Source organism: Phocoena sinus, chromosome 12, assembly GCF_008692025.1.
Source record: "Phocoena sinus isolate mPhoSin1 chromosome 12, mPhoSin1.pri, whole genome shotgun sequence".
Taxonomy (NCBI): domain Eukaryota; kingdom Metazoa; phylum Chordata; class Mammalia; order Artiodactyla; family Phocoenidae; genus Phocoena; species Phocoena sinus.
This window is the reverse complement of record NC_045774.1, coordinates 22,356,407-22,500,585: the sequence shown is the minus strand read 5'-3', so window position 1 is coordinate 22,500,585 and position 144,179 is coordinate 22,356,407. Positions and strand designations below refer to the sequence as shown.

The window sequence follows — 144,179 nt, the reverse complement described above, 5'->3', positions numbered from 1 at the left end:
TATCCTCTTTCTTTCTACTTTCTCTCCCTTTTATTCTGAGCCGTGTGGATAAAGGCTCTTGGTGCTGCAGCCAGGAGTCAGTGCTGTTCCTCTGACGTGGGAGAGCCAACTTCAGGACACAGGTCCACAAGAGACCTCCCAGCTCCACATAATATCAAACGGTGAAAATCTCCCAGATATCTCCATCTCAACACCAACACCCAGCTTCACTCAACGACCAGCAAGCTACAGTGCTGGACACCCTATGCCAAACAACTAGCAAGACAGGAACACAACCCTACCCATTAGCAGAGAGGCTGCCTAAAATCATAATAAGGCCCCAGACACCCCAAAACACACCACCAGATGTGGACCTGCCCACCAGAAAAACAAGATCCAGCCTCATCCACCAGAACACAGGCACTAGTTCCCTCCACCAGGAAGCCTACACAACCCACTGAACCAACCTTAGCCACTGCGGACAGACACCAAAAACAGTGGGAACTACGAACCTGCAGCCTGCAAAAAGGAGACCCCAAACATAGTAAGATAAGCAAAATGAGAAGACAGAAAAACACACAGCAGATGAAGGAGCAAGATAAAAACCCACCAGACCTAACAAATGAAGAGGAAATAGGCAGTCTACCTGAAAAAGAATTCAGAATAATGACAGTAAAGATGATCCAAAATCTTGGAAATAGAATACAGAAAATGCAAGAAACATTTAACAAGGACCTAGAAAAACTAAAGAGGAAACAAGCAAAGATGAACAACAAAATAAATGAAATTAAAAATACTCTAGAAGGGATCAATAGCAGAATAACTGAGGCAGAAGAACGGATAAGTGACCTGGAAGATAAAATAGTGGAAATAACTACTGCTGAGCAGAATAAAGAAGAAAGAATGAAAAGAACTGAGGACAGTCACAAAGACCTCTGGGACAACATTAAATGCACCAACCTTTGAATTATAGGGGTCCCAGGAGAAGAAGGGAAAAGAAAGGGACTGAGAAAATATTTGAAGAGATTATAGTTGAAAACTTCCCTAATATGGGAAAGGAAATAGTCAATCAAGTCCAGGAAGCACAGAGTTGCATACAGGATAAATCCAAGGAGAAACATGCCAAGACACATACTAATCAAACTCAAAAATTAAATACAAAGAAAACATATTAAAAGCAGCAAGGGAAAAACAACAAATAACACACAAGGGAATCCCCATAAGGTTAACAGCTGATCTTTCAGCAGAAACTCTGCAAGCCAGAAGGGACTTGCAGGACATATTTAAAGTGATGAAGGAGAAAAACCTACAGCCAAGATTACTCTACCGAGCAAGGATCTCATTCAGATTTCTTGGAGAAATTAAAACCTTTAGAGACAAGCAAAAGCTGAGAGAGTTCAGCACCACCAAACCAGCTTTACAACAACTGCTAAAGGAACTTCTCTAGGAAAGAAACACAAGAGAAGGAAAAGACCAACAATAACAAACCCAAAACAATTAAGAAAATAGGAATAAGAACATACATATCGATAATTACCTTAAATGTAAATGGATTAAATGCTCCCACCAAAAGACACAAACTGGCTGAATGGATACAAAAATAAGACCCATATATATGCAGTCTACAAGAGACCCACTTCAGACCTAGGGACACATACAGACTGAAAGTGAGGGGATGGAAAAAGACATTCCATGCAAATGGAAATCAAAAGAAAGCTGGAGGGCTTCCCTGGTGGCACAGCGGTTGAGAGTCCGCCTGCCGATGCAGGGGACATGGGTTCGTGCCCCGGTCCAGGAAGATCCCACATGCCACGGAGCTGCTGGGCCCGTGAGCCATGGCCGCTGAGCCTGCGTGTTCGGAGCCTGTGCTCCGCAATGGGAGAGGCCACAACAGTGAGAGGCCCGCATACCGCCAAAAAAAAAAAAAAAAAAAAGAAAGCTGGAGTAGCAATTCTCGTATCAGACAAAATAGGCTTTAAAACAAACACTATTACAAGAGACAAAGAAAGACACTACATAATGATCAAGGGATCGATCCAAGAAGAAGATATAACAATTGTAAATATTTATGCACCCAACATAGGAGCACCTCAATACATAAGGCAAATACTAAGAGCCATAAAGGGGAAATCGACAGTAACACATTCATAGTAAGGAACTTTAACACTCCACTTTCACCAATGGACAGATCATCCAAAATGAAAATAAACAAGGAGACACAAGCTTTAAATGATACATTAAACAAGATGGACTTAATTGATATTTATAGGACATTCCATCCAAAAACAACAGAATACACATTTTTCTCAAGTGCTCATGGAACATTCTCCAGGAGAGATCATATCTTGGGTCACAAATCAAGCCTTGGTAAATTTAAGAAAATTGAAATTGTATCAAGTGTCTTTTCCAACCACAATGCTGTGAGACTAGATATCAATTTAAGGAAAAGATCTGTAAAACATACAAACACATGGAGGCTAAACAATACACTACTTAATAACGAAGTGATCACTGAAGAAATCAAAGGGGAAATCAAAAAATACCTAGAAACAAATGACAATGGAGACACGACGACCCAAAACCTATGGGATGCAGCAAAAGCACTTCTAAGAAGGAAGTTTATAGCAACAGAATCCTACCTTAAGAAACAGGAAACATCTCAAATAAACAACCTAAACTTGCACTGAAAGTAATTAGAGAAAGAAGAACAAAGAAACCCCAAAGTTAGCAGAAGGAAATCATAAAAGATCAGAAATAGGGCTTCCCTGGTGGCGCAGTGGTTGAGAGCCTGCCTGCCGATGCAGGGACCACGGGTTCGTGCCCCGGTCCGGGAAGATCCCACATGCCGCGGAGCGGCTGGGCCCGTGAGCCATGGCCGCTGAGCCTGTGCGTCCGGAGCCAGTGCTCCGCAACGGGAGAGGCCACAACAGTGAGAGGCCCGCGTACAGCCAAAAAAAAAAAAAAAAGATCAGAAATAAATGAAAAAGAAATGAAGGAAACGATAGCAAAGATCAATCAAACTAAAAGCTGGTTCTTTGAGAAGATAAACAAAATTGATAAAACATTAGCCAGAGTCATCAAGAAAAAAAGGGAGAAGACTCAAATCAATAGAATTAGAAATGAAAAAGGAGAAGTAACATCTGACACTGTAGAAATACAAAAGATCATGAAAGATTACTATAAGCAACTCTATGCCAATAAAATGGAGAACCTGGAAGAAATGGACAAATGCTTAGAAATGCACAACCTGCCAAGACAGATCCAGGAAGAAATAGAAAATATGAACAGACCAATCTCAAGCACTGAAATTGAGACTGTGATGAAAAATCTTCCAACAAACAAAAGCCCGAGACCAGATGGCTTCACAGGCGAATTCTATCAAACATTTAGAGAAGAGCTAACACCTATCCTTCTCAAACTCTTCCAAAATATAGCAGAGGGAGGAACACTCGCAAACTCATTCTACGAGGCCCATCACCCTGACACCAAAACCAGACAAAGATGTCACAAAGAAAGAAAACTACAGGCGAATATCACTGATGAACATAGATGCAAAAATCCTCAACAAAATACTAACAAACAGAATCCAACAGCACATTAAAAGGATCATACACCATGATCAAGTGGGGTTTATTCCAGGAATGCAAGGATTCTTCAACATACGCAAATCAATCAACGTGATACACCATATTAACAAATTGAAGGAGAAAAACCATATGATCATCTCAATAGATGCAGAGAAAACTTTCAACAAAATTCAACACCCCTTTATGATAAAAACCCTGCAGAAAGTAGGCATAGAAGGAACTTTCCTCAACATAATAAAGGCCTTATATGACAAACCCACAGCCAACATTATCCTCAGTGTGAAAAACTGAAACCATTTCCACTAAGATCAGGAACAAGACAGGGTTGCCCACTCTCACCACTCTTATTCAACATAGTTTTGGAAGTTTTATCCACAGCACTCAGAGAAGAAAAAGAAATAAAAGGAATCCAAATCGGAAAAGAAGAAGTAAGGCTGTCACTGTTTGCAGATGACATGATACTATACATAGAGAATCCCAAAGATGCTACCACAAAACTACTAGAGCTAATCAATGAATTTGGTAAAGTAGCAGGATACAAAATTAATGCACAGAAATCTCTGGCATTCCTATACACTAATGATGAAAAATCTGAAAGTGAAATCAAGAAAACACTCCCATTTACCATTGCAAGAAAAAGAATAAAATATCTAGGAATAAATCTACCTAAGGAGACAAAAGACCTGTATGAAGAACATTATAAGACATTGATGAAAGAAATTAAAGATGATACAAATAGATGGAGAGATATACCATCTTCTTGGATGGGAAGAATCAACATTGTGAAAATGACTATACTACCCAAAGCAATCTACAGATTCAATGCAATCCCTATCAAACTACCACTGGCATTTTTCACAGAACTAGAACAAAAAAATTCGCAATTTGTATGGAAACACAAAAGACCCCGAATAGCCAAAGCAATCTTGAGAACGAAAAGTGGAGCTGGAGGAATCAGGCTCCCTGACTTCAGACTGTACTGCAAAGCTACAGTAATCAAGACAGTATGGTACTGGCACTAAAACAGAAATATAGATCAATGGAACAGGATAGAAAGCCCTGAGATAACACACATACGGTCATCTTATCTTTGATAAAGGAGGCAAGAATATACAGTGGAGAAAATACAGCCTCTTCAATAAGTGGTGCTGGGAAAACTGGACAGGTACATGTAAAAGAATGCAATTAGAACACTCCCTAACACCATACACAAAAATAAGCTCAAAATGGATTAAATATCTAAATGTAAGGCCAGAAACTATCAAACTCTTAGAGGAAAACATAGGCAGAACACTCTATGACATAAATCACAGCAAGATCCTTTTTGACCCACCTCCTAGAGAAATGGAAATAAAAAGAAAAATAAACAAATGGGACGCAATGAAACTTAAAAGCTTTTGCATAGCAGAGGAAACCATAAACAAGACCAAAAGACAACCCTCAGAATGGGAGAAAATATTTGCAAATGAAGCAACTGACAAAGATTAATCTCCAAAATTTACAAGTAGCTCATGCAGCTAAATAACAAAAAAGCAAACAACCCAATCCAAAAATGGACAGAAGACCTAAATAGACATTTCTCCAAAGAAGATATACACATTGCCAACAAACACATGAAAGAATGCTCAACGTCATTAATCATTAGAGAAATGCAAATCACAACTACAATGAGATACCATCTCACACCAGTCAGAATGTACCAAAATGTTCATTGCAGCTCTATTTACAATCGCCAGGAGACGGAAGTGACCTAAGTGTCCATCATCAGATGAAGGGATAAAGAAGATGTGGCACATATATACAATGGAATATTACTCAGCCATAACAAGAAACGAAATTGAGTTATTTGTAGTGAGGTGGATGGACCTAGAGTCTGTCATACAGAGTGAAGTAAGTCAGAAAGAGAAAAATACTATATGCTAACACATATATATGGAATCTAAGGGAGAAAAAAAAAAGGTCATGAAGAACCTAGGGGTAAGATGGGAATAAAGACACAGACCTAGTAGAGAATGGACTTGAGGATATGGGGAGGGGGAAGGGTAAGCTGTGACAAAGCGAGAGAGTGGCATGGACATATATACACTACCAGCATAAAATAGATAGCTAGTGGGAAGCAGCCGCATAGCACAGGGAGATCAGCTCAGTGCTTTGTGACCACCTAGAGTGGTGGGATAGGGAGGGTGGGAGGGAGGGAGATGCAAGAGGGAAGAGATATGGGAACATATGTATATGTATAACTGATTCACTTTGTTATAAAGCAGAAACTAACACACCATTGTAAAGCAATTATACTCCAATAAAGATGTTAAAATAAGTAAATAAATAAATACGTCACTAAAATACTTGTTTTGCAATTTGTACCTCCACTAGTGCTAATAGTTGTAGGGTAAATGTTAATGTTCCATATCGTTTGTAATTTTCAGAAAATAACACATAATACTTATGATTTACCTACTGGTTATTAGTAAGAGTAATCTCTTTCAAATATTAATTAATCATTTGCCTTACTATTTTTTGAATAGTTCCTGTGTCTCATCCAGTTATCCGCATCTTACTTTAGGGTATTTTCCCCTCTATCAAGTGGTTTAATGTCTTTATAAATTAATAAAGCTAACAATCTGTCACATTTTATTTCAAATACATTTTTGTATTTTTTTTTCATTTAACTCAGTTTTTTGCTTGTTTGTTTTCTGGTTTTTACTTTTGACTTGAAGGCATTGACATACAGTAAGATGCATTGGTCATTTGTAGGTGTTTGATTTTCTTCAGATTCATAAAGCTTGTCTTCATTCACAAATTTGATAAACATTCACCTATATTTCCTGTTTTTTTTAATTTTCATTTTCCATTTAGCTCTTTCATCCTTTTATTTAAAATTTTTTATCCTTTTATAATTTATTTTGATGAGCTAGGATAACATAAAATCAAAATGGATTTTTTAAACTAGTTCATCAATACTCTAAGGAGTGCATTTTGAATGATCCATCTCTTTCACCTGAATCATCAGGATTCATTTTTCATGTGTTACGTTCATTACAGGCACTGGTTTCATGATAGCTATTCTATTCTATTGATCTTCCAGTCTATTTTTCACCCACTACTTACTATAGCTTAATCATTTAAATTACACATTTAATTATTCTACTCTTATAGAAAGTTTTATTATCTGGTAGGACTGGTCCCTACATATTATTCTTTGTTTGCAAAAGTTTCAAGACATTTCACATCTGCTTGTTCTTTAAGATAAGAATGATGTCCCCATTTTTGTTGCAGTTTTGTAGTGACTAGGAACATTGACTCCAAATCCGGTCTGTATAGGTTAAAAACTCCACATCCATCACATCTAGCTCCATAACCTTGGGAGTTATGCCTCAGTTTTACATCTGCACCATGGGTATAATAGTAGAACCTCCCTCTCAGAGCTGTTGTGATGATAGCTTAAATGATTAAATTTATGTAAGGCACTTAAAATAGTACCTAGCAACATAATATAGAATATTATATAGAAATGTCTTCCTATTATTATTTGGCAACAAGCACTTTGCTAAGCTTTACATGCCTTCTATCATTGAAACCTTGCTTGGACCTGTCTCTCGGGATTCTCTCCTTCTGTATTAATGATCTTGTGAAAACTGATCAAGTTAGAATAATTTCATGTTTAGGGGAAAAAATCTAAGACATTTTTCCATTTCTATTTATTTTCAATGGTATTGTCTCACCTCAAGGTTACTGATTCTCTTGACTTTCCAATCAACAGGATGGAGAGAAAATAGATAAATGCTAGTGTGAATATGTACATTTAAAATCATTCCTAATTCATTTTTATTAACACATTGCATTATCATATGCTTTTTGTTATGATTTTATCCAATCTATAAGATAGAATTTAAATGACTCTTTGTAGCTTATAGCTTGCCATATATTTATATATGTCTATATATAAATATATGCCTATATATACATGATATGATCTTAGTTTGTCTTTTATGATGCAGGCCCAGATGTACTACATAAAGCAGGGGAGAGAGAGAGAACAGGTTTACCAAGAGAACAACATTGAAGATTCTAGAGATTCTCACTTGATAGGTTTGCACATTTCATAAGACCCTCCCCAACCCCCTTCCCATGACAGAATACAGATGGTTCCAAGGAGCATTTTGAGAAAAAATTCCCAAAGAAAAATTTCACACAAGTGGAAGCATCTGGTAGTCTAACATGCCTATAATTGTGGCTGGTTCCCTATGAAAAAAAGAAGACCACTTCTCAGATTAAGTGAGGCGTTATCCGATTGCAGTGTGGAATATAATGAGTGAAGGATGGAAAGAAGATATAGACACACTTAGATATGCTGCTGGTGTTGTAACAACGCTGTTTCAAATCAACAGCTGCATCATCCAGCAGTGACCCCTCTAGGGTCTAGAGGTCACTTTTCTTTCCCTGAGATGCAGAATCCCTGCTGCAGGGACCAGGTCCCCTTCCTCAATGCCACTTCTCTGGTTTTCACTTCCTTACAAAAAGAAAAAAAATCTGAGACAGTTGCCTAGTAGGAAAAGTTCATACAAAGTCTCAGAACATTCCCTGTTTGAATCATGTCTTTCCATAATTGTCTTTCTTTAATGACTTCAAAATTCGGGATGTAGTTTCTGTGTGTCCACATTTCATGGCTGAATCCTCATTTAAGTATGGTCAGTTTAAGAGGAAGTAGGAGGAGAAATCATTAAATTTTCCATACTTAAAACATACAAATGTGACATAAGAATGTCTTTCAAAGTGCCTCGAATACCTGTCTAGGATCATACATTCAACGATTCTACACTAATTGAGATTTTAACTCTTTAAGTATCATCACTATATTATGTAACATGAATTAAACTGCCCACTTTTCCAGTTGGCCAGCAGAGATGTCTTCTCTTGCATCTAGTACCTCCCTCTCTCCAATCACTTCTCTTACCATCAGCAGTTTATTGTAATGAATACCACATGTCAGTGAGATCCATGGTATTTTGAGAACCATTCTAGAGATTAATGTTTCAGAAAGTTCAGAAAAAGTGCAAAATTTGAGTAAGAACTAGAAGAGAAATGGGTTCCCAGGGAACTATTCATCATGTTTAACTTGCAACAAATTAATATCCTCATGGTCTAACGTGCTTCAAGTGTACGATAAACTTTTCTAGACAGAAAATTATGCTGAGGTTTTTTGTCCCAAAATTGATGATCATTTATTGAGCTTCTCTTACTGGTGTAATATTTGCTTAGAATTTTACAGACCTGTCACTGGGTTCTGTTAGAAATAGTCGACTTTAAATGATGCTTAAGAATGGTAGTTTTTAATACAGTCGGTTATCTGGGCAGCAATAAAATAGTCAGGTAATAACATCCATCATCCTCAACTCACTGAAGGCAGGTGGTTTTAGTGAATGAGTTGTACATTTCACTGACCAATTTGCTTCACTTAGGGAACAGCCCCGGTAGTGACATAAAGTCTATGGAGCAAAATTTCAAAGAAATACAGAACAGGCAAAAAGAATCACATGAAAGACAGCGAACCAATATCTAAGAACGAAAAAGTGGGATTCAGTGAACATTGAAAATCTGAGGTATGAAAATAATTGGCTCCTAATAAGAATGAAATAGAAACAGGCTCTTTTTCTTAAGCCATTTTAAAGACATTTTTGTGATATTAACTATACCTGAGAATAATTTCCACCATGTCAAGTAAACAATTAGCAACAACTGGCAATATTTAAGATGACTGGAGTACCATTTAGGGAGCTTAATTTAACATTTTAATATCCTGAAAACTGTTCTGATAAGGAGGAACCTTCCCTCTGAAACTTGCCATAGCCTAGTCATTCATATATACAATCATCTTTTACTCTCAGTAACTGGCTTTCCTCACCCCCATCCGCATCTCACAGACTGGTTTAATGCCAACAGATACCATGAGACTAGAAGACCACCATCCTAGAACTTCAGGGCAACTTTGGAGCTGAAAGAGAAAACAGCCCAGGAGCACCACTTCGTGACAAGGTCAACTTCCAGCTGAGTAAGGATAACCCCAGATATGGGGTCAGAAGGCCCAGTTTCAAATTCAGGTGCTTTGTTCTCTAGGTATGCAATCCTGAGCAAATCACACCACCCTCTAAGCCTCAGTTTTCTCACTGTGGAGCAGTGATAGTTATACCTAACACATAGGATTAAGTGTGGCCCTGCACGTGAAATGGTCTTGTTCAGCTTTACATGTAGAAAGCACTTGGAATTGAACCTACATCCGAATGTTGAGATGATTCCAGAGCCCCTTATTTAACTTCGACTCTCAAACCTAACAGTTCATGTCCACACCAGAATGGAGGGCGTGTCCTCTCCAGTGCACACGTGGAGTACATACATGGAGTGCACACACAGTGTCAGTAATCGTCCTGTCTATTACACATGAGGGGTCTTCATTGCCCTGTACCTATTTCATGTGCAGTTCACTTAGTGGCAGGAGAAGCAATTTAATAAATATTCCTGACTTGTATAAAAATAATAACAAACGCGATGTGCCAGGCACTATTCTAAGGGTATTACCAGTATTAATTTATTTAACCCCACCAATAAGGTAAAAAAAATGTTAACTTATTTTTGTGCGCCTGAAAAGCATAGGCAGCAAAGAGACTAGAATCCCTTGTGTCTTAGAAATATTTCTAAATAATGAGAAGCCTGATTTTGTGCAGCTGTTCTTTGCATCCCCTAAGGTCCAGTTTGTTTTAATAATACAGGGAATCACTCCAAATCCAGGATATAGGATTCCATAGAAATTGTCCAGGTGGCTGGCTGTTTAAGAGAGGTGCACAACAGCTAGAACTATAAGCTTTTGCAGCGAAAGAAGAGGAAAGGTCAGCCTAATTCAATCACAATACCATTAATCAAAACAACTTTTCTGTAAATCACTGAGGATTATAATGTATAAAGAGGAAGTTTCTTCCTTTCACTTTTTACTTTTTCTTGATTTTTTTGTGTGCTCCAAACCAAGAACTTTTGTTTTTACATTGATGGCTGGTATAGTCTTCTCTTGGATTCTATCAGATGGTTGGAAGTATTGAAAAGATCTCATTTTAAGATGTCAGAGAAAAAGACAGGCTCCTGTTGAGAGCATTCAAGGGCATTTGGTGACATTTTCACCTTTCAAACAGCAGTGCTTCTTATTGTTCTTTTTCTTTCCTACCATACTGGCAGTTATATAAGTGTTTGCTGGGATTCAACACTTTTTGCTTTAAAGTTTGAATTTTTTAAATTATTGAATCATCTTCCAGCAAGAAGCAGCATTTATTATATTTGTACATTTTGAGGCAATGAAACAAGTACTTCAAAACAGACATAAGACATTCAAAAGCATTCACCAGAATGTACAATGATTTTAAAAATCAAATTTTGAAAACCTTGTACATATTAAATTTTCCAATATGATAAGGAGACAGCACCTCCTTCTCTGTTATGTCTTGTTTCTTCGTATCAAATTCTATTTTTTACAGTACACTATTGCTAACTATAGTAATCATTCCATAAGTTATATCCCCAGAACTTATTTATAATTTGAAGTTGTACCTTTAGACCACCTTCACCCATTTCTTCCACACCCACTCCAAATTCTTCAGTTTGTGATTTTTCTATTTTTAAACTATGAATCTCAGCTAATGTTTTCCTTTTCTTGTCATACCTTAATACAAATCCCAAAACTATGTTACTATGTTGCCAATGCGTACATTTCCACATAAATTGGATTCTCATTCATTATATAATTATTTTTTAAAAGGAAAATTGTGTTCTTGCATCTCTACGTTGAGGGGTAGTGATGTTCTGATAATTGCTTGACACCTGTTCTCCTGGGGAAGTGTTGCAGGGAAGCCCTAGTTTATATTGCTTGCCAATTTACGTGGGGTAAATACTCCCACTGTAGCTCATTTCGAGCTACCAAGGTAAAGTCACAGAATAGGGAAGAGATATGTAGTAACATTCATTTTGTAGCATTTCCAACATAGAGATACAAAGCCAAATTCTGGAACTAAGTTGTGTGCACAATTTAGCAGTATATTAAATTGTAAGGACAGCTGTAGGTTTCCGTCAGACGCAAAATAGACGCAAGGATCTATTTGTGACACCAGACCACAGTCTAGATGAGCCCATGGGTGACCATGGTATAGTGGCATGGGTCTCAAGAGATGTGGAGGAGAGGTGTGGAAAGACAGGCAGAGTCACAATGGGTATAGCAGGGGTCAACGATCAGTTAACAGGCTCTTAACAGAAATCCAGCTGTGGTTCAGGGCCTTGGGTCATGCTAGCCCATAAGGTCTATGACATTTAAGAGAGTATTATACATCCCAGGTGAAGCAGAAGGAGGGTTTTACAGTATGGGAATCACACAGGGTATAATAGTATTCAGCTTATTTGTACTAGCCCCTCTCCATTATCCTGAAGATCATCTCTTCCTCATGAATGGTCACTGCCCATGGGTATATAATTATTTACTCCCAGGATAGAGAATAAAGGTGCTTTCTTAAAATGCAGTTTTTTTATGTATTGCTTATGCTCACTAGTTAGATTCCATGCAAAATTAAAATGCAGTAAAACAGGCCCCATCAAATCCTATATATGAGGAGAGAGGTTGAGTGCCCTAATGTTACATGTGCTAACTGGAGTAGTCAAAAATGATCATTGTATCTGGTAGCTCATATAGTAAATCAGTTCAAGGCAAAAGCAGCTGCAAAGTGTCTGCATTAGTAACACCTTGAGGAGGAGGAGAAAGCAAGACAATTTTGTTTTCTAAATCTAGCACTGTTTTAGACCATTTCTGCTTTGAACTCCTTTATAGTCAACGAAAAAGCATGAAAAGTACCCTGATCTATTTCTTGTACTGAAATAAATCCTTTCAGTTTCCTCCTTGTATGTTTATTGTACTTACAACAATACAAATTATGTTAATTTGTTTTAAAGCAATAGATCTCAAAAGCCAACTTCACTATATTTCTGTTTTAAAAAAAAAGAAAAGGAGCAAAAGAATTTTAAAGGCTCAAGAGTTTCTCAGTGCTGCTATAAAGGGGGAAAAATAAGTGTTTTGTTTTCTCTAGCACATTTTCTTTCCTAGTACTCTGATTTTTGAGACTGTTTCTTTAAAAACATTTCAGTCATTCCATCGGGTTTCTATAGTAACAAAACTTAATTTCTGGGTTTTCTTCATGAGCTATGATCATGTTGAAACCAAAGAGGACTCACGGGTCTTGCAAAATTCATAAAGTCCTGAACAAATAGGACTGCCGTCTTCTGGCATTTGTCGGAAATGACAGATGTTGTACCAATTCTGCATCTTAACCGTCAGATTTTCCCCCTCATATTTCCTCCTGCTGTTGCCAACCCAGCACAATAACATGGAACATTCAGATGATTCTTGGGTGACCTCATCAAGTTGCAAATAAGCCTTCTGCCCCACAGGGAACATGAAGAAGAGAGGATATCTCAATGCAACTATTTGTTCCAGAAAGTTGGACAATAAATGCACTGTTACTGAAAGGATCAGAATTTTCTCCCTTCTTTCAAGAGGTTATTTAATTGTTTCAGATTCAGAACAATTAAAAGAATAAACCATGTGGTTCAAAAGGAAATTCTACCAGTGATTACTATGACAGAGCTTTTCTCTTCTAGGAGAGAAAGGAAGGAGGACAAATGGACGAGGGCATATAGGATGTGCGGACTTCCTCCCACCCTTTTCAGCTGACAGCAGTGAGTTATGAGGTGTTACAGAGTAAAACAGAGTTACCGTAAGAGCTGTCCAAATAACTTATGACACTGAATCACAACACCATCTTCAGGAGATAATTCATGTCACCAGTGAATGTTCAGGAATATGGATTTTCTCCAAAACACCATATTTAACAGGCAACACCACTGAGAGGTGAATTTAATGGCAAAGTGAATTATTTAATAGAATTGAACTATACTCCAACATGGAACAAGAGCTGATTAAAATGTACGCATAGTTGATAAAGTCATTTAAACTAAATACAGGTTGTGAGTGAGAAATAATAATCAGTCCAAAATGTTAAGATGCAAGCCAAATCAAAGATTAAAGAGACTAAAAAGTAATCTATTTAGGATTTGTGTATATTTCAACAACACCTTTTTATTATTACTGATGTAATAGTAAATTAAGCTTTAAATGCAAAGGCAGATATTTATTCTATCAGAATAGTTTATTGTTGCAATATCAGTTCTTTATAATACTAGGCGTAATAAATAATTACTTGAATAAATGATTTACTTATCCTAATATTGATAGACACTACCACTCTTAAAAGAATATATTTCTCCATGATTAAGTCCTGTGCAGTTGTGGAGTTCGAGTCACAAAGTAAAAATGGCTCCATGAAGCGTTTCATTTATAAATTGAAAGATTATCTGGAGACTGTCCCAAATGTAAGCTAGAGTCTGCTCATCAATAATAGATTAACTGAGATAGCTATGTAACATTATAATATGCAATGATAGTAGTAAAATATTATTTGAACAATATTACTACCACTTGCCTCAAGTAAAACTGACTCAAAAAGACCAAAATGGGGGTTTAAAGCACTTACCCCTGGATCATACCGCTGTGAAAAGAGCTGCAATATTATAATTAGTCATTGATTTTTGGCTCTATAATCAGTGTGACATTCTGTCCCAGTAGTAAGCCCCAACTTTGATCCATTTCTGACTGTAACTGGTCAGTTCACCCTGCACAACTACAAACATTTCTCTGGAATTGCTAATGCTAGTGAATTTCTCTGTGATGTGTAGACTTTAAGTTTCTCTCTGAAATTTGAGTCTTGGTCAGAGTGCCTTGTTCTCTTTCCAGATCAAGTAATTTTCCACTTCACAGGTTCCCTCAATAAAAGAGCTAATAGTACCAGCAAAAGTCTCATGTACGGACAATTATTAAAGTGCAGAATAAATACCTAGTACAACTCCATGTACCCTGTTGAATACTCTGTGAGCGCGATTTACCTTTAAATTCTTTTACACCCACTATCTTCTTCCTATTCCCATTTCCAAAACTCTAGTTCAGGTCTTCACAATTTTTCATCTGCACTATTCCAGGCAATAATCTCCAACTTGTTTCTGACAATTTCTCCCCTCCACAAACCATCCTCCATGCTACTTTCATATAAGTTACCTGAAGAAGCAACTCTGTTAAAACGTCTCTGCTCAAAGTCAGCGATTGCCCTTAGCTTGCAATACAGAATCCAGTTTTGGCATGTCTTTCAAACCATGCACAGTCTGACATCAATTTACCTTCCTAACTCTTGCTTCAACAATTTCATCTGGCAAGTTTATGCTCCAGCCCAAATAGACCGACTACTATTTTTTTTTTTTTCCACAGGCCCAGCCGCTCCGCGGCATGTGGGATCCTTCCGGACTGGGGCACGAACCCGTGTGCCCTACATCGGCAGGCAGACTCTCAACCACTGAGCCACCAGGGAAGCCCCCGACTACTATTTTTAAGACTTACCTATTATACACTATTCCTTCCTCCTGATACTATCTCATCCCAGATCTCCACTTATTAAATCCTAACTATCTTTCAAGGCCCTGCTTAAGTACTACCAGCTCTTCAAGGCTTTTCTGATAACCAGCATCTAGAAACTCTCAACCCCTGAACTCTCATCTTTTGTACATTTCCTACAATATCTAATACATTTCTCAAGATATTATAATTATCTGTTCTTATTTTTAGGTCCACACTAAAGATGAATTCTTTAAGTCAGATATAAAATTAATTTGCATTCACTCTTTTATTCATAACATCAATAAACATTTGTTGAGGACCTACTAAATCCCAGTCTTCATGACAAGCACTGGGGATAGAGTTATGCACATACTGAAAAGATTTCTGCCACAAGGAACTCACATTCCAATAGGAAAACAGACTGTACACAAGCTAATAAGTAAATAAATAAGTAGCCTAGATATTGGGACAAATTCTATAAGGGAAATAAATATGGTGATATGAATGTGAGAGATAGTTTTACCTAGGGTAGTAGAGAAGACTACACTGAGAAGAAAATTAGGCTGAGACTTGAAGAATGAGAAGAAACGGACTTATGAAGCATTCAGGATGGCCATTCCAGCTGAAGAAATCCTGGATATTAATAGTTTGGTACAGTTTTTTAAAGTCCAGATGGAGAGTATAGCGGGGTGTGAGATCAACTTGGAGAGTTCATTAGATCATGCCAACTATGAAGGTCATGGATAGAGTTTGGATTTTGTTTTAGGAGCAATGTGAAGAGACTGAAAGTTTATTTATATGTTTATCCTTTCATTCTTTCAACAAACATTTATTAAGTACCCACTTTATGTCACAAATAATGATAGTTATTGAGAACTTACAGTTGAATAATAAATTCCCTCCCTCAAGAAAGATAGAGACTTTCATAAAAATCATTCAATCTTTGTAGAGTTTAGGCATAGCTGGCTGCTAAAAGAATACAGAAGAAGCAATAATTTCAACAGAGACCATATTGAAGTTGTTCATCCCATTTCCAAGCAGCAAAAAAAAAATGTTTTTCTTTATTTACACTATATCTTCAACCTGCTTTAATGGCCAGGAAATAGTCACAAGCAAAGATGATTTTTTTTTCTATACTTTGGCCAATTTGGGGCTGGTACAGTCCTAGAGAAAAATCTGGAGAAAACCATGAATGATTAAAATCAGAGGAAGCCAAAGGAAGCTTGATGGTATTATGTTAGCTTGATGGCTAAAGTGAAGCACCACGGCTTCCTCATTCATCAAAGAACCAGGACAGGCTTTGTGTTACAATGGAGTCAGTTAGTGCATGTAGAACATGAGGAGTGACATGATATCCCATAACAGTTCAAGTGCATCACTGTGATAACAATGTCGTGGTCATTACTTGTCTCTAAACTCCTCACTATTGCAGTCTTTTTATTAATCCCCAAAATGAAAATATGAGGGAGAAAGAGAGACTGCCGGGCAAGGTTGAATGAAGTTTACAGGTTGCAACTTAAACTTGAATGAAGTTTTTGTTGTTGTTATTGTTGTTCATTTTGTTTTTATTAATGATAAAAACACTGATGTCAATGCCCTCCAGCCAAAGACCACCAGGAATGACCCTATAGTTGAACAAGTTGATTTTTCGCTTGTGCTGTGAGGATGAAGACACATCATGGGACCCATGGGCTAGCTCAGTGACAGGGTGCTAGAGAAGACTTATGATAGGATGTGAGCTTGTGTTAGATGATTGTGGGGAGGAATTAAGTAAGCAGGACCTGGCTGTGGATTGGACGCCTCAGGGATTGAGGATAATTCTATGATTGGGCATTGTAATAAGCTAAACCCAGTCTAACACCATAACTGGTAAAGAAGCAGTAGTTACTCATATTTAGCCAGGATAAGGGGCTGTCAGGTAATTTCTGTGGCTTGGACAAGGCACATATTTTTTATGGTCCATCATAGTTACAGCATGGCCTTATCTGATTTTAATGTTCTGCAAAATTGCTTATGTTCAACAGGAGAACACTAAGGGCTTGCTTGAGCCAGGGCCAGCTTCTGGATGTCAGGGACTGTTTTTGTCTTTCTCACAGGTTATTCTATATAGCTGTAGTAGATTATCATGGCTTCATTTATTTGTTTGTTTGTGTAGGCACAGTAAACTTTCCCCGACACTTCCATAGGGTAATAGCCCCCTTGGAAATAGACATGTGTACCAGGCCTTAGACAAATGCTTAGTCACTGCTGCATGAGACACCCAAGAAGAGCTCATCAGAATCCTTCTCAGAGACTCAATATGTGGCAGGTGGAAGAAGAAATTTCTCTGATTCCTCTGATGTTCTTAATTTCGAGCTGCCTGAGATAATGTGCCCTGAGCCTTGAAAAAACAAGAGAAACACTTTTTTTGTGCACAGAAACAGAGATAAGAGGTCCATACAAAGTTCAGGAATATCCATGGGCTTGGACACAGTTTTGCCTAACGTCCCAATCCACCACTAGATTCCTCAATCATATGAGCCAATACATTCTTTTCTTTCTTAATCTAATTTTAATTCAATTTCTGTCATTTGCAGTCAAAAGCATCTAGAATAATATATAAGTATCACACACATACGTAAACTTCTCCTTTCAAGAACTGAAAATCCTTCTATTAAAATTCATACATAATCCAGCAACAACTCTTTACATGTATACTCCCGTTTATATCTGATTTTTGACCACTTCTCCCCAATATACATTGCCACCATGCTGATACAAGACATCAGTGACTACATGTCTTTGTCCTGTGTACTATTGCAGTACACTCCTTACTCATCTCCCAACTTCTCTCTAGTCTCCACAAAGCAGCCAAAATAATCTTCAGTAAGTAGAAATAAGTATACATCGGCTTGGTTAAAACTCTTTTAAACTTCCAATTTCCCCTCAAACAGATTCCAAAGTCTGGAGTTAGGACCACTGCCGAACTCGCAAACCTCATCTCATTTTTCCCTCCCCCTCACCCACTCTATTTCAGTCACACTGGCCTCCTTTAAGCCCATCAAAAATATCCTGGTTTCTTTCTGCCATCAAGACTTTACATCTATTTCCTTTGCCTGGAACACTCCTCTAATCACCGCTGCCCAACAAACCCACCCTTTAACCTCCGAGGTATCAGTCAGATCTCTTTCAGGTACATGTAATAAAACAATATTAATAGTAAAATAATTTTGAAAACAAGCCTACTATGAGGTGTCTTTCCATCCTTCCATTCAGCTTAAACATCAGAGGTCGGTTCTCATCCCCACCCACACATTGTTGTTCTCTGTCTCAGCCCTCTATTTCTCTAACAGCACCAGCATTGTATTATAATCATATATTGATTTTTTTGTTTTGTTTTCTTTGCTCTTGTATCTTTCCCACACTTATCTATAAGACTCAACAATACCCATAAGGCCCACTTTAGCTACCTGACCATCCCGCATAAATATTTGTTTTTGCCAATGTTTCTTGCCTAACTTTCCAGTTTCCATGAATTGGGGGAATTCTTAATATTCTTCCCCAAGATTTTCCTTCTGTTCGAGTTAGCTAGTGTCCGTTCCTGACAATTAAGATTTCTCTGACCATGTCTGATTTATTTACACTGTATACCCAGGACCTAACAGGGAACCCATTACATAGTGATGCTACATAAACATTTGTTCAAATAAAATTTTATGCTGTTTTATGAAGAAAAAACAGGTCTAAGAACTGTAATCAAATCAATATAGTTGAAGGTGGGACTTCCTTTGTGGTCCAGTGGTTAAGACTCTGTGCTCCCAATGCAGGGGGACCAGGTTCGATCCCTGGTCAGGGAACTAAGTCCTGCATGCTGCAACTAAGATCCCACATGCTGCAACTAAAAAGATCCCGCATGCCACAATTAAGGCCCGGCACAGCCAAATAAATAAATAAATAAATATTTAAAAAAACATATATATATGGTTTATACACGTCTTCTTTACTATTTGGGTCTGCTGAGTAGTTATCACAATAAAGTGCAAAAATGCTGTGTTGGGAAACTTAAACTTGAGGATGCCAAAAAAGTTATTTCATCTCTAATTGAACCATAACAAAAGAAAAGGAAGGGTAACCTACTGAGAAAAATATTCTGACACTGAAGTTGTACACTTCTATACATTACCAATAAAGCTGTGCAGTGTTTCTCATGGAGATTTTAAAGATGAGATATCACAGTTCTCTTACTAGTGGTTTTGAAGTCATCTTACAGCAGATAAAGCTTTGGCACAGATTATGATTCTAGTGATCTACGGTTGTTCAGAAGTTAGTGCAATAATCCTGTAAGAAACCACATACTTGAAACTGCTCATCAAAGTTACAGTTTAAATGCCATTTTACCATGCAAAAATTAGAGATAAGAATAGGATTAGAACCTACACTGGACCAGCAAAGTATAGTACCTGGTCATCTTGATGTGTTAGACTTCACATTTGTCCCAAGTTTGATTATTTTTCCCGCTTACTAGTGTTTCACCAATGTAAAATACATCCTGGGCAACTTTATTTTCATTTTTGTTACTAACCACAGACTGAAAAAAAAAAGACCAGCCATGTTTATCCACACTTATATTTTAAATGAAAATATAAGTCAATGAAACAGTCTCTCTCAATCAAGAAAACATCTGGCACCCAGCTGGAGAAAAAAACCAAGAATTATAAGTCTAGCCTTTCTCAGTGCTTTTACTACATTACACCTCAGCCTTTTTAGGCAACTTGCATCCCAGTGGATAAGAGAACCAAATCTGGAGGGGCGAGAGGGTGGTAAATCATACAAAGTATGGAATTTATAGCATTCAGGAATTCAGAATTTTCAATACAAGAAATAGATCAGAAAAGCAGACACTCACGACAGCAAATGCCCACAGCTCACCCAAAGTCTCTGGCTTTTTCATCCTAACCAGTCAATTATATCCAACCATAATCATTTAAATTGGAAAATATTTGACAGATATTTCATGAATTTTACACGTTGTATTAGAAAACCATTTATCTGTACTACTTATAGTATTAAGAATACTATCTAAGATTATATTATACAATGACCCTTTCTTTCATTTTTTTCACTTAGTGGAACCTTCAAAAAGAACAGAATGCAGTCAGGTTTTAGTTATAAATCCCTAAAAATGGAAGTAAATTTTCATGCAGATAATAATGGAAGTCAGTGGATTACCTCCCAGCTATAGTAGAATCATGGTCCCACAGCCATAAAGTGGCTGCTTTAACCTGCAAGAGTTCTCTGGGTACCCTAAAAGTTGTTTCCTGATGACCAACTGTGAGCTTTCTTCTCATTTCAAACTACTGGACATTTTAAAATAAGGCAAATCTAAAGGCATGAAGCTTTCAGAAAAAAGGGTTCAATTATGCTTTATGCCCTTGGCATTTCCCCTGAAAAGTATCATCCAAATGATACTTTGTCAGACACTCCAAGCTTTGCCTGACGTGAGGAAAGCCATGTTTATGGCTGCATAGTAGTGCAGAGGATATAGAGTATAACATTATGATGAACCCAATACTTCATAGAGTTGGATCAATTGTCTTCCAATTCCTGTTTGAAAGAAGGTTTCCATTTAGTTCGGTAAGAAAGAGAACTACAGGATGATCCCTTGAGGCGTTGTACAAAATGCTTCCATTCTTTATTTCCAGGGACCCTCTTTATCTTCCAGCCCAGCACCATTCAACTCTTCATTTATTCAGTCTGTAGTTACTTGGTGAGAACCAACTACATTAAACTATATTCCAGGAACTGTTTTAAGCCCTGAGGATATGGTACACATTAACACAGACAAGTGCCTGCTCTTATAGGACTTTTATTTAAGATGAAGGAAAAGGACCATACAAGTGAGTAAAAAAAGAAACCAGATAAATACCGTAGGAAAATAAATCAGGACAAGGTAATGGAATGAAATGATCTGATAGTGGCCTCTATGCATTGTTTGGTGACAGACAACCTCTCTGGCAAGAGTCAGCCATGCGAATATCTGAGAAAAGAGACTTCTAGTCAAAAGGCACAAGTTCAAAGACATTGAAGTGGGAAGCTGCCTGTATGCTAGAGGAACAAAAAAGAGGGCCAGTGAGGCTGAAGTTCAGTGAGCTAAGTGGGAAGTGAATTTGAAATGGTAGTCAGAGACCAGATTATGGGGTCTAAGCAAGTAGTTTTTATTTTATTCTAAGTCTATTGGGAAACAAAGGTGTGACATGGCCTAATTTAAGTTTACCATGATTTCTGTTTGCAGCGTGGAGAATGCCTTTAATGTGAACTAGAGTGAAACACGGAGATTAGTTAAGCATTTACTGCATTAATCTAGGCAAAAGAGGAGGGTAGCTTAGAGCATGTGGTAACAATTGAAATGGAGAGATAGTGAAAGACTCAAGATATATTTTGGAAGTAGAATCAACAGATTTTGCTGATGTGGAGGGGCAAAGAAAGAATTAAGACACTCCTGGGTTTATCTCCCTTCAGTAAAGTGTGGAAGTCATGATATTTGCTGAAATGCAGAAGAAAGAAGGATCAAGTTTAGGAATGATGAATTAGATGCAGACACATTCATTTGAGATGACTCTGAAATATTCATGCAGACAGTGTGATTTGCAGGTCTGGACCATAGCTGTTGCCCTCTTTAAGGCCCGTCCAGAACCTATGTCCCTTGCTCTTGGACAAATCAGTCTCCGAGCTAAAACTTGAAAATGAGCCTTACAGTGATTCAAAAAGCCCTCCCCTTTTCTTCTCTTTTATTTTCTCATCCTTTTTGGAACTCTTCCTTTTCTTACTCCCAAGAGTTAAACTGTTTATCCCAGGACACTGTAACACACTTCAGCATAGCTTTGGGACTTTAAACGATTCTGTATTTGGTCTTAAACATACCCACTCTACCAAAAGAATTTATTCCTATCTCTGCTCTCTTACTAATGACTGATGGTGAGTCCTCATTAATCAGAATCCCCTTAATGCACCAACTGTTGACAGCCACTTCCAAATCAAACCCTTACCCACCGCATCTCTAGTTTAGTGGGCCGATTCAACTGAAGTCTAGGTTCCTCTTCAAAGTCTTCACTACAAAGTAATAAACAATGTCCCCTCGATTTGTTTCACAAGTTCTGGGGCATCCTATGAAATAATTTATTGACTGCAACATTAAAGAGCAGTTTTTAAAGTTTTCTGGAACCTTCATAAAAGAATGCATTAAAGATGTCTAAATGGTCCATATCGACACAGAGAATGCTCTCTGAAACACATAAAAGCTATCATAAAACATTTTGACTCTGTTTCTCTGATAAATGCCCAGTAAAATAAGCTCCCATTAATTATATTTCTGATTTTTGTCTTACTCTAGAATATTTTTAGCTAAAAAAAGCCAATATCTACCTTTTCATAAGAAATTATATGTAAGAAGGCAAATCTTTTGCTACACCTGACCTAGTTATTGTCTCCTACTTTCTATATCTAATAAGCAAATCCACAGAGGCTTTCACTGAATATTTGCAGTGGTTATTATTGTTGCTAAGAGCTCAGGACAAAATTCTCATTTGTTTAGATAAAGAAACTATGAAAGAATAATTTTTCTTTCATCATGACTAAAAAGTAGGTGGAAACATTAAGAAAAAGATTGACTTCATATACTTTGAGGTAACTGACTCAATGTAAGAAAAACATAAGAAACTTATACTAATGAAATTATTTATAGTTAACCTAGCCACTAAGATCTACTACAAGAGTTTAAGCTGTAACAACACTAAAATATTGCAACAAGATGAAAGATTGACATAATCATATAGATATTTCATCTAAACACCAAATAATAAGAAACAGTAAGGTGATTGTGTGGAAGTTTCATTTTCCATCCAGATGTTTGGCACTCTGTTGAAATACCATTGGTTTGTATGTTTCTAGTGGACAAGAATGCTATCCAACCGTAAAATACATGTGCAAAAAGGAATGAAAAACACCCTTTAAAGATTAATCAAGTGCAGCAATTTTTGCTTCAAGATTCCAGACCCATCTCTCACTTTGCAATGCATTACTTTACGAAAATTTGAGTTAAGACCCTCTCATTTGTCACCACTTTTGCAGTCTTTCTATTAGGAGGGGTTGAGATCCTAATATGCATTAAATCTTATAATACAGTTCTGAAGAGTATGTGCCCAGAAACACTTCCTCTAATGGTGGTTTCAATCGGTACAGAACACAGTTACTGCAACAGAAAACCATGCAAGTAATTTAAATACCAGACATCATGATGCACCGACCAATTAAGCTGTTAAAGCCAAAGAGACTTCTCACATCTTGAACTTTGAAGCAAAAACTCTCAACAAGTATATTGAGAGGGCAAGATTTTCTCTTTTCTTAGAATACACACTTGAAATTAAACCCAAGTTTTTTACAGTCAAAGTATTTTTGTCTGAAATAACAACTTCAACTTTATTTCATTTCTCTGTAACCCTTATAGATTTCAAGTTTCTGACATTTGACATCCTCCCTTTTGTAAGCAGCTATATATTTTATACTTTTTTTATGTGTTTTCTCTTGGATAATACTGCTCACAAGTGAGTTTTATGAACAAATGCTATTATAATAAAAAATAAATTTATTCATGATGCACTAACTTCTTTTGCTTATTAAGTCAAAGAATATAAAAAGTAATCACACATACTTAAAGAGATACAATAATTGCAATCAATAATCTCTGGCCAGTCCCTCAGTGAAAATTCACTCACTAAAAGCACAAGGTTCAAAATAAATCCAAGATTATTTATTCAATTATGTCATTGATTCTGAGATAGAAAGGAAAAAAAACACTCGCATTAGAACTGATTCTAATTTAACTTGCATTAAATTTATTATCCCTTTAAAATAACAGTGAACAGTCATACTAATATATCAAATGGAATTATTAATTCCCCAATTCTGCACATTCCCACAATCTGTATGTGGCCAAATCATAACTCAAAATTTAAAGAAAATTACCATAATATCCTTTATCATGACATCTAATTCTTTAAAGTTTCAAACAATAGAATGAATATCAACTAATAGTAACAGCAAACATCTTAAAATCAGGTGTTTAAAATTCTAACGATCACTATATGGGTTTTTTACTTATAGTATTATTTTTCTGAACGAATACTTCAAGTTGGCATTCATCTACCCCCATCAATATGAAAAACATAACACAGAAGAAAAGAATAGCTTCCTACTTTGAGCCAAGGGCTCAAAATCATAGGCAAATTGTCCTAATATGCACCTTAGAAATCTAAACAGCAGATTCTGATTGAAACAATCACACTAATGCCCTAAATAATTCTGGGATAGGATGGTATGTCATTAAAATGGAATAAATACCACTTTGTAAACTTCAAAAACTTCATTCTTTTCTAACAAAAGAAAAATGTTCTTTATATTTGAAGCTGAGAGGCAGGTGGACTTGAGGGTAGTGAAATTGGTTCATCTGTGACTTTATTGCTAGTTTGATATTTTGAATTATTTCAGAGAGGAAATAAAATATTCCTCAAAAATATTTAGCAGCAGGCTTCCGGGAAGATGGCAGAAAAGTAAGACGTGAAGATCACCTTCCTCCCCACAGATACACCAGAAATACATCTACACGTGGAACAACTCCTACAGAACACCCACTGAATGCTGGCAGAAGACCTCAGTCCTCCCAAAAGGCAAGAAACCCCCCACATACCTGGGTAGGGCAAAAGAATAAACAGAGACAAAAGGATAGGGACGGGTCCTGCACCAGTGGGAGGGAGCTGTGAAGGAGGAAAGGTTTCCATTCACTAGGAAGCCCCTTCACGGGCGGAGACTGCGGGTGGCGGAGGGGGAAAGCTTCGGAGCTGCAGCAGAGAGCGCAGCCACAGGGGTGCGGAGGGCAAAGCGGAGAGATTCCCGCACAGAGAATCAGGGCCGACCGGCACTCACCAGCCCGAGAGGCTTGTCTGCTCACCCGCCAGGGCGGGCGGGGCTGCGAGCTGAGGCCCGGGCTTCGGTCGGAGCGCCGGGAGAGGACTGGGGTTGGCGGCGTGAACACAGCCTGCAGGGGGTTAGTGCGCCACGGCTAGCCAGGAGGGAGTCCGGGGAAAAGTCTGGACCTGCCGAAGAGGCAGGAGACTTTTTCTTACCTCTTTGTTTCCTGGTGCGCGAGAAGAGGGGATTAAGAGCGCTGCTTAAAGGAGCTCCAGAGACAGGCGCGAGCCGCGGCTAAAAGCACGGACCCCAGGGACGGGCATGAGATGCTAAGGCTGCTGCTGCCGCCACCAAGAAGCCTGTGTGCGAGCACAGGTCACTATCCACACCCCCCTTCCGGGGAGCCTGTGCAGCCCGCCACTGCCAGGGTCACTGGATCCAGGGTCAAATCCTACGGGAGAACGCACGGCGCGCCTCAGGCTGGTGCAACGTCATGCCGGCCTCTGCCTCCGCAGGCTGCCCCGCACTCCGTGCTCCTCCCTCCCCCCGGGCCTGAGTGAGCCAGAGGCCCCGAATCAGCGGCTCCTTTAACCCCATCCTGTGTGAGTGAAGAACAGACGCCCTCTGGCGACCTACACGCAGAGGCGGGGCCAAATCCAAAGCTGAGCCCCTGGGAGCTGTGAGAACAAAGAAGAGAAAGGGAAATCCCTCCCAGCAGCTTCAGAAGCAGCAGATTAAAGCTCCACAATCAACTTGATGTACCTGCATCTGTGAAATACATGAACAGACAACGAATCATCCCAAATTGAGGAGGTGGACTTTGGGAACAACGATATATATATTTTGTTCCCTTTGCCTCTTTTTGTGAGTGTGTATGTGTATGCTTCTGTGTGAGATTTTGTCTGTATAGCTTTGCTTCCACCATTTGTCCTAGGGTTCTATCCGTCCGTTTTTTTGGTTGTTGTTTTTTAATTTTTTTTCTTTTTTTTCTCTTAATAATTATTTTTTATTTAAATAACTTTATTATATTTTATCTTACTTTATTTTATTTTACTTTATCTTGTTTCTATTTTGCCTTCCTTCCTTCCTTCCTTCCTTCCTCCCTCCCTCCCTCCTTTCTTTCCTTCTTTCTCTCTTTTACTTCTACTAATTCTTTCTTTCTACTTTTTCTTCCTTTTATTCTGAGCCGTGTGGATTCAAGGCTCTTGGTGCAGCAGCCAGTAGTCTGTGCTGTGCCTCTGAGGAGGGAGAGCCAACTTCAGGACACTGGTCCACAAGAGACCTCCAGCTCCACATAATATCAAATGGCGAAAATCTCCCAGAGATCTCCATATCAACACCAGCATCCAGCTTCACTCAACGACCAGCAAGCTACAGTGCTGGACACCCTATGCCAAACAACTAGCAAGACAGGAACACAACCCCATCCATTAGCAGAGAGGCTGCCTAAAATCATAATAAGTCCACAGACACTCCAAAACACACCACCAGATGTGGACCTGCCCACCAGAAAAACAAGATCCAGCCTCATCCACCAGAACACAGGCACTAGTCCCCTCCACCAGGAAGCCTACACAACCCACTGAACCAACCTTAGCCACTGCGGACAGACACCAAAAACAACGGGAACTACGAACCTGCAGCCTGCAAAAAGGAGACCCCAAACACAATAAGATAAGCAAAATGAGAAGACAGAAAAACAGCAGATGAAGGACCAAGATAAAAACCCACCAGACCTAACAAATGAAGAGGAAATAGGCAGTCTACCTGAAAAAGAATTCAGAATAATGATAGTAAAGATGATGCAAAATCTTGGAAATAGAATACAGAAAATGCAAGAAACATTTAACAAGGACCTAGAAAAACTAAAGAGGAAACAAGCAAAGATGAACAACACAATAAATGAAATTAAAAATACTCTAGATGGGATCAATAGCAGAATAACTGAGGCAGAAGAACGGATAAGTGACCTGGAAGATAAAATAGTGGAAATAACTACTGCAGAGCAAAATAAAGAAAAAAGAATGAAAAGAACTGAGGACAGTCTCAGAGACCTCTGGGACAACATCAAATGCACCAACATTCGAATTATAGGGGTTCCAGAAGAAGAAGAGAAAAAGAAAGGGACTGAGAAAATATTTGAAGAGATTATAGTTGAAAACTTCCCTAATATGGGAAAGGAAATAGTTAATCAAGTCCAGGAAGCACAGAGAGTCCCATACAGGATAAATCCAAGGAGAAATACGCCAAGACACATATTAATCAAACTGTCAAAAATTAAATACAAAGAAAACATATTAAAAGCAGCAAGGGAAAAACAACAAATAACACACAAGGGAATTCCCATAAGGTTAACAGCTGATCTTTCAGCAGAAACTCTGCAAGCCAGAAGGGACTTGCAGGACATATTTAAAGTGATGAAGGAGAAAAACCTGCAACCGAGATTACTCTGCCCAGCAAGGATCTCATTCAGATTTGATGGAGAAATTAAAACCTTTAAACCAAAAGCTGAGAGAGTTCAGCACCACCAAACCAGCTTTACAACAACTGCTAAAGGAACTTCTCTAAGAAAGAAACACAAGAGAAGGAAAAGACCTACAATAATGAACCCCAAACAATTAAGAAAATGGGAATAGGAACATACATATCGATAATTACCTTAAATGTAAATGGATTAAATGCTCCCACCAAAAAGGCACAGATTGGCTGAATGGATACAAAAACAAGACCCATATATATGCGGTCTACAAGAGACCCACTTCAGACCTAGAGACACAGACAGACTGAAAGTGAGGGGATGGAAAAAGATATTTCATGCAAATGGAAATCAAAAGAAAGCTGGAGTAGCAATTCTCATATCAGACAAAATAGGCTTTAAAACAAACACTATTACAAGAGACAAAGAAGGACACTACATAATAATCAAGGGATCGATCCAAGAAGAAGATATAACAATTGTAAATATTTATGCACCCAACATAGGAGCACCTCAATACATAAGGCAAATACTAAGAGCCATAAAGGGGAAATCGACAGTAACACATTCATAGTAAGGAACTTTAAGACTCCACTTTCACCAATGGACAGATCATCCAAAATGAAAATAAACAAGGAGACACAAGCTTTAAATGATACATTAAACAAGATGGACTTAATTGATATTTATAGGACATTCCATCCAAAAACAACAGAATACACATTTTTCTCAAGTGCTCATGGAACATTCTCCAGGATAGATCATATCTTGGGTCACAAATCAAGCCTTGGTAAATTTAAGAAAATTGAAATTGTATCAAGTATCTTTTCCAACAACAACGCTATGAGGCTAGATATCAATTACAAGAAAAGATCTCTAAAAAATACAAACACATGGAGGCTAAACAGTACACTACTTAATAACGAAGTGACCACTGAAGAAATCAAAGGGGAAATCAAAAAATACCCAGAAACAAATGACAATGGAGACAAGACGACCCAAAATCTATGGGATGCAGCAAAAGCAGTTCTAAGAGGGAAGTTTATAGCAATTCAATCCTACCTTAAGAAGCAGGAAACATCTCAAATAAACAACCTAACCTTGCACCTAAAGCAATTAGAGAAAGAAGAACAAAAAAACCCTAAGGTTAGCAGAAGGAAAGAAATCATAAAAATCAGATCAGAAATAAATGAAAAAGAAATGAAGGACATGATAACAAAGATCAATAAAACTAAAAGCTGGTTCTTTGAGAAGATAAAGAAAATTGATAAACCGTTAGCCAGACTCATCAAGAAAAAAAGGCAGAAGACTCAAACCAGTAGAATTAGAAATGAAAAAGGAGAAGTAACTACTGACACTGTAGAAATACAAAAGATCATGAGAGATTACTATAAGCAACTCTATGCCAATAAAATAGACAACCTGGAAGAAATGGACAAATTCTTACAAATGCACAACTGCCGAGACTGAATCAGGAAGAAATAGAAAATATGAACAGACCAATCACAAACACTGAAATTGAGACTGTGATCAAAAATCTTCCAACAAACAAAAGCCCAGGACCAGATGGCTTCACAGGCAAATTCTATCAAACATTTAGAGAAGAGCTAACACCTATCCTTCTCAAACTCTTCCAAAATATAGCAGAGGGAGGAACACTCCCAAACTCATTCTACGAGGCCACCATCACCCTGATACCAAAACCAGCCAAGGATGTCACAAAGAAAGAAAACTACAGGCCAATATCACTGATGAAAATAGATGCATAAATCCTCAACAAAATACTAGCAAACAGAATCCAACAGCACAATAAACGGATCATACACCATGATCAAGTGGGGTTTATTCCAGGAATGCAAGGATTCTTCAATATAGGCAAATCAATCAACGTGATACACCATATTAACAAATTAAAGGAGCAAAACCATATGATCATCTCAATAGATGCAGAGAAAGCTTTTAACAAAATTCAACACCCATTTATGATAAAAACTCTGCAGAATGTAGGTATAGAGGGAACTTTCCTCAACATAATAAAGGCCATATATGACAAACCCACAGCCAACATCGTCCTCAATGGTTAAAAAGTGAAAGTATTTCCACTAAGGTCAGGAACAAGACAAGGTTGCCCACTCTCCCCATACTTATTCAACATAGTTTTGGAAGCTTTAGCCACAGCAATCAGAGAAGAAAAGGAAATAAAAGGAATCCAAATCGGAAAAGAAGAAGTAAAGCTGTCACCATTTCAGATGACATGACACTATACATAGAGAATCCTAAAGATGCTAACAGAAAACTACTAGAGCTAATCAATGAATTTGGTAAAGTAGCAGGATACAAAATTAATGCACAGAAATCTCTGGCATTCCTATACACTAATGATGAAAAATCTGAAAATGAAATCAAGAAAACACTCCCATTTACCATTGCAAGAAAAAGAGTAAAATATCTAGGAATAAACCTACCTACGGAGACAAAAGACCTATATGCAGAACATTATAAGACATTGATGAAAGAAATTAAAGATGATACAAATAGATGGAGAGATATACCATCTTCTTGGATTGGAAGAATCAACATTGTGAAAATGACTCTACTACCCAAAGCAGTCTGCAGATTCAATGCAATCCCTATCAAAGTACCACTGGCATTTTTCACAGAACTAGAACAAAAACTTTCACAATTTGTATAGAAACACAAGAGACCCCGAATAGCCAAAGCATTCTTGAGAACGAAAAACGGAGCTGGAGGAATCAGGCTCCCTGACTTCAGACTATGCTACATAGCTACAGTAATCAAGACAGTATGGTACTGGCACAAAAACAGAAATGTAGATCAATGGAACAGGATAGAAAGCCCAGAGATAAACCCAAGCACATATGGTCACCTTATCTTTGATAAAGGAGGCAGGAATGTACAGTGGAGAAAGGGCATCCTCTTCAATAAGTGGTGCTGGGAAAACTGGACAGGTACATGTAAAAGTATGAGATTAGATCACTCCCTAACACCATACACAAAAATAAGCTCAAAATGGATTAAAGACCTAAATGTAAGGCCAGAAACTATCAAACTCTTAGAGGAAAATATAGGCAGAACACCCTATGACATAAATCACAGCAAGATCCTTTTTGACCCACCTCCTAGAGAATTGGAAATAAAAACAAAAATAAACAAATGGGACGTAATGAAACTTCAAAGCTTTTGCACAGCAAAGGAAACCATAAACAAGACCAAAAGACAACCCTCAGAATGGGAGAAAATATTTGCAAATGAAGTAACTGACAAAGGATTAATCTCCAAAATTTATAAGCAGCTCATGCAGCTCAGTAACAAAAAAACCAAACAACCCAATCCAAAAATGGGCAGAAGACCTAAATAGACATTTCTCCAAAGAAGATATACAGATTGCCAACAAACACATGAAAGAATGCTCAACATCATCATTAATCATTAGAGAAATGCAAATCAAAACTACAATGAGATATCATCTCACACCAGTCAGAATGGCCATCATCAAAAAATCTAGAAACAATAAATGCTGGATAGGGTGTGGAGAAGAGGGAACCCTCTTGCACTGCTGGTGGGAATGTAAATTGATACAGCCACTGTGGAGAACAGTATGGAGGTTCGTTAAAATACTACAAATAGAACTACCATATGACCCAGCAATCCCACTACTGGGCATATACCCTGAGAAAACTATAATTCAAAAAGAGTCATGTACCAAAATGTTCATTGCAGCTCTATTTACAATTGCCTGGAGATGGAAACAACCTAAGTGTCCATCATCGAATGAATGGATAAAGAAGATGTGGCACATATATACAATGGAATATTACTCAGCCATATAAAGAAACGAAACTGAGCTATTTGTAATGAGGTGGATAGACCTAGAGTCTGTCATACAGAGTGAAGTAAGTCAGAAAGAGAAAGACAAATACCGTATGCTAACACATATATATGGAATTTAAGGGGAAAAAATGTCATGAAGAACCTAGGGGTAAGACAGGAATATAGACACAGACCTACTAGAGAACGGACTTGAGGATATGGGGAGGGGGAAGGGTAAGCTGTGACAAAGCAAGAGAGAGGCATGGACATATATACACTACCAAACGTAAGGTAGCTAGTGGGAAGCAGTCGCATAGCACAGGGAGATCAGCTCAGTGTTTTGTCACCACCGAGAGGGGTGGGATAGGGAGGGTGGGAGGGAGACGCAAGAGGGAAGAGATATGGGAACATAGGTATATGTATAACGGATTCACTTTGTTATAAAGCAGAAACTAACACACCATTGTAAAGCAATTATACTCCAATAAAGATGTAATATATATATATATATATATATAAAACAGGATTTTAGTTTTAACTGAAAAATTATACAATTACCTTAACAGAAAATTGTATATATAGTGATATTTAGATTTTGAGTGGTTTAAGGAAATATTAATAAAGGAAAGAATATAGTTATTAGATAATTTAAATAGAAATGTCCCTACTTGACACCAGAACAGTGTTCTAAGAAGACTGTAGAACTTGACTCCAGAACTTTGTGATTTTTGTCTTCATATGTGTAACTTTGCACCCTGAGTTTTTTAAGTAATATTTTATTAATTAAAGAGAAGTCAATATGGTATTCTAAATCTGAGGTCAATATAAAATGAACTAAAAAGCATTAAAAGTGTTCAAACATTTATCTTTATTTTCTATGTCTTGATTTCATTCACTAATAATAAATTATCCTAAAGAAAATGTATTCTCCTGTCCTGTGCAGCGAGGTATGCCAAATCATTCTATTTAAAACATGATACATTTCATTAATATGCTTCTTGGAAAATTGCCTGGAGAGGAGAAACAAGTTCTAATTTTTAAATACTCTAGACAGCTTATTATAGCCTAGGCTGAAATACAAAACAAATGCAGGGAGATCAAGTACTCCTGAAATTCAGCATGCACTTTTACATGGTCCTTACTGATTCCAAGAGATTTATTTGATTAAACACATAAGCAGAAATAACACTGCTCTTCGTAACTGGCTATTTGGGTAAATTTATGTTTTTAAAATAAGCTAGAAGTCTACACTAAATTCAATTTCCTATTGAATTTTATTTAGTATCTGCAATATACCACATATTTGTTTGACAAAATTCTTCCTGCTTTGAGGTGGAGAAGTTTTAGCCATTGAAAACCATGAACTTATGTGGATGAGTAAGTCTAATGGAGAAAGCAGTAATACTAAAATAATTTGTGGGTTTTTTCCTCCTACTTCTGCACTCTCATAACACCATGCTTTTTTATACTCTCCTTTCTTTCACACATGCACGTAAAGAAACATGCAAAATGGGGGAAAAAAGGATCATACTGATGAGGGCTTACACTTCTTGGTTTGAAGAATGCAGCAGAATACCACACACTCAAAGCAAACAGATAAAATTCATAAGAAAATTAGAAATGTTAAGCCTAGACTCATGTTTACCATTAAATTTTTGCAACATATGCAAACAACAATTTGAACATTTAAGTGCTTGATTTTCAGATTTGATTATCTACAATGCCAAAATACCTCAAATGATTACAGGTTTCCCATTTCAACTAATTCTGTTAAGTACCACTAAATATTTTGTAAAATACTTTTTGGGTCCCTAAGTGGGTTACATTTATATTATTCTTCTACAATGAGTAATAATGGATAATTATTATCTGTTTATTGCCCAAGAGGAGAATTAGTTCCCAGAAATAAAATCTTGGTTAAATTTTGCTGTACACTACTTCAAGTACAAATTACCCACAACAGATTAAGACTTGGCTTTGTGTATAAGAAAATTTCCTGCTTGAGATTTTGGGAAGACACAACATATGGAAAAAAATAGAGCTCTTAAAGTAACTTGGTAAAATAATTTAGAAAATGAAATGGTGTAAAATGCTGTAACCACAGTATATAAGTAAGGTTTCCTCCAATAACCATTAAAGATACAGTTATAATCGGACTTTCTTTAGCACTCATTTTATTCTGTTATAACATTACAAAAATGGCTTTCTGCACTAAAACTGGGCACACCTTGCTCATATCTATTCACTTGCTCCTTGTTCAAAAAAGTCTAAGGAAAACATGCACACATGCTAATTTATTTGAAGTTGAAATGCACATGCATTTCATTTCTCAGAAACTTAGTGGAAATAGTTCCTCAGTGTGCAATGAAGACAGTAATAAAATATGAGTAAGTAGAAAATTGTACTTGTTCAAAATCCACTAACTATTTTACACCTCTATAGAATTATGAACATTTAAGATATGTTCTAACAAGCAAATAATCCAATAAAATATATGTTTTGGTATCAAAAGGTGTTCCATTAATTTTTACTATTTCTCTTCTCCCTTTTTTGTGTAACATACACAAAACGGAGAAAGAAATGCGGGGGCAGAAACTATGTTCCCACGTTGTTTTATATGAAATTTATTTCTGTAAAAGTATTCACATGGGTGACCAGAATTTAAGCTATTATCCTTACCCCAGAATGAGAAAGGTAAGCTCAGAGAACCATTCTTTTTTGTCCTTTATTGTCAGGGAAGCTCTACATTCCAGGGAGGAAAATTTGCATGCTTATTTCTTCTTCCGGTGAATTATCTGATTTCCAGTTTCCTGACAGTATTGACTATAGATAAATTACACAAATTTAAAGTTAGATAGATGAGAGTTCAACACCAAGCTCTTCCATCCTTTACTTATCTGCTTACTAATCCTCAGTTCCTTCACCCATAGAATGGGAACCAGAATCATGCCTTCCTTATGAGCTGACATGAGGCATTCCTGCAAAGGATATACTACAAGATCTGCCACATAGTAAATGTTTAATAAATTTTATCATTATTTTACTACATGCGGAAAGATGACTTTAAAACATGATGATAGAAACTATATTTCCTGAACATGTACTGTTATGCCAGGCACCATGTGAGTACTTTACATGCATTATCTAACTTGACCCTTACAACCTTGTTAACCCATTTTACAGACAAAACAATTAAGGGGGGACATTCTCTAGTCCCAAGCATTTCAAAGATACTATATTTTTTTTAATCTCTTTTGAACTACTCTAGGCTTAAAGGGGAGATTCAGAGAAAAAGACATAGCCTATATCTACGTTAAAAATAATAATTTGGTGAGAAATTTCCCTTCATTATGGCAGATATTACCACATTAGACATAGCTTTTTTCCTAATACTTCCATGAATTACAATACTACTAGATGAAATTATATAAATCAATTCATTGATTGTGTTTTTTTAAAGATCTATTTCACCCTATATTTTTAAACAGATTTGGAATCTGACATTTTTGTTTCATTTCTGGCTAATAATCGGTTTGATTTGTTTCTGTTGTATGATTTCATAGATGATAAATTTGAAGCTTATGTCCTCTAACTTCATTCCTTAATAATAATAACAATAAAAGATTTAAATGTCCAGAAATAAATTGAAATATTTCACAATATATGTACAATAACTATAAATAAGCTAAATATACATAGATCTGATCAAGGCCAAAGTTAAAACTCTAATTTTAATATGAACCAAATCTCACGTGTGTGAGTATATGTATGTGTGTATAAGGCATGAAGTTTTGTTTGACTTGGAAAATATATGATAAAAGTAAACATTAAATATTTACTTCATCATGCTATATATAGTATGATCATATATCATAGAATATATACTAATATAGTAGCTCTCAGGTTTCTATTCCAAAGAACGGAAATATTTGAAAAAATTGTGCGATTCACAGAACTCCTTGAAAATGAGAAATCATAAAAGTTTAGTGAGTGAATTAAAATTAGAACCCAGTTGTAGAATGCAACAGTCAGATTCACAAAAATGTCTGTACAGATAATCCTCAAACTGCTTAATTCATGAAGAGAGCTCTAAGTATTGAGCATGTCTCCAAAGAGCAGGGCTCAACATTAAGAGACAGTCTGATTTTCAGCATTAATATAAATAGTAACCAGAAAGAAAATTCTAAAATGCAGTCAAAAGTTTGATAATATTGATAACATTATGTAATCAGATATGTGGCTATTGTTAAAATTCTTTTTTTAAAAAAAAGGAAAATTGAAATTTGTGGTGCCATTATTACTCCATTAGTATCATTACAGAAAAACATTTTTAACAAAAATTTTTAATGTTTTTTAATAAAATAAAAAATTTCTTAGATATTTTATAAATAAATATTTTTTCATTCTTTAAAAACAAATCAGATATCAGAGTATATGTCAATGTTATTCTCTTAAACTTTAAATTATTGTATCCTTATAGTTAAGATGTATGTATGTCCTTTTAGTTTCTCATATATATAGCATATGTGAAACTAAATACATATGCAATGTATTGTGTATGTATTCATATATACAGTCTAATATAGTATATATTTATATATATAGTGAATATATACTGTATAATATGTATTCCATATATCTGAAACTAAAGGGACATAGGCACATCTTAACTATAAGGTCCTGGTAATTTAGAGCTTGAAAAAATAATATTGTTATGTAATCTGATATGCATGTATCTTGTAGTTTTTCATATATACCTATTTCTACCATCACATTATTAACAAGGAGAATGGTTCTGCATTGACCAAGGATTCTCACCCAGAAACCCATGGTTCTTTAGGTTTTAATGGATGAGACTTGAAAGATTTATAAAACACCCAGAGTCAATATAAAATTTGTGTGCGATATTTTACACCTCTCTGATGAGTGGCTTTCCAACTTTCCTAAAGGTTAAGAACAACTATCAGAGTTAGAAGAAAGTCAATAGAGAAAGAAAGAAATTGAGAGATGATGGAATAGTGGGTGCATGCACCATGGTATGGTGTCTGGTTTTTAAATCCTACCTCTCCCACATGGCTGTGGAATCCTCTTTAGGTTTCTATATTTTTTGTTTAATTTTAATAACAATTGATGTTTATTAAAATGGAAAATGTTTTGTTAATTATTTGGATTCCAAATCTTGCAATATTGCAAGTAAGAACTCATTAATGTAATATTAAATATTGACAGTATATTAATAAATTATAACTTATTCATCAAATTACAGGTGACATGAAAACATTAGGGATTCATGTTTTGTTTAAGTCTTTCCTTCCATGTAATTGTTAGGTAATAGTGGATGAACTAGGACTACTACTAATGTTTGACAAATGCTACTAATGTTACACTGTATAAGTGCGACATATTACCTTGTGTATTTTTTGAAAGACCATCGTAAATATTTTAAATGTTCGTTTTTTAAAAATTTTAATCCAAAATTATTCAGAGATGACTGTGATACTATGCAGAGTAAACTTCCCAAGTAGATTTTAGATACACTTGTCAGGTGCTATTGCAAAAAAAGGATGGTTGGACTCATTAAATGGTTGGACTCAGCAGAATTATGTATAGCTCATCACAGCTACACAGAATGACCCAAATATCCAGGGATTTAGCAATGTATACAAAGATGGTCATGACAATTTCTGAGTCATAGTTTTACAGTTTAGGACATAAGATACCTATTTTACATTCAGATCATATTCAGATGATATCTATTTCACTATGCATAATACAAATGTCATCATACATTTTAATCACATACTGAGAAGTTACAGATACAAACTATTTCTATAAATTATGATTAATCATAAAATGATTTGCTCCACCTTTTGAATTTTCTATTAGTTTATTCAAACAAAGGAGATATATACAGGCACTAGTTATGAATAAAATTCGCCAGGAAAATATGACTTGTATTTCAGATATTTGGAGTTTGAATATTATACTCATTGAATCACTGAGTCAATAAAGAAATTTATTTCATGCTCCCGAATAAAACAAATTTAAGATAAATGTGCTAGGTTGGCTCTAGGAACAACTTCAATATTGAAGCAATATTGACTTATACGCATATAGCAATACACATATATTGCTTTTTGAATCACTTTTAATGTGAGTAATACATATATTTTTAATGTCATTTAAAGTCTTGTTCAGTGAAAAATGGTAACTCTGTTTGACTTGCCTTTTCTGAGTCAATCATGAAACTGTTTAATGAATTAGCTGAGATATAGTAAGAAAGAAAACGTTGTTTAGTTTTGCTTTACTCAGTAGAGATACGAGAGTAAGTTCTTTTCAGGTAGTGAGTTGAATGGCCAAAATCACAGTGCCATTTCCTACTTCACATTGTGTCCAGTAAGTAATACAGATTTGGTCACCATGTTCTTAGCATTTTTTTTCAGGGATGTCACACGCACCGCGGAGGAGCTGAGTAGGTAGGTGCTTGATCTCTCTTAATAGGACTTCCTTCCACAACACAGCTGGCTATTGAAGTGCCTCCTGAAGCTTTCACTGAGCAGATAAAGAGTAAATGGATTGACACAAGAACTGCAAAAGCTCAGAATCCGGGCCACTAAGGTGACAATCATGTGGCCTAGAGATGGGTCAATCTCATTATAGTTGAAAGACCTATACATGTAAAGGATGTGATTTGGAAACCAGCAGAAGACAAAGCAACACACAAAGAGACCAGCACAATTTTGGCCAGGCGTTTCCGTGTTTCCACCCGCAAATATAAGGAAATAGTCCCACCGATTAAAATGAAAACAGAGGCAGCCACATTCTAAAACACATCATGGTACAAAAGATGTAAAACTTAGCATGCAAATGCACCCAAAAGCACAAAAAGGATTTTCCTAGTCAAAGTAATGATTTTAACGATTTGATGAAGCCTATTTTGGTCACTATACTAATTTCACTTTAAAATATTTGACAGTTTATAAATGGGTATGTCTTCATGTTAAAACTGTGATCTTGAAAAATTTCTTATTTTTAACTCTTTTTCCTTTGCTTAACGTCTTACTGTGATCACTATAAATATAAATCATTTGTTTGTATTAAATCCATTGAATTAATAAACCACAGAATATATTCAAGCTTAGAAAATTTTTAAATCAGACTATTTTAAATAAGAAATACTGATCTATTGAAAAAGGGCATGACTTTTTAAAAACCCTTATCCACAAAAAAAAAAAACAACCTTGAGATTTAATTTAAACTTCTGACTCTCATAAATCAAAATAACCTGACATAATTGTCGTTTCTATAAACATTACTATGTTCGGCTGCCTAACCTTAAAATAAAAATAAAAACATTTTCTATCTTTTCATGAAATTCACCTCCTATGTTTACTGTTTTATAAGAAGGTCTTCAGGAATGTGATAAATCGACAAAATTCAAATATGGGACATTAATCGTTTTAAATCTAAAAGTCATTTTCTAACATCTAGAGTCCAAAGTTTAGCTCACATTTGTCTAATTTGTTTGAATATTTAAATAAGGCAACATGAAAGTGAAAACATAATTTACTAAGATATTTATAGTAGATAACATATTTTCTGAGCTAAAACTATTGGTAGTTAACTAGAATATACCAGAGAAGTCTGGAAAGGTTTAGGACTGAAACAGATCTGACACTGGGGAGTAAGTAGTAGTGAATGGTGACAGTAAACAAAGGTGCAAGTGAAAAGGAATCTAGTTCAAGAAGCAGAATGTGGTACTCCAGATATATCCCAGTGGCATAAATTAGGCAACTTGGCCTTATAAATGAGGTGGATGTGAAATTTACATTACTAAGCACAGTCCTCCCTAGCAGGTGGAGCATAGGTGCAAGAATTTCACAGCAGTCTATACTTGGAGATTCAAATGTATAGGTAGGCTGTTAGCATTGAGATTACTTCTTGGAAGATGTCAAGCCCAGTTACCCAGCCAGAGTTTATAAATCCCAATAGGGAAATTCACATACACACACACACACAAAAGTCAGAACTAAGGCCACTGAAAAACAAAAATGTGGAGGTGGGGAAGGTCAGAGGAACTCAACTTTAGAAACCAAAGCAAAAACTCAGATACCCAAACTGAGATACAAACTGGATTACAGGGCTCTGAATAAAAGGATTGTACATGAAGGGAAAAGTAAAGTGAGCCTGTGACCCAGACATTTTTGCTTCAATGATGCCAGGTATTGAGGTAATAAATATATTACTTTTTCTAATAATTACTTTAATGACTTGTATTTTTTTAAGCCTTTAAAGCAGATGTGGATCACTGATGTTTATGGACATCAATAAATAGAGGTCACCATCTGCACAGAAAAACCTTAACCAGATTTAGTGCCCAAAGACCCAGCCTGTGCCTCCATCTCCAGCCCATCAAATTTTAATCATCTGTGATTCAACTCGTTTTCATTCAAACTGGGGAGCAGGCATCCATGACCTCCCCATACCTATAGAACCCTTTGGCAGAAGTTCCTCACTAGGAATGCACAAATGTACAGCTTGAAACTGTCCCATAACTGCAGTATTTCCATCTTTTTCTAGATTAACGCAACTGGTTTTACCTTACATTAGTACTATGTATTCTTTAGAGAAGAAAAAGTACATAAGGTGCAGGTCGTAGTTTTAAAATTAGTATATAATATTTATTTATCGGAAAAGCTATAAATTTGAATTAGACCAAGTCCTACTTCAGCAGCAGCCCACCTTCTGATCACTCTCACTATTGCTCTGCTGCCCTCTGTTCCCAGTCTCTCATTTTGGCATCTTAGCCAAACCTCATCCCCAGACCCCAGCAGTGTCCTACAGTCCTTTCCTGATGCGTCCTTCCCCCAGACTTTCTGTCATCTTTAGTGAGCTAATGGGAGAAGAAAAAATAATTGAATAAATATATACTTATAATGTGAAATTCTTTTCTGGTTTGTTATGTGTTTCTTTGCATAAACATTTGCACATAAAGAAAAGCCACCAGAGACATTAATTTCAAATGAGCCTAGGCCCAGATGTCAGATAAGCTGGACCTCAGTGGGCTTTTAGAGCTAACACATGGCCACATATTAGAGAACGCCCAACATCCCTTCCAGTTCAGGCTAGTGCATGTTCCAGTGCCCTTCTGACTGTTCTAATCATTCCTGATATTGAAAGCCTATGAAAGAGAACTCAAAATAGCACCTACTGCTTCTGCCCATCTTGCTCCCAACACACACACCTACCAAGCTTACCTGTTTTTTGGTAATGTTCATTGTATTCTCCCAGAAGATTATGTGCACTTTTAATTAAGTCCTTGCAATATGATAATAATAAATACTAATAATAGCAAGTGGTATAAGGAAGTAGACCAAGAAGAGGAGCACTGAATGAATCTTTGGATGTAATTCATCAGTCTGAGGATAGGGTATACACGCCGTGAAGCTGACGTTATCCAAGCCACCGATGTGCGCCACTTGGGAAAACACGGCTTCTGGAACAGCCAACAGCGCCGAGACCACCCAGATACCCACGGCCTTCACACAGGTCCACAGCACCGCCCCTGATGTCTGCATATCCATGGAGTTTACAGTGGTTCTGTACCTGGACAGATAATACATTTCAAATTACTCTCTTAAGAAAGAAAAATTAAAAAGAGAAAGGAAAAGAGAGAGAGAGATCTTACTAAAAGAGAGGTGCCAACACCCCGTTATTCCCAGGCTGTTATGTGTGCAATAACTAAGATCCTTGGTGTCTCTCTGTCTACAAGTCATTCCACTGCTTATTAGCACAGAAGACATGAAGAGAAAAACAAATATTTTAAATTGTCATTTCCCAAATTGCAGTAATTTGCTTACCTCCTTCACAAGTATTTTCTAAATCTACACGTACTACAAGTATCATTGTATATTGAATATTTTTATTTAAATACTTTTATTTCCAAAAAATCTATTACTACTGAAATTGATATAATATACAATAACCATAAAATATAAAATGTTCACAAAATAGTATTATTAAAATTTACCTGGATACTCTTCTAGAGCTTCTGAGGCTGGGTCTCCTACTTTTTTTTCTTAAGGACATGTAAGAAATCTTAGAGATTAATCCAGACTGGGATTTTCTCCCTAATTCAGTCATAAGGACGAAAAGAACTGAAAATGGAATAACATTCTGTCTTTACAGTTCAAATTTCTTTAATGTCAAGACCTCACGCAGTCTTCTCTCCTCCCACCTAACACCATCGTAGTGGTAAATGAACCACACTCCAGGACGCAATGGCTTAAACAATCCAAGCCTCTATACCTCACTCAATTACACATGACTATTAAGCAAGGTAATAAAAATTACAAACCGAGCAAAATTGTATATAAACCTCACATTACTTATATCTGTCTTTAAAAGTATTTCAGGTTACAGTATACCTAGGAGGTTAACAAGATACAGCAGAAAGCGATTTTAGTCAGACAAGTCTGCACTGTTATCTCATCTCTGATATCCTTTGGAAAATCACTTAAGATCTTTTTCTTCATCTGTAAGGTGGGGATAAAAACACCACCCTCAAAGTTTTGTGATTAGAAAAACTGTATAGAACACCTATTACAATGCCTGGCACCTAGCAGATATTAACCATGCCATGACCCTGTACCTTCTCCTTATTTACATTTGAATTAGTCTGATATTCTAAAAATTCATAATATTTCAAGCTACATAACAAGCAGATAAAGTCTCCTTCTGAGGTTCTCTAAAGATGCGTCTCATTGCCCAGGGGACAGAAGCAGCCCCCAGCCTCAATACCTTTCCGAGGGGAGCCTCTCATGCAGTTTTAATTATTTTTAAAATAATGATTTTCTTATATTTTTTTGAAGCATCACATCAGTCAATTTTAACTCCTTTTACTCTAATTCCCAGATACAGTCTCTCTCCTTCTCCCCTCCTCCTCTCAGCCCTTCCTTTCTCCCTCCTCTCCCCAGGTACACTCCCTGCCCCTCTCCACTGCTTTTCTAGGCCACCCACAGTTACCTATGCCCTTACCTGTGGGCGCTGAGGGCAGTGAGAGTGAACACGTACATCCCCACGGAGGTGAGCTGGATCACCCGGATGAGTTTGCAGCCCACCTTCCCGAACACCCACTCGTCAAAGAAGTAGCGGGATTTGTTACCGTATGCTAACACATATATATGGAATCTAAGGGGAAAAAAAAAAAGGTCATGAAGAACCTAGGGGTAAGACAGGAATAAAGACAGAGCTACTAGAGAATGGACTTGAGGATATGGGGAGGGGGAAGGGTAAGCTGTGACAAAGCGAGAGAGTGACATGGACATATATACACTACCAAACGTAAAATAGCTAGCTAGTGGGAAGCAGCCGCATAGCACAGGGAGATCAGCTCGGTGCTTTGTGACCACCTAGAGGGGTGGGATAGGGCGGGTGGGAGGGAGGGAGACGCAAGAGGGAAGGGATATGGGGACATAATGTATATGTATAACTGATTCACTTTATTACAAAGCAGAAACTAACACACCATTGTAAAGCAACTATACTCCAATAACGATGTTAAAAAAAAAAAAAAAAAAAAGAGAGAAGTAGCAGGAAGCATCCACAGGGACGCAGGTGATCAGCAGCAGCACGTCCCCAACGGCCAGGTTAGAGATGAAGATGCTGGGGACGCTCCTCATGGCTCTGTTGGGGATGAAGATCTTCACCAGCATGATGTTGCCCAGCAAGCCCACTGTGATGATGAGCAGGTAGAGGGACGGGATCACACAGCGGATCACGAACTTCGCAGTGGTCCCGTCCGGGGCGGGTAGGAAATCCCTTTCCGAGACCTCTGGAACGAAACCGCTCTGATTCACGCCCGCGGTCCGGGAGAGGTTGGAAAGAGACTCGGGGGGAGGGCATGGTCTCTTTCCCAGGAGAGTTCGGTGGAGTTTTCCTGCACCCAGGTGCCTTGAAAAGTGCAACGCACTCTTGGGCTTAATGGATTTCCCTCTTGCCAAGTTTACCTCCCGCGGGGATCGCGTCACACCGCCTTGTCTGGAGGAGGACCGGGCCGGGTGAGAAGACTGGCCACAGGCTCCAACCTTTCACTTTTAGAAGGGGCACGAACATTGGCTCCTGCTGGCTAGAAGTTGAGTCTTTGTTCCAGTCCTCAATGGTTTGTTCTCGCTTATAGATAGCGGAGAACAGCCTTTTTGTGAACAAAGATTTATCCCTCTGGAATTAATTAAAATACCTGCCAGGGCTTCCCTGGTGGCGCAGTGGTTCAGAGTCTGCCTGCCCATGCAGGGAACACGGGTTCGTGCCCCGGTCCGGGAAGATCCCACATGCCGCGGAGCGGCTGGGCCCGTGAGCCATGGCCACTGAGCCTGTGCGTCCGCAGTCTGTGCTCCGCAACGGGAGAGGCCACAGCAGTGAGAGGCCCGCGTACCGCAAAACAAACAAACAAACAAACAAACAAAAAAGAAAAACAACAACAAAAAAAACCTGCCAGACCTTTCTCGGGGAGGGGAGGAAGTCATCCTGTCACTGTCCAGTGAACCGCCGCTGAAACGCTAGGAACTAGCGTGGGGCGGCTGGCACCTTGCTGGTCCCACAGCTTTGCTCTTGTTTCTGCAGTTCCTGCTGTATTGTGTGGGATTGGAGAGGCTCTTCGTCCTCTCTCGCACACTGCCTCCCTATATAGATCTATTCTTACCCATATCCGAGTAGGAGACGCCCCAGACAGAAGTCTGTGAACCACTGAAGATTTGGGGGCTGAGCTGGTGAGTCCCTGAGGCTCTCGCTGAATTTAGGAAGGAAAAGGAGTGACAAAAGAGGAAGTAAATGAATGGAATTCCCTCCCTACTTTTATTCCTTGATCCACTTTTCTCACCCCAAATATAGAAACTTTCCTACTGCTGGCATATTATTCTTTAACTTACAGTTTATTGAAATATAGCATGCATAAGGTACACAATTCTTAAATGTAAGTTCAGTCTAACCACCATTCAGAATCTACAATCTAACCACTATCCCCTAATGTCACCACTATTCATTCTGCCTTTTATCATCTAAGGTTAGTTTGCCTGCTTTTGAGCATCATATAAATGAAATTATAAAATGTTTACTCTTGTGTCCAGCTTCTTTTACTCAACATTATAGCTGTGAGATCCACTCACATTTTTGTGTGTAGTATTTTTTATTGCTGTATACTATTCCCGTATAAATATATCACTGTTCGGGTATCCCTTCTAATGTTGATTGACATTTGGATTCTTTATAGCTTTAGCTAATTTGAGTAATGTTTCTGTAAATATCCATGTGCCTGTCTTCTGGTGCACATTGGAATTCCAGACGTGGATTTGCTAGGTCACAATGATTATGTTAAACTTGAGCAGAAATTAACAATTTTTCAAAGTGAATTCCAAGTTTTTTTCTTTTGGAAACTTGCTTGACAATACCTATTAAGGCTGAACATATGCATGTCTATGACTGAGCAATGCCACCCCTAAGTATATTCTCAATATGTATCTGATACATTTTTTTAAATAGAATGTCCCTAAGAACAAAATAACTCTCCAAATTAACACCATTTGAGTCTAATATAAACCTCTCAGGAGTGTCACAGTTCTGAAGTTAGCCAAATAACACTTTTTACATTAGGAAAAAACATCTGGCTAATTCTTGGTTAAAGGATAAAATTGTATGATAACAAGAAAATTGGTCAAGGACTGCCTACAATGATCTAGTCATAAGCTGATGAAAAGTGCCAAGTCATTTGTAAAATTTAAGTAATTTTTTCAGATATTGCTGACCAAGAACAGCATTTAATTATCATAATTTAATTAGACAAGGTAAACATTTGCATTGTAATCAATTTTATGTTTTTCTAACACAATTACAAGTGCTAATTATACTCTTCTTGGATTTCATTACTTAAAATAGTCTGTTATTGAGGTTGGCTAAATAGAATGCTTATATAATACATTTGAATATATGTTAATGAACTTTATATATCACAGATATCAAGGCAATTAATATTACATATAAGTTGAAAATGTCTCTAGGAATTTTTTTTTTTTTTTTTTTTTTTTGCAGTACGCCGGCCTCTCACTGTTGTGGCCTCTCCCGTTGCGGAGCACAGGCTCAGGACACGCAGGCTCAGTGGCCATGGCTCACGGGCCCAGCCGCTCCGCGGCATGTGGGATCCTCCCTTACCGGGACATGAACCCGAGTCCCCTGCATCGGCAGGCCGACTCTCAACCACTGCGCCACCAGGGAAGCCCGTCTCTAGGAATTTTAACTTCAAAGTTATTTAAGTTTTCACTTTTAGCATCCAATGTCATTATGCAAGCTAAATTAACTACAAAGCAATCTTCTAAATTCTGAAATCTCTCAGCCTTTCAAACTGCAACTATACATTTTAACCTATTTTATATGAAAACATATTTTAGTCTAAATTGCTGTATGCATAGCTGTATTCTCTTCTGATTGTGTCTGGATGATGCTAAGGACTTAGATAAGAAAAATGTCTCATCTAAAACTGGATTAATAAATATCCAATTGCCTAGCGTTGTAGAAATAAGGCATCTGAATTATTGATTTTTTTCCATTTCAAGTGAATCCATATGCATTTATTGAAAGGCCTGGGCTCGTAGGAGTGGAGAGTATAATAAATGTGTTGTTAATGATGGCCTTCCTGATATTTTATTAAAATATGTTATAAAGTTATTGGCACTATGTATGTGTTATGTAGACACATCACCAAGTTACATACAGGTACACGAGTGTTGTCACATTTGTATAGGAACAATATACATCAGAGATAAATATCTATTGAAGGAACAAACTTTTTTTGAAATTAATGTGTCATACACTACATTAGATTCCTTAGCATCATGTCTAATTTAACATTTATAAATATTCTATGAAGTAGGTATTTGAATCTTAATTTTACATATGAGACAATCAAAACTCATAGAGACAAGATAACTTTCTTAATTTTATAAAGACATCAGAAAAACTGCATTTTAAAGCTTATTATATTTGACTTCAAAGTCCATTGTATCTCACTGTTCTCAGAGAATAAAAGTGCCTGGGAAAATGTGATTTCTATATAATTGAAGGATATATTTTTAGTACTAAGGCATTCAATGTTTATAAAATATACATTATACATTTCATTGCCTTAAACTGAACAAATGCTTTTCAGAACTATATATAAACATTTCTTGCTATTTCAAATTCATGCAAATAAGTTGGAAACCACAACCAAAAATAAGGACAAAATCAGTCAATTTAAACTAAGCCAATAATGGCACAGATGATATAATAAGTAGATAAGGATATTAAAAATGTTAGCAAAACCTTATTTCATGATTTTGAGGAGGAAGAGGAAAACATTAGCATGTAAGGAGAGACATGGAGCATATAAAATTAAATATATTGAATTTATATTGAGATAAAAACAATGTCTGTGATGAAAAATAAACTTTACAGGATTAACAGCAGATCAAACACTGCAGAAGAAAAGGTAGAGAATTTGATAATATAGTAAGAGGAGCTATCTGAAATGAAATACAGAGAGAAAAAGACTGAAAATAATGAACAGAGTATCAGGGCACTGTATCTGTAACTAGGTCCCTGAAGGACAGGAAAGAAAGGAAGGTTTTTAAATATTTGAAGAAAAAATGGCCCCAAATTTTTCAAATTTGATGAAAGCAAATCCCAGGCAGAAGAAACATGAAGAAAACTCTACCAAGATTGAAAACTAGCTGTTTTCCCACTAAGGTCAGGAAAAAGGAAAGGGTGTCCTTCTTCACCACTTTTATCCAACATTGTACTGCAAGTTCTAGGATTACAATAGGGAAAAAAAAAGAAAATGAAAGGTATATTGATTAGGAAGGAAGAAATAAAACACTCCTTGTTAGGGAATGACCTGATTGTCTATGTAGAAAATCCAAAAAATCAACAACAACAACAAAAGAGCTCCTGTAACTAATAAGCAATTACAGCAAGGTTGCAGAATATAAGGTTAATTTATAAAAGTCGATAAGCCACTTGCAATAAAAGTCCACTTGCAATAAGCAAGTGGAATTTGAAATTAAAAACACAGTACCATTTACACTAGCACCCACCAAAATAAAATACTTAGGTATAAATCTGACAAAATATGTACTAGATCTGAGATTATTAAAGCAGATGAATCCATGGGGAACATAACTGGGCTCAGATACTGGAGATCACGTTACTTGCAATCAAGGTGGCCTATGGGAGACCCACATAGGTATACTGGGTATATAAAGGTATATTTAGGGGTAACCACTCCCACATGAGTTTGTCTTGGGAAATGGAAAAATTTTCTGTGCAAATGTGTTTCCTAATTTCACTCAGGCAGTTACAATACAATGGATACAACATATATGGTAGATAAAACAAAACTGGACTACCAGGTCAAAGAGACCATCAAGGGAAATGAGACTAGACATAGGTAAATCAACACAAACAGAATTCACCTTTAATGCAAAGGACAATCAGAGGATAAAACCTTCTTGCAAGAGTATGGTGCCCCATGATATCTTATTCTAGGGAGAAGGCAAATGAGAGTAAGCTTCTTAGTCTGGTAAAGAAGCTTTAACTAAATGTCTTCCAAAGGGAAGAAATGAACAAAATGGTAGGAAGGAGCTTGTACTCTGAATCAAAAAGAGCTGTTAGATATATTACTACAAATAGAAGCAGAAGTAGCCCAGGATGGGAGGACAATGTCTAGAATGACAGTGCAAGGAGTCCACATACATTCTCCCTAGTGAAACAACCATAATTGGTGAAAATTATAAGTAAACATAAATAATCATTTAACGTCTCTAGAAATTGTCCAAAGTACATACAGCAACTGAAGAAATATTATTCAATATTATCTACTAAATCTAAGTGAAAACATCCAAAGTCTGACATTTGAGACTTGATCCTCTTTTTCTATCCCCCACACTGCTAGCTCTGCATGACAAAATCTCCTCTCTGTGTGGGTGCAGCAACGAACACAAGACTCCCTCTGCCCCCATCAGAGAAACCAATCATTAAGCACCATGAAGAACCATGGTAATGTGATATCACAGACACACGAAAAAGACAATTCTCCAGAAACCAAACTTAAAGTCATGGAATATTATGATCTAACTGATAAAGAATTCAAGATATAATAAAATAAAATAATTTCATTCAGGAATAAAATTAATGAACAGAAGGAATACTTTATCAGAGTGATTGAAATTCTAAAAACAAACCAAACAGAAATTCTGGAGTTGAAGAACTCAATAAATGAGACGAAGAACACATTAGAAAGCATTGGAAATAGAGAAGACCATATGATAGAGAGTATTAGCAAGCTCGAAGATAGAAATATAGAAATGAGACAAGTAGAAGAGGAGACACAATTAGGATGTTAAAAAATGAAGAAATTCTATGACAGTTATCTGACTCCATTAGGAAGGGCAATGTTAGAATAATGGGTATCCCAGAAGGAGAAAAGAGGGAGAAAAGAGCAGAGAGTTTAATGTAAAGATATAAAATCAGAGAACTTCCCAAACCTGGAGAAGGAAATGAATATACAAGTCCATGGAACTAAGAGAACATCAAATTACCTAAAAGCAAAAAGGACTTCTCCAAGATATATTATATTAAAGCTGTCAAAAGTTAGTGACAAAGAAAGAATTTTAAAAGCAGCCAAGGAAAAAAGAATGGTAATCTACAGAGGAACCTCCATTAGGCTATCAGCAGATTTTTTCAGCAGAAACTCTACAGGCCAGGAGAGAGTGGAATGACACACTCAAAGTATTGAAAGTATTGAAAGATAAAAACTCTCAGCCAGGAATACTCCACACAGCAAAATTATACTTAAGATATGAAGGAGAAATAAAGGATTTCCTAGACAAACAAAAGCTGAGGGAGTTCATCAACACTAGACTTGCCTTACAGGAAATAATGAAAGAAGCTCTTCTATCTGAAACGAAAAGGGAAAAGCACACAAAACTTTGAGTAAGATGATAAATAGACATACAGGAAAAATGCAACTCTGTTGGGATAGTTTGTTAAAAACTTAATTGTAGCACAAAGGTTAAAGGGAAAAAAGCAGTGATAGTACTATAACTACTTCAATTTGGTAACAAACTCACAACAGGAAAAGGGATAATTTGAGACAAAAAAATCAAAAATGGGGAAGAGGAAAATCATGGAACCCATATAGGCAAATGAAGATAAGATGCCATTAGCAGAAAAAGGACTATTTTATCTATGAGACAGTTTACACAAACCTCATGGTAACCTCATGTCTTTCAAAAATAGGCAGGATTATAGTTTCTTGGGAGTTAGTAGCTCCCAAGAATTTCATTTGAATTCTGAATTTTGTGCTTAAAGGAATCACCACAATGTGATTCAACATTTTCCCCTCTTGCAGCATATGACTGGAAAGTAGTTCATAGAGGCAAACAACTTGACTTAGTTTTCAGTAGAAGGTGCTTTATGTTTTTCAAATATTATGAAGTAAACATCAAAGAATAAGTATTATCTTCAAATTCAATATAAAGTAAGAATTGAATAAATCTCGAAAATCATTGGATGTGGCATCAGCACTCCTCAAATAAGAGACAGGATGACTAGCATGTCTTTACCCCCTAAATTCTTATTACTAAACTATAATGTATCTTCATGGGCAATAGGAGTTGACAATTCAATATTTTGTGTCTCATTAGCTCCACCTACTGAGTGCTGGTCACATTTCAGAAATAGTTACAAGTAAATGCGAAAGGAACCAAATCAAAGTAACAGAAGGATGACAATAGAATGATTGTATCTCAGCATTTCTTTTAATCCATGCTATTTGAGTAGACATGCAGTAGCCAGAGCAGTGACCGTCAGGTCAAAAAAAATAAGAATTATCTTTAAATTTCATTTATATAAGTATGACACTTAATTTGATTAAAATATTTGACAAAAGCAAATATTAAACCATACCAGCCTTACTCATCAGAATTATAATAAAAATTATATAAAAAATCCATGTGAAAAATCTTTGCAAACCACAAAACACTAAAAAATTTAAAACATTCTATACAATTTAACCCATAATGGAATGCCATTTTCAGTTTTAATTTTTTTCAAAAAACTTTAAAATGCTACATCTGAACTTATGATCTAAGCTAGGCTGTTACTTTAACTTTGATTAATCAAAAAATTTGGGAAAGCTGAAATATTTCATTTCACTGGAAAGAGATTTTCCATATTTGATGTTTAAACCCCTTTCTTAGTATTTTCTCATATCTAAAAATAAAGGGGGGGTATTTTTATAGCCTAAAGTCATATTTTATTTTTCAGTTTTGAAAATGCATTGAATCGTACACACTGAACATGGTGTATTAAGACTCAATTGATGAAAATGGAGTGGTAATTCAAACTTCTGACTTCTCTGAAACAACTGAAAGAGTCAGGAAGCACATGAAGAACTTAAACTGGTTAAGTGTCAAGTTTATTGATATTCAACAATTTTGTCTGAACATTTCCTTTTCACGTAGAGCCTTTGATGTTTTGAAAATATAAACATAACCAAAATATTGAAGTCACTAGTAGTCTCCAAATGTAAATACATGAATATTTAGCAGAAATCTTCCTTTGGCTCAATTCCTTCCTACATTCACATTTTTCTGGCTGTAAACCTCTGGTGATGCCCCAGAGGTTTCTCAGCATGAAGAGCCCAATTATGAAATGGGAAAAGCTCACTCAAAGCCTATACATGCAGTTACAAAGTGCTCTGGAGAGGTTAAAAAACTGATAAGAATTTGGTCCACTGAATATAACCTGCAGTGATATTGCTAGAGAAGACAAGAATTTGAATGCACATAGGTTGGAAAAATAAATTACCTCGTTGCCTTGAAGGCAATCTCCTTGGGTCAAGGCTAAGACCTTTTTCTTTGGTGTTGTGTGGAGAATTATCTCTACCACTTTTTTTTCTCCACATAACTGGGTGGTTTATGGTCAGTAATCTGCTATTTTTTCACAAATTGTCTTTCAAAAAATGGAAAGGGTTCTCATTAGTTGAATGGAAATGATTGATCACGATAACAAATGTCTTTCTCAAAATCCATCATGACTTTAAATCAAGGTCAGGGTATGAATAGGACTTCTACCTTCTTCATATTTATTTTCTCTCTCTAGGTTTTATGTCAGTCTGTGTCTAGCTAATGTCAACAGCAGAAGAAAATAACAACATGCTTCAAGAAATGCAGTCTTGTTAATATTTATTTAAGAGGTACTGACTTGATAATGATCATCAGGAAAACATTTCAGTCAAAAAAACCAAAAATGTACTTGTGTCTACAAATACATTTAATTTCTATAGCAGAAACTTTAATTCAAGGAGAAAATAGACCAGTCCTGAGACTAAGGATGGTGGCACAAAACATAATATTTGTAAAGGTCAGTACAACTTACTGATTAGGGTTTCTATGCCAAATAACTTGCTAGACAGTTTACATTCATTATCTCATGTCGTATTCTTACCAACACTATGAACTCCATACTATTATGCTTGTTTTACCAGGAAGAAAACTAAATTTAGAGAGGTAAACTAACATATCCAAGGTCACCCAGCTAGACAGTGACAGAAGAGAGAACTGAAGTCTAGTGAATCTCCATTCACTAGGAAAAATGCATCCTGGCAAGGAGCTACATGTGATAGGATTAAGAAACACTTTTTTCTAATTCACTTAGAATCAGAGTCAGTTCACCCAGCTGTGCGCCTGTGGGACTGTCTGCCCAAATTGAGTGATTCTTTCTCATTTATACAGAAATGTCCAGGGATCTAGGACCAGCCCCATGTGGTGGCAAATGTTCTACAACTTCAGGGAGAAGTTTGCTTTTAGCTCAGTTGATCAGAAATAGGATCATACACATAAAATTTAAACTTAGCCTGACAAAAAGTATAGAATTTTAACCAGGAAGATGAAGAGTGGGAAGGTAAAGTAGGACATTTTTTTGGAAAATGCAAAGGATCCACCCATTGTTCTGTGTATTCTCTTAATCTCACAAAAACATATACCTACCCAAACACATACACCCACACCTACACAAAAACATATCTTCAGCCTACAATTACTATAGGAAGCTGTGCACAGAATATTTGGCTCAAAGGGGGTGTGTAGCATTATTAAAACCTTGTTTGAATGCAGATAAAGTTCTTCAAGGGGTTCTATTTTTAGAACCTTTTATGAAGAACTCATGCTCAAACGGTACTTCCACTAACAGTCTTGAAATTCTAGAAGGTTGTTGATGCTTTTGAGTTGTGACATAGCAGGAATCAGGGGAAGGTCTCTATATCATATCTGTGATACCACTTGATTCCAAATTACTCTGTCTACCAACTCCAGGGTCTTGCTTTTTCACAAGATCTCCTTGTGTCATTTGACAATTGATAAGCAATTTTCAGCCAGGTGTGACTTAGTCATTCTTTTATTTTCTTATCCATCAAATCTCCATTCATAACTGTTACATATCTCAATAGATTTAAGATCTATTGGCATAAAAACATTTTTCAGATTATTGTTATTGTAAATTTTATCCAGTGAGGCAAATAACCCCATAATTATTATCTTTGTAGTTAACATAATTGCTTTAAACAAATTAACTTATAACATCATCATTAAAAACCTGCCACCTCACCCAAAATAAGTTGTCTTACATACTTTTTTTTTTTTTTTTTTTGCGGTACGCAGGCCTCTCACTGTTGTGGTCTCTCCCGTTGCGGAGCACAGGCTCCATACGTGCAGGCTCAGCGGCCATGGCTCATGGGCCTAGCCGCTCCGTGACATGTGGGATCTTCCCGGACCGGGGCATGAACCCGTGTCCCCTGCATCGGCAGGCGGACTCTCAACCACTGCGCCACCAGGGAAGCCCTTACATACGTTTTATAGATAAAAAGTGTTATTAGGAACTTGCAGCCCATAAACTCACCTTAAATTGTTTGTATCTCAAAAACAAATGATGGGACTGTTTTCCATTCGTTGCAGTGTACAAGGATCTTGTGATGATAAGGTCACTAAAGGTCACTAGACATCCACAAAACCTTTCACTACATCTTGAAAAGTATGTACCCTGAACATATAAAGCTGGATAAATCATTCTTTCTAAAACTATCAGAGACTACGCGGTGGTTTTAGTTCATCTGACTCATAAAACTCGAATAACAATAGTCAGTAGCATATTTATATAATCATCTCACATATGGTTTCATATTTTACCAACTCCAGTACATTTGCATCCTGAGATCTATATTAACATTTTAAAAGTACATTAGCATATCCTAATAATAAGTAGGAATTCATAGAAAAATGGATGTTAAAATTTGCTTCTAAAAGGGAGAAAATATGGTTTATATATTAAGTGTTCATAGCAGGAAAGTCATTAATCAGCTTTCAAAAGCTAAATTTGTCTCAAGCTCATTATTATTCAAAGCAATGAATTTTCCCTGGTAACATGTCACAAAGGGAATAAAGAATGGAAGTTCTAATGATAGCCCAGAAATTTAGAACAGGGTTTTAATTCAGTAATCTGGAGTTTATGCACATAAGACTGATTATATGCACCAAAGTTTGATACTACAAGCATTTCATAAATTAAAGGAATGCTATGTATTTCAACAATGCAAAATATGATTCAGTATATACTGAAATTAAGAAACTGTTGGAGTATACTGCTTTGCCAAATATAAAAGAATCATACTTTTCTCCACTCTAAAGCATGCAACAAAAGCACTTACAATTTCTCATTATGTCCAACATTGGAAAATTACAGCAAATTGATACTCCTGATTCAGAGGCCTATGTCTGGTCTCAGAGAGAGCCAGAGCAATGGATCATCTATATGCCAAATTACCATTCTTTCATTTGGGTATGTCTCATATACATGCTCCCCAAGTGTCTTAGATTGGGTTCCACAAGAATGGACTTTGAGATGATGACATGTGTGCAGAAGGTTTATTGAAGAGTGCTCTCAGGAGTTGACACTGTAAGGAAATGAGGAAAGTAGGACTGAGCAGATGAAGAAACACTTGCAATGTCGCTGCAACTGAAGTCTCCATCAATCCCAAGGGTTGCTCCAGAGCTGGAATGGCCCTTTAGAGTTGTTCTGAAATAGGATGGGAGCAGGCCTTTTAGCTCTGCATCAGCCAGTTTCTGGCCACATATCCCTTTGCTCTGGGAAGGGACACAAGCTTGGGTGAGGCATTTCCCTGCAATGGAGGGCTGTGTTCGGTGAAGAATATATGCATTGCCACCAGCCAATATTCCCAGCAGCGGGGGTATGGTGCAAAGGCAAAGTGCCATAGCGTTCACCACCCCAAGAAGAGAGCTCTGACTCAATCAGGTTACTTCCACTAAGTAAGAACACGTCATTAGGCATGGCCTTCTCTACTGTACCTACTCATGGCCAGTTTCAGCTGGTGTCCTAAGAGCTTGTTCGGTCTGTTGAAGCCAAGTAAATTGGCCTGCTTTCACCCAAAACATAAAGCAAGGACTCTAGCAAAATGGGTATTTAAATGTTTATAGACTCATCTTCAGTACAACTTCTCAATAACAATCCCATCAACAACAATAATAAAATAGTATTTTACGTTAATTTGGTACATACAGTGCTAGGTACCATGTTAAATACTTCTATTTAATCTACCTTAATCTTAATAGCAACCCTATGAGATGTGTACTGTTATTTTTATATTACAGATGGAAAATTGAAACCCAGAAAAAAAAACTGACAAATGTATTTAATATCACATGACTGATAAGTCATGGAACTTAGGGTTTCACACTCCATCATTGTAAGAACTTTACTAAACTATCGACACAACTTGACTTATTACTAACCATATACTACTTGACACTTGAAAAGAACTCTGTTGACTTCTTAATTTTTTTTTTTTTTTTCTGGTACACGGGCCTCTCACTGTTGTGGCCTCTCCCGCTGTGGAGCACAGGCTCCGGACACGCAGGCTCAGCGGCAATGGCTCACGGGCCCAGCCACTCCGCGGCATGTGGGATCTTCTCGGACCGGGGCACAAACGCGTGTCCCCTGCATCGGCAGGCGGGCTCTCAACCACTGTGCCACCAGGGAAGCCCGACTTCTTAAGTTTAAATGTAAAGTTAGATCTACTGCGTTACAAAGATTGCAAAATTGACTTTATACTTATTCAAAGCTATATGATCTTAACTCTTTGGAACATTGTCAAGAACCGTGAAACCAGTGTAAAAGGTTTTATGTTCTGGTAGAAATGGAGTAATGAGGATTGGGTATTCTTTTCTACTTTCTGCATAACAACAACTAGAAAACTGGATCAAAAAAGGTAACCATCATTGTAAAATATGAGACAGCCATTGGAAAACAAGCAGCACAGGACTATAATCACCGAGAAGAGGGAAGCAAACCACGGGAGCCTTGAACAGAAGAACTTACTTCCTCGAGGTAGTTTTCAGGCCACTGATCAGGAAGTGGAAACCCTAACAGAGCCCAAAGTCCTCACTGAATTTAGGAACCAGAGGCAGCATGTGAGGAGGCAGAGATGGCTAGAATTTGGAGGGCAGCGTACTACTGAAGTGGGAGCTAAACAGAGAGAACTTCAGAGATCTGCAGGGGGTTCCACTTAAGGCTTTGACTGAGTACTGATCTGCTTATGCATGAGAAGAAACTTCCCATGGCTAGAGAAAGAACCACCCACTAAGATTTAAAGTACAAACCGGGCTGAGAGTAATTTGTGTCTCCACAGGCGAGTGGAAAGACCTTGTAAAGCAATGTGTACCCTGTAGAGTACTTAGAAACATATTATTTGAGTTGTGAGCCTAAATACGCCATATACTACAAGTTAATCCAAACTCAGCTTTGCAATGCTTTGATCAGGCCTCAAGGGTATCCAACTGATTCCGGTGACCTAGCTGCATGCCAGAACAAATTCTAACACTATTGAAAGTATGACAATACAATACAGCAACCAACAAGTCAAGCATCCAGTATTAAAAATTATCAGTTATATATATACCAGGAAAATATAACCCATAATGAGGAGAAAATCAATCATTAAAAAGAGACATAAAAATGACAGAAATGATGGAACTAGAAAATAAGGACATTAAACAGCTATTAAAGTATACTCCATCCTCCACATCACTCATCATCAGGGAAATGCAAATCATAACCAGAATTAGAAGTCACCTCACACCTGTTAGAAGGGCCATCATAAAAAGACAAGAAGTAACAAGTGTTGGCAAGGATGTGGAGAAAAGGGAATGCCTGTGCACTGTTGGTGGGAAAATTGGTGCAGCCTCTATGGAAAACAGTATGGAAGTTCTTCAGGAAATTAAAAATAGAACTACCACGTGATCCAGCAATTTCACGTCTGGGTATTTATCTGAAGGAAACAAAAACTCTAACTTGAAAAGATATATGCACCCTTATGTTCATTGCATCTGTGTTTACAATAGTCAAACATGGAAACAAGTGTCCATCAGTGGATGAATGAAAAAAGAAAATGCAGAATATATATGCAATAGAAAATTATTCAGCCATAAAAAAAGAAGGAAATCTTGGAATTTGTAACATGGATGGACCTTGAGGGCATTACACTAAGTGAAATAAGTCACTGAGAAAGACAAATATGATATGATCTCACCTATAACTGGAATCTAAATTAAAAAAAAAAAACTGAATTCATAGATAAAGAAAACAGATTGTTAGTTGCCAGAAGTGGGACGTGGTGGGTAAGTGAAATGGGTGAATGGGGTCAAAACGTACAAATTTCCAGTTATAAAATAAACTAGTCACGGGGATTTAATGTACAGAATGGTGACTGTAGTTAATAATAATGTATTGTATATCTGAAAGTGGCTACGACAGTAAATCTCAAAAGTTTTCATCACAATGGGAAAAAATTTGTAACTATGTGTGGTGATGGATGTTGAGGAGACTTGCTGTGGTGATCATTTCACAATATACAAAAATATCAAATCACTCTGCTGTATGCCTGAAACTAAAATAATGTAATGTTGTCAATTAAGACAAAAAGTGAAATAAATATATATATTCCATCTACATTTACAAAGGTAGAGAAAAATATGAACATGACGCTCAGAGAAATGGAAGGCTAAAAAAAGACCCAAATTAAACCTCTACAGCAGGGTTTCCCTGGTGGCGCAGTGATTAAGAATCCGCCTGCCAGTGCAGGGGACACGGGCTCCATCCCTGGTCCGGGAATATCCCACATGCTGCGGAGCAACTAAACCCGTGCTCCACAACCACTGAGCCCGCGCTCTAGAGCCCGCGAGCCACAACTACTGAAGCCCGCGCACCAAAAGCCCGTGCTCCGCAAAGGGAAGCCACTGCAATGAGAAGCCTGTGCACCGCAACGAAGAGTAGCCCCTGCTCGCCACAACTAGAGAAAGCCCATGTGCAGCAACAAAGACCCAACACAGCCAAAAATAAGTAAAATAAAGTAAAATAAATACATTAAAAAAAAACAAAAACGTCTAGAGCAGGGTTGGCTCTGGAAAGATTGGCAATTTTTTTCTTAAAGGGACAGATAGTAAATATTTGGGGCTTATGGGCAATATGATCTTTATTGCAAATATTCAACTCTCACAAAAGCAACCACAGACAACACATAAATGAATGAGCATAACTACACTGCAATAAAACCTTATTTTACAAAAGGAATGGGCTGATCTATGGACAATAAATAGTTCACTGACCCCTGTCCTAGAGATAAAAATATCAGAAATGAAAAATGCCCTGAATAGGATTAGCTTCAGATAAGATTCTGTACAAGATCAGGGAAATTAACATAGTGACTATTCACAATGAAACACCATGAGAACAATGATTTATAGAGAGAATCAGGTATATTTGGCAACATATCAAGCAGTCTTGATATATATACATATTCTTAGTCCGAGAACAAGAGGTGAAGGAGAAAGAAAAAAATATTTGAAGAAATAATGGCTGATTTGTTTTTCCAAATGTGTTGAAAACAAGTCTACAGATACAGAGAGCTCAACAAATTCCAAGCAAATGAAGAAACTGAGGTTTAGAGTTGTTCGATAATTTTGCCAATGTATTTTCATTACAAGCTATGATTCAAATTCATGTTTGCTGTTTAAAGAACCCAAGATTTTACTTATTTGGTAGGCTTCCTCTCAAACTTGATAGAATGACTCTAGTCTCCACAATAAGAGCAAAGGTCATATTTATTGAGAAGCCAAATATGCATCAAGAACTGTGCTCCATGTTATCGCATATATTCTCTCATCTAATTACAGTATCTCTATTAGATAAGAATAATTTTCCCCATTTTACAGATGGAAAAACTAAAACTCACAGTTAAGACAGAATGTTTAAATAACAACCAGTAATAGTAGAAAAAGACATGAACTCAGGTCTTCTGGATTTACAGGCTGTGTTCTCCTATAGAGCTTGGCTATATGGATGGAGTATCTGAAAAAAGAAATAAAGCATACGTGTTATATAACTAGAAACCATGTAGTTTAGGAATATTTAAAATACAAACTCATTGATAAAGATGGAAAACAAGGCCTTCAATTTAACCATTAGGTCAAGTAATTACTGGCATCATAAAAACTACTGACAATAAATCTCAGAGCTAGTAAAATAGCTCCAAGTATGGTTATAAGACTTAGAATAAAAAAAAAAAACATAGATTGTGAACTTATTTACAAATCATAGAATCCAGTCTTTTCATTTTGGAGAAATGGAAACACACCCCAGAAGGTTAAATAACTTGCCTAAAATAACATCATTGGTTACTGACCTCTTATTCTAAGCCATCCCCAGTTCCATTCCAGAAAATATAAATTATTCATGCAGAAGGATAAACCCAACTTTGGCAGGTCAGAGATTTCAATGAGATGTGAATTGGTTAAGGACTGTGATTTATGAATTGAGGCAGCTATCCAGATTGCCTTGTCTCAGCTGTCCTTCTGTGAAGCACACTATTGTGAGCACCTAAATTGACCTCTATTCCATCCCATTCAACAGTCGTTGGATAGCGCACGTGGAGGAGGGTAAATACTGCAACGGTGCAAAACTTATACAGAGATCATTTCTTCTTGTTTGCCAGATATAAAATAACCCAAGATAGTTTACGACACTACTCTGAAGGATTTAATATGTCATGCCTCATTTTAAGCAAGTTCTCAGGAGTATACATGTCAACTACATGCATGTATACACATGTACATATGTACGTGCATACATACAACACAAGCACACATGCTCTTATGTAAGCCCCATGAAGGCAGGGGCCACAACGTTCTTACATATTACCAATACCTTACACAGCAGTTGATACTGCAGGTGCTCAATATTTATTGTATGAATGAGAAAAATGGGTGAATAAGCACAAACGCATAGAAAAGCATAGATCTAGAGCAATACATATAACTCAATTTTAAAGTACTAATTTAGAGCAGATTACTAAATAGTAATAATAAGTAACGTATGGATTGATTTTCATGTGTAAGCTGTCAGGAATAGTGCTTTTCTACACTTTTAATTTATTCAATACTGTCTTGGGTTCTGCACAGAATTAAAGGTTTATCCCCCTTCGGGGTTAGACCACAAAGGTCTTAAACGTTTTTAATCTCAGAAATTTTAGGACATCAAGAATATCTGTCAAAGATTATATGTGACTTCCAGGGTTTAGATTAGTACTGGAAGATAACAGCGATCCATAAATGCCAGCAATTTGTGTGTATGTGTATAGTAGTAGTAGCAGCGGTCGTAGTGCTAAACCTGAGCTTGTCTTCACCCAGCTATCCGAAGTTAAAAGCTTTAAGCAAGTTTGAGCAAGTAAGCTGGTATGGTTGCCTCAAATTTTTGGCCATTTAGTCAGGAAATTGATAGAGGTGTCCTGGTCATTTTTTTAAATCTTTGAGGCTTGGGGAGCAGAGGTGGCTTTTAGTGATTAAATTTACTCAAAGCCCACTGGGGTTCAATCCCACTAGTCCTTGCTGAGCAAAAGTCCATATCTTGCCATCTTAGTAATAGACATTAACAGAAGAGACACGCCTCCCAAATAGATTAAACAGAGATGAAGAGAGAGACACTGAAAATAGACATGGCATTTGCATGTTATTTATCCTTCCCTGAAACATTCTTACTCTGGCCAACTCAAAGTTTCTTTACATTGAAGAAAGTAGTGGTTCTTCCTTGTTTAAGAAAGATTATTAATATGTTAATATCCTATAGTCTCCACAACAAGGAAAAATGAATAGAAAACAATTGATGGTTCAAGCTCTCATTAAAGACAGGAGGAATAGTCCTCCAAGCGCTTTAATAATCCACATGCAACAACCCTGTGAGGTAAATACTATTGTCATCCCCGGGTAAGGAAGCTGAGATTGAGATAGTAAATTTTCCTGAGATCTCAAATCTAGCCAAATGGTGTAGATTTTCTGACTCCAGAGCCCCTGATCCCAGATACCATGTGGTCATTTCGCCTTACACTGAGGCCAAATGGGAAAGAAACTTAAGCTAAATTCATTTCTGTGGAGTCCTTCATGTTTCTCAAGTACTCCCCCAGCATGTATTATACTTGGCTAGCTCTCTTCATGGCCTTTCATATTCACAATGAGATCTGGCCAGGAGCATGGGATAAGGGCCAAGCTCTGCAGAACCATCCAGCTGCTGTGTGCCCTGATAACTCTCTGAGCTCTTCTCAGAGAAAATAAGAATGTCTGAGCTTATTTCCCCTTCATTCCCTGTGTTTCAGGATCCTAGCAATCAACCTATTAATATCCTCAATAATATCCTTTAGCTTGTCATTTAACAACAAGTAACTCATTCACTGTCTGTCCCTACCTGATTTTGCCACTTACTAACTGTAACTTTGGGTAAATTGCTTAAACCCTCTAAGCCTCATCTGCAAAATAGATCTATAAGAGTACATACTTTACGGAGTTGTAAGAATTTAGAGAGATAATTTGTTTAAAACTCTTAGTAGCAAATAGAAACCGTTCAATAAGTGTAATACATTATTATTAGCTTTTAACTACAGGAGAGTTCTTTTCCCATCTGTTCTAGTCCTTCTCATGTTCCTTTCACACCAGGAAGTAGGGGTTCAATGTAACAGCACACGAGCCTGACCTCAAACTTTAGTTCTCATAAATCGATTCTAGGATGCTCTACGAAAGAAAGTACATATCCATGATTCTCAAATTGCATTTTGAAACAGCCAAGATTCTTGAATATTAGATTTACTCGATTCATGCCCCCAGTCATGTGATAGATTGTAAAATTACTGCAAATTCTTCATCTTTCCACATCCATGCCACTGGAATGTGACTTCAGATCTTCCCACTAAGAGCTGGAATCTAAGTTTGCGGTGACACTTGCTTTGGCCAGTGGAACGTTAGCAATCATGAATCAAGCAGAAACTTGAAAAGCTCTTTTTGCACATTTGGGCTTTTCCATTACTTGCTGCTTTGGGAACTCTGCAATCACCACCATAATAAGCCTGGGCTAGTCCCCCAGATGACAAGAAACATGTGCCATAGTCACCCTTATCACTCCACCCAAAGCCTGCCAACCACCTGACCTGAGTGAAGTCATTCTAGATAACCCTTCTGGCAGCTTATCTGCATACTGACCACACATACACGTGAGAATCCAGCAGAGGTCAACTGAGCCAGCCCAGACAAGGAAAAATAATCACCCAAACCATAAGCTAAGTAAGTGTTTGCTGTTTGACCATTAATTGAGTGGCTTGCTATGAAAACAATTCTTAACTGATAGAGATATTGGTACCAAGGATCAGGGGCTACTATAACAAATACGTTAAAAAAACATGACATCATCTTTGGGACCAGGCAGGAGGCAGAAGGTAGAAAAGTAACAAAGAAACTATTACTAATGTCAGGGAAAGCAATGAGAAACTATTAGTGAAAGCTGGAAAAGCAGTGAGGAAACTACTGTGACAGGCTGGAAATATGGTAACCTTTACTATATGTAGTGAGACAATTAGCACAACAGCCACCTGAAATAACTTGGAAGGTAAAAAATGATTAATTAAATGTTGGATTTGACTAAGGAACATCCCAGAGAGAATACTAAAGGTAACAGTTTGGTACTACTGGCCACATTTTATAAGGTATAAGAAGAGAGAGATTACCTAGTGAAGGAGCCTAGAGATGAGTTTGCAAAGAAAATTTGGGGAAAATATAGTGGGAACAGGACTTGCTACACAGGAATTCCTTTCTTTCTTTCTTTTTATCCCTAGTGTTGGCCAGTAGAACTTTCTCATGTAAAACATGGTTTGAGGGTAAAAAACAAATCATTCATGTGACTATAACGGCCTTGATAAGACTCAAATACTTAAGGCATGACTAATGATCATCTCAATCGATTAGACAAGAGTTTTCTAAAAATCTTAAAACCATGGTCTCAGAGAAGCTTAATCCAAAAATAGCAGTAAATAAATAAATAAATATCTGTAAAATAATTGTGGGTATAACTTTTTTTTCCAAATTAACTGCATTAAATCTAATACATAGAAAACTCAAAAAATGATTAAGAGACTTGTACAAGTAAAAGAACTACTAATTTCAATTAAAATAAAATAGTGGTGAAATTGTAGAAATGACTTCTGGTGCCCCAACTTTCTTCTAACAAGAAGCAGTTTGAGGAAGATGATCAGCTTCGAATATAGCCATTCTTTTAAAGGCAAAAGGGAAGATATTTTCAGCCAAGGACCCACTTCCATTAAGCAGTAGAGTACAGTAAATTAGGGAGCAACTTTCAGGGAATAGTACTATACCTTAATCACGGGCATTTTCTGACTCCAGGATAAGAAGAACTGGCAACATTTCCCCTGCAAGATTTCAAAATTGTTATGGACCAGTGACAGTGATGTGCCTCTGTTAGAGTGGAAGCATCTATTGGAATCATCCTACCCCTTATCATCATTGTATATTGACTTTGTATGGAAAATAACTTTTCCTTTTGTTTCATTAGATTCTGGATCACCAAGAGTCACCTCTGAGCCACAGCCAGATTTGCACATGAGACAAATCACAGAACCCTGGACTCAAACTTTAATGCTATAATTAGATGAGAGTTCTGACATCCTGGGATTAAGGTGAAGACATGTAGGAGAGATATGAATATATGTGATCATAGGGCACACTGTGGTAGAATATAAAGTTGGCCACAGATTTTTTTCTATCCTTGTACCCACAGCTCTGCAACATGACTTTGCAGGTCCATCAAGACATAGAATCTATTTCTTGAATCTGGGTTGGGATTGTAATTCATCTTGCCTAATGTAACATCAGCAAACATGAAGCAAGCTGAGGCCTAAATAATGCTTGCACACTGGGGATTGCCCTCTTTTGCTGCTTTTGGAAACTTGCAACTATTAACATGTAAGGAAGCTTATGTTGTCACCCTAATTAACAGCCCTACCAAGTATCATACATGTGAGGCCAACCTCACTATCTTACCTGCTGAGTTCACCTTACATTTGGAAAGTAAAACTTGGCATACATCATTCATTTCTTAGCATCTTCCCCTTGGGAGCAGGTTGCCCACAGAGATCAATAGTTCTATTCTGCTCTTTTCATGCATAAATCTTATACAGGAGGGGGCCGCTCCATGCTGGAAAGGCAGCCATGATACAGCATTGACCTGGCCTGCACCTGTGTCTGCCTGAAAGTCACACTTTCCCAAAGAGTTAAGCCATGTCCCTTTTCCAACCAAATCTTTATGGTAGTAAGAGTGTAACAAAGGTGACATTTTGGCACCCATCTGCCTTATTCCTTTGTCTTATGATTCAGTCAGGTCATAACCCATAAGAGGAAGACCAGTATTATTTATTTTGCCTCTCATAGATCCCAACAATGAAATGATGCTGCATTTTCCTCTTCTACACATGCAATTAAGGTTCAAGACAATTTCATTCATCTCTGGAAAAACACAGGAAGAACTTTGATGATTTTTACAAGTCTGACACCTGAATATATTTGTCTAAACAAAAACATTTACTACTGTACAATGGTAGAAGTCAAAGCAGGATTCCTCTCATGCCAATGACTGTTTTGGCTTTTGGATACCCCTTCGAAGGAATCAACACACAGTGAACCTGGAATTCTGTTTCACAGAAGATGAGAATATATACCAATTTCTCCTACTCAGCAGTTCTGAGGGGTGATTACATTGCCCATTTTAATTTTTTCCTATCCAATACAACAGTCTGGTTCAAAAGGCCGCTGCATCTTGCTCATTGGTTATAACTACATGTGTTATGCAATCACTTCTCCACTTGCTGACAAGAGCAATGAAGTCAATTGGAGTTATCACTTTCACAGATTGCAAACAAAACAAAGATGAGAAAAGCAAGTGAAGAAATCAAGTTTGATCAACCATTGGCTGAATAGTGTTATAGGCGGCTGGAAGAGAGCGAGCAGATGTATTATCAGTTAGAAGGCAGCCACTTGTTCTTGGCCCCTGCTCATTCTCCGTACCCATAACCATGTCTAGCAGATGATGTATCTACTGAGGACAAGAGAAAGGGAGGGTGGGATTATTCACATGATTTGTGCTAGATCCAGGTCTTATCTTGGTTAGCAGTATCCTAGCTTTTTCCTTAGAATCAAGATCTAACTGCAGATTTTTCCATGGCTGTGGTAAGTATTCATCAAAAAGACAAAGATAGTAACACATTAGTAATATTCAGTGATGTAATAGCTATCATAACCTGCTTTACAGTTTCTTAAACTTCCCAGAAATCAGTTTTATTCCATGGAAGTAAACAAGAAAGAATCAGGAATATTTCCCACATACCTATCTTTTCAGACATACCTAAAAGGAAGCCAAAAAAAAAAAAAAAGATCACTTGACATTTCAGAGAAAACTCTAAGCTAAAGAGTCCGCTGCTTTACACGCAGGCAATTCTTAGGTAACTGAGAGGCACTGAGTGTCAGAACCCTCGCCGGCCTGGCCTCCTGCTTTACTGGCACTCCTGTCTGGCTGGCTGGCTATGCTGACAGTGTAAATCAAGGGATTATCAGATTGACCACATGCCCTAGTCTTTTGTTTCTTTGTTTTTGTTTTGTTTGGGGAGGGAGAGAGGAAAGTTGACTGGAGCTCCAGAGATCTATGAAAAAAGAAAAGGAGGAGGGGAGAGAAATGTGCAGTGATAAGTGCTTTCTGTTGTAAAAGTTATGATGGAAAATAAGAGTTTGATTCTGGCAGAAACAAACTGGCAATGTGGGTCAAGGATTAACCCACAGGGATGCTGGGATAACATCTCCTGAGACATGTCTCTAAATTACATCAAAAACTTCTATGAAGGATGTGTAAGTATTATACAAGCAGCAGCAACAACAATTGTATGAGTCCTGTTATTTTAACCTGACTTGCATGAGTGCTGATGAATAAGGTCCTCTACGTGTATGGAGAATGATATAAATATCAACCATTTGCTTCAACATATTCTGAATTTAAATAATTGTAAGTAGAATAATTCAGGAAGTACTTTTAGCTGTTGGTGCTTTAAAGCTGATCGCTCTCTCAATTTGATAATTGAGAAGAGAAGCTGTAATGACAACTAAATAAACATTATTTGCTTATTAAGATAGTGTGTATACTCATGAATTAATGTTGGATTTATTATCCAATTTTTTAAAAAGGTACTAGATATACTAAGATTACCTTGATTTTATTGCAAAAGGATTACAGGGGTAAGGGATAGTAATTAAATTCAAAGCTTTTTACAAGTTTCCAAAATTATTTATGTCATTAGCAACAAGTCCCTATTTGACTGTTGCACTTCAGATTTTCAAAGTGAAAAGGGTAAGAAATCTCAAAATGCAGGATTTGAATTGGGCTTGATGATCTCTAAGTTCCTGTCTTTCTTTGAAACTTTATGAATCTTAAATTTTTTTAAAATGTGATAATGAAAACATTCTTTAAAATATCCCCCTTTAATGTTTGTTTTCAAAAGTTTTTTTTTTTCTCCTAAAACTGTAACAGATGAAACCTCCCACCGTGATCGGTCAATTCCACACCCTTTTCTTTGGGTCGGTCCGAATGTTCTTCCTTGGGGTGTTAGGCTTTGCAGTCTATGGGAATGAGGCTTTGCACTTCAGTTGTGATCCAGACAAGAGAGAAATAAACCTCATCTGTTACAATCAGTTCAGACCAATCACTCCACAGGTAAGTGTTTCTGTGTGCACAAATGTAAACCTTACTCCACACCAGATAAAATTGTTTTCTTTTTAAATGTAAAATGATGTCATAATAAGATGAAGAATATTCTAACAGGTATTATTTCTAGAATAATTACCTTTTTAAAATATTAGCTGTATATTTCAGGTAAATTAATTTGAGTTGGTCAAGAGTTTCTTCCAAGTCCAGCATCCTATTATCCATTGATGTTAGAATTATACTCCAGGCTTGTAATTAGAAATGGAAATTGAGTAGATACTAAAATAACGTATTCCATCATTATTAGTAATTGGTAGGTGATGACAGTAAAATATAACTACTTTTTTACAATTACTAAGTGTTTAAAATTTTAAACTCTAAACATCTTGGTAATTAAATGAGATTATGTCCAGCATTACCACCTTCATTATATTATTTTTATCCTCATAAGACTTACAAAACTTAGAATTTTTAAATTAGCCTCTATTGAGGGTCAGTGAATTATGGGTTTTTTTAGTGTGTTTTTTCATTACGTGTTGACTGATTTGACTAAGATATTTCTGACATACTTTAGGTGTTCTGGGCATTACAACTAGTGATTGTCCTGGTTCCTGGAGCTATTTTTCATCTTTATGCTGCATGTAAAAGCATCAATCAAGAATGCATTCTTCAAAAGCCCATCTACACTGTGATTTATATCCTCTCTGTTTTATTAAGAATTAGTCTAGAAGTGGTAGCATTTTGGCTTCAGATTCACCTCTTTGGTTTCCAAGTAAAACCTCTCTACCTGTGTGATGCTGTGTCTCTTCGGAAAAAATTTACTACCATAAAATGCATGGTGCCAGAACACTTTGAGAAGACCATTTTTCTCATTGCAATGTATACATTTACTGTAATTACAATAGTCTTATGTGTTGCTGAGATTTTTGAGATAATATTTAGAAGATTATGCTTTCTAATTAAGCAATGACCAAAAGGTTGATTACCTACTGTCATGCCACAATTATTTATCATCCATTTTTATTTAGTTTTACCTCATTCAGTGAGTATCTCAATTTCAAACATAAATATCTGTTCTTCAAACTAATCTCAGTGTGTCTAAAATTTATGTCTAGTATAAAGTACAATACTCAGTTCTAAGGCAGAGATTCTTTTTCTTTTTCTTTTTTTTTTTTTTTGCGGTACGCGGGCCTTTCACTGTTGTGACCTCTCCCGCTGAGGAGCCCAGGCTCCGGACGTGCAGGCTCAGTGGCCATGGCTCATGGGTCCAGCCGCTCCGTGGCATGTGGGATCTTCCCGGACCAGGGCACGAACCCGTGTCCTCTGCATCAGCAGGCCGACTCTCAACCACTGCGCCACCAGTGAAGCTCCAAAGAAAGGGATTCTTGAACAAAACCTTTGTTCCATTTTAATTTTGTCACACATTAGGAAACATACATGGAACTAATGTTAACTCATTTTTAAATAGTACTTTTACAGAATTCTTTCATATACAACATCTTAATCAATCACAGTATTTTATGGCCAGAGAAACTTTTATTAACTCTTTTACACAGAGTAGAAAAATGAGGCTCAGGGAGATTAATATATGCAATCCTAGAATTCAGCTTTCCTAACTATAAAGCTATTTCCCTTTCCACTTAACTATGCAGCATAAACTTTGAGGATGTAATTATTGTTGTATTCATGTAAAATAAAACTTATTTAAGTGCAAAAGTTGTCAATTAATTATTAAAAGAGTCATTCTATAATTTGATGACTAACTTGAAGAAATGGATCACTTACATTTTTAATATTATACTCATACTGTTCTCTTGAAATTTTAAATATTAAATGATATGGTAATGTGGCCAGCAAATAAATAAAAAATGCTATGGAAAATAGTGTGCATGGTTTCCTTGTTGCTTGTTGGAAAAAAAAACCCCTCTGTGCTCATAGATATCCTACAACAATAGTTTCTATATTCAAGATTATTGAAATAGTAAGTTATATTTATACTAAGCTAGACTTCCTAAATAGCTATGAAATGATTTCAAAGGCAATTTTTAAAACTTTTTATTTTATAAAGGAGTATAGCCGATTAACAATGTTGTGATAGTTTCAGGTGCACAGCAAAGAGACTCAGCCATACATATACATGTGTCCTTTCTCCCCCAGACTCCCCTCCCATTCAGGCTGCCACATAGCATTGTCAAAGGTAATTTTATATTAATTCAGTGCATTTCTTTTTATCTGCCTGCCTTACCAAGAATCATGTCCACATGATATCATTTAAAAACTTTATGTATGACTGCCTTGTACTGGTGCTTTATTAGGGAAATAAGTATAGTCAGTCAAAAACTGAGGTTTTCAATTTTTTCTTAAGCACTATTCAACCTATGGTTGATATCATGAATTTCTACATTAATTTTTAAATCATTGAGGCTTTCTCCACAGAAAAGCACAAGAAAAAATCCAATTTACCTTCATTCAACAAATAGCTGCATAGTATCGATTATTAAACATGTACCACATTAAAAGTTCAAATACAAAGATAAACAAGATGTAGTACCTTTATAAGATCATATTCTAGTGAGGGGCACAGTGACATGACAAGAGGCTGGGGGCTGTTGGAAATAGCCCCCTCTGAAGGGAAAGACTATTTGCTCACTGTTTTTGTTTAGAATCACTGGCCCTTAGTGATAATAAGCAGCAACAATGTCTAGTATGTTTTATTCTTATTTTTAAATTATCTGTAGATAATATACCCTTTATTGCCTGTACCTAGGGTGGACTCCTCCAACCAATTCTCCCACAACACATACATCTTCAATATGGTTCATATTTTCCTGCATCTTTAGAAGGCATGTAATTTTTTATTGGATACCAGACATTGGGTGTTTTACCTTGTCGGATGCTGAATATTTTTGTCTTCCCATAAATAATTCTTAAATTTTATTCTGGGGCACAGTTAAATTACTTGGAAACAGTTGATCCTTTGTACTTCCTTTTAAGCTTTGTTAGATGGGGCCAGTGTAGCCCTTACTGAAGGGCTAATTTTGCCCCGTTACTAAGGCAAAACGTTTCTGAGTGCTCTATGAGATGCCTCTTTGGTGCTTTGGAAATGTTATCTTTCCACCATTCTCAAATTCTTGAATTCCTTCCTCAAGCTGGTTGGCTCATTGTCTTAGTCCATTTGGGCTGCTATTACAAAATACCTAGACTGGATAGTTTATAAACAAAAGAAATTTATTTCTGATAGTTCTGGAGGATGGAAGTCTGAGATCAAGGTGCTGGCATGTTCAGGTTCTGATGAGAGCCATCTTCTGCGTTACAGACTTATTGTATCCTCACATGGTGGAAAGAAGGCCAGAGAGCTCCCTAGGGTTCCTTTTATAAGGACACTAATCTCATTCATGAGGGCTCCCTCCCCATGACCTACTTACTTCCCAAAGGTCCCACCTTCTAATACCATCACATTGGAGGTTAGGATTTCCAAAATATGAATTTTGGGGAGACACAACATTTGGCCCATTGCACTCATGGTTACAACAGAAATTGCTGTAGCTACAGGAAGCAGGTTTTTGCTGTGCCCAGGGAAAGAAGGGAGAAGGGGCAAAAAGACGTTCTTCTTGTTTGCCCCTCAGGATTTTTCTAAGGGAAGATCATTTTTTTAAAAAACCAACAGACCTCCCCTTAATATCATTGCCCATTCACAGGTGAACAATTTGACTTATTCTTATGCTGATTCATCCTAGGACATTGTCAAAGTATGTTCCTTTTTAAGAGGATTTCTACCCTAGCTGTTGGAAAAAGTAACTATTCTCAGTTCTGTGTGAATCTTGGGTATTGTTCCTTTTAATCCTTTCAGGTAGCTCTTTTTCTGCAAAGATGTTTAAAGATGTTACATTGATCAGGACTCAGTCGAAGACCCTTTACAGACCTCTGGAGCTCTCATGCTTTGTAGTTTCTCCCTCTAAGGTAGCCTGTCCTATGAAAACTAGCCTCTTTAGCCCTGGACTCTCTCCTCAACTCACAAGGAGGAAGGATAGCATTTCTAAGCCACTAGAGGAACGCTGGTCACCTCTGCTTCTTTTAAGTAAACAGTCCATATTGTTATGTGTAAAGATACAGATCCTGTGAGAGTTGGTTTGGACAGTCTTTTCAATTCCTTAATGATCTATACTATTCTATGATTTCATTTTGTTAGTAAGTATAACAGGATTGTTAGCACACAGCTGTACACTCCTGGATAATAAATGCTACATAAAAATATAGCATTTATAAAATAGAAGATATTTAAATATATGTAATACAGGTTAAAATATAAAAACTGATTTTTCTAACTAAACTGCAAATGTAGCAAAAATTAATAAGAATGTCAAAGCTAAACAAATAACTAACCACTTGAAAATATATTTAAAGTTATTCCAGAAAAAGTTGTTGGGTCAAATAAGGTAATTCAAACTGAAGTTTTTCAGTTTGTTTATAAATGAACAACAGTCAGAATATTACATATTAAAACCTATAAGATATTGTCAAAATTGTAGTGCATGGCCAATTGACAGTGGAAAGTACATTTCTTTTTAAAAAATAAACAATAAATGTAATTCAAACAGCAAATGTAAGAACTTCAAAATAAAACTAAGGAAAACAAAAATAATAAGAATAAAGACAGAAAGTAATAAATTAGAAAAAAAACAGCATACGATGGATAAATCCAAAATTGTTCTTGAAAAAACTATGTGTGGCATATCAAATCAAGTGTGGAAGTATATCCTTATAAGATTTTATAATATATATGAAGTTATATATTATCACTTGAAGTACACTGTGATAATTTAAAGATGTATACTATTAAATACAAGACAACCAGAAAAACAACAAAATTTTAGCTACTAAACCAACAAAGGAAATTAAAACATTCAATTAATCCAAAAGATGACCAAAAAGACAAAAAGGGAAAAAAACAGATGGGACAAATTGAAAATAATAGCAAGGTAGTAGAACTAAGCCTAAAAATATCAACAGTTACAATAAATATAAAGGTCTTAGCACTCCAAACCAAAACAGGGATTTCTGACTGCATTTTTTTTTTTTTTTTTTTTGCGGTACGCGGGCCTCTCACTGTTGTGGCCTCTCCCGTTGCGGAGCACAGGCTCTGGATGCACAGGCTCAGCAGCCATGGCTCACGGGCCCAGCCGCTCTGCGGCATGTGGGACCTTCCCGGACTGGGGCATGAACCTGTGTCCCCTGCATCAGCTGGCGGACTCTCAACCACTGCGTCACCAGGGAAGCCCCACATTAAAAAGAAAATCCAGATCAAATTATTAACAAGACCCCACTTTAAATATTTAAAACATTTTAATATTTTTACAAATAAATAATAATAAAAGTGGAAAAAGATATATCATGCAAACAGTAAGCATCAGAGAGCTGAATTAGCTGTATTAATATGAGAAAACTCAAGCAGATTTCAGGGCAAAGAATAATGACGGGGATAAAAGAGACATTTCATAATGATTAAAGTATAATTTCATTAGGAAGCATAACAGTTATAAATGTGTATGCCACCAGTGCCAAAATAGAAGAAGCAAAGCCTGCTAGAACTGAAAAGAGAAATAAATCCAATTATAATTAAAGATTTCAACATTCCTCATCAGTAATCAATTGACAAAGTAGAACATCAGGAAGGAAACAGAACACAAACATTACCAATAAGCAACTTGAACTAATTGATATTTAGAGAACATTCTTACTAGACAACAGCAGAAGATACATTTTTTTCAAGTGCAAGTATAACATTCACCAAGAAAGTTCATTTTCTGGGTCATGATAAAGTCTCAATGACTTTGTTTAATTCACAATAGAATTAAACTAGAAGTTAATAAAAATAAGATATCTGAAATATGCCCAAATATTTGAGAAAATAACAATACATTTTTATTAACCCATTGATCAAAGAAGAAATTACATGGAAAATTTTAAACTACTTTAAACACAATTTATCAAAATTTGTGGAAAGCAATTAAAACGGTTCTCGACAGTATTTTAAAAGTTCTATATATTATGTTAGAAAAAAGAATTTTTAGCTTCCACCTCAAGAAATTATTTTAAAAAACAGTTTAAATACAAATTACATAGTAAGGAAATAAAAATAAGAGCATGAAACATTGAAATAGAAAACTGAAAGACAATAGAAAAATCAATGAAAGGAGAAGCTGGTCTTTGAAAAGATTAGTAAAACTGACCAATTTCTAGCTAGACAGATTGAGATAATAAAAGAGAAAATGAAAATTACTCATATCATAAATGAAAAAAGAAAGAGACATCACAACAGAACATTTAAATGATTATAAGGAAACACCATGAATGATATTACACCAATAAGTTTGATAGATGAAATGGAAAAATTCCTTGAAAGACACATATTACTAAAAACTGACTCAACAATAAACAGAAAATATGAATATCTCTACACCTATTAAAGAAATTGAATTTAAAATAGAAGCTTTCCCAGAAAAAAACATCAGGCCCAGATAACTTCGTTGGTGAATTCCTTCAAACGTTTAAGAAATAATACTTCACAACCTCTTTTAGGAGCTAGGAGGGACTATTTGCCATGTCATTTAACGAAGCCAGCATAACCTTGATACCAAAAACTCTTAGCAAAAATAGTCTAACGTATGGAATCCAGCAATATATATAAAGATAATACATCATGTTCAAGTGGGGTTTATCCCAGGAATGAAAAGTTTTTTTAACAGTCGAAAACCAATTAATGTAATTCAACTAGATTAATGGAATAAAGGAAAAAAATCACCTAGTCATCCTAATAGATGCGGATAAAAGCATTTGATTACATAACACCCATTTATAATGAAACAAACAAACAAAACCCCAAATCTCTCACTGTAAAATGGAACTAGCTAAACTTGATAAAAAGCATCTAAAAATACATACAGGAAATATCCCATTTAATAGTGGAAGAATGAATAATTTCCCATATAATCGGGAAAAAAGGTAAGGATGTGTACTTTTACCACTTTTGTTTAACATTGAACTGAAGGCCAATAAGACTAAACAAAACAAAAATTACATATATATTTAATATATACTTATTCAATAAATGCAGTAAGACAAAAAATAGAAGATATACAGATTAGAAACGAAGAAATATCATTTTTAGTCACAGACATAATCAGGTAAATAAAAAATTCTAAAGGATGTGCTAAAAGTTACTAGAATTTGTAATTAAGTTATCAAGATTGAAATTTCTGTAGAGCAATAAAAAATGAAATTTAAATTTTAAAAAAAGATTTACAATATTATTCATTAAGTATGAAACAGGTAGAGATAAATTTTACAACAGATATGCTAAAACTGTACAATGAAAACTACAAAATGGTGTTGAGAGAAATTAAAGATGTTAGGGCTTCCCTGGTGGCGCAGTGATTAAGAATCACCTGCCAATGCAGAGGACACGGGTTCGAGCCCTGGTCCAGGAAGATCCCACATGCCGTGGAGCAACTAAGCCCATGTGCCACAACTACTCTAGAGTAGTAAGCACTCTAGAGTCCGTGAGCCACAGCTACTGAAGCCCGCGTGCCTAGAGCCCATGCTCCGCAACAAGAGAAGCCATCGCAATGAGAGTCCCATGCACCGCAACGAAGAGTAGCCCCCGCTCACTGCAAATAGAGAAAAACCCATGCACAGCAATGAAGACCCAACGCAGCCAAAAATAAATAAAATAAAATAAATAAATTTATTAAAAAAAAGAAATTAAAGATGTTTTAAATAAGTGGAACAATAAACCAAGTTCATGGTTTAGAGACCTTAATCTTTTATAACTTTGGTCACTCCAAATTAATGTGTAGATCCGATACAATCCCAGTCAAAATCCCAGAAAGCTTTTGTAGAAATTCATAAGCTGCTTTTAAATTTTATATGGGGTACAAAAGACCTAGAATAGCCAACATGATTTTGAAAAAGTAAAAGACAACTTACATTATGTATTCTCAAAACTTACTAAAAGGTACAATAATCAAAACAGAGTAGGGTTGGTATGCAGATAGGCATATTGATTACAGGAACAATAGAGACCAAAAATAGTTCAGCACATATATAGTTGTTTCTTTTAATTCTCCAATTTAATTCAATGGTGCTGGAACAACCAGATATCCATGTTGAAAAAAATAAAAAGCATTTTATTACCTTTACCCCTGTCTCAGCCATGGATGTGTAAATGGACCTGGCCAAGTCATTGGTCATCTCTTTCAGTCTTCTGATAGCAACTGTAGGGGAAAAAAACAACTCTATTTTAGGGGATGCTAAACAATCAGAATGTGAGTCTCATATACTGGAAGACAAATTTCTACCATAGAGAGTGTACCCAAAAAAGACAGCTATAGGTATATACTACCATTATTACATTGGTTGAGCTCTGTCATTTCCCATCAAAATATTGGTGACCACAATTAGAACAGAAAGTTTTGCTGTGAGAAGACCATGAGTACACTGGAGTCCAGGGAATGGTGCAGAACATTTACCTTTTCCCACCAAAACACCAGTCAGTTCTGGTCTCTCTCCCTTTTCTTCTTCCTGTGGTTGCTCCTATCCCCTATCTCTGCCCTCCCCTAACTTGCCAAGATTCTAGCCCCAACCTGGAGGGTGACATCAGGTCCTTCAGCAACTGATCAGAGTTGGATGGAAGAGAGTTAGGTCCTTCTTCATAGTAAAATATCAGTAAATTCTTAATTGTAAATCATCAACCGGAAAAATCAACTTCATGTTGTTAATATTCACCTTGTTTACACTCACACTTACTAGCTGTGACCTGGTGCAAGTTAAATAAATTCTATGTGTCTCATTTCTCTCACTTGTAAAATAATGAAAATGATAACACCTTCTTTGCAGGGCTGTAGTAAAGATTAAGTGATTTAAAGTCACTAGAAACATGCCCGATACACAGTAGATACTTGGCAAACTGCTAGCTAGTTATTCTTGCTTTGTTGTGGCACGGAAGAGGTGAGACAATTCATATTTGGTGAACTTAACTTCAGTAGCAGGAAGTGCAGTTTCTGACCAAGGCAATCAGGGTAGAGGATCTGACTGGAAGAGAGTGGAGAAGGCTTAAAACATCAGCCATGTACTGATGATTCACTAGGGCACTGGCCCTCAAACTTGAGTGTGCCAATTTACTAAAGACCTTTTAAAAATACTGGTATGTAGGATCCAACTCAGAACAGTTAAATCCGTAAGCCTGGGCGGGGGTACCTAGACATGAGCTTTTAAAAAATTTCTGGGTTGGGGCTTCCCTGGTGGCACAATGGTTGAGAATCTGCCTGCCAATGCAGGGGACCCGGGTTCGAGCCCTGGTCTGGGAAGATTCCACATGCCGCGGAGCAACTGGGCCCGTGAGCCACAACTACTGAGCCTGCGCGTCTGGAGCCTGTGCTGTGCCACGACAGTGAGAGGCCCGCGCACCTCGATGAAGAGTGGCCCCCGCTCGCCGCAACTAGAGAAAGCCCTTGCACAGAAACAAAGACCCAACACAACCAAAAATAAATAAATAATTAATTAAAAAAAAAATTTCTGGGGTGAACTTTAAGGACAACCAAAGTTGAGAATCAAGGACTAATAGGAAAGAATAAATGAGACATCATAAGAACAGAGAGATGATTCTGCTTTGCTTCATTAATTTCTCTACCAATCTAGCAACTTCTGACTGGATAGTGGGAATAGAGCAGGAGAAAGAAACGATACTATCTTTGTCTGTTCCAGCTGCTATAACAAAATACCACAGACTGGGCAGCTTATAAACAACAGAAATCTATTTTTCACAGTTCTGAAAGCTGGATGGTCAAGTTCAGGTGCCAGCATGGTCAGGTTCTGGTGGGAGCCCTCTTCCAAGCTGAGGACTGCTGATTTCTCATTGTATCTGCAAATGGCGGAAGGGCAAGCTAGCTCTCTGGGGTCTCTTTTATAAGGGCATTAATCTGATTCATGAGGGTTCTGTCTGCATGACCTAATCATATGCCAAGGGCCCCACCTCCTAATATCATCACCTTGGGCATTCAGTTTCAACATATGAATTTTGGGGAGACACCAATATTCAGTCCATAGTACATACGTTCTCAACTGGTAATGAATGTGTTGCTGAAATTGGGGAGAATACAGAACTCAAGTTTCTTGTAAAACAGGTAGCCCGCTAACTAAGGTGATGTACTCTGCAAAAAGGGATAGACAAAAATGTGGACTGGAGACAACATAAGGACACAGAGTAGGTTCTGCTGAGCTTGGGGGTGGGGATAGAGTGGAGTGTTGATTAGAAAATAGTAGGCAGAGGGAAATTTCAGAGCTTGAGATCTTGTTTCTTGGAGATGGTGTGATTCCAATGAAAACCAGTTTTAAGATGAACTCTCAAAACTGGGGAGTGAGATAAAATAAAGAAATAAAGATTAAGGTTACTGGAGGAGGTAAATAAAGTGTAAAGTCCTGATAGCATGGGCTGGAGAGGAGAGAAAAAGAACTGATGACGTCACTGATGGTAGAAGGAAAAGTTGATGCCTACCTACAATGGTATGAGTCGGCAGCATTGAGCAAGAACTACTACCTGAACGCCTTATCTGTGCATTGACAAGATAGTAGCTGTCAAATGACTTTGCAAATCTCTCATTACTCTCCAGAAACAAACGATCTACAAATTATTCATTCACTAGTGTATATGCTCTCCAGCTCAGAACAAAAGCTCGATTTTCTTTAAGCTTAATGTGTTAGTATTTATGTTGAAAAAGTAACTGGTTATTTTATCCAATGTGCCCATACAGAAGAGTGTAATTTAAAATGGAAACACATCATCTCTCATCTTACGCAAGAATTGAATTTAAAGTTTCTAAAATTAGAAAAGCTTCTATGGACGCTATTAATATAATCTGAGGTACTGGAAACGATAATTCCTGAAGGATGCCAAAGGCAATTCATGTCTTTACCTTTTCTTCCAATCAACAAACATTATTTTCTTTTTGTGTTTCCCTTTCTACCCATCCTTCAGCCACAAAAGGCGGGTAGAGGCTGGAAACAGAAGAGAAATAAAACAAAATCTCTTCTCCCTCCGGCCAGCGGCCAGCAGGGAGCGCTGGTGCCATAGGCGGTATCACAGCCAAGCTGCTCCACCTCCTCTGGGCTCTATAACTGCTACGAGCCAGGCGCAATGAGGTTGTCCCTGCTGGGAACCCGTAGTTGCCTCGACGTTGCTGAGCAACGGGAAAATGGGCGGGATTTGCCTGCGCGTTAGTGCGCGCACCCTCCCAGACGGAAGCGGAAGTGTCGGTGGCCGGCGAGTAAGAAGGGTTTGTTCCTGGAGTGGAGATGGCGGCCCTTGCTTTGCTCCCCCCGCTGCCCCCGCTGCCTCCACAGTTTAAGAGCATACAGCATCATCTGAGGACGGCTCAGGAGCATGACAAGCGGGACCCTGTGGTGGCCTATTACTGTGAGTCTTTCCGAGTCGCCGCGGCCCTACTTACCCCCCGGGGCCCACACACCACCCCCTGGTTCTTAAGGCAGGCCCCGCTCCCCTAGCTTTAGATCTGAGCTTTGACCTCTGACCTGCCCTGGGAATCCCTTGGGGCCCCTCCCTCCTCAGGGATCTCCACCTTCTCTCCGCCCCCTCGAAGGCCCCAGAAAGGCAAAACTTCAAAAGGACCATGGTGTCCACGACCTACTCAGTCTTGTGCTTAAATATTTTTAAACAGAATACTTGGGCTCATGAACTCTGGAACACACTGTTCTAAGGGTTTTTTTCTGCGTGTACACACAAGAGGCTCCTATCGCCACCAGGGAATCCTGATAATAACCTGGGTAATTAAGTAATTGAGTTGGAGCTAAAACGAAGGTAAGTGTCCCAAAGACAGTAGTGATGTGGACAAAAGGAAGATTGACTAGTTGAAACTATAGTAATAAGTGCAGGTGAATTAGGACAACATGCAAGCGCATTCAAAAATTCATAAATGGAGAGTAGCTGCTACAAAACAAGCACTTGGATTTGTCCATTCCCCCTTCTGCATTCAAACTACCCTGTCCCACCAATGAGAATTTATAGTCTTGATTTTGAATAATACCTGGGGTTGAGACATTTGGTAGCAATAGTCTCGCTTTGGTTGACTGTGATGCTTATAATCTACAGGTGATGAAAAACACAGATTAAATTTGTTGACACTTTTTCCTTTGCAGTAAAGAGAGTAGATCCGGTAAACTTTATTTCATATTCCATACTCTAATGTTACTGCAAATAAAACACGTGACTAAGCAACTATAAAGCTTCTGAAAAGGATTTTTAGCCTTGAGAAGCTCAATATAACGTGTCCTCTATTGTGAACGTTATAAGATTAGCTAAAAAATGGTCCACTGTCATCCCTGCCATACTCCAGGTGACCCCATTTTCATTTCTCAAATTGCAAGCCTCTTTCAAACCTCCACGTTCTTCACTGTCTTGGACCTTCTTCCTTTATTCTCCAATTGGCAAACTCCTTATGATTCAGGGTCTAACTCAAATGTCACCACTTCTGTGGGCAGTAAGTTGATTACTCTCAAGACTTTACCTCAGCTTGTTCAAATCGTAGCAGCATTTTTCCATTATACTTGTTTTTGAGGTTCCTTAAGTAGGGACCATTAGTCTTTCATTCAGCTTGTATTTATTAAGATTCTACCTGTATGAGCATTACGAGGAACTGTGACAACAGTTCCTGCATTCATGGAACTTACATACTATGGGGTGGGGAGATTAAGCAATAAAATGAGTATATTATATAGAATATTAGAAGGTTACAAAGAAAAATAAAGCAGGGAAAGTATAGGGAGTACCAGGAGTAGGGTGGTAGGAAGTGAGGAAGGGATTTCATTTTTAGACTGGTCAGGGAGAGCTTCACTGGGTTCACATCTGAGCAAGACTTGAAAGGAGTGAAAGGCAGGCTTTGCATCACCGGGGAAAGAGTACTCTCCATAGAGGGGGTAACAAGCACAAAAGTCTTGCTTGAAAGAGGATCAAGGTGACAATTGTAACTGGAGTGATAGAGCAAGGAGAAAAATGATGTGATTAAAGTCAAAGAGGTTATCTCTTATAACAATGAAATAGGAACCCTTGATTCTGTGTAAAACTAATCCCTGTTTATGGGTTCTGTATTATATACCTTTGTGACTGCCCAGAGACCCTTTATTTCCCGTGTCATTATCTTCCCTCTTTTGCTATTTCTTTCTAAACTTGCCCTAGTTTCCTTTATTTAAAAACTAAAAGGAGCTCTCACTGTGACATTCCCCTAAAGTTGCAGTCCTGTCTGCCCAGCCTCAAAGATAAGCTTGAAATAATTGTCTGTAGTTGTCTTTACATCCTTACCTAATAGAACTTCTTTTCAGCCCATTGTGGTCTGGTTTTCATGCCCATTATTTCACTGTAATTGCTCTCAGCAGGGTCATGAACAAACATTTTTATTGCTAAATCCAGGTGACACTTGAAAAATATTTTTGTTATGAAACATATGCATGTTAAAGAACATATATAATGTATGTAAGGAACAGTAAAATGAATGCTAATGTACTCACCATATTTGCTGCTATTAGACTTATATTTTTGCTGATCTGACGAGTGTGAAATGATGTCTCATTCGAGTGAAATTTGCAATTCACTGAGCCTTAATAAAGTTGAGCATCTTTTCATATTTTAATTAACCATTTGTGATTTCCTTTTGAAATACCTATTTATTGCTTTTGACCATTTTTCTATTTCATTGTCTTTTCTTAATAATCTAGCTACTGATCCATTGGTATATGCGTTGTGATTGTCTTCTCTAAGTTTATAGTTTGATTTTTCACTTGATTTATGAAATCCTTTGATGTGCAAAAGTTTTTAATTTTAAAATATGGCCAATTTATTAATCTCTTCCTTATGGTTCATGTTCTGATTTTCTAGGCCTTGATTTCTTTTTGTGTACCTTATTTGGCACTTTGCCTTCCTGAGTTTGTAGGTTGATGTCTTTCATTAAATTTAGAAAATTTTCTACTATCATCTGTTCAAGTACTGCTTCTCTGCTATCTCTATTCTCTCCTGCAGTTTTAATTAGGTATGTGTTGCATTTTTCTCCTTTAGCTTCTTTGTCTCTTAATGCTTTCATAGTTTGTATCCATTTTCTTTCTGTGCTACATTCTGTATAATTTCTTTAGGTCTGTGTTCACCTCCACATATCCTATTGTAGAACCTGTCTGTTGAGTTTCTATTTCCATTTTTTATTTCTAGATGTTCTCATTTTGTTTTTAAATCAGCTAGCCATTTCTGATAATCTTTTGTTAACTGTGTTTTTAAAACACTCTTCTTTAAATGCTTTAAAAAATATTTACGTTTATATTTGCTGTCTGATAATTCCTGTGCATGTTATATTTTAGGTGTGATTCTGCTGTCTAACAGAAGATGGCTCATGATGACTTTTTTCCTTGTAATTTATGCTCTAGACATACTAAACCAGTGCTCTTCAAACTTCAGTATGCAAATAATTCTACAGGAATCATTTTCACAGTTCTCAACTTCTGTATGTTTCTTTCCTGACAAAGTTCCTTTGGTCAAGGTAGCAAAGTAGTATGCTGCTTCGTTTTTTTTAAATCATATCCTGTTCTCAGTTGCCCTTCTCCTACTTTAAAGAAGGAGGACATACTCTGATGCCTCATTAGCATTTTTATGGTGTATTGCCCTGGAGAAGAAGGTGGAAAATACTCCAGGGTGTCCAGAAAAAAGGGACAGTTCAAATAAATTACTGGTATTAGTGAAACCTCCATTAATTAAGGTATTAGGTAGAGCTTCCTATCTTTCTCTGTCTTATTTGGAAGAACACCAGTCAGAGCAAAGAGTAAGCTTTTATTTTAAAATACTGGGCATGAGAAAGAAAGGATGTCAAAGGAACATTCTAACATATAACTTTTTATAAGGGGAGCGGTCAGGAATGAAACTCAGAAGAAGGAATTGTTCTTAGCTATTAGCAGCCATTGTTTGGTCATTTTGGATTTTATCCAGAGGAGTGCAGAGGGACAGTGTGAGACCAAGATCAAGTGCAAGATGGTGTGGAGAGGGTTAGCTGTGGGAACAAGGACATGAACGTACCACAGTGGAAACTTCTCTGTATTTCAGAGTCTCTTACACTTGTATGTATATATATTAAGGGTAACATCTCATGTTCAAAATTGGCCTGTGTTGAGGTGTTCTGAAGTTTCAAAATGGTAAGAGTTTTCATTATATGACCTTACCTTTTTGTTCTCTGTTCCTTACTAAAGTGTCATTCCGGAGGTAAGAAACAAAAGGGAAATGCTGAAGTGGGGCAGTGCCTTATTTCATCCAAGTCACAAGCTCATGTAAAGGTCTGTAGGTTATCAAAATTTTAGAATTAGAATTCAGAAATGAGATGGGGCTTGCGGGGACGTGTTAACATATTTATTCGAATTAGAGAAGTCATATTTTTCTGAAAAAAGTAAACCTCCAGTGGCTGATTGGTTTGGCTTTAACAGCTGGTTTTGCCATTTATGTAAAATGGTGGACATTCTCCTTAAATGAGGTAAATCTTCAGCTCTGAAGTGTTTTGTTTTTTCAGAAATACATTTAAAACAAGTGACAAAATTAAAATACTAAAAATTTTTTTTTCCTGCCAGCAGATGTTGAAATGAACAGTATTTCCGTTTTCCCAATCCTGTGTCACTGTCTTAGGATGAAAAGAAGCCTTTGAAAGAAAATGATGAGTCTTTCTTTATAAGATCTTTTCTGAATACTTCACAGGAATTGAGAGAATGAATACTCTAATGTGGGGTGACAGATTCTTTTCTAGTCTTAAAACAAATTTTCAGGCAGACCTAATTAAAATGTCAGCTAAGAGAGATTATTAACAATATTATTTGATGATAAGTGATGATGTGGTTTTTAGCCTATAACCCAGAAGGAATTTAAAGAATTCAGTGATTTTGCTGTGACAGAGCTTCCATTCACATCTGCTGCTTTATATGAATGAATTTTCTCCCTTGTTAAATTCATAAAAATGAACGTAGGAATAGAACCAATACTCTACCCTGGTTCATTATGAGGATAAATCATATTAATTCATAGATAGGCAGTTTAACTCATTATTTGATGCATTTCCAAGAAAATTGTAATATTTATACTTAATGATTATTAAAATAAATAATCATGTTGTCTTGATCAATTATACATAATAATAATTGCCAAAACTCAATTCCAGAAGAAATATTTTAACACATAGTAGCTTCTCTCACAGGAAATTTTGTCAAAATTTCAATTTTTATATCCTTTCTGTTGCAGAGCAGTATGATAGGATAATCAAGTAGGACTTTTGAGCATACAAATACATGTTTTATAATAAAATTCTATAAGATAAGTAAATAGAAATATGGGTTAAAAGAAAATACACAGTATTATTTCTGACTCTTAAAAAAAGAGCTTTTTGTATCTTAAAATAGATTATAATAGATACCAAATTACTATGGTATTTACAGTTGAAAGAGTGATACAATTTTTAGATGTCAATATTTGATGTAGTACAGAAATTACATTTTTTTACCTGTTTAAACTTCTGATGAAAAGTGGTAGATGTCAACTGAAAAATGTGTGAAGGGATACATTTCTATAAACTTAGAGCAAACAAAAATATTCTAAATTCCTAGAGCAATGAAGAATTTTTTGTGAGAAAAAAATTCAAGATTATTTTGCTAAAGTACTTGCTGATTTATAAAAGTTCCATATTCTCTTATTTCTGAGGCTTTATATATGTTGCTCTCTGCTTGGAATCCCCTCTGACTTCCTCTTAATCTAACTAATTTATGCTTACGGACTCAGTACTTTTTGCAGATTGGTTTTCCTGACCTCATAGAATGGTCTAGAAATTGTTTCATATATGTCCCTCATCTTGATCACATTGTGTTATAACACTGTTATCTTTCTGTCTCCTGGATTCTCCTGGAGGACAGGGATTGATACCTTTTTTTCACCTGGCACATAATTGGCATTCATAAATATTTAATGAATGCCATTGTTCTGAATATTCCATTCTTACTAGAATGTAAGCTCTGTGAGAGCAAGAAGTATGTCTTAGTTGAGTCTCTTAACTCCTAATACAGTACCTAAGCCATGGTGGATAATTGTAAATTATGTAATTTACATGTTATATCTGTTGATTGAATAAATGAACTATACGGTAATTCTTAGTTTTTTCACATGCTCTTACTACAGTAAGGAAACGTAATTAAAAGAATTTCAAAACACAGTATTTTATGACTTGTGGGTATTAGATTAAGTCATAGATATGTCATAGGATGTGCCCATTGTGCCTCCTCCTTTCCAGTATTTTGTGATTTCCAAAAATGATTTATATCTGGCCTTAATGGGAATTAAACATTTCTAAATTGTTTGATCTTTTATTTTTAAGTCAGGAATGAGTGTTGAAACACCGTAGATCAAATTACTGTTTGACTAATATGCTTAGTGTTTACTTCTCTGAACCTTTTAATGTAGTAACTAATAACAAATTATTAAATTTACTCATATTTGGAACATCTCCTCATTCCTGGAAAGAATCCTATTAGATTTTTTTTCATTAAACTTTTTATTTTGAGATAATTGTAGATCTACATACAGTTGTGAGAAATAATACAGAAGATCCTGTGTGCCTTTTACCCATTGTGCCCCAATGGTAATATCTTGCAAAATTATAGTACAGTATCACAACCAGAATATTGACATTGACACAATCCACTAATCTGATTCAGACTTCCGTAGTTTTCCATGTATTCATTTACGTGTGAATGTGTTTTTAGTTCTAAATAGTTTTGTCAGGTGTAGGTTCATGTATCCATCACCGTAGTGAAGATAGAAAGCAATTTCCTAAGAAGAATCCTTCATGTTACCCTGTTACAGCCAGAACTTTATGTTTTGGGGGGAAGTTATTTTTTATATTTGTCAATTTCTTAAATTTTAAAAAATTCGACTTGAGCTAATGTTGATGTATTAAAGTTTTCTAGAATATCTTTCATATCTGTCAGATTTTCAAATTTATTAGTTAAAAATTACAAATTTAACCTTCCCGTCCTTTCCTCATACCTGTCACAATCAGCCAGTCATCAAACATTTAAAATTTTACTTATCTCCTTAGTTTCTCTGATATCATCCCCTCACCTTACATCTAAGCTATTGACATAGCTTCCTACCTTCTACTTCAAGCAGGTAATCCCTGTTGCTACTAAAAAGTTCTGCTTTAAATGCTTAGGGAAAAAAATGCAGAATAAAAGAATGATAAAGTTAACTAAACATTTAGGAATTGTGTGTGACACAAACAGTACAATTAATTTATAAAAACATTGCATTAGGAAAAAATATTTCCAATAGATGAGAGACAAAGATGAGAGATCCAAGATCCAATAGATGAGAGCCAATATCCCTGATATATGAAACACTCATATAAATCCATTAAAAAAAAAACAAAACTAAGATCCCCATAGATAAATGGACAAAGAATATGTATGTACTACTAAAGGAGAGAATACTAGTTATTAACATTCAGGTAAGTTAAAATGGCATACCTTTTTTGGACTATAAAGTTATAACAGTGCAAATGAGTATATGGTGAAATTTTCATTGATGTGGCTGTGTGAGTTGATTCATAGTTTTAGAAAGCATTTTGTCAGAGTGTATGGAATTGTAAAACTATCTGATGTTCAGTAATTCCAGTTTTGAAAAGCTTGTGCTTAGGAAATAATCACTAATATATTAAGAACTTTATGCAGAATTCTCTGAATGATTATTTATACATTTGTGGCAAGCTCAAAACAACCTAAATATATATCATTGTGGAAATGGTTAAGTAAGTTATGGTATATCCATTAGATAGAAAGTGATATAATCATTTAAAAATTAGAAAGCATCTTTTGAAACATGGGAGAAAATTGATATAAAAATACAGGATATAAAATTATATATATACTACGATTTGAACTTTCTTATATGTACATACATACATACACTTGGAGAAGAAATTGTGGCTTTTAGGTTTATATATGGTTTTCTTTTGATTGTCTTTTTTTTAATGTTTTCTATTCTGTAAGTGGGCATGTCCCATAAATACTAAAAAACAAAAGCTTTATTGAAAGCAAAAATTTTTTTAAAGGTACTTGTGGTAGCTCCATCTGACTATCAGAAAAAATATAAGTGCCTTTAGGAACCACTTATGATTTGAACATGGCATCATCTTTTGTAGTTTTAATCAAACTGAACTTCATTCTGTTTCTAGAACCTTACTGGCTTTCTGTTGTCTCCAAGCTTTCCAACATTGTTCTCTCTCCCTTGGTACCTCTTCCCTTCCCTGCCATCCCTGCTTCATTTTTATCCTTTGGATACTAGCTTGAATATCACTTTTTCTGGGAGACCTTCTCTTAAAACCCCTAGTTTTAAGGTGCATCATCTCTGTGTCCTTATTATGCCTTGTATGGCTTTACCTAATTGCTTTTCATTTGCCTATTGTGTCTTCTGGGTGGTAAACTTAAGAAGGCTGCACCCTGCTGGGAGCTCTTTATTCATTTACTGTACCAGGTAGTGCTAGGCCACTAGACATATTTACACAATAAAGAATAGGTGCTCCAAAAATGTTAAATTGATCTGAATTTGAAGGCAACTATGGTCCCTACAGGGAACTATGGCCTTATAGCTGTCACTGAATAAAGAGGCCAGATGACTAACATTTATGTAGCTCTTGGCATTAATAACAATACTTTTCTTCAGAGCATCGGATTTGAACCTTATAGTTATCCTGGTCCTTCTATTAGTAAGTGATGGAGCCAGGACCTGAATGACGGATTCTAGATGAGAAATGGTTATATGTAAAATTGTTGATAGTAGGTAGTAATTAGAATACCACTTACAGAGTGAAGGTAAAGGGACTAGTTAAATTGGTGAAAAAGAAAGGGAGCCGGTGCAGTAATCTGGAAGATTCCTAATAAGTGGAAGGTAGAAATGGAGGACAGGCTTGATGTTATTAACATATCTCTGAGCTCTGTTATGTCTCTTTTTTTTTCCTTAATGAAGCCAGAAAATACTTGAGTCTCTACTAAACATGGGCACCATATGATAACTATTTTGATTCTGTGAAGTTTGGTGTTGTGGATAAAGCTAAAAGTAGAAAGATTCCTTCCTTCTAAATTTGCTTAAGTAACTAAATACATAAAGTTTCAAGTTTGTTTTTTTAAAGTTTCCTCTAGGGGGTGATATTGTACAGTTAATAGACATTCAGTGAAAGTGTACAAGTGTTCTTTCAGAGTCATGTTTATATGATCATAGGAAAATTAAATGTAGTTTTCAGGAAGTTGTAAATACATATGGTATATTTCATATACAAGATGTTATAAGATGCACAAGTGTAAATTTTTAATTTAGTTTAAAGGCCGAAAACTATTGGATTTTTTGCTTGATGGTGGATTAATAATCAGTTGCCTGTTATTTTTTTGTTGTTACACAGAAATTGGATTTTTTTAATGACAGATAAGCTTAACTAAGCCAATGAAGATAAGCAGTGGCTTTTTTTTCTTTTCTTTTTTTTTTTTTTGCTGATATCTGAACCTGTAACAATTAATTTGAGCCCATAGTCCTCTTATCTAAGTACTTATCATTTTTTATTATAAGCTGACTCAGGATACTTTACTGTAGCAATGACAGGTTAATAAATACGCACAGAAAGTTGGACTACTGGCTTATCCATTAGTACTCCATTCTTTTTGTTTTTGCAAACATATATGCAGACATGCATTTTATATCGTAAAATAGTCATTTTAATAATTACTCTTTTTTTTTTTTTTTTTTTTGTGGTACGTCTGTCACTGTTGTGAGCTCTCCCGTTGCGGAGCACAGGCTCCGGATGCGTAGGCTCAACGGCCATGGCTCACGGGCCCAGCCGCTCCGCGGCATGCGGGATCTTCCCAGACCGGGGCACGAACCCGTGTCCCCTACATCGGCAGGTGGACTCTCAACCACTGCGCCACCAGGGAAGCCCAATAATTACTCCTTTTTTGAGTAAAGTAAATCATTTTGGTTTTAGACTCTTTCAACCTGTTTCTAAGGTTGAGGGGACAGGATCAGTGTGGTCAAGTAACTTGTCCTTATCTGTCATTGTCTTATGTTTGGCACCCATGCAAGTTTAAATCATCTTTGATAAGATTTTTTTTTAATGACAATTATGATTATTCAGAGTGAAAGCTTACATCCTCTTGAGCAGCACAGGTTTCAGTGCTTGATAAATTCTCACTTTCATTCAATTCATCATGTATTTTTCTGTGGCTTGTCCAGGTTTTTTGGTCTTTAGGTGTTTTTTAATCCCAGTTGTTTCTCTTTGGAAACACTTTGGAGTCCATTGTACCTCCACTGTGGGCTTATTAGATATTCCTCTTTGTTTTAGTATTTTTAATGGTTGCTCTAGCATTTACAGTAACTTATCACAGTCTACTGTCATATAACACTTCACATATAAGTTAAGAACTTCACTTTCTTTTCTCCTGTCCTTTGCCTGTAGTTGTTATGTGTTTTATTTATACATATACCATAAACCCTATAATATATTTTTTAACCATCCTTTTTAAAAAGATTCATAAAATGAGGAAATATAATTTTTAATATATTCCCACATAATTACCATTTTTAGCACTCTTCATTCCTTTGTGTAGATTGTTTTAAATCTGGTATCATTTTCTTTCCTGTTGAAAAGTTTATCATTTCATTTGTAGGATTGCCACCAATTCTTTCAGCTTCTCTTTTGTGAAACAAGCTTTTATTTCATTCTCATTTTTGAAAGATATTTTTGCTGGTTAAAAAAATTTAATTTGTCAATTGTTTTTGCCACACCTCCCCACCTTTGGAGGGGAGGATTCCAATTACATGTATGTTAGAGCAATTGGTGTTTTCCCACACTTCACTGAAACTCCGGTTTTGTGTTTGTTTTTGTTTCTCTTTTCAATCCTTTTTCTCCCTGCTTTAAGTAGTTCCTATTGCTATGTTCTGAATTTCACTAATTTTTTCTTTTATGGTGTCTAAACTACTATTAATCCTGTCCAGTAAATTTTTTATTTCAGATAGTGTATTTTTCATCTCTGGATGGTCCATTTGTGTTCTTTTATGTATGTTCTGTTTCTCTGTGCATTTTATTCATGGTTTCCATTAAATATACTTTATAATAGTTCCCCAGTATTTTAATGTCATTGTCTGCTATTTCCATTATTTTGTCATTGTTTTATCTTATATTGTTTTATCTTACGTTCACATTCTTCTGCTATTGCCATCATTAGTCATTCTTGATTGGTTGCAGGGCAGAGTGAATTTTAAGTTCTTGAATGTCTGTTCTTGAAGGGATTTAATGTGACCAACAATTAAGTTAATTGCTGTTCAGTTAGATTCTTTTGTGCTTTATTTTGTTTGTTTTTAGCTTTGGGGAGCAGGTCTAAAGTAGCCTTTGCTTTAGGGACAGGTTAACCCTATCACTAAAGCATATCCCTTTGGGGGTCTCTACTGAATATCCTGGGTAAGCATCTAGGGCTCTCCACTCCTTCTGGTTGGAACTTGAATACATCCCAGCCCTGTGTGTGCTCTGGGGACGGTCCAGCTCACAGTTTCTGCTCGTTCTTTGGCCGTGTGGAGTTTTCTCCTTCACATGCACTATGGTAGGGTTCTCCTGAGGCTCAAGTTTACCCCTATACAGATTTCTGGATTTCTTTTCTTCATAGCTTCATCCTCTTCAGAACTCTGCCCCTCAGCTTACAGCTGCCTCAGTCTCCGTGAACTCCAGTCTGTTTTCTCAACTCAGCTAGAGGACTGTGCTCTGCTTTGGACTCTCCTCCTACTCCTTAGACTGGGATGTACCTCCAGGCAGAATGTTAGGCTGATATTGGTGTCACCTCATATGTTTCCTTTCTTCAGATGTCTTGGTCTTACCATGTTCGTTTCCATTGTCTGAAAACTTGTTTTGTATATTTTGTGTAGTTTTTTTGTTGTTTACAGTGGGATAGCAAATCTCACTACTCCATATGGTCAGAATTAGAATCTGTGTTCTCATTTTAGTAATCAAATCATCACTTAGTGTTTGCTAAGTACCAGCATGGTCTTTTAGTAGGAATTCAGAAATAGCTAACTTTTTTTTAAAGCTACTTTTTCTTAAAGCTACTGTATTATGACAGAAGCTCTAAAAAATTTGTTTAAGAAGGAATGAGTGAAGTAAATACCCTTTATTAATATATATTCATTCATACTTTGTTTTTATTCTTTGATTTGGAAGTCCATTCACAAAAGATAATAAAATCCCTGCTTTCACAAAAGCAGGGATTTATAATATACTTATGAGTAGAGTAATATATTTAGTTCTATTTATTGGAATAAAATTTGCTTTTATACATCAGTGTATAGCATAATGATTCCTATTTGAGTGCTACATTAATTTAACCTATTAATTCATAACTCTTCACAATTGCTTTTATATACCTTTTGTGTGCTTATATCATGCATTTCATATTTTTAGATTTCTCATGTATAAGCAAGGGTGTGTTAGAATGTTAATGTTTAGATTTAATGTTCATACCTTCAGGATTAGTAAATGTTTGTCTCCTAAATGTTTCACATTAAAGTTAGGTTGGAAAGTATTTAATCCTTTTGCAAATATGCCTCATTACTCATCTTCAAATAATATTTATTCATAAAAATAAACATTTCCTTGATGAAATAAATCAAATATATTTTCTTATACATGATTCTAGCTACATATTTATTCTGTTTCAGTAGGCAACTTTCCATGTTAGACATTAATTTTTCGTCGTACTGCTGCTGCTACAATGAATTACTTGTCCTGAACAGAGTTCTATATGAAAGTGATGCTTTTTTCCATCCATTATGAAAAAGATCTTTTGGTTTATTTATTAATTTTCATAAGTAGGTTTAATGTCTTTTCACTTTTATTAATATTAGAAAGTGTATCTTGTGATACAACTTAAGAATTGTAAACCATGTAAGATATTCAAAAATGTAAAAGGCCAACTTTTATCCTAAATCTTTCCGGGTCTGAGATGATTCTTTTCAGTCCTTCATTTAAAGGTGTTGCTTTATAATAATGTCCTTATAATTGCGAAAACTGAATATGCATGTAAGCCAAGAAAAAAATGCATGTAAGTGAAACCATTAAACTATATTGTTATTAAACTATATTTTGAGTATTAGCCATTTGTATTAAGGTTAACTTTTAAAGAACAAGAAGCTGACATTTGTTTATATTTGTGTTGTGAGGGAGATTGATGATGGTTGTGGTGATAGTGAATTGGGAATAATTTGATTTTTGCTTCAAAGGAGATACAGATAATCTTCATCGCTTGGTAGCAAGAAAGTGCTGATTAATTTTGTGCATGTTTGCTTAATGGGCTCTTACCTATGCTGGATAGCCATTTATGCCCAAAGTTGGTCCACTAGGTAGCTAACTACACTCCATAGATGGTAGGATTCATATATTGTTCACTACTTTGATAAAGTAAGGAGAAAGACCTCCTAGGGAAATGAAACTGTCAGTACTGTATTTCCTCACATTATTGTGTTATTGTGTTGACTAATAGTGTATATAGATAGCGAGTAATTAATTAATGTCTACTAAATTTTCTGTGTGTGTGTTTGGGTGAGGTTTTGTTTGAAAGATGTTTGAAAAAGTCATTTGAGAGGTTGGGAAGATAAGGAAATCCATCTTACACAATTAATATAAAATGTCTTCAGAGAATGGAGGAAACAGGAGAGAAGATGGTAAACAAAATAGAGAACTTTAATATTTTCAAACCAGCTGTTTCACATTGGATGCAAAATGTTGGCACATCATAAAAATATGGATGTTTAAACAACTGTAGCTTGTGCTCAGTTTATAGTGATAGAAAGTGTATTTTACTTTGGTCGAATAAATAATACTGAAATATTCAATTATAAAAAAAGGTATAAAGCTCATTTGAGGTTGATAATTATGGTATTTATAGTGATGCTGATCTGCCAGTGGTCTCTGTTGCTAGTATGTAGGCATAGGGAGAGAGGATAGTTGGGCTTATATATGAATGTGCTTTTGCCAGAGGAATGTAATAAGAAGATTCAGGGATAGGAGATAGGACAATAAAGTTCAAGAAAAATCTATCATAAAATCAAAGCTGGTTGCAGAGGGAAGTTAAAGGAGAAAAGACTGGTTGTAATGAAGAAGTAGGGCAACACCAATGAACTGGAAGCCTGTTGTAACAAGCAGAGTTTAAAATTGGAAGAAAAGGAATTATGCTTAGAGTGAGTGATTGATATACTGATATTGACAGTACAGCACTTTGAGATGATAATTTAGTTATGGGGTGACTGGCATGTAAAGGAGAGTATGTACAGTTATTGGAGATCATTGTTGATAAGAATTGAGAACACAGCACTCACTGTATGCATAAGAAATAGATTTGCTTTTTCATCACAGAAAATTCAAAATTACAATTGCTAAGTAAAATAAGGATTTATTCCCTCATTTAAAGGAAAGTCTGATGTTGGCAGTACCCAGCGCCAGTGTGCCAATTCCATGAAGTCATCAGGGACTCAAGCTCTTTCTAATTTCAAGTCTACAAACTAGCACGATTACCAAGGTCGCCTTGTGGTCCAAGATATCTGCTAGAGTTTTAGTCATCCCATTTCTATTCTTGGCAGCACAGAGGAGAAAGGGGAAGGAGTTAGTAAGGTCCTTTCCCTGCTGTCATTCCCCCTTTTAAGGTCCAGAAGTCTCTCCCAACAATTTCTGGTTATATGATATTTGTCTTAGGTAATAACATGGCCATATTTTACTTGGAGGAATACTGGGAAATATACTATTTTGGCTAGCTACATTACAACTCCCTAATAATGTGTAGGGATCTAGTTTGTAAAGAACACGGGGAGAAAGGATGCAGGTAGACAGCTAGCAGTCTTTGCCAGAAGTATTGATTATCCATGTGAACAGCGAAATTTTCAAGATGGTGGAAAGACAAGGAGAGACCCTGAGGTCCATGGGCAATTACAAGCATAACAATCCAATGGAAGAGAGTGGATGAGCCCTAGACCAGCGTATTTAGAAAACATTGAGAGAATACTGTAATAGTGGGATGCAAAGAGAAAACCAATTATACCTGCCAATTCTCTTTTTCAATTCTTTTACACACTAGAAGGAATGTAAGAGAATTAAAACTCATTACTTGAGAGGACTGCAAATAAAATTATTTCTTCAAGTGACATTCAGGTTTTAATTAAGACAAAGAGGAAGAAGGAATCTGAGGAGGTAGGGGAGTTTGCTGATTCTGAAACAGTAGTTCCAGGGAATATGGTAGAAGGAACAGGGCTGTGTGGAGAAAATACAGTTTACAGTTGAGAAGAATGAGGATGCAGTGAGCAGTGATTCTTAACCTTTTGCCCATCTACCCACGAGTTAAAAATAATTAAACACAAATCTCCAATATTATGTAATTATTTATAAATAACATTTCTGTATTGATGTACTAATACTATATATGTATTAGAAAAATACTATATGTGTTATAAAAGATATGTAAAAATAGGAACTTATAAAGAGTGAGATAGATGTATCAATAGAAATGCTGATATCTTCTTCCCCACACTCCTACCAATCCCTGGGATCTTATAGGTCTCAAAGGCTGCAGCCTCAGTATAGCTTAGGGTGGGGACTATTAGGGGAAATAGGAGCAACCTAACACAGAATTGATCCCTACTCTCAACTAAAAGCCTTCCCCTTAAAAATAAGAGTAAGAACACTTAAAATTCTTCAGAAAAAAATTTGTAATACCATATGACATAGTAAGATTAAATTTGGAGGAAGAAAAAGCATATTATCAGTTATAGGTATTATCATGTGAGATGACATTTAATCTGTGATCTCAGTGAAATCAAATAGCCAAGACATATAAAAAGCAAAAACATATTAAGGAACCACAAATCATTAGAGAAAGAAAGGATTATTTATTGAGTGTATTTGAGACAGATGCCGGTAACTGAGGTGGATGCATGTTATTAAAAGTTAAATTCAAAAAGGAATTTAACTGGAAAAATCATAACTGAATATCCAGTTTCTTAGAGATAAAAGAGCTTTCCAAGCTTAGAATTGATTGGGGGAAAAAATCGCTTTGGGTACATAAATATTTTAAGCTTCTGTGTTTTAAAACAATATTCAGAAATTGGAAGATGGCACAGTATTTGCAGCCAATATGTTTATTTTCCAAAGAGCTCATGTGATGCACTTTTAATAATAAAAAAAAATGCAACAAAAATGCTGGAAGACCAGAACAATTCACAGAGAGGAGGTGTTGGGGAGTTCACTCACAATTATAACAACAAAAGCTGACTAAAACAGGTACAGAGCTTGAACAACTCAAGAGATATGACTGATTTGAAGAGGGGAGGGTGTTCAGCCATGCTTTAAAAGGCGTGGAGTGGGGAGAGGTGATTAGAACCTGGTACTCAAATGGGTAAACGACCTGGACATGTTGTTAAATATGACTGGTTAAAAGAAAGAGGAAAAGGCAAAATTTAGTCACACTTGTGATTAAAGCAATGGATAATAAGTGCTTTTTTTGGTTCTCAGATTTTTTTTTTTTGTCAGAGTGATATCCAGTGCTGGTTACTATGCAGTGAAAATGAAAGCATCATGCTTTTTACACTGTAAGTCAGTGTAAATCTATACAGTACTTTTAGAACTCCATTTTTTTCCTCTCATTAATACCTAGATGGATCAAACCCTTAAATTTGATATAGAAATAAATGTGTTAATTAATTAAGCTTAAAGCTCTATAACATGAGATAGCTCTAAAAGCCTAAGCCTTCAAAAGTAGTTCCCTCAGATACAGCTATTGAAATTAAAAACACATGCAGAATACATAACTGTATTATTTGTATATTAATACATCTTTAAAGAAGATATGATTGGGTTGACATAATTGAGTTGGAAATCCTGAGAGTAGCTAACATACCAAGCCATGTTCTAAAGCTGCAGTAAATAAAGCAATGATAGACCAGTAGACTAACAAATAACAAGCAAGATAGACAATATAAAGAATTAGGCCCTTTTATCCCATGAAAACTTAATGTATGCTAATGAATGATAAAAGTGGCATTTAAATCAGTAGGGCAGAATGCGCTATTCTTTCATTCATGTATTTATCTATTCAGAAAATGTTTATCGAAGGCCAGGCACTATCCCAGATGCCAGGGATACATCAAACCAAGTAGACTACCATCGCCATTTTCATGGAGCTTAAGTTGGAGTTGTAGGAGAATCAGAGGATAAAAAAATTGAAGATGATTACCTGCTGAGGAGAAAATAAATCAGGGAAGGGGGATAGTGTTCACAAGATTCCATTTGGTGGGGGAAACGTGATCTCCCTCCTTTCTACTGTACAAAGAACTGCCACACGGCAATTTGTTAAAAAGCAAACAACCCAACAGAAAATTTGGCAGGTTTTTTCCTTTTATTTTGATAGCTATTCCTAATTCATAAAGGAGGATATAGAGCTATCCAGTAAATCTCTAATACCTTTGAATAGTGAAAATGTAAAATCAAACAGTGAGGTAACACAGTTCTGAGATTGATAAGTTTAATATCAATTTTTAATTTAATATCAATTTTTTGTGAGTTTAGGAGAAATGGGTGCTTGCATGTGTTATAGATATAACTGCATAGTGGTAATTCGTTTTGGAAGACAATTTTAAGAGTAGCTCTTAAAGTGAGAAAGGTACTACATATACTATGAGCCAGCAATTCTCATTCTTGGTACCTCCCTCAGGGAACTCTTGAATGTGTGCTCAAGAAGGTCTGGTAGCGCAACGTGGTTTGTAACGATGAAAATCTGAGAACTACCCAAATGTGCTTTAGTTTGTTGTGGCCATAGTGTGGAGCACTGTAGTGCTACGCAGATCTCCTTAGCATATTGTTGAATGTAAGAGGTAAATTATAGGCAGTATATGTACATACCAGTGGTAACAACAATTACCACCAAACTTTACAGCTCTTATCACTGGGAAAGCTATTTAGGATTGTGGTAGCAGAGAGGTTTTTAGCTTCAGCCTTATCTCTAATATTTCTATTTTTTTAAAGAGATGGTATACTTATTTTTATTTGTATATATAAAAATGACCAAAAAAATTCTCCCTGTTAGCCTCAGCTTGAGTGGCATTTCCCATTGTCCCAGCCCATATTGTGTATTTTATCAGTATTACTTATCTCGCCCTTGGCAAGTGCTCTTGTACACATGGTTGTTTTTCTGCATGCCCTCACTTACCTATTAAATTGCAGGTTCCTTTGACAGCTTAGGACCTAGTCCTTTTATTTTTTAAACATAATGCCAAAAGAGAAGGCCTTACTTCATAAAAACTTACCATCATCATTCATCTTGCATTCTTTGGATAATATTTTTGTGTTCTTTATATTTGTGAATAAGAGCCATAGTAAATCAAAGTTTTATTTTATTTCTCAATTCACTTAAAACTTGAATTATTAATTAGACAAAACATATTTTAAACATTCAGTCCTGGAAATTGTTCAAATCGTATTTTTCTTTGTAGGTCGTTTGTATGCGATGCAAACGGGAATGAAGATTGATAGTAAAACTCCTGAATGTCGTAAATTTTTATCAAAGCTAATGGATCAGTTAGAAGCTGTAAGTTGAACACTGAAAATTTATTTTCTGCTTAATGTTTAAAATGCCGTTTTATTTCATTTGTGTGTGTGTTGTCATTTTAGTTCTTCCTGTTGGCAGCAATCAGCAATGTCATAGCTGAGGAAAAATGAGACACATTTTTTTTTTCATTTACATCATACTGCTTAGGGAGTTGTAAGTAGGTATAAGTCGGTTTCAATATCTTTACATATACATTATATCTTGTTCCAGGTTATTGTAGATGACCTTTGAGTCATTCTTTCATAAGTAACAAACCCTTTCTAACCTTCCTTCATGCAGTCACACCGATGATTGATTTGGGAATTCTTAAATGGCTCTTGTAATAATGAAATCGGGGACTTCCTTGGTGGTCCAGTCGTTAAGACTATGCACTTCCGCTGCAGGGGGTGCGTGTTCGAGCCGTGGTCGGGGAACTGCAATCCCACATGCTGTGAGGCACGGGCAAAAAAAAAAAAAAAAAAAAAGAAAGAAACGGGCTATTTATTTAGTGAAAAGGACCATGAAGGAAGTTGCCTATTGTTTCTTCCTCCTACTCTTGGTCCCATAACAAGATACTCTTATGGTCTAGGCATTTTCCTCTGCTAGCAGAAATGTGGTAGGTGACCAATAAGTCATCTTGAACTGTGATAGAACTTCACAGGTTATGTAGAAGCACGAATCCAGGGAAAATTGAAGGATTTGATTAGGTGTCAGTGCATCAGGAAGGCATTATTAAACCATAGTAACCTTACTTAGTAAGCAGGGCTCCACCCTGTGCCTCCCATGCCCAGCCATCCCAGTTTCTTTTTTAACAATGTCAAGGTTTACTTCTCATTAATGCATCTCCTCCAAGGCAGTTATATTCATAGCTGTGGCTTACTTTTTATTTGCTTATTTAGTTATGTGACCTGCTCAAGAGAATTAGAAACCTAAATATTTATTTGATCAGTTGCATTATTTTGTTTAGAGAAACAAAATTCAGACATATTAAAAATCAATACACTTATACCAGTCGGCCCAGAACTTTTTTTAAATGTTGAAAGTTATTCAGATCAAAGCCTACTTGTATTAAGCAGCCACGGGCAATAGTGTTCTCTCTAACTTTGTATGGGTGCCTGGCCTTCTGACCCAGAATCCTGTCATCTGCTACTATTAACCATCCAAGGTAGCCTGGTGGCACCACTGATGACAACTCAGCTGCCCTTGGAGCCTGTCTGGCCTTCTACTTCTAATACTGCTTCTGTGGATGCAGGAAGAATTTGAGTACTCTCCTTTTGGAGGGTGGGGTTAGGAGGTGGGAGGAAGAATGTGTCTGACACGTAGCAATACATTTGTACAATACAATCTCTTACAGACATTTTATATAGAATATATCTCTTTATTAATTTTACAGCTTAACAATAATAGCTAAAATAACAATAGCTTATGGATAAGACAAAACTCAAACAGGCTTTATAATATGCAAAATGTAAAATCACATTTATAAAGAGACTTACCAGGAATTTATTATTATCTACATTAAATAACAAGTTCATTCCATGGTGAGAACATATCTGCTTGTGCTATAATGTTTATATTTATAGTTGGAACACTTCAAGTATATTATGTTTTTGCTGCCAGTTTTTTATGCTGAAGGTGAGATGAAATGACATGCTCCCACTAAATTTTTCTAGAAATAAATTGCCTCTACAATTAAATCATTTCGCAGTGTGCATACAGTAAACCAGTGTTATATGTGGGGCTTTTTTTCTGTTTTTGTTCAGGATAAGCATGCCCAGATGTCCTTAAATTCCAGTATTCAAACTCTTCTGGGCCTTAATTATGAGAATATGTACTTTGCTGATTTTATGAAAAATCCTCTCGCTTTTTCTAAATTTAATTTGTTATTTTATAATGTTCTTTGAAAAAAGCAATTTTTAAACAGTAGTGTGGTGCTCAGATCTAATATTGCAGAAGGTCATTTTACTCCAGTATGACAGTCTGAGTAAAATGTAGGAATTTAGTTTGTTGTTTTTAAAACACTTTAAATTATTGTATGTGTAGGAAAGGGATGTACTGACTGGAAATTTACATGGTTGTAAATTGTGTTGATTTGAGGTATATATTTGTCTAAATTTTTAAAACTTCCGTAATCCTATTCTAAGTTTGTTTCCTTATACCTTACTTAGAATTAGATCTCTAATGCAGTGTCCTCTGCGAGATACTTTTTTAGGATATAATGGTCCTTCTCATTGTATTTTTCTATATTTGATAGAAGAAATTGAAATAGGAATAAATTAAAGATTTAAATTATGTATGGTTAGGAAAGAATTTCTTAATCCCATTTTTAGGATACTTGTTAGTATACTTGAAATATTTGTCTGATGCTTTACATAGATAGTTGGATGTTTTTTATTCTTGATTATTTTGATTATTGATTATTGATCTTGATTATTTTGATATTTAGAGCTAAATTAAACGTTCACGTTATCATGAGTGTCTTTCTTCAAAATTTTGTGAACGTTGGATTTGATTATTGGGAATTTTTATACTTAAGTATACACTTCTGTGAGCCCAGAATCATAAGTTCTGTATCTCATTTTATTTTAGCTTAAGAAACAGTTGGGTGATAATGAAGCTGTTACTCAAGAAATAGTTGGTTGTGCCCATTTGGAGAATTATGCTTTGAAAATGTTTTTGTATGCAGATAATGAAGATCGTGCTGGGCGATTTCACAAGTAAGTAAAGATAGATAAAATTAAATTTAGTTACTGTATAACCAGAATTTATCCAGTTTTCTCTTGATTACTCTCAGACTTCCTGATTAACGATTTAAATTTTTTTTTTTGAATCTCAGAATGAGTTTGAGTTACAAGAGTGATCCTGGCTTTTTAGAGAAAATGGCTAAACGAAGAATACCCAGGGCAGATTCATTTTCTTCGTAAATATACCCTAACTAGCCATTTAGTAAGATCTGTGTTGATTTTAGCCAAAAACAGCCTGGTCCAATGATACTGATTTTTAAAATTCCCACCCCTACCAATTCAAATGATTTGTCATTATTATAATAAGACTTAAATACAAAGAAATACACATGGCTTGATATGGATTCAGATAGTACTGTCATTACATTTTCTAAAATCAGACGCATACTGTGAAACCTTGTTGTAGCATAATACCTGTTATATGTGTTGTAACTTCCTCCTAATAACAGATTACAGAAGGAGCTCCATTGTATTCTTGAAATCTGATTTTATTTAAAACAATTTCAGACTGCTTTTATAAACATTGGAAGCTTTTGTCTTGTAGCTACAAGACTAATTCTTACATTTTTTCATTTGAATTAGATGAACTTTTCTTTTCTCTTCCAGAAACATGATCAAGTCCTTCTATACTGCAAGTCTTTTAATAGATGTCATAACAGTGTTTGGAGAACTCACTGATGAAGTGAGTGTACATTCTTTATTGTCTTATTAGCTAGAGATCAGTATTGTTGCTTTTTATTAGTTTTATTATTGCATTGTTTAGTTAGAGCAGCATGTTCATCAGAAATGTAGTATAAGCAAAACGTGTAATTTTAAATTGTCTACTAGCCACATTTTAAAAAGTGAAAACAAAAGATGGAATTATTTTTAATGATAAATGTTATTTTTTGTAGTAAGTTCTTTAAATCCAGCATGTATTTTATACTTTAGTGAGTACATAGCTACTGTATTGGTCTCTGAACCCCAGGTTCAGAGTTTGATTTTATTAAGTGTTTAAATATTACTGATCCTGGATGCTGTTAAATTTCTGTACTGTTATTTGGTAAACATTACTGGAGGCAGAGACTTTTTAGTACTGCTTTTTTCCTATTTTGTTTCTAGCCAGAAATATTATTGTTAAAGATTTGTCTCTATTGTAAAATACATATAGAACTTGATATTTTACAAGATACTTCCTATCCATTTTATCAGTTTGTTTCTCATAACCACTCTAAGATAAGTAGAGCACATATTCATTTTATATATGAGCAAACTGAGGCTAAGTGACAAACTTGTTGCCGCGAGTTCAGTGTTGTTTTCACTGTAGCAGGCTTTATCATTGACATGGAAATTTTGTTTTCTGAGAGGGGAGATGTTAATCTAGAAAGAGAACAAAAGAGAGAGAGAGAGAGGAAGGAAGGGAGGGAGGGAAGGAGGGAGGGAGGAAGGGAGGAGAAAAGAGAGTTACAAATGAGACTGATAGAGGCATGTCATATTAGTGATTTGAGATCTGTGAAGAACATTGCTTTCTATGAAACGATTTTTTCAAAATGGTGAGCAGCTCAGTGTATCATTCCAAACAAAACAAAGTACAATCTATCTATGCGATATTTTACATGTTCGTAAAACAGTACATCAAAACTGTGCAATAAATGCTTTGTTTATATGTAAAATGTAGTTAAGCTCGAGGCCTGATGATCATAAGCTGAGTTTTTGAGTTGGCAGAGATGTGCAGGACATTTCAAAGTTGTGCCAAATGAGGGACACTTTTTTATTGTGTGTGACTGTCCCTTTTCTTTCAAAACATCAAGCATCCTGTCTCTTGCCCACACAGCATTCCCCAGTCAGATGACTAGAAACCACCAACAGATATTTCCAAACACCGGCAAGGGTATGGGGCAATGCCCATTGAGAGCCACTGCTGTTAACTTTTCTTGAAATAGAGAAACATCAGAGAAAACTGAGGCCTGGAGTGTGAAAACCACAAATGCTTCTCACTTTTTTGCATTTTAGAGGCCCTGTGGATCCACTGTTTAGCTCCCTTTCTACTCCTGTCTCCTGTTACTACTGATCTGGATTTTTTTTCCTGTTTTACTAGTATGGGGCTCTATACTAAACAGGGCATACAGAGGACATAGAGGTGATTTAAGCATGATATTATGGAAAGCTGTAGATAGGTAGTAGGGTTTTGGTGAGTACCAGGTGGCTGAAGGAGAATAATGAGACCAGATTAGAAAAGTAAGTCATAAGCCAGATCAGACAGATGAAGAAAGGCCTGGCATCTTCAATTAGGGGATTTATATTTATTATATTTATTGAATAAAGAATTCTACTTTGGGGTGCTTGGTATGATAAGACTCTATAGAATGAACTGGGGTAGGAAAGAACTACAAGTCATTTGGCAAAAGAACTAGTTAATGATTACTGTGGAACTTCGTACAAAGTGGGTTGTCGTTGACCTGAGGAGAAATAATATGTTTAGACTTAAATTTTAAAGTGTGAGGTGCAGGTGTAGCATACAAAAATAAATCACCACAAGACTCTTGGAAATAAAAAGACAAGAAATATGCAAAATAGAGATGAAAGTTCAGTTAGGAGATTAGACAAACCCTCAGGTAAGAAGATAGTTTAGAAAGAGAGAGAAAATGGTCAGGTAAACATCCTGATAAACACCTGTATTTAAAAGGCTAGAGGAAGAAGTGAATAAAGAAACACAATTAGAGAAGTGGATAGAAATGTAAGATATCAGAAGAGAAGGTCTTGGTAAAGCACAGTAGCAGATCAGTTTGCCAGATACTTCTGAGATGGCTTTTCTTGCCTCTCCTACTTCTTACTTAGAGGAGCTGCTTTTGCCCACGTATCTCGGAAGCAAGCACACAGTTCTTTGAAGTTATAACTGCTAACAGTGGGGAACCCAGATAAAAGGTAAAGTAATAGATACAGGAAAAAGAACAAAATGTCCAGAAGTCTTAAGTGAGTAATGTAGGTTTTGTTTTGTTTTTGTTTTACTTAAGGGACACATAAATACCTCCACACATAATTAGCCTGTAATTCATCTGCATTTCAGAAGGAAAAAAAATCTAAGTTTACATACAGGTATCCTTAACAAAGAACAGCTTTCTTAGTTATTTGAATATAGTAGCTAAGGCAGGGACTCTTAATGGGACAAATGAGAGGGCTTCAAAAGGAGCTGGGGGAGAGATGTTTAGATACTGAGGATACTAAAGACTACATGTAGCCCAAGAGTGAAAGGGACATTTTTCCAAAATGTTTACACTCTTTTCTTTCCCTGTCTAATCACCCAACCTGCTACCTAAGTTTTTCTGCCTTGCATTGGCATTAAAGTAGGAAATAACATCTGTGTTGGTGGTTAAAGGATCCAGAGAGCAGGAGGGGTCTGAAATGGTATGGAAAAAAGAAATTAGGCATTGTAAGGCCAGCATGGAAAGGACGTCCCTATAATTATTTGATTGGGCTGAGGTTTATTCTTTGGACCTTTATGTAAATCCTGCATTTTAAATTAGAAAATGTATGTACACACATTTAGTATGTAATTATATGTGGGTGCTCTTCACTAACTTACATATACTTGTTATAACATGCAGAGTTTATAACATCCAGTGAAAGTTGTATATATCAAAAGTTATGGGCTTCCCTGGTGGCACAGTGGTTGAGAGCACGCCTGCCGATGCAGGGGACACGGGTTCGTGCCCCGGTCCGGGAAGATCCCACATGCCGCGGAGTGGCTGGGCCCATGAGCCATGGCCGCTGAGCCTGTGCGTCCGGAGCCTGTGCTCTGCAACGGGAGAGGCCACAACAGGGAGAGGCCCGCGTACCGCAAAAAAAAAAAAAAAAAAAGTTATAATTTGTTTGGCATACAATACTGACATTTCTCATATCCATTATTATACAGTGATCTTATCCTTATATGACTAGTGAACTGGTTTTTGGCCATGAACTAAGGTTGACTAAATAAAGGCAGCTGACAAGGAAAGTGAAATACTGGCAAGACTGTTCATACAGCAATAACATAATCCCCCAGCCAGCCAGTTTGATCAGCCTAGTTTCAAATTCTATTTTCCCTTACTTTTAATGTTGATTTTTGTTCCATCATTTTCCATTTCTAGAAGTGGCATATTCGTCATTATCACTGAGATACAAGTTTTTCAAAATAATGATTTAAAATGTCATAACTTTAAATAATGCTCCACTTGAGTGGAATAGGGAGGAATGCACTCTAGCTGTGACTTTCGCAGCTCCTACCAAAACAGATAAGCAGAGTATCATCGGCATCAACCCTCTCTGGTAGGTCCTCATTGTTGTCTGAGGAAATCTAAGGCTTGTATTTATTTACTTGTGATTTAAGCACTCTATGCCTAAAATAAGACACAAACTAGCAGAACATTTCTTATTTCACAATAACTATTAAAAATATGACATGTTTTAAAAGCTTGGTATAACGGGTTGCTCAAAGCATTGTAACTCATTCCTCCTTTCCACTTTCACTTTAGTTTCATCTTATACTTTGAAAACATTAGCAGAGACAAAGACAGGAAACAGAAAGGTGGGAAAAGAATAAGTTTAAGGATTTCAGGTAGGCAGATTTTGTTTTTTGCTTTCGTTTTTTTTGTGTGTGTTACGCGGGCCTCTCACTGTTGTGGCCTCTCCCGTTGCGGAGCACTGGCTCCAAACGCGCAGGCTCAGCGGCCATGGCTCATGGGCCCAGCTGCTCCGCGGTATGTGGGATCTTCCCGGACCGGGGCACGAACCCGTGTCCCCCTGCATCGGCAGGCAGACTCTCAACCACTGCGCCACCAGGGAAGCCCTTTATTTGTGTATTTTAAAATTATCTTTTAATTTTATCATCTTTATAATCAAGATAATGGGGTTTTTTAAATTATATTTTTTAAAGTTTAAAAAATGGTATGGTTTTTTCCTGTCAGTTCTGAAAATTTATTTAAAAGAATAGCAACAGTGGTTGTCAGAGCCAAGCCTAAACTCCAAGCCAAGAGGTCATTTTACCTCTCAGGACTTGGTTTTTCTTCTGTAAAATGGGAAGCCTGGTCAAGCAGATCTCTGAGATCCTTTGCAGCTCTACCAGTCTATGATTATATGTTCCAAACATGCAAGAAAAGATAGGAAAAGGAGAATAAAAAGCAAAGATGAAAAAGCAGACAAAAAAAGAAAATGAGAGAAGCAAAAATAGTTTTAGATTAGAAGCTCCAAAAGGAGGGATGAAAAATTACCCATTTAAGTTATATAAATGATAATGAAAAGTAGAGCCACCAGAAATTATGACAGCAGAGAACTAATTTCTAGTTAGTCAGAAGAAAGGAGAAGAAACATGACATGGCAATGTAGAGGTTGTCAGTGTAGGGAGGGAGCAAGACGAACATCTGGGGCCTTCTTATGGCGTTTGTACGTAAAGATGTTGAGTCTTCTAATTTAATTCCTTTTATTTAACATTCCAGCCTTTTTTTTTAAAGGTCGTTGGTTCACAAGCTACACTACTGCAGTTTACCTAATTAATTTTCCTATTTTAGGCTCTTTTACCCTGGAACCTATTCTCCTCTGTCATTGTTTTATTGAAAAGCCTAACAGGGACTTTTCCTTTCCTGGCATTGCAAGTCCAGACTCCTTCCTATGCTACTTCTTACCAGTCCCATTGTATGTTTGTCAGACCATTCTGCTTACCTCCCGCGCTCAGCTTTCACTGTTGTAAACATTAGTTTTTTAGCCTGCTTTGTCTAAGTGTTACCTGCTCTTCGAGTCGTAGCTCCATTATTCTAGCCCTTATATGCATTTCTCCATTCTCTCAACTCATTTAGGATCTTAACTTTATGAATGTTACACTATAAATGTGTTGACTTAAGATTTTTGTTTTTTTTAAATTATCTTTTTGGCTGCATTGGGTCTTTGTTGCTGCGCACGGGCTTTCTCTAGTTGTGGCGAGCGGGGGCTACTCGTCATTGCTGTGCGTGGACTTCTCATTGCATTGGCTTCTCTTGTTGTGGAACATGGGCTCTAGGCACGCAGGCTTCGGTAGTTGCAGCGCGCATGCTCTAGGGCACAGGCTCAGTAGTTGTGGCACACGGGCTTAGTTGCTCCACGCCATGTGGGATCTTCCCAGACTGGGGATTGAACCTGTGTCTCCTTCATTGGCAGGCAGATTCTTTTTTTTTTTTTACATCTTTATTGGAGTATAATTGCTTTACAATGGTGTGTTACTTTCTGCTTTATAACAAAGTGAATCAGTTATACATATACGTATGTTCCCATATCTCTTCCCTCTTGCGTCTCCCTCCCACCCTCCCTATCCCACCCCTCTAGGTGGTCACAAAACACTGAGCTGATCTCCCTGTGCTATGCGACTGCTTCCCACTAGCTATCTATTTTACGTTTGGTAGTGTATATATGTCCATGCCACTCTCTCACTTTGTCACAGCTTACCCTTCCCCCTCCCAATATCCTCAGGTCCATTCTCTAGTAGGTCTGTGTCTTTATTCCTGTCTTACCCCTAGGTTCTTGATGACCTTTTTTTTTTTTTCTTTCCTTAGATTCCATATATATGTGTTAGCATACGGTATTTGTCTTTCTCTTTCTGACTTACTTCACTCTGTATGACAGGCTCTAGGTCCATCCACCTCATTACAAATAGCTCAATTTCGTTTCTTTTTATGGCTGAGTAATACTCCATTGTATATATGTGCCACATCTTCTTTATCCATTCATCCAATGATGGACACTTAGGTTGTGTCCATCTCCTGGCTATTGTAAATAGAGCTGCAATGAACATTTTGGTACATGACTCTTTTTGAATGATGGTTTTCTCAGGGTGGCAGGCAGATTCTTAACCACTGCACCACCAGGGAAGTCCCTGACTTAAGTTTTATATATCGTATTTTGGAGTAAATTATACTGCAAGTCCTCAAAGGGGAGACTGTCTCATTTTACTCTTACACCTTCTCTGGCAGTAGCTGTAAATTTGCACATTGGGTAAAATCTCAGAGTAAAAACAGTAGCTATTTAGTAGCTATTTAGCTATAGAAATTTCAAAGGTTGCTATAGTTTAGCTTTTCATTTTTCAATCTATAGTTGAAGATGATGTTCAGACTTGTTTACATGGAACTTCTTTCATAACTCATCTAAAATGTAATAGATCTCATTTTTCTTGGTCTATTTCCTGACATTTTTTCCTTTTAATTTCATGTCATTTTTCATAGTTTGCAGTATTCACAAAAATTTTTAAAGTCTGTATTTTCTTTAATCTTCAACTTAAAATAAAATACTTTGTTGCTATTCTGTTTCTGAACACTCCTATCTGTTTAGTTATATGTATTTAACTCTTTTAACTGTGCTTTATATATACAATTCCATCTCAGAATTTGATTAAATTTGTTGTCATTGTAAACTTCTACCATTCCAGTTATAACTGTCTTGGAATCAGTGTCCCTGTTTTAGGTATAGAGTCACCAAAAGTATATATTAAAATTTTTAATTTTGTATTTTAAAGCAGGTGATGTTCAAAATATAAATGTTATTTTTCTACTTTCAACATCTTGTGTTAACTACTTCTGGCCAGTATTGATAGGCTTTCTTTTATCATATTTTAGATTTATTTCACTTCTAGCAATGTTTGAGGAGCAGATACCATTTTGCCTTTATCTGTTGAGTTTCTGCTAGTTTGGGGGAATCAAATGAATATGGTATGTTTTCCTGCCCTCACAAGGTTTGTGTTCCAACTTGGAAAGGGAAGCAGAATAACTGAGTATGATGATACATGGTGTAGTAATGACAAAATACAGTGACGCGATCCAATCCTACCATTTGCCTGGCACTGTGCTTAGACACTTTAGATATATCTTGTTTCACTTTCACAACCCTGAATTACAGTGAGAAAACAGAATCAGAAAATAAAAGTTCCTTGTCCCCAGATGCTATGGCCCAGAACAGTATTAACAAACTCTGTGTGATAAAGGTCTGGTGTTTTTTTCTTCTTAATTTCCATTCTGTTGCAAGCTGATTGTTTTGTAAAATATAAATAATGATTAACTAGAAAAATAAAACCTTAAAAAGACATATAAAATACAAGCCTAATTTGCTATAAGTTTCCTAAATGCTCTCAATTTCTGTATTGTCTTGTCACAAAAGTGGTAAACAGTTTGCAGGCCAGCTCTGGTTCTGGGACCATATTTTGATTGGCACTGATCTACATCCCTCTATGGGAGCTCCCAGAGAATCCTGTTTGTATCTCAATCATGGACTCTCCCTACTCGAAAAACAGGGCTGCAACATAACTGGAATAATAATATACATGAATAGCTGTCTGCAAAGGAGGTAGTCTATTTAAGGTATTCATTTGCACTGTAAGGTTCAGAATTAAGCAACATCTTCTTGCTAGCCTAGAAAACCATGGTAGATCAGGAGAAATTCATCTACTTACAAAACTGTGTTTTGTACATACACCATACCTTAAGTTTTCATGCTCTCACTGTACACTGAAGGTCTCATTCTTAGTAATTGTAATAATAAATAGAAACATATGAGGGTAGTATTGTCTCTCTTATTAGAGTAGGAATTTCATGTATCTTGTATTCACTTCTGTGTAATAATTGCCAAGAACAGTGTCTTGTACATGATCTTCAGATAGTTGTAAATGAATGAAGTATTTTTGCATACAATGTTAGTATAATGTGGTTCAGAATACTGCAGGCATCGGCCTCAAAATCCTATATGCCACTTCATAACTGTGACTTTGGGTAAGTTATTTGACTTATGTAAGCCTGTTCCCACATCTGTAAGATGAAGAAAATTGTAACACCTACTTCTTCAAGGTGTCTTGGATTTTAAATGAGAAAATACATGTAAAGCCTTTAACAAAGTACCTAGCATATAGTAAACCTTAAAAAACATTAATTTTGCTTTTATTAGTTGATGGATAATGTTCTAATATCCTGTATTTAGAGAGGACATCCACGTAAAATACATGAAAATTTTAATGGAAACTATCCTCATCTACTCAATCTCATATATTAAGATAAATTTATTCAGAAATAGGCGTATTGTGTATTATTACTACTATATTTGGAGGTCTAGCATGTACAATTGGAGTCCCAAAAAAGAGACTAGAAAGAAAATGTTGAAGAAATAATGACCATAGATTTTCTAAATTGAGTGAAAAAAATAGTTATGGAGCCAAGAAGCTCAGTGAACCTCAAGTAAAATAAATACAAAGAAACCATACCTGAGAGCATTTACTGGTTGTGATAGTCCAACCAGTAAAGTTCAGTGATGGAAGAGGAAATCTTGAAGGAGCTGTCTTGGGAAACGACACATTACATACAAGGTAACAATGCTTTGAAGGATGGATGGCTTCTCATTTTTTAAAAAAGTTGTGGCAAGAAGATAATGAAATTGGCATATTTAAAGTACTGAAAGAAAAAGCAAACAAGCAAAAGAACCTGACAACTCAGACTTCTATGTAGAGCAAAGCTACCCTTCAAATAATGAAGGTAAAATAAAAGGCATTTTTAGATAAATTAGTTCATTACTAGCAGATCTGCACTAAAGATCTGAAGAACTAAAGAACAGCAGAAAGGAGGTTTTTCAGGCTGAAAGAAAATGATACCAGATGACAACTTGGATTTATAGGAAGGAATAAAGTACACTGATACAGTGTATAAGTAAGTACATTAAAAACTATATATTTACTCTTTTATTCGTTTCTTTAAGAATATATATATGCCATTTAACTAAAACTTACTGTAACTATACATATATATTTGGTAACCCTCCCTCTAAAAAAAAAGGCAGGGAAAAGGAACAGAGGGAAACAGAAGCAGATAGGACTAATATAAAATAAATAGCAAATTTTAGGCCTGCATACAGCTGTATCAGTACATACTATAAATGTAAATGGAGTAACACTCCAATTTAAAAGTAGAAAGCAAGTCCTAACTGTATACTATTTAGAAGAGACATCCTTTAAATACAGAGACACAGATATTTTGAAACTGAAAGGATGAAAAAATATTCAACGGAAATACTAAGTTAGCAAAATCTGAGATGGCCGTATTAATCTTAGATAAAGTGAACTTTAAGATGATGTTTTACCAGAGGTAAAATGGGACATTTTGTTATCAAGAAGATATTACAGTTCATTAAGAAGGTACCACAGTTATAAATGTCTGTGTACCTAATAGCAGTTTTAAACTTTATGAAACAAAACGTGATAAAAATAAAAGAAAATACAGGAAAAAAATCATAATAGTGGTTGGAGATGTTAACACCCCCCTCTCAGTCATGGTAGGATAAATAGTTTAAAAGCAGTAAAATTATCTAAAATGAATAAAGGCTGCCACATCAAATACTGGCTAGAATGTGTGAAAACAAGAGCTTTCGTACATCGCTTGGTGAAAATGTTAGATGTCATAACCAGTTTGGGAAGAGATTTGGCAGATTTTTATAAAGTTAAACATACAGCTACCTTTTTACCCAGCAATTCCTTGGTGTTTATCCAAGAGAAATGAAAACATATGTCCAGAAAAGACTTGTTCAGGAGTGTTCATAGGAACTTTATTCATGATATCCCAAAGCTGTGTAAACAACCTAGATGTCCACCAGCAGAGGAACTGATAAATAAATTGTGCTGTTACTAAGGTATAAAAAGAGGCTACTGATATACCCTAAAACATGGATCAATTTTGTAGACATTATGTTGAGCACAAAAAGACCCAAAAGAATACACACTGTATGATTCCCTTCATATAAAGTACTACAATAGACAGCTTGATTCTAGTGAAGAAAATTAGCAGTTTTTTGGTGTATGGAAAGGGGAAATTGATCCGGAAAGGGATATAAAGGAGCTTCCTGGGGAGCTAGAAATGTTGTATTTTGATAGGAGTATGTTTTACACAGGTAGATCTTTTTGTCAAAACTCAAACTATACACTTAAGATTTATACATCTCAAGGTATATCAGTTTTACTGCAAAAAAAGTTAAATATTGAACTATTGTTTGTAGGTTTGTTTTTTCTTGATGATATTGAGTTGGCAATTCTAAAACTGCTTACTCTATATTCGAGGATTGTGCAAATGAGTAAATATATTGAGGAAGCCAGATTTCTCACTTCTGGGGAAAGAAGTTACAGCGGCGGGTGGGAGAAGACTATATTGTATTATATTGTTGGATTGGCCTTGGAGATGTCCATATTAACTCATGCTTTTAAATATACAAATAAGGCAAAATATATTTCTATAAACAGTATGTATGTATACTATAAATGTGTGCATATACAGTATATGCATGTATTTGTATACAGCATATATACATAGGTGTGTGTACACATGCACATAAAACATAGTTCCTATATCTCTGTACTGAAAGAACCTAGAAGCAATGATGCATCAATAACAGTGAGCACCTCTAGTGCCTGATTTTGGGTTCTAAATACCCTTCATCTATAAAAGGAACCAGGACTCTTATAGAAAGGACTGAATCTGGGGCTGGGTAAGGGAAAGTACTAAATGAAGCTGGATCTTCTTACTGTGCCAGAAAGTAAAGAAATGGTTCACATAATCACAGGAACGTGTCAGAAGGATCCAGAAGCCAACTTGAAAGGGTTCCCACTGTCGGCGTCAGGGACAATTTGACTATCGAAATATGAATGATATTAATAGGTAATGCATTGAATAAAATAAGAATTCATTCGTCCCTACTGAAACATACAATGGAATAAATAAATGAATGAATAAATAATTAATGGAAGGACGGAGAAAGCTCCTTACAGTAGCGTTCTAACTAATAAATAGAGAAATGACAGTGAAGTTAGAAATCATTAATGGGATTTAAAACTAGTGGGTAGAAAATTTGGTGACGAGCAGGATATTTACATTAGTCTCTAAATGTCTCCCCTCTGATTGCTTATTAATTTTAAAGGGGGAAAATAGTAAGCCAGTAATGGAAAAACCTGTCTGACACCACTTTAACCAAGTCGTCAAACCTAACACATTCAATATTGGGACCAGCTGATATTATGTGGCTCCTAATAAGATGAAGTGAGAAAGGCAAATATCACTTCAGTGCAAATCCTGTGGAAAATGCATAATCTGAACCTAATCATGAGGAAACATCAGACAAATCCAAACTGAAATGTCAAGGTCAAGAAACACTAACAAAGGCTGTTCCAGATTAAGGGCTAAAAAGATAATGACAGCTAAATAATGTATGCTTTTTAAGTTAAATAGACCCAGGGGAGGAACTACCAAGGACATCATTGGGCCAATTGACAGAATTTATTGGGACTGTGGATCAAACGGTATTCTTGTGTAAGTGTTAAATTTCCCGATTTTAATAACCATTGTGTGTGAGATTGTCCTTGATCTTAGAAAATGATTAATGAAAGGGTAAGGGGGCAAAGTGACTTCCAACTTACTCTTAATTGGTACAGAAAAAAATGCAGTAAACATTTTGCATATTAATATGTGCATAGTAAGTCCATGCATATATGAGTAGATTGATAATACAAAATGTAAGCAATTGGGTGATCTGAGTGAAAGATATCATGTACTAGTTTTAAAACTTTTCTCCAAGCTTGATGAAATTATATAAAGTTCCTTCACAAAACTATATATATATATATTTTTTTTTTTTTTTTTTTCTCCCCCAGAAGATAGCATTGGCTTCTTTTCTTGCCCTGGTGGATTAAGTTTTAAATAGTTAATGTTCATACCTTCTTTGGATATCTTTCAGCTAATTGGAGTGTACCTTTCAAATATTATAAAAATAGAGTAAATTTAAGTATTTGTGTATTATAGTTAAGATTTTTTGGTACAGTTTTACTCTCATTTTTAAAATTTGTTTTACAAAATTCTAGTTGCTTTGAAAAATATAAAGGTATAAAAATTTTGAGTAAGTCTCCAGGAAATACATATTATTTGTGATAACACTTTAATATTTGAATCATGATAGTAAGTTTGTTGAATATGTATTTTTAAAGTGGTTCTCATTGTGCTGTGTCCAGTGGTCCTGGGAGTTATATAGAGCCCTTGTTTGTGTAATATACTTGGGAGAATTGAGGGCCTAAGAGTATAAATGTGTTATCTGTGATGTTACCACCAGCTTAGAGCTTCTTATTTTCTTTTGTGTCACTAACTACTTTGAAATGTTACGAAAGCTGTGGCTTCTCTCCCATGCATATGTGTATTGCTTTTTTTTCATATAATGCAGGGGGTTTCAAGGACACCCGTCACCCTATCCACCGACCCCTCCCTGCAAGCTTAAGTGAAACTGTGTACTGAAGTTTAATGTTCACATTTATTTGTTGGCAAGAAGTGTTTCACTCCAGTTCAGTATTTTTCTTAGTGCCGTTCTAGGACAGCCAGCTTCAGAATCGTTTGTGGTACTTGATTTAAAAAAAAAAAAATGGATTCCAGAATCTACTGTCCATTCATTCATTCACCAAATATTTGTTAATGTTTACTACATGCCAAACACTGTTCTAGGCAGTAGTAATACAGCAGTGGATTAAATCCCTGCCCTCGTGGTTATCACATTCCTCTGGTGAAGACAGACAATAAGCAAATAAACACATAAAATGTATAGTATGTCATATGGTAAGTATTATGGTAGGGATCCCATGGTAGGGATAGGAAGGTCAATTTAAATAAAGTATTTGGGGAATGTCTCACTAAGAAGGCAACATTTTAGCAAAGCCCTGAAGAAGTAAGGGAATGAATCATTCAGATGTTCCAGGAAGAGACAAGAGAAAGTGCAAAGATTTGTGAACAGCACAGGTACCTGTTAAAGTTCAAGATATAGCAAGGAATACAACATGGCTGAATCTAGAGTGAGGAAAGTGCTGGCAGGTGACGGTGGGGAAGGGGAGTTCAAATAGAGTTGACAGGATTTGACTGCTATCTTTAAAGTGTTATTACTTGCATTATAATGGACAACGGTGGAAATAGGGGCACCGTTAGTATATTATTAATAATCAAAGTGAGGGCAGTGGTGGCTCAGACCAGAAATTGCAATAGAAGACATGGTGAGAAACTGGATACATTTTGAATGTAGAACTGACAGAACTTAAGATTCATTGGTAGAATATGAGAGGAATAGAGGGCTCAAAAATGACTTCAAAGGTTGGGGCTTGAACAACTACAAGACATTTACTGACGTGGAGGAATGAATTGAGTAGCGGGAAGATCTGAAATCGGTTTTGAACTTTGGATGTTTTGAGCTATCAGATGTACAAGTGAAATGCTGAGTTGAATGTATACATCTTGAAGTTCAGAAGAGAGGTCTGAGCAGAGAATATGAATTTGGGAGTTGACCGCACAGTATTTAAAGCCATTAGACTGGAAGAGGTCGTCAAGGTAAAGTGTTGAAAACAAGAAAAGAAGTCTAAGAACTGAAGTCTGTGGCACTCCCCACCCTGGAGATGAGAAAGAATCACTATGAAGGTCTGAAAAGGAACACCCAGTGAGGCAAAACCAGAAGACCAGGAAAGCAAGTGAAAAGGGGGTTGCGAGGAGGAGGGAGTACTCAACTTTCCACGTTAATGGGGGCAAGTAAGATGACATCTAAACTTTGGATTTAGCAAGAGAAGTAATCCTTAATCTTGACAAAAGCAGTTGCAGTGCATGCTAGGGATAAAAACTTGACTAGGATGGGTTCAAGAGGAAGAATTGGAGACAGCTAATATAAAGCATTTTCTAACACACCATTGTAAAGCAATTATACTCCAATAAAGATGTTATAAAAATCATTCTCTTTCAAGGTGGCTTTTTGGTATGCTAATGGAGAATGATTTATATCGGGTTTTCTATAATTTGGGCCAGGAATTTTGTTTTTTCATGTGGACCATTTTTTTAAAGTCTTTATTGAATTTGTTACAATATTGCTTCTGTTTTATGTTTTGGTTTTTTGGCCGTGAGGCATGTGGGATCTTAGCTTCCCAACCAGGGATCAAACCCACACCCCCTGCATTGGAAGGTGAAGTCTTAACCACTGGATCACCAGGGAAGTCCCAGGAATTTATTTTTTTATTACACCCTAATATGATTCTTACATGCACCAGGTTTGAGAACCCCTGCTTTAATGTATGATTGGTGTTTGCTGGCCAGTCATTCTTCAGTGTAGCGAGTGCAAATGATTTAAAAATTAAATGAAAATTCTTATTTAACTGCTGACTCAGTGGCTAAAATTTGCAGTTGTCAGTGACTCTCATCAATCCAGTTACAAAACAGGGACAAAAGTAAAAGTTCTTTTTGTAATTCCTGTTTCCCAGAAAGGATGTCTAATCAGCCAAAATAAGTTTAAAAATTTCAAAAATATTGACATCTTGAAATTCTCCTCTTCAAATATTGTTTAATATTTAGCATCCTTTGTTTTAAAGAAAACAATGAAAAGGTGAATTAGTTTTGAGTTACAACTGCCAGAATCTCAGAATTTAAGCACCAGTTTCTAGCGATGTCTTGGAAATAGTGTGGAATAAAAATTAAACTGTTGTGTTGATTTATCTGCTTTGGGGAAGTTTTTTTAAATGTTATTTATTAAAATGAACCCATTTCAGGTTAGAGTAATGTTTTTTAAACTTCACATACTAATGAAGGAACCCAACGTGGTTTAAATGTCTCTACACTGTTCATACTATGAAATTAGGAATGAAGGAACCTTCTAAAGTCATTACAATACGATTTACCCAATTAAGGCTTTAGACGATGTTAAATTATTTCAGACCAAAGAAAGTATGTCTCATTTTTAAAAGACTCCAAAAGAAGGTAACTTAAACTTTCCTAAGCAATTTATTCATTTACTTTCAAAATGATTATATTTAGAGTAACATTTAAAAGCCCATTTTTTTGTTCTGAAGAACCTAGGGGCAGGACAGGAATAAAGACACAGATGTAGAGAATGGACTTGAGGACACGGGGAGGGGGAAGGGTAAGCTGGGACAAAGTGAGAGAGTGGCATCAACACATATACACTACCAAACATAAAATAGATAGCTAGTGGGAAGCAGCCGCATAGCACAGGGAGATCAGCTCATTGTTTTGCGACCGCCTAGAGGGGTGGGATAGGGAGGGTGGGAGGGAGACGCAAGAGGGAGGGGATATGGGGATGTATGTATACGTATATCTGATTCCCTTTGTTATACAGCAGAAAGTAACACACCATTGTAAAGCAATTATACTCCAATAAAGGTGTTAAAAAAATAATTTAAAAAAGCACACTTTCCCTTATTGTATATATTCCTGTCTAAATTGCAAATTGCAGTTTGCTAGTTGTAGCTTACCAGAACAGCCCTAAATTGAATGGCTGGGTTGACTACTAGTGTGGCATGGGATAAGTCATTTTACTTTTGTAATGCCACTTCCTCATCTCTATAATGTTCGAATTATAGAATACTAAGAAAAAGATGAAGAAAATATTATGGACTTCAGATAATACAGGTGTCACATTTAGTGATGGAAGTTATTGCCTGGCTTTCACGTTGGACTCCAATTCTCATGCCTAACTTGTTCATCCCATTACCTCTAGCACTTAGCATGGTGCCTGACTTGAGTAAATGATAAATAGCTGTTGACTTGCTGGGAGTCAGGGTAGCTCATACGGGAATAAACATTTGAACTGAACCTAAGAGAAGAGGAGACTTTTGGCAGAAGAGGAAACCGTATGAGACAGGGAGAATAGCATGAGAAAGACTGCAGGTGAGGCAGAATCCCAGCTGGTTTGAGGGAAATGGTAGGAAATGAGACTGAAGCCATGTCCACAATGTAGAAGGCCTTGAATGCCAGGTTAATCTGTATTTACATTGAGTCAGTCTTTTAATGTCTCAGAGCCTTAGTGTGAGTAAAACATGACCTGCCTAAATTTCAAGGTTGTGGTAAGGACCAGGTAAGGGGAAGTGGAGCAAAATATAATTGTACCTGGAAGAAAATGAAAATCAACGTATGGAACTTTTAAAAAAATGGAATATATGAGAGGATTGTTTTATAAGAGAAGTTAAATATACAAATTCAGTAATTTGAAGGGTTACTTTTCTTTAGGTTTCTGTATGTTGTACTACTTATCTATAGTAGTATGTAGAGAATCCCACATTACAGAAAACTAAGTATCTGGACTGTATGCAGTACTTGTAGTTATTGATGACTTAGTGGATCTTTACAAAAGGCAAATTACAGTTGTTTTCAACATAATAAAGTCATGTGTTCTCTCCAACTTTAATGTGCATACAGATCACCTGGGGGGCCTTGATGCAGTGCAGATTGTGGTTCAGGAAGTCTGGGGTAGGCTAGAAGAGTCTGCATTTCTAACGAGCTCCCAGGTGTTAGCAGTGCCACTGGTCCATGATTATAATAAAGGTCAAATGAAAATATAAACTGAAAATCAGTAGTCCATCCAAAATTCTAACAGATTTTACTCTTGTATTTTTAAAGCAAATTTTTGTCTTATTTTATAGCATGTAGCATAAATTTTAAGCCAGGTAAGAGGAAGAGGCAACTAGCTGGTTCTTCACTGATTTTCCATTTCTCTTTACAGCAACCCAGTGATGTATTATTTTCCCCTTTTTAGAACCGAGGTAACTGAGATTTAGAGCTGGTAAATAACATAAGTTAAAAGGTCAAGTTTGCGTAGCTGTCGGTCTAATGTTCACGTGTTTGCTGTAACCACTATAGCATCTTAGTTTTTTGTTTGTTTGTTTTCATATATTTGTACAGGTTAATTTTTCCCTCTTTAGTGAAAATCGTTTAGTATGTTGTTATTTTACGTTTAATTTTAAATTCAATTTAGCCTATTTCTGTCCTGTGCATAAAAGTTGCCAGTTTTGCTGAAAGGACACTCCTATAATTCCATTATAGACCTTTTCTGAAACACAAAACCACAAAAGAGAACTAGTTATGTGTCTTGAGGAAGATGGCTTTTCATGAAGTCTGTCAAGCCCTAGGCAGTTGGTAGAATCCCATGATAAAGTGGGGAGATTGCCAGAATATATCAGAGCTGTACCGTGCAAAAATAGGTTTTATCACAGAAGTATGATTGTCATCATAATGTATATTTTTATTTGACTTTTTTACTGCAGTCTAACATTGACATAAAAATATTTCTTTTAGAATGTGAAACACAGAAAGTATGCAAGGTGGAAGGCAACATATATTCACAATTGTTTAAAGAATGGAGAGACTCCTCAAGCAGGGCCTGTTGGAATTGAAGAAGATAATGGTATGTATTTATCTAAGTAAAATGATTTAGTAGAATCATAATTGCTCAATATATTATTATTCAGAGTTTTTAGAAGGAGTGATGCAATTTTGTTTCCTTCATCAGGTCCGAAATCAGGTGTAAAATTATAAACTTAGGGACAAGTGAAAAATTAAGGCCAAACTGTTCTAATATCTGTCTGTGTCAACTGCTCTAATATCTGTCTCTGGCCTCTAATCAGATTTCTTTCCTACGTGGGACAGGCAATCCTTTTTTAATCTATAAAATGTTTCCAAACCACGAAGAACACTGAATTTATTTTGTATATACCTGAGGTGGGTTTTTTGGGGAGAGAGGGGCAGGTAATACTTTCACATGGTTAAAAATTCATACAGTATATAAGAAATATGAAGTGAAATTCTCCTTTCCACCATACCCTTTATCTTCCCAGATTCTACTGAAACCCAAATAAGTAAATAATGTTTTTAGTGTTTTGTGTATTTTTACAGAGATTATTTTTTATAAATTACTAGTAAATAGGAATATATACCCTCACTTTTTTCACACAATTGGTAATACACACACTGTTCTACATCTGGTTGGTTGGTTGATTTATTCATTCATTTGGAGGACTATTTAGAATTTTATAATGCCACTCAGTAAAAAAGCAACACTACAGTTCTACCTATAAATACTATGTGTAAACTATTTTTGCAGCTCTTCTCCTAGAGAAGCAAGCTTTTATGCATCATTTCAAGTGAATTTTTTGCTATCTATTCCTGAAGGACACTTCATGATATATCCTTGTTTAATCTTGAGGTAGCCTTTTTCACATAGAATGCTTCTTGCAGTCGTATAATAAATGCCTTGCATTCATATAATGCCTTAAAGCTTGCAGATCATTTTCATGTATCTCATACCCTCAAAAATCTCCAAGAGATAGTTGGTGTTATTTCTGTTTTACAGAAGAGGAAATTGAGGTTCTGGGTTTTGACCTGCCTAATATGGAACCACAGAGAAGGAGAACCAGAAGTTGAATTATTACTCAAAGTCCTTTGTTCTTTTTACTAACACTATAGCATGAATACTGTAATATTAAGTTGTTATTAAGTGTTTAAAGTTAACTATTCTAAGACATGGTTAAGTTTTGGAGTTATTTACAGCATGGCGGTGAAATTGGATTTTTTCAAGTGTATTGCTACAACCTTATTTCTCACTTTTTCATTTAATATTTTGGAATGTTTTACATACTTCCTTCGCTGCTTTAATACTGACCACAGTCAGGCATGTTTTATGTTAGTTCTACTGTTTACAAAACCATTAGTCACTTCCAGTTTTCCAAAAGAAAAGATCCAAGATCCTTAGCCTACCAAGCAAGACTCACCACGATCTGGCACTGACCAGTTTTATTTCCTACTCCTGTCTCCTGTTGTCTTTGTCCACTAGGGCTGCCATAGCAAAATACCGTAGACGGGGTGGCTTAAACAAAAGGCATTTATTTTCTCACAGTTCTGGAGGCTGGAAAATCCAAGATCAAGGTCCAGCAGAGTTTGGTTTCTGGTGAAAATCTACTTCCTGGCTTTCAGAGGACCACCTTCCTTCTGTTCTCATATGGTAGAGTGTCAAGGAGAGGGGGCAAAGGAGGGGGAGAGGCGCAGATCATTCCTGTTGGATTAGGGCTCCTCCCTTATGACCTCACTTAACCTGTAGTTACCTCTAAAAACCCTGTCTCCATATACCGTCACATGGGGGGTTACGGCTTCATCATACGAATTTTGGGGGGACAGTTCAGTCCATAACACCTATATAAACCCTGTATTACATCCATAGACGTTAACGGCAAGAAAGTACCTTTGTCTCTTTCTTTAATTAAAACCATTTCTCCCTCCTAAAATGTTCATCTTTCTTTACCTGTCTGAATCCTGCCTTTCTGTAAAAGTCTTCCTTCATGTGAATTTCTGCAGAGCTATTTTATGTATTTATAGTTTCTTATAAAATATATATTTAATAAAGTGAGTATTTTCATAATTTATGATAATATTTATAATTTATAGAGCACATGCTAGGCGTTAGGCACTGTGATAGACATTTTACATATACTATCTAATTTAGTCCCCATATAATTCTGTTGGTAGCTGGGCATCCCTATTCAAGCTCTAATGACTAGTTAATGGAACCTAGGATTTGAACCCAAATCTTTATCATTCTAACGTCTATGCTCTTATTCTACATTTAAGTGGATGCATTTTTTCCTCAACCAGATAACAAGACTTAATACGTATATATTTTCCCCATTGAGCCTTCCAGGAAAATGTCCCAATCAACCAATCAACTTAACATAATCTAGTCTTCCCTTGAGAACATAGTACCAACATTATGAGAAACACTTCTGTGCTTTAGCCATGGTATAGAGCCCCAAATTTGTAATGACCTCCCATTTCCTAGGACATACCCTTGTGCTTGCATTTTTTAAATGTTATACATTTTTTTCATTCATTTTTTAAGAAACTTTTTTTTTCTTTTTTAAAGTCATTTTGTTGGCGTTACCTGGGTACTAGGGTTGGATAAGACATGGTCCTGTACTGTAAGAGCTTACATTCTCATGGGGAGCTATAGGTTAATAAGTAGTTATAGTACATGTTGGTAAGAAGTGGTGCCTGAGCTGAGTCTTAAAAGATAAATTGAACTAATTAAGTCAGGTAAAGAAAAAAGGGAAGGATGCTACAACTGAAGAGAACAGCATCTTCAAGGGCAGGGAGGCGGATTGAGAACTGGCCAACTGTAAGAACTGAAAGAAAGGAAAAAAAAGAAGAAAAATGTTTTTGAGAGTGAATTGGAGAAAGATAATTCTGCAGGTTGTAATGTGAATCCAGGAGCAGTAATCCAAATTATAAATAATGAAAATCTGGGTAAGTTATTGGCCAGGGGGGAATAAAGAGAAGGAAGTATAGTTAAGGAAGTGTAATCAATAGGATCAAGGAACAGTTTAATATGAGACAAGAGGGAGAAAACAGAAAATGATCCCTGTTTTGGGCTTTTGTGCTCAGAGGCATGGTGATTCCATTCAAAGAAATGGCTAATACAAGATGAGCAGGTTGGTGGGAAAAGTCAAGGGAAGGCATTGAGATGCTAATGTGATTACTACTTGAAGAAGTTCAATAGCGATTAGATATTCTACCCAAGATTTCAGAAGAAAGGTCAAGGCTGAAAGTAGAATTTTGGAGTTGTAAGTTTGAAAGGAAGAAGTGAAGCCAAAGTAAAATGCTGGATCACCCAGGGGGAATGGATTGCTTAAGAATTAAAACCAAAGGTGGAACCAACCTTTTTTCACCTTTAGTAATCATATTACATTGGAGTCTGAAGCAGAGACACTTCTGTTATCTTATTACATATAAGGTACATACACATATGTGTAGTAAATGTAAAAATACATGTAATATTCATAATTACTCTCAAACATTTGATTTGAAAGATACTTCACTGCTTATATATGCTTATGTATGAAAATACACCATGAAAAAAATCTTTGTTCTTTTAAACATATCATTTTACTTTTCAGTAGTATTTCTGAGGTATCATTCTAGATACACTGAAATACCAATAAATGATCAATTTTGTTTTTCAGGCATTCTTTCAGCATCAGTGACTTTCTCTAATCTTAAACTTTTTAACCTTTTTCTCTTGAAAGTGTTCATTATTATCTTGATCTCTTTTGTTCTGAAATGGTTGTTTTAAGCCCTCTATAATACTATAGATTATTAAATCTATGTAATTTTTATTTTGCTTTCCCAAAATTGGCTTAAATTGAGCTTGTAATTTTTATTCATTATTTTCATTCAGTTTTTATAGAGCTTCTGGGTAGTAGAAAATTGTTAGCTATAGCATACTAATAATCCTTTTAGATATAAAGGAGAATATTTTCATTGTATACTTTTCAACCTGTTAATTTAAAAAATACCCTGGTGTCATGAGGTGTTAATGTCATAACATCTAACAGTGTCTGCTCAGAAATGGCTTACGGCTCTAAAAGAGGATGTTATTAAATCTGAATATGTATGCAAAAACTCTTCTTTAAAACTGATTTTTCTTTTTCTCAATGTAGCATTATATTCTCTTGTGTTTTTAAATTTTATAAGATATTCTAGGTGTAAAAGGTATTATGTTTAGTAAAAGTCTAATTTTCTGTCATTCTGGAATTTAATTCTAGTAGAGCTAGTAAAAAAAGAATAGATACTATACCTTAGTTAATTTAGAGTAAGAAAAAAAAGAAGTATACTTAATTTTTGAAAACAGTACTATGTCACCGTATTGTCAGAAAATACTTAAGGAGGCCATATGATTGGTACAAAAAAGTGTTCTAGAAAAAATTTAGGCTCAACTGAAGGAATATCTGTTAACATTCAAACTCTAAGTTTCCATATCCACTTGGATATGGAACAACAAAGTGGCTCTCTTATTACTCCTTTCTACATAGACAGCTCAATGTGAAATTTTATTCCTTTGTTTTTGTTGATTAATTTGTTGAACAACACATAGGTAATCATTTAATAGCTAGTAAACAATAAATATTGAGTAAAAGGCAGCTGTCAGAAAGTAGAGTTCTTATGGAGAGCATAAATGTGACATGTTTTGCCAAAAATGTCCTCTATTTTTCATAAATTTAAAGAATGGGTTTAAAGAAAATTTATTTTTAAGAAAAATATAATATATGCAAAGATTTTACAGAGTTGGAAAGTGTTAATTTAAAGAAATGTTGATCATACTGCCAGGCACAACTAAGTGTTTTAAGAAAAGGAAAAAAATTAAAACAATTATTTTAAGAGAAGCTGCTTATCAATTGCATTAAATAGAATTACATTCAAATGTCTGTCATGTCCATATAGCAAAATAAGAATATTTGGCATTTCTATATCAAAATACAGATCTTCCTCAACTTACAATGGGGTTGTAAGTCCATCATAAGTCCATCATAAACTGGAAATATAATTTGAAAATACATTTAATACACCAACCCTACTGAACATCATAGCTTAGCCCAGCCTACCTTAAAAGTGCTCAGAACACTTACAGTAGCCCACAGTTGGGCAAAGTCATCTAACACAAAGCCTATTTTATAATAAAGTGTTGAATATCTCATGTAATTTACTGAATAGTGTACTGAAAGTGAAAAATAAAATGGTTGTAAGTATATCGGTTTTTTACCCTTGTGGTTGCGTGGCTGACTGGGAGCTGTGGCTGCAGCTGCCCAGCATCACGGAGAGTACTATACTGCATATCGCTAGCCTGGGAAAAGATCAAAATTCAAAGTATGGTTTCTACTGAGTTCCTATCACTTTTGCACCATCGTACAAAAACCTCATGAATCAGGGACTGTGTGGACCTCATTTAACATTGCATGTATATTATATAATAGATGTTGAGGAAAATGAAGATGCTGGAACAGCCTCTCTGCCCAGTCAGCCACCTCAGCCGTCATCTTCAACATATGACCCAAGCAACATGCCATCAAGCAGCTATACTGGAATACAGATTCCTCCCGGTGCCCACGCTCCAGCTAATACCCCAGCAGAAGTGCCTCATAGCACAGGTAGGAAATTGAAGCTTAACGAATTCGAACTCTCCTTTCATAAATAACAAGTGCGCTTCTCATATTTGTGCCTCATAATGATGGTCCTAAAGCATGATAAGATCTTTAAGTTCCACTTGAACCCACCAAAAAATTACATCCTTTTCGTTGAAGTTTTAATGTTAGTTGTATTTTAATTTTTTAAGAAATGACAAAATATATTTATGTGCATTTGGTTACTATTGACCTTATGTTTTACTAATAAGTAAAGTTCCTGTGCTTTTCGTGTGTGTGGCTGTTTTCTTTTTCTTCCCCTCCCTTTCTTTCCCCTTCACTGTTCAAGAATAGCACTGAGGTAAGTGGGGCTTATTATAGGATGTGTCTGTCAGGTTCCCACTGTGATTGCAAGATTCATTTTTCTTGACTTATTCCCTTAGGACCCTGCCTCCTCCCTTAACATGGGTATTATTGATGAAGGAGCAAGCTTTGAGCACAGTATCTCAATAGCCGTGGATTCACAGACAAGTGAAAGGAGGGGGTTTGGGGTTTGGTGGTTTAGTTTTTTAATATTACAAACGTGTCTAAAAATAAACCACAGAAGTGATACCTGCTATCTTTGAATAAATTAGTACTATATGTCTGTGTTTTCATAGAAAAAAGATCTGACAAAACTAGTCTCCAGGAATAAGTCAATGTCATAATATAAACTTTTGAAAGTTGCAGATACTCTTGTTTACTTGTATTGTTGACAGAGTATAACCCTTACTTCCAAATAGAATAAAAGTTGCCTTTGCGCCTTGATTTCTACTATTGCGGTTATTCACCATTACTTCATTGACTTTCAAATTTTCAGCCTCAGTTTACCCAAACCATTTAGGTTATTCTGCATGAGTTGAACAACATTTAAGAGTTTTCTGTTTTGACCCTTGTAGCAGCAATTACGATTAGTTTCTTTCCTCCTATTTTAAAGCTTTCAGCTTCATATCATCTACAAATAATGCAAACATTTTTGTAAGCATATTGATGAACATGATAATTTTAACACTGATCTCTTTAGTATCATCATTCTGTATATTTTACCCTGCCTGACTTTTCATTGCTTTAAGGTCTATGTGATAGAATTAATAGACCAATTCCCATTAGTTTTTTAAGTAAAATTTCATGGAACACTGTTTTAAATATTTTATTATCTTTTGGGAATATTCAGTATTTCCAGGGTAGAATGAAGTAAGCAAAACCAGCTACATATTTAGATGTATTTGCCTTTGATAAATACTGCTCAAGTTATACTATTGGTAGTAAGTTTAAAAACTGACCAAGAGCCTCCAACACAAGCATCTTTACAGAAGCGTGAAGTGAGAATAAAATACACTTGGGAGTCACATAGTATTAGTAATTAGTTTCTACTCCTTGCTAAACCACAAACTCAACTGTTACTCAGTTCCTGACTGAGGTTATTCTCTCTTTGAAAATGAAATTAATCATACTTCTCATAGTTGTTTCAGTTATTAAAGGGGAAGAAGTATGAAAGTTGACTACTATGCCTAACACAAAATCATTGTTCAGCAAATTAGCTTCCTTTTCCTTTTTTCCTTTTTCTTTTCCCATATATTTTATTACAGAATTTTTTTTTTTTTTCTAAGATGTTGGGGGTAGGAGTTTATTTATTTATTTTGGGTTGTGTTGGGTCTTCGTTTCTGTGTGAGGGCTTTCTCTAGTTGCGGCAAGTGGGGGCCACTCTTCATCGCGGTGCACGGGCCTCTCATTATCACAGCCTCTCTTGTTGCGGAGCACAGGCTCCAGATGCGCAGGCTCAGTAGTTGTGGCTCACGGGCCTAGTTGCTCCGTGGCATGTGGGATCCTCCCAGACCAGGGCTCGAACCTGTGTCCCCTGCATTTGCAGGCAGATTCTCAACGAGTGTGCCACCAGGGAAGCCCCTATTACAGAATATTGAGTAGAGTTTCCTTTGCTATACAGTAGGTCCTTGTTGGTTATCTTTTTTTTTTTTTGACATCTTTATTGGAGTATAATTGCTTTACAGTGTTGTATTAGTTTCTGCTTTATAACAAAGTGAATCAGCTATATGTATATATATATATACATCCCCATATCCCCTCCCTCTTGCGTCTCCCTCACACCCTCCCTATCCCACCCCTCTAGGTGGTCACAAAGCACCAAGCTGATCTCCCTGTGATATGCGGCTGCTTCCCACTAGCTATCTGTTTTACATTTGGTAGTGTATATATGTCAGTGCTGCTCTCTCACTTCGTCCCAGCTTACCCTTCCCCCTCCCTGTGTCCTCAGGTTCGTTCTCTACGTCCACATCTTTATTACTTTCCTGCCCCTAGGTTCATCAGAACCATTATTTTTTTCTTAGATTCCATATATATGTATTAACATACAGTATTTGTTTTTCTCTTTCTCACTTCACTCTGTATGACAGACTCAGTGTCCATCCACCTCACTACAGATAACTCAATTTCGTTTCTTTTTATGGCTGAGTAATAGTCCATTGTATGTATGTGCCACGTTTTCTTTATCCATTCATCTATCGATGGACACTTAGGTTGCTTCCATGTCCTGGCTATAGTAAATAGTGCTGCAGTGAACATTGTGGTACATGACTCATTTTGAATTATGGTTTTCTCAGGGTATGTACCCAGAAGTGGGATTGCTGGGTCGTATGGTAGTTCTATTTTTAGTTTTTTAAGGAACCTCCATACTGTTCTCCATAGTGGTTTTATCAAGTTACATTCCCACCAACAGTGCAAGAGGGTTCCTTTTTCTCCACACCTCTTCAGCATTTATTGTTTGTAGAATTTTTGATGATGGCCATTCTGACTGGTGTGAGGTGATACCTCATTGTAGTTTTGATTTGCATTTCTCTAGTGATAGTGATGTTGAGCATTCTTTCATGTGTTTGTTGGCAGTCTGTATATCTTCTTTGGAGAAATGTCTCTTTAGGTCTTCTGCCCATTTTTGGATCAGGTTGACTGTTTTTTTGATATTGAGCTGCATGAGCTGCGTGTATATTTTGGAGATTAATCCTTTGTCATTTGCTTCGTTTGCAAATATTTCTCCCATTGTGAGGGTTGTCTTTGTCTTGTTTATGGTTTCCTTTGCTGTACAAAAGCTTTTAAATTTTATTAGGTCCCATTTGTTTAGTTTTGTTTTTATTTCCATTTTTGCATCTATGTTCATCAGTGATGTTGGTCTGTAATTTATTTTGTGACATCTTTGTCTGGTTTTGGTATCAGCGTGATGGTGGCCTCATAGAATGAGTTTGGGAGCATTCATCTCTCTGCTGTATTTTGGAAGAGTTTGAGAAGCATAGGTGTTAGCCCTTCTCTAAATGTTTGATAGAATTCACCTGTGAAGCCATCTGGTCCTGGGCTTTTGTTGGTTGGAAGATTTTTCATCACAGTTTCAATTTCAGTGCTTGTGGTTGGTCTGTTTATATTTTCTGTCTCTTCCTGGTTCAGTCTTGGAAGGTTGTGCTTTTCTAAGAATTTGTCTATTTCTTCCAGGTTGTCCATTTTATTGGCATATAATTGCTTGTAGTAATCTCTCATGATCCTCTGTATTTCTGCAGTGTCAGTTGTTACTTCTCCTTTTTCATTTCTAATTCTATTGATTTGAGTCTTCTCCCTTTTTTTCTTGATGAGTCTGGCTAATGGTTTATCAATTTTGTTTATCTTCTGAAAGAACCAGCTTTTAGTTTTATTGATCTTTGCTATCGTTTTCTTCTTTTCTTTTTTATTTATTTCTGATCTGATCTTTATGATTTCTTTCCTTCTGCTAACTTTGGGGGTTTTTTTTATCCTTTTTTCTCTAATTGCTTTAGTTGTAAGGTTAGGTTGTTTATTTGAGATTTTTCTTGTTTTGAGGTAGGATTGTATTTCTGTTGACTTCTCTCCGAGAACTGCTTTTGCTGCATCCCATAGGTTTTGGGTGGTTGTGTTTTCTTTGTCATTCATTTCTAGGTATTTTTTCATTTCCTCTTTGATTTCTTCAGTGATCTCTTCGTTATTGAGTAGTGTATTGTTTAGCCTCCATGTGTTTGTATTTTTTACAGATTTTTTCCTGTAATTGCTATCTAGTCTTATAGGGTTGTGGTCGGAAAAGATACCTGATATGATTTCAATTTTCTTATATTTACCAAGGCTTGATTTGTGACCCAAGATATGGTCTATTCTGGAGAATGTTGCATGAGCACTTGAGAAGAAAGTGTATTCTGTTGCTTTTGGATGGGAATGTCCTATAAATATCAATTAAGTCCATCTTGTTTAATGTGTCATTTAAAACTTGTGTTTCCTTATTTTCATTTTGGATGATCTGTCCATTGGTGAAAGTGGTGTGTTAAAGTCCCCTACTATTATTGTGTTCCTGTCGATTTCCCCTTTTATGGCTGTTAGCATTTGCCTTATGTATTGAGGTGCTCCTATGTTGGATGCATAAATATTTACAATTGTTATATCTTCTTCTTGGATTGATCCTTTGATCGTTATGTACTGTCCTTCTCTGTCTCTTGTAATAGTGTTTATTTTAAAGTCTGTTTTGTGTGATACGAGAATTGCTACTCCAGCTTTCTTTTGATTGCCATTTGCATGGAATATCTTTTTCCATCCCCTCACTTTCTGTCTGTATGTTCCCTAGGTCTGTAATGGGTCTCTTGTAGACAGCATATATACGGGTCTTGTTTTTGTATCCATTGAGCCAGTCTGTGTCTTTTGGTTGGAGCATTTAATCCATTTCAATTTAAGGTTATTATCGATATGTATGTTCCTATTACCATTTTCTTAATTTGGGGGGGTTTGTTATTATAGGTCTTTTCCTTCTCTTGTGTTTCCTGCCTAGAGAAGTTCCTTTAGCATTTGTTGTAAAGCTGGTTTGGTGGTGCTGAATTCTCTTAGCTTTTGCTTGCTGTAAAGGTTTTAATTTCTCCATCGAATCTGAATGAGGTCCTTGCTGGGTAGAGTAATCTTGGTTGTAGGTTTATCCCTTTCTTCACTCTAAATATGTCCTGCCACTCCCTTCTGGCTTGCAGAGTTTCTCCTGAAAGATCAGCTGTTAACTTTATGGGGATTCCCTTGTATGTTATTTGTTGCTTTTCTCTTGCTGCTTTTAATATTTTTTATTTAATTTTTGATAGTTTGAATAATATGTGTCTGGCATGTTTCTCTTGGGGTTTATCATATATGGCACTCTCTGCGCTTCCTGGATTTGATTGACTATCTCCTTTCCCATGTTAGGGAAATTTTCAACTATAATCTCTTCAAATATTTTCTCAGACCATTTCTTTTTCTCTTCTTCTTCTGGGACCCCTGTTATTCGAATGTTGGTGCATTTAATGCCCTCCCAGAGGTCTCTGAGACTGTCCTCAATTCTCTTCATTCTTTTTTCTTTATTCTGCTCCCTGGCAGTTATTCCACCATTTTATCTTCCAGCTCACTTATCCGTTCTTCTGCCTCAGTTATTCTGCCATTCATTCGTTCTAGAGTATTTTCAGTTTCAGTTATTGTGTTGTTCATCACTGTTTGTTTGCTCTTTAGTTCTTCTAGATCTTTGTTAAATGTTTCTTGTATTTTCTCCATTCTGTTTCCCAGATTTTGGGTCATGTTTACTATGATTACTCTGAATTCTTTTTCGGGTAGGTTGCCTAATCATCTTCATTTATTTGGTCTTGTAGGTTTTTACCTTGCTTCTTCATCTGTAACATATTTTTTTGTCATTTCCATTTAAAAAAATTTTTTTTGATGGGTGGGGCTTTATTCCTGTCTTACTGGTTGTTTGACCTGAGGCGTCCAGCACTGGAGTTTGCAGGCAGTTGGATAGAGCTGGGTCTTGGTGTTCAGAGGAGGACCTCTGGGAGGCCTTACTCTGATGGATATTTCTTGGGATCTGAGGTTCTCTGTTAGTCCAGTGGGTTGGACTTGGAGCCCCCACCACAGGAGCTGGGGCCTGACCTCCAGCCTGCGAGTGAAGATCCGGCAAGCTGCATGGCACAGCAAAGAAAAAAAAAAAAAAGAAAGAAAAAGGGAGGTCAGGGGAACAAGCCAAAGAGAGAGAACAATAATAAACTGTAAAGAATAAAATAAATTTAGAAAAATAAAAGCTTTATTAGGAAAAATAGAAATGTAAATGAATCAACAACAGTGAATCCACAAGATGAAACAGAACCCCAGTCTAAACGAGATAAAAAAAAAAAAGCCTTTGTATGGGGCAGAATTTAGGCGGGGGTGGAACTTAGGCAGGGGCGGGGTTTAGGGCAGGGCGGGGCCTAGGCGGGTCGGGGGTGACGTTTGAGCGTGGGGCGGGGCCTAGGCTCAGGACCCAGCTGGAAAAGGCCCTAGGGACGGGGCCTCTGCTTAGGACCTGAAGGGAAGGCGAGAGGCAGCACGTACAAAGGAGGGCCTCTGGAGTGTGGAGTTCCGGAGTTTGGAGGTAGGGCCTGGGTGAGTGTGTGGGAGTGGGGCTTGGGCTCTGCACGGCAGGAGGTTGGCTCCGAGGGCAGAGGATTAGGCCCAAGAGCCCAGCAGGCTCCCCCGTAGCTAAGTGGACAGGGAAAGCTCTGGCCCCGTTCCCTTCTGTTCCTCCGAGTACCCCCCCGCCGTTCCCCCCCAGGGTCTCCCCCATCCCCACGGGACCCCTAACCGTGTGTGGGTCACTGGGTTTAGGAACTCCTCCCTTCCCCCAGCCACCCCTCAGGGGTGCTGGTTCCAGAGGTCCAGCCTTTACTTTTGCTCCCCCTTCCCTCCCTCCAGCTCAGTCAGGACCCGCATGGCTGGAGGGGGCCTTGGTGGGCAGAGGATCAGGCCCAGGATCTCAGCAGGTTCCTGGGGGCCCAAGTGGGCAGGAGAAACCTGGCCACGCTCCCTTTTGATCCTCTGCCCTCCCAGTGGTTCCCCAGTTTCCCCCTTCTGGTGTGGGATCCCTTCCCTCCCCCAGCCCCCCCCCCCCAGGGGCGCCAGTCCCTCCCACCTCCACTTCTCCTCCCCCTTCACTACCCCCCCACGCCCCACGTCCTACCCGGTCGCTGGGGGTTCCTGCTGTCCCCTTAGGTGTCCGTGGTCCTCCACAGGTGCCTGGTATGTGCCTTAGTTGTGCTTCCTTTTTTTTAATGTTCCTTCCTATTTCTGTGCCAAAGAAAGGGTATTTAATAGGAAGTTAATGAACACTTAAAATCATTTTGTGAATCAAGAAAAGTGTCACTGTTGGGGTAGGACATTGACCTTACAAAAAGATTGCCTAAGGGTATTGCTCAGACAGTGTATCTTAGGGCAGAGTTGTGGTATAGGCCCATATACATATATTTTATATGTAGGCATACTGTGTGTATATATGAGAGGGAAAATATGCTTGTAGTAGGAGGGTTGTAATAGATTGAACCAAACAAAGTGTCTTTTTGTACAACAAAAGTGATAAAATATTAGTAGTTTCATATGTTCAAGCTAATAGACTCCTGCTCAGAATATCCACACATGAAGATAGATATCAGGAGGTAGTCTTCTATTTCTGTTAGGAAGTTTTCTGGCATGAACAGTTCATTTTGATCCATTTAAATCTGGCATGAGCCTTATTTTTTCACTCTCTTATGTTCTTCAGAGTGAGACATAAAACTAAAAACCTTGGAACTGCTTTAGGGCATCAGGTGTACATTCTTATAGACTTAGCATTTAAATAATTATCATAGATATTTCATAAACTTATTCTAACAGAGCTATATTAGATATTGCTATCCCTACTTTACAAACTAAAGAAATTAAGCAGTTATCCAAAAAAAATACACATAGAAACATACCTAATTAGTAACAGTACTAGAATTTGAATCCAAGTCTTTTGGATTTCATGTTTTTGGCACCTCCCTTCTGTTTCCCTTCCAAGGAACTAAAGTTCTATCAAATCAAAACCTACATTTCTCATAATATTTTTCCTCTTAAGGTTGGCTTGAGATATGGGAATCTCCTCTTTGCTGGCAGATTTTTTTTTCTATTATATTTAAAACAGTAAAAAAAAAATAGTTCACAGTTGCCTAATAGAAAGTGAAATAACATTTTTAGTTTATAAATATAGCAGATGTTTCCCCTTTTACTCACTTTAAGAATGATTTACTTTCTCTCATATAAAGGTCCAGGATGCACTTTTATCAAAGGGAAATCCTTAAGATAGCTGAAAAGAATAGTATGTACTAATATACAGTTTTTAGTTCTTCCACAGAAAAGCAGAGGGTGCAAGGAGGGCGGGGATAGTGATTGTTTGAACAGCCAAGTGTTTACCTCTTTGTGCTTTTACCACTGTGTAATATCAGATAGAGGCAATACAGCCTATGGTTTTTTCTTTCTCTTGAAACATGCTTTTCACAGTCTGTAAATATTGACGATGTCAGTGATAAATCTAAATAGATTAAAAGAGTTATTTTAGAATTAATGCTGGCCTTTTAATTATAAATGCAGCTCACCTCATAAGTAAATCCAAAGCTTAGCTCTTTTATTGTTGTTCTTTTAAGTGACAGAAGTACTGCATTTGAATTCTGCTGTACAGCTTTCAAAGTGGTTAATATTCTGGCCTAACCATTTCTATCAGTGCTATTTTCCATGACTATTCTGAGATTTATTTAACCCAATCTTCTTACATTTGCTTACAGTGTTCCTCATAGTTAGCATGTCTTTCTCTTTCTCTGCCTCTTCAAATGCTACTGACCTTCAGGGTTCTGTTTAATTAATACTTTTTACAACATCTTCTAGAGTTTTCTAACTAACACCCATTTCTCCCTTTTCAGAATCCCCATACCACATAGTCAGGAGAACAATTTAGTACTTAATTAGAAATCATATAGCATTTAATTCTTGAATATATATTAATCTCATCAAATAGCCTGTGTAACAACCATCCACTAAAAAATAAACCAGAAGTTACTTGTTAACATTTCTTTTTGTTAAGTAGTAGAAAGAAAGAAATTTCTAACACAGTTCTGCTTTCCCCTAGGAATGTTTTTATGGTGACATCATTCCAACATACTGTAGTCCAGGGGGCTGCAATCCATTCAATAATTGACAATTGAACTCTTTCCAAATCAAGAAAGAAGGAGAATTAACTAGATTTGGGCATTTCAAAAAATAAATAACATAAACTAAAAACCATTTTTACTGATTTAACAGATATTTATGCACTTAGTTGAACCTGTATGCTAGGCCCCCGTGAGAACATGTCATGATGGCTGCCAAGAACACAGGCCTTGGTCCCTGGGCGTGGAAACAAATGAGAAGCAGCATCTTCTGACTGCTGCATGAGGCGTGTTGAGCAGCCTGTGCTGTCTGTTCAAGTCTTGGTTGAATGACTGTGACCAGAGTTCTTAATAAAATGCAGATTACCTGTGTTTTTCTTTTAATATCGCTCAAGTAAAATTTTACTACATAAGTAAATTATTTCTCTGTAAATTCTGTTTTGTTCTTGTTAAATAATATTACCTACTTAATTAATCATCTGGAGATGTACAAATAAGCATTTAAAAATTAATGCAGGAGGCTGACCAAAGAAAGTATGCCTTCTCCATAGAGAAAAGGGTTTGTTAGGAGAATTTTAGTTTAGGCAGAAGTGCAAATTACTTAGTAAGGAATGGCACTGATACCCAAATTGTGAGATGGTTGTCGGCTTACCCTCTTTTCTAAAGATCTGTGTGAAGAATATATATAGTCACCTACCTGTGTTTTTATGCTCAGCTGCTTCAAATCACTGGACTTCACCAGGTAGTCTCAAGAGCCCTCTCAAATCTTGCATTCTGACTTTAAAAAATATATGTTATGTAAATTATGTGCCTTTGAAAGTTCAAGTTTTATGGGGAGAATTATGTCATATGTTTACAGTTTAATATAGTTTGTTAGTATTTATCAAAATCAAGCAAAAGATAGACATTGAATTGGTCAGTTTAAATTTGTATGTCTCCTGACTTTGCAGTTATACTTCTGTAATTTTTTCCTGTAAATATATTCATGCATATATATGTATACAGTGTATAAAAATATTCATGTAGTATTAGCTTTAGCAACAAAAGTTTGGAAACAACGTAAATGTTCATCAGTAATGGATAGCATTATAAATTGTGGTTCGTGCATGGAATGGAACACTATGTAGCCATTAAAAAGAACAAGGAGGATTAGGGACTTCCCTGGCGGTCCATGGGTTAAGACTTTGCCTTGCAGTGCAGGGGGTGCAGGTTCAATCCCTGGTCGGGGAGCTAAGATCCCACATGCCTCATGGCCAAAAAACCAAAACATGAAACAGAAGCAGTGTTTTAACAAATTCAGTAAAGATTTTAAAATGGTCCACATCAAAAAATAATCTTAAAAAAAAAGGCGGATTTAAACATATTTAATCTGGAATTATTGCTAAGGCATATTAAGTGAAAAATGCACAGAATAGTACAGTATGCAGACATATTACCACTGGCAAAACATACATACCAAATAATGCATTCTCCATAGAGAAAGGAGTTTGTCCGGAGGGTTTTGATTTAGGCTAGAACACAAATTTCTTAGCAAAGTACATTTATTTCCTTGCACACACACACATGCCTGGACACACACGTTTGTATGTGCATAGAAGGGTATCCTAAAACTAGTGATAGCCCTCAAGTGACCTGGAATAGGAATGAGAGGCAGGCTTTTCACCGTTTTTTTTTCTCTGTCTCTCTCTTTTTTTTTTTTTGTACTATTTAAAATTTGTACTTGACTTTTCATCCATACCTCTTTGTACTGTTAAAATTTTTGTTAGTTCAATTTTTAGTTTAAAAAGTAAGACTTCCATGACTTAATAGCACCAAGCCTGTAAAGTGAAACTAGTTTGTCCTAAGACAAACTTAAATGAGATAAAATAGTATATATTTAAACCATTTTTTTTCCTTTGGATAGAGATTGAGAAGATCCTTCACACTTAAGACTTCATAGCTGTAGAATATATTTCAAAACTTCAGTCAACCTTTGTGAAACCATAGCTCTATAACTCTCGTTGGCTATGTATCCGTGACCCTGAAAACTTCACAATTTGTTTCCTCCCTCTCTTCTGTTCCCGTCTTCTTGTCCTAGTGTCTATCCTGCCTTACCTTTACTACAGATTGCCTATTCAGATTTAACCTCTTAGCTTAGGGCAGAAGAATCCTCTTAGCTTAGGGCAGTCCATTAATCAAGAGCAATCAACTTTTCCTCTTCATTTGCTTTCTTGTTAATTGAATCACCTAAGTCTCTTTTGGGAAGTTTCAACAATTTATGTTAATTTTTTAGATGATTAATAATCTTCAACTCTAGTATATTACTTAGTCTAGAATGCTAGTTATCCACTGAATATGACAGTCATGACAGGTTCTAATAGGAAGTCAAAACTAATTGCTTATTAGATACATAAAAATATTATCTTAAAAACATAAACTGGAATATATAATTTATAATTTCATTCATAGTGATGAAATGGGACTCATCCCATAAGTTAAACTAAATCATAATTATATCCCACCTTATCCCCAAAATTAATTATTTATTTAAGAAATTAAAAGGTAGGAAGGGAGTCTTTTACTTCTACAGATATTAGGTAAGCTTTACTTGAGAAGCAACTTGAAGTATTAGACATGATAGAAAATGCAAAATACATAATAAGAAATGTGTGGCCAATACATGTGTGTAAACACTCAAAATGTATTTTTCTGCATATTTCCTGTAGCAGCCTCCACCGTCAAATAAGTATATCAAATTTCAGTTCATTAAGGTTTCAAGAAAGTAATTAAGTGAAGTAATGAAATTCCTCCATGATCCTTTGAGCACTTTCCTAGAATGTAATTGAGAGGTGTAACACTTTTATACCCATTTATGGTTTTCTGATTTGCAGGTGTAGCAAGTAACACTATCCAGCCTACTCCACAGACTATTCCGGCCATTGATCCTGCACTTTTCAATACAGTTTCCCAGGGTAAGTCAGCTGTTTTATGAGATATAGTGTTTCTGCTGTTTGGGGGCGTTGTTTTGTACTTTTATCTTAGGAGTGCAGTGTATTTGAATGTCTAGGTAATTTGAAACACATTTCTTTGAATGCCTTTATTCACTAGATTCTCCAGTAAACCAAGATTGTTTCTTATTATCAAAAATACCTAAATCCAAAGGCATTCTCTCTCTTTTTTTTAATCTTTTCAACTTCTTTTTTTTTTCCCCCACTTGGTTGTTCTGTTTGTTTAATTTGGTCATTCTTATTCAGAGTTTTCTTCATGTGTCTGCTGAGATTAGTCCTTTTATATTTAGAATGAAGATGTTGATTGATTATTTTCAGTAGATGTTATTGAATTTCCCCCGATACTATGTCTGCAGGTCTGTTTCTCACTTGATTTTTCTGTTCTCCCCTGTGAGTGGGAACAGGCCATTCAGCTTCCTCCTGCATCTCAGCCATGGATGAGGAGATCTTTTCTTGGAGAGGGATGGCAAAGGGTGTATCACACATACCTTGTCCATCCTAGTTCTGTCCAGGAAGTTAATTCCACAATTTGAGAGAGACATTCTCTATCTTTTTTGCCTAGGGTCTCATGTGAGAGATGGGAAGCCATTAAGGCTGAGGGTGTACAGTTATGCAGAGGTTGATAGAGGGGGGAAGGATGTGAAACTAGTGCAGATAATTGTTTTAGACTGACTCAGTAAAGATTCCCCCAGTCCCACTCCTCATACAGCTAGACCCTCTCTGAAGTTTCTCTGGATAGGCTCCCCAGTTGCCTCCTATATTACATGTTCTGAGTTGGGATTTTTTTTGACACTGTTTTATCTAACAGCATACCTTCACTTAATTTCTACTTTTCTAGAAGTTTCTTTAAATCTCTTGTCAATTATCCTTTCCAATTTTCTTTTCTCTGCTTTTCCTTCAGTTTTAGAATTTTATTTCCTTTTGTTTTACCTTATCATTTTAATATAGTTTCAGAAGGAAAAATAGTCAATTATGTATGCTTAGTCTACCATCTAGAACTAGAACCCTGGAATTCTTTACCCAACCAAACTGTCAGGTATGAAGGCAAAATAAATATTATTAAATACGTAAGGATTCTGAAGTTTTGCCTACCATACACCATTTCTAAGGAAGTTATCAGAAGAAGTTACTCCATCAAGAAAAGAATGATAACCAAGAAAAGAAATATGAGATATAAGAAATGGTGAAATTAATCTTAGGTCACCTAAAGAAAAAGTCCATTGACAGCTTTTCCATAGGCTTGAAAAGCAATTGCTTTAAAATTAGAACAGAACATCAGAGCTCCCCTCCTTTAAGAAAAATCAAGCGGATTCTATGCAATACATAGAATAAGAAGCTGTAGAATGGGAAAGAAATGGGTAAGAAGCTGTAGAATTCCTTTCCCAAGAAGAACGAAAATATCCAAGAAAACATTTTAAATCGTACAAGTAGTTTCAAGTAAGAAGCAAACTGAAATATGCCATGATTTTGAGCAATAATAGAATTATGAAATATAAGAAAAGGGATTTTGTTTGATTTGGACACAAAGAACATTCTCCTTGCAATGGCATAGGCTTATCACAAACAGAATACTTTATTCAGGGCAGAATATAAATCATCACTGACAAGTGAAGGTAGAGAGATATTTCTGGAAGTTGAAAGGTGGAATAAAAGAAAGCTGTTATTAGGATGAGTGTCCAGAAGTGAAATGTTGTGATTTTTTTCTAGAGTTGATGGAATGAGAAATAGAAGACAAAAGTAAGCAGCTAAGCAGTTTAAAAGCACTAATAAATTTAGAAGGAGACAGGGCAGGAGAGGATAGTGAGATAAATTATTTACCTTTCATAGCAGAGTGTCAGTAGATAAAGCCTAAAAACTGATAAATCAAGAAATGGTGGTATAAGCTTATCAACTGGGGTTAGGGAAGTAACCTAGAGAAAACAAAAAATAGAAATAATTCAAAAGTGAAGTGGGCAGGGGCAAGGTAGATGACTTATTTAAGTGTATGAGTTACGTTAAGTTTATTCTACTTTTCCTGGTTTTATTAAAAGCAGATAAGTTATAAAACCTAAAATCAAGAGCTGCAATGGCCTTTGAATCCTGAAAGGCCTAGTTTAAGAGTATGTGTATGGGGCTTCCCTGGTGGCACAGTGGTTGAGAGTCCGCCTGCTGATGCAGGGGATACGGGTTTGTGCCCCAGTCTGGGAAGATCCCACATGCCACGGAGCGGCTAGGCCTGTGAGCCATGGCCACTGAGCCTGCGCATCCGGAGCCTGTGCTCTGCAACGGGAGAGGCCACAGCAGTGAGAGCCTCGCGTACCGCAAAAAAAAAAAAGAAAAAAAAAAAAGAGTCTGTGTATGTTTCATGGGGGAACATAGTGCTAAGGTAAGAAGAGTAAAGAAACTATAATAAACTAGCAAATTACCCAAGAACATAGTGGAAAATGTCTATTAGTAGACAGATAACCTGCCCAGTAAATACTATATTCCTCTGTTAAACTTGTTTTCCAGATTCCTCTCTACAGTCCCATGTACCTGTAAAAGCTCTCCCTAAAATATGATGTGAAAATACCAGAAGCAGACTAGAGAGAACAGTGAAACAGAATAAAGAATCCAGAAATCAGGCCACACAGTATGGGAATTAAAATAATGACAAAAGTGGCATTTGGAACAGTGTGGCAAGAAAAACAAAACATCAAAACTGATGTTAGAAAAAATATATATTAGATACTATCTCCTAATTCCTGTATCTCATTTGGTTGTATCTTAACAGGTTAGACTAATGAAAAGTAATAAATTGCATACAGCAAAAGATTTCCTCTCCCCATTATGTTGTTAAAATGCAACTAATAGACCAGGAGGAAATCAATACTTAAAACAATAAAGAATTACTGTTCAGAGCATATATAAAGAGCTCCTGCAAATAAATAAATAAAACTTAACTCAATAGGGAAAAAAACCAGAGAAATAAACATAGGGAATGATTTGTATGCTGTTGGTGGGAATATAAATTGGTGAAGCCTTCTTCAGTAGCATTCTGTCACTGTCAGAATTGCAAATTTTTTTTGACTCAGCTATTCCACTTTTGGGAATCTATCTTAGAGAAATATTTAGACATGAGCACAAAATGTATTTACATGGATATTTTATTTCAGCATCACTTGTATTAGTAGAAAACAATTTTAAATGTCTATTAATGAGAAATTATGGCCCATCTGTCCTATGGAATACTGTGCACATATTAAAAAAGGTTAAACACTTTTATAGTGAATTTGTGGCTCACTCTGAAGAGGAAAATGGAATTGGGAAGGTAGGTATTTGAAGTTCAGTATTTACTTTTTTAAATTGTATATACCTGATAGTATTAGAGTGCGAATAACAACTTACTTCTTAAAGGTTTTTTAAAAATTAAATAGAATATATGAAAAATATTTAGCATGGTTCGTGACATAATAATATTCTGCCCCTAATCATTACTATTGCTGTTGCCATTATTAAGTGATGTGTCCTGGTGATGCCTGGATTTAAGGGATCAGTACTGTACTTTATATTTACCTCCAAGATTTACTTCAGGGAATCAGATGATTCCCTTATGATTTTGCCTATGCTTTCCATTCAAGTCAGAGGATAATTGAGTACACTAGGATCAGATTATCCAAGGTCCTTCACATGAATTTCTAGTTAAGTAGGAAAAAAATCTCTAAAGACCCATTTCGGAAATATTTATAATTAAGTATTCCATCTTCTGTCAAGGTTAGATAAATCAACCTTGGAAATAGATGCTTCTAGCAACTGAGCATCCAGGGATTTCTCTTTATACCAAATGATGTTACCTTTGATCCAGTGCTGACCCAGGCTCTTTCCCCCGGAACAGAGAACTTAACTGATGGCTCTACCTCTCCTCTGCCCGGTTCTTGTCCTGCCCTATGAAGAGGAGAAGCAGCTCTGTGATAAAGACAGTCTTCTTGAAGGCATCTGGAACTTATAAGCACAGATTTCAAAAAAGAGATATTAAATTAGACAACTTCTCTAATTCTTTTTTTTTTTTTAAATGGTTGGATTAGCTATATGTGATCTTTCTTTTTTCTAATTCTTTAAACACCTTTTAGGTCCACAATGTGCTCTCTCTGGTTCTGATTATGGCTTCTGGTAAATTTTAATGATAGAAAAAAAAAACAGCTTTCATTTAGGTGCATTAAGTAATAGTTACTATTTTGAATATAAAATCAGATAAACTGAAATTGAACAGTTGTTCTCTTCCTGAAATGTGTTTTCCTTTGTTATGTCTCTTTTACTTTATTTAGTTTTTAAATGCTAATTTAAAAGAATCCTAACTAGGAAGCAGATTTTATTTAATTTAGAATTTTAATTCATGTGTTTTATTATTAATGACTTATAGATAATATTTTTAAAGGAAAGAAAGCTTGAAATATTACAAAATAGCAAAAGTAACTATTTGACATGGCTTTTTAAGTTCTTTATATATTTATATATATATATTATATATTTATATAGAATATTTTTATATATTCTACATAAATATATATTTACTTATAAATATTTATATATTTAATTGGTAAAAATAAATCTTAACATCTATATAAATTTGTAAATTACATTTTGCATCTAAATCTAAGTTGGTTCTTATCATCTAGTTATTGCATTTTATAAGATAGTTACATAATTTGTCATACATGCTGTAAGCTATATATTATGTATCTGTAATTATAGTTTTCTAAGATATTCATTTTATAAATATTGAAATTGTTATACCATAAAAAAATGCAATATTTGTGTTTTTAAATAGTTTTATCACTAGTAGATAAGTTTAGTTTATAAAAACTAAAATAGTAATGGAGTTCTTACTACTATACACATTTTTATCTTATTAATAAATAAGTGATATGTCAGCAAAAGAGTGTAAAGCTGATGCTGTAAAAAATAAAATTAGTCCTGAGCATTAGGGCTTTCCTCCAGCAAGTCCAGTAAATTCTGGATAGATGTCTTACATATTTAAACATTGCCTGGAGATAGAAGAATAGACTCTTAAAGCACAAAATGAGTAGTATTAAGGTAAACTTAATTTTCATAGATGTCTCACTCACCTAGATAATATGTCTCACTCACCTAGATAATAGTATACATCTAGGTGATTAGAGCCTCTCAATATACTTTGAAAAAACATTGATGAATCTTTCAGTAAAAAAAAATAAGAAGTGTGCCTGACTAAATTGTCAAAAGAACTGCAGGACAGTTGTTTTTTTAGGTTTAATGGGTAACAAATGCCAAGTCACTAAAATACTAAAAATAGAACTGTGGAGAAACTGTTTTTTGTTTTTTAAATATATAATTACATTTTACTAGTTTATTCATTTGTATTTCTTACGTTTAGGCAAGACCAGAATTCAGGGAAATTAAAATAAGTTCTGTTAAAATTGGAATGTGTAATCTCTGATTCACAACAGTAAGGACCAACTCTTAATATAAGCTTTAATAATATTAATTCAACAAATATTTGAAGGCTTTGTATGTGTAACACACTGGGCTAGTTACTATATGTAGATATATAAGTGCATTATCTTCAAATCTGAAATTTAATTAATGTTTAATTCTATGTGAACTTTTATTCCTTTTAAAATGTGGGAAAGAATTTAAAGTACAGACAGCTTTTTTATATTCCTTTGTTGAAGTTATTCAGCACTTACACTGGGCTAGAAACTTTAGGATACATTGTTTCAGTATTCTTTTTTGAAAATTTTAGAAAATAATAATTTGGATAAGAATTTAGTATCAGAGTACCTGGAATTGCTAAATACTTTGAAGTCCTTGCCTAGGGAATGTCAAAGTTTTCATTTAATGCTGTACTATCTGGCAAAATTAAAAGCAACTAAAAAAAGTAATTATATTTATAACTATAAGCTTATAAACAGGATCAAAATATATGTTCATTTAGAAACAGAATCGAAATTTATTATCTTTTCGTTATATTGTATGCCCCCAGCCTTCTGACCAGTTCTCCTTAGAGTCCTCATAAAAATTTCTAAAGAAAATTGTATTTATTTCCAAAGATAAGACACAAAGTCAGTTTTAATTTCACCTTTAGAAATATATATTCAAGTATATTCAAATCTTAGATTAAATGAAATGTTTTCAGTGTGTTTTTTTTACCCAAATTATTTAGTTGGGCTCATCCATATCAATCATAGTGTAACTAGAAAACTTGCTGGAAAAAATTTTAGACAAATAATTGGTAAGGGTTGTTTACATGTTTAAAAATTGTGTAGTGTAATGATATGTCTTAGTTAAACCTTAGAGTTTTGTATATGGACAGCACAAAAATGCAAACTATTTTCTTGCTTAAAAAAAGTTAGATGACTTATGTAATTTTTTAACATAAAGTTTGTTATTTAATTTTTTTTGAGTTATATTTATATTCTAGTTCAAATGAGGGTTGAATGGTTTAGTCTGTGTGTATTTATTGTTCCATGAAGAGAGTCTCAGCAATTCTAACATACACACCAAAGCAATTTTCCTTGTTTTATACAGAATATAATTTTTTTTGCAGTTAATTTGCCAAAATATAAAGGCTTCCAGTTTACGACTTCTGGTAGGAAAATCTTGCTCATATAAGTTGTTATGTATTGACATCTGTGTGGTTTATATTAGTAATTTAAAAGTTTAAAGCATAAAGAAACTATTCAAATACAACTGGGGATTGGGGAAACAACCTTCAGTTTTTAATATAACCTTAAACATTTTCTGTAATCTTGAATATAAGCATTTACCTAGCCTAAAAGAACGCTTCCTATATTCTTTATAAATATCTTAATTATTCTGTATTTCTCTTAGGAGATATCCGACTAACACCAGAGGACTTTGCTAGAGCTCAGAAATACTGCAAATATGCTGGCAGTGCTTTGCAGTATGAAGATGTCAGCACTGCAGTGCAGAATCTACAGAAGGCCCTCAAGTTACTGACTACAGGCAGAGAATGAAGCCTTTGTACAACATCCATGCATTTTTGGCTTAAAGAACTAACAGTCCACTACTCTATCTTCAGCCTATCAGGAGCATATTTTAAGGAAGACTTCAGTTCCATTGACTATAACAATGGAATCTGTGTCTGTGTATCAGATTCCTGTTGAAGCATTCATCAGCAGCCTCAACCAGTTTTCATTGTCCATTTAGTGGATTCAGTAGTCTCTGAGTGTATAGGGCTGGTTTGAGCAAGGTCCTAAAAATGCCCATTTGAACCCTGCTTGTTCAAAAAATGAGAACACACTTCTATAAGATGTATTGGGAATTAGCTTTGTAGCTTAATCTACGTAAATTAAGGAATTTTTTAATCTATAATTTGGACAAACAGACCATATTACTTTGCTATAAAATTCTAAATTTAACTTTTAATAAAGATTGCCAGAATATTCTAGAAATGTTTTTGTTTTCCTCAGGACTTCTGAAACAGATACGAACATCCTAAACTGTTGAATCTGAAAGAGATTATGTTCAAATTTCAATTTATATTCATATTAAATATAGCTACATTAAAAGTTAAAATGTTCATGGAAGGAAATGTAATAAGGTAAAGAGGTAGAATCAGTTTTAGACGTAAGAGTAATGTTGGTTGCTTAACTGTTTTTCCTTATTCATTGACGCTTAAGGTGAATTGGTATTTGCTTCCTAGGCAGTTTGACTGCATGTGTTAGAGAATGAAAACAAGACATTTGTAATAATGCCTGGACACTTGGTGCTTTGAGTTAAGGTTCTCCTCTGCTGCTATGGAATGGATTCCATAGAGTGAATAGTTATGAATGATGCAGAAGATTATAAAAACATAGACTCTCAGTTGTTAAGTTTATAAGTTACGTGGGAATTATGGACTTCCTACGTCACCTGCATTTGTGCTCTTTAAAAAATAAATACAAGGATTCTTTTAACTAATTCAGTTTATCACAGAGCCAAAAGTCTGTTTTGCATGCTAAAATTGTCACTTTTCTAAAGTCATTATTTTTAGTTATAAGAATATAAAGAGAGAAATTTGGCAGATTTACCTGAAATTATCTGGTCCATTTCATTCATTCCACTAATATTGGGAATCTTTTAACATAGGGGTCAGCAAACTATGGTCCATGGGCTGGCCATTTGTGTAAATAAAGTTTTATTGAAACCAAATAATAGCCATTTATTTATGTTTTGTGTTTGGTTGCTTTCCACGATGGCAGAATTATATGGCCTGCAAGTCTAAAATATGTACTACTTGGCCCTTTAAGGAAAAGTTTGCTGACCCCTGTTCTGACAGTCTGTTTGAAAGAAAATGAATCATTATCTCATAATCTCTTATGTCTTTCTATTTTTCTTTGCATAAGTGTAATGTTATTTATATAGAGTTCGATAGAATGAATATTGACAGAATAAACTGTTCTAAATTATTGCAAAAACAAGCCCCCCAAAAACATGCCTCCTGAAAAACATTTTCATATCTTTCACAGCTGAATTCTTAAAACATTTGCAGGGTTCAACATTTGCATCTGGAATTCCAGGACTCTGATATAGTTCTATAGAAGTTTATTGAAATAGAAAAATGACTAGGGTGATATTTCATGTTATAAAAGATAAATGTAAAATACAGTTCAGCAAATTTTAATTCAAATCCTAACATGTCTGGCCACTAGGAAGAAAACTGTCACCTCTCATTTCACACCCTACCTGTTGCTCCCAGTTGGGAGAGCACATGGAAGGGAGAAGATGCTGTGGAAACCATGGAGTCCACTGAGAAGTGAGCTGTGATGTAGCAGAAATCCCAGTTGTTTTGTGGCCCATTACTTTAAAATGCTTTCTTGCATGAAGGGATTGAACTATAAAGATTTTTTAGCTTTGTGCTTCTGCATATAAAATCTGACAGGAGAAAGTTAGAAATTTTCTGGTGTAACACTAGGGTAAATAGTTTTCATTTGGTCAGTCAACATGTATTTATTGAGCAGCTACTATGTGCCTGGTATTGTCCTTTGCATGAGGAAACAGAAGAAAAAGAAATCCCTGCCTCATAGAGTTTTATTCTAATGGGAAGGAAACGGACAAACTTAATAAAAAGTATATCATATATTCTATTCAACCAGTGGTTTTGAACATGTAATTGTTAGAAATGTAAATCTCAGACCCTACCCAAGTCCTACCCAATCAGAAATTCCAAGGGTGGGGCCCAGCCTTCTGAGATTTAAGAAACACTTTACAAAACACTTCTTGTAATCTGGTGGTCCCTCAAGTCAGTGGTTTAGCCCTACTCCCATCGGAAAGATTGAGAGTCTGGGAGGAAGATTCGCCTGAAGTGTGCCTGGACGCCCAGCATCAGTGTCACGTGGGATGGGAATCACACTTCAGGAACTTCTGTATTAGACAGTGATAAATGCTCTGGAGAAA

At 36.2% G+C, this 144,179-nt stretch overlaps 3 protein-coding genes across 3 annotated transcripts; 2 read left to right on the top strand and 1 right to left on the bottom strand.

Moving 5' to 3' along the window:
* Positions 1–37,701: 37,701 nt before the first annotated feature.
* NMBR (neuromedin B receptor) lies at positions 37,702–44,043 on the bottom strand. The gene is given in 7 exon segments (XM_032650853.1): positions 37,702–38,064; positions 38,067–38,109; positions 40,602–40,653; positions 40,656–40,945; positions 42,377–42,496; positions 42,938–43,277; positions 44,040–44,043. Coding segments are annotated over 7 exon segments (1,212 nt in total).
* Positions 44,044–65,682: 21,639 nt separating this feature from the next.
* Positions 65,683–67,541, top strand: GJE1 (gap junction protein epsilon 1). Its single transcript, XM_032650697.1, has 3 exons — positions 65,683–65,721; positions 66,398–66,580; positions 67,146–67,541. The coding sequence occupies exons 1-3, from the start codon at positions 65,683–65,685 to the stop codon at positions 67,539–67,541; spliced, it is 618 nt and encodes a 205-aa protein (XP_032506588.1).
* Positions 67,542–77,862: 10,321 nt separating this feature from the next.
* VTA1 (vesicle trafficking 1) lies at positions 77,863–142,729 on the top strand. The gene is made up of 8 exons (XM_032651524.1): positions 77,863–78,041; positions 96,207–96,301; positions 98,891–99,018; positions 99,652–99,727; positions 117,138–117,246; positions 122,639–122,812; positions 134,667–134,747; positions 141,612–142,729. The coding sequence occupies exons 1-8, from the start codon at positions 77,921–77,923 to the stop codon at positions 141,755–141,757; spliced, it is 930 nt and encodes a 309-aa protein (XP_032507415.1). The 5' UTR covers positions 77,863–77,920; the 3' UTR covers positions 141,758–142,729.
* The last annotated feature ends 1,450 nt before the right edge of the window (positions 142,730–144,179 follow it).

What these genes read in the sequence shown, in the direction of transcription:
- GJE1 (XM_032650697.1), top strand. Translation starts at nt 65,683, where the DNA reads ATGTCTCTAAATTACATCAAAAACTTCTATGAAGGATGT. An exon ending in AAAACTTCTATGAAGGATGT is followed by an intron (nt 65,722 to 66,397) that starts GTAAGTATTATA and finishes AAACTGTAACAG; the next exon opens with ATGAAACCTCCCACCGTGAT. An exon ending in TCAGACCAATCACTCCACAG is followed by an intron (nt 66,581 to 67,145) that starts GTAAGTGTTTCT and finishes GACATACTTTAG; the next exon opens with GTGTTCTGGGCATTACAACT.
- VTA1 (XM_032651524.1), top strand. Translation starts at nt 77,921, where the DNA reads ATGGCGGCCCTTGCTTTGCTCCCCCCGCTGCCCCCGCTGCCTCCACAG. An exon ending in TAATGGATCAGTTAGAAGCT is followed by an intron (nt 96,302 to 98,890) that starts GTAAGTTGAACA and finishes ATTTTATTTTAG; the next exon opens with CTTAAGAAACAGTTGGGTGA. An exon ending in TGGAATTGAAGAAGATAATG is followed by an intron (nt 117,247 to 122,638) that starts GTATGTATTTAT and finishes ATTATATAATAG; the next exon opens with ATGTTGAGGAAAATGAAGAT.